The sequence below is a fragment of the Diceros bicornis genome, chromosome 8 (genome assembly GCF_020826845.1).
Source record: "Diceros bicornis minor isolate mBicDic1 chromosome 8, mDicBic1.mat.cur, whole genome shotgun sequence".
NCBI classification, from domain to species: Eukaryota; Metazoa; Chordata; class Mammalia; order Perissodactyla; family Rhinocerotidae; genus Diceros; species Diceros bicornis.
In genome coordinates this window covers 19,126,390-19,270,568 of record NC_080747.1, presented here as the reverse complement: position 1 = coordinate 19,270,568, position 144,179 = coordinate 19,126,390, and the positions used below count along the sequence as shown (strand labels likewise).

The following is a 144,179-nucleotide window of genomic DNA, read 5'->3' as shown; positions in this document are numbered from 1 at the left end:
CCCTTGCACTGAAGGATCTTTGGTGTTTGTGTATCGTTTCCCCTATCAGACTGCAAATTCCATAAGGTCAAAATCCAGGTCTGATTATCCGAGTATCCTTCCCTGCTCTGCCTACCTTCTAGCATGGTAGGAGCATTTCATGAAGATTGTGGATATTCAGTAAATATTTGTGGAATGAATGAATGATATTGTTCCCTGTCGATGGACAATGAGGAAGGCTCAAACCTGTAGAAAGTTTCTCTAACATTTCTAGCACCACCTTATAATTTGGCGACTGGCAGAGGCATTCTGTTTAGTTGAATGCCATATTTTCCTTGAAACCACAGAATTATTATTATTTTTCCTTTCAGATTGAGCTTCCTTTTGAAAGCTGAGTCCAAATAACTCCCCCCTCCCAACTAATCCACAAAATTTGCACCGGTAAAATTTCGCTTGCATTCTGTAGGCTCTGTGTGCCTTTTACAATAAATTCCAGAAGAGCCCCACACAAAGTGTGCTTATCTTGTTAACCCCTCCCCTGCCACCTGCCTGTGCTTGATGGGATCTGAGCATTTTCAGACACTTCTATTGTCATCAGTGAAATGTCAAACAAAATGGTGTTCAGTGTTCCCCAGGGGCTTTACACAAGGAGCTGCCTGGCACCCTGGAGTCTGGAGTCTACCGTGTAGTGTAGTGCATTTGTTAATCTAAGTGAGGGCAGCCGAATCAAATACCACGCCTGGCCTGGCTCAGGCTGAGAACTGGAGACACGGGGAGAAACAGTTTTAAATGACAAGGTGTTTCATTCACAAGCATTTCTCTTTGTGGAGACTTTCTCAGGAGTGGAAGAATCTCCTTATTCAATTCAACTCCTTACACTCTCCGCGTCCTCCCTTCCGACAAACAAACACACACATACGCGCACACACACACGCACACACAGTTGGTTATCTGAGGACAAGAGTTGGGTTGTTTACTGTTTTCCCAGAGTACAAAGTCTTGAAGAGTTTAATTGTGAATGTAATCTGCAGAATCAAAGTCAGCCTCGTTCCTCAGAAGAATGTGATGAGTGGGAGAAAGGAATTGTTCCTTTGCCCGGTGCTCAGAGTGGTGTATCCCACTCCTTTCCCTTTGAGATGGGTGGTAGGAGGAGGGTGGGAGGGTGGCATGGAGGACTCAATCATCCTTTTTATAGAAGCAGCCCTAGTCTTCTGGGTTGTTCCCTCCCAGCTCCTTGCTGTTTACTTGGTGGGCAAGTCCAGGCTGGGTCGTGTAGCTGGTATATCCTCTGCAGAGATTGAGTTCTGGCTGAGACAGGCTCCTGGTTGCTGAAACTGGTTGAAGAACGGGAGGAATCTCTTTGTTTTTTCCAAACAGGAACCTGAGTCTGGCCTGGCCCTGATCATTTCAGTAGCAGGGCAAGCAGGAAGGAGTATTCTAGAAGCTGAGTGATGACATTGTAGGATACAGGAGATCACATAAAAGAATTCCAGTAAAACTTGCCCTAATTTTCCCTTTTCTGAGTTTAGGGGAGGGTTGGGATGAGGGAGATGGGAGGAGGAAAGTTGAGGTGGGAAGAGGAAAAGACAAGAAGGATAATTTCAGCGTTCTTCCTGGACAAGTTTAGGGTTTCAGGGAAAATGAAGCTTTGGTTTGTTCGAGTACTACTTAAAGCAAAAAGATTATGATATTTATGCCTGAATCAAATTGCCCAGGGACAGGAGGGATTGCTTACCCCATCTTGGGTTCCATTTCCCTCAATGCATTGCCAAGCTGCCGGCCAAGTTTTCTGCACTTTAGTAGTTTAAGTATTAAGGGATGGCGAATTGAAGACTTGACCACAGGATAAACAAACTACCATTAGGAGGACCAGTACAGATATGAACCTTGGTTCCATTTTTATCTTTTTAAAATTTAGATAGATCAAGTCAGAATAGCGAGATGCTCCTTCCTAGTATACCTTCCTAAATACCTGGTGGTTCACTGAGTTAGTTCATCACCTGCCACAGCAGAATACAGTCCACCAGTAGAAGCTTCTCTGCACTTGATCTTAACCCATACCCTTATATTTATGATGCTCCTTTGAACAATTTATGTTTTATCTTTTAAAATCAGTAGATAGTTTTTGATGGAATGTGATGGGATTTCTTTATACATACCAATCTTCTGGCTGAGTAAAAAATTATAGTCTTTAAAATGATTTCATTTACAGTTAATCCTACGTGGACCTCGAGGGTCAAACAGAACAAGTCAGACCTTTGTATCTTCACTCTTTTCTAACCTCCTACCCACCACTGGTGAATCTTGCTTTCCTATCCCACTGTCTTGTTGACTATGTTGGCTTCTGTTATATCCTCTTGGCAAGGTCTCTTATTAGCAAGAACCTTACAGTGCTGACTCAATTCTTCCAAACTGACCCAAGTTTCAGGTATTTTTTCTTTGCCCTCCGTTTAGTCTGTGTGTTTGCTAAGCTACTTTATCAGCACATGAAAAGGGAGAACATTCTGTCAATAACAATGTTTTATCTAGGGCTCCTGACCAATTAGTGTAAGGGCCATCACTCAGATCCTATTTTGTATTAGTGAGAGGGTGGACTTTTCTAAATGGCTGAAGCAAGAGGAGAGAATCAGCATTCATTTATTGGGAACTTAGACTAGAGAAGAAGTGAATGCTGAGCTGCCTCTCAAGAGGATTTGTGATTCACTTCTTTTTCAAAGTACAAAAACTCTTGTTTTATTAGATGAAAAGAGATATTTCAAACTGCAAAAGTCCTCCTGGAAGCACAATATCCTCCAAGATATGTAAAATCCTTGAATGCTAGGTTTATGTGGGACCTTAGAGATTTTCTGTTGCCGCCTCTCTATTTTAGAGATGGGGAAACTGAGGCCCCAAATAGTTACGAATTTATGCAAAGTCATGCATGTGGTAAGTGGAGAGCTAGTATATGCAGCCAGATTTTCATGGCCCTGAGACTGATCCTTTCCCATGCAATCATACAAAAAGTATTTGTTGAGTACTTTTGATATAGCTGGCAGTGTGTTTAGTGCAGTAGAGGCTGAAAAGAATGAGGATAACAGGTTGCTGCCTTCAAGGAGCTTTATGATTTAATTTACAAAAATAAGACATATCCAAATGAAGAAACTGGAGAAGAGTGAAGCTTGACATATAATCAAGTGCTCGATGGTGCAGCATGAATGGGGTCAGCACTCCATATTAATCATGTTGGGTCATGGTTTATAAAATAGATGGGTCCTTAAATAACTTACAAAGAGCCAGGAGCACAGAGTTATTCAGAGAGAAGAGCAAAGGACAGAGGGAAGATATGGAATACATAAATTTATTCCATATGGAATAAGAATGGCCGGGGATGGCCTGGTGGTGTAGTGGTTAAGTTCACGTGCTTCGCTTTGGCAGCCTGGGGTTTGTGGGTTTGGATCCCGGGTGCGGACTTACACACCACTCATCAAGCTATGCTATGGTGGCATCCCATATATGAAAGTAGAGGAAGGCTGGCACAGATGTTAGCTTGGGGAAAATCTTCCTCAAGCAAAAAGAGGAAGATTGGCAACAGATGTTGGCTCAGGGCCAATCTTCCTCACCCCCCCCCCCCCCAAAAAAAAGGAATAAGAATGGCAAATACTTGATATACTGGCCACTTGCCCCACTCTCTTTTCATGGCAGACATCACTCATTTACTGCAGAACTTTTCCCCGAGTTCAGACATGGTTGAATTTTTTTAAACAATGAATTTCTGGTAGCCATTATGCAATAGCTGGTACAGGCAGGAGAGGATGAAATCTATTCGCTAACTTCCACGTTGGGATAAAAAGATCTTCCTCGTGAGAGTGATGAGTTCCTGTTTTAATATTAGGAGATACAAATACATCAGCCCTACCTTTGAGCGTCATGAATAATATTTGTCATGATGACCCATTGTTGAGAGACCTGAAATGTTTATGTGTAATCTATTTGAATTTAAATTGTTATTTTTTGTCATGTCGGAACTCCCCAAATCTAGTGCTTACTGCAGTGACTGGTATGTATTGGGCATGCTGTAAATATTTGTTGAATGAATGAAAATTACAGAGAAGTTAATTGTAGGCTTGAAGAGGTGAAAGGCCAGAGTTTCATAAGCTGAATCCATCCAACTCATGCTGGGACCTAAGCCAGGAAGTAGAATATCCACAATATATCTCAATGCACAAACTGCCTTCTTCTGTAAAACTGGTACCTGCAGGGCCCTCTGTTTCCTGCCATGCACATTTGTTCTAAGTCACAACATTAATTAATAGAGAAAATTTATTGTAAAAAAAGAACAGTAATTCTAAATTACTTGTTTTCGTGGATTTGGATGCCTTCTCCAACTCCATCCTACCAGAAATAATATGGCAGTTTTTATTTTCAGAGAGTACGTTGGCACTTTTATTTTAATTTCAGTTATTAATCAATGAGATTGTAAAATACGTGAGATCAAGGACTTTGGACATTATTTCAACTGCTCACCCGCAAGTGAACAACATTTGCTAAGCATTAATCTTGTGTGGCATTCTATTAGGCAAAAGTGAGGCTACAAGGAAGGACAGGACGTTTTTTCTAATCTGAAGGAACTCAGAATATAGGAGGGGCTGTGATGTAAATTAATATAGCTGCAAAATCTGCAACTTACAACATGTATACCTTACGTGGTAGCTACTCAGTAAGTGTTTGTAGATATCACCTTTTTCATTCTTTATATCCTCAACAGGGGGTGAGCAAATACACTTCATCTCTCCTGCCTGTTCTGTTGTTTCATAATGATTGCTTTGAGTTCATTGTCAAAAAAGATTCTGAAGCCATGGGCAGATTCTGGAAAGGGTAACAAGCAGTGAGAGATGTCAGTCTATGAGCAAAGGAGAGTGTGTGAGGTGACATATGCCAGGAAAAGGTACACAGTCTTTGTACTGAGAAATGGGCTTTCGGGAATCTTCCCCAACATCTTCCCCTAGTTCTGAATTAGTAGTTCATATGTTTTTTATGTTCAGATGCGGGATCCCTAAATGCCATGCTCTTTGAGTGATGGTGTAAATACAATTACATGGAAGCATCATTTCCAGGGGGTTAAAGAACTAGTGAAAGAAGACCTTTCAAGAGTTTAGTGGTGATGTCTAGATATTTATTTTAAAAATAATGGTGATGATAGCTAACATTTGTATATTCCTTTGTAGTTTACAAAGCACTTGCACAAATTGGAAACAACCTAACTGTCTGTGAATGGAGTATTGGCTAAATAAATCAAGGTACTTTCATATAATGGAAAACTAGGCAGCTATTATATAGAATGATGTAGATTTTTATTTGCTGATATGAGATAACACTCACGATAAGTTTTTAAAAAGCAGGTTTCAGAGCAGTATATTGTATGTGTCTAACTCTGTTTAAAAATTATGTTTTCATAACCACATATATATCTGTTTGTGGATATGGCATAGAAAGAAGTCTGGAAATTTATACAAGAAAATGCTAGTAGTAGTTGTCACTTTACTGGGATAGTGAGGATTTTTACTTTCTCCTTTCCATCTTTCTGCATTTTTTGAAACACCTGCGATGAACATATGCTACTTTCATGAAAATAAAAAATAAGTCATTCATTAAAAAACTTAAGCACATTAACACTTATTAAGATCACTTCTTCCTTATGACTACACCAAGGGTAGTTATTGTGCATGTTTTACAAGTGAGGACCAGAAGTTTAAATTCAATGCCAGAACTTAGTTTTACTATGTGCCAGGCATTGTTCTGATTGATTTATGTAAATAAACTCATTTAATTTTCACAGTAATCCTTTGAGGTAGGTCCTATTTTTACCCACATTTTAGAGGTGAAGAAACTGAGGCACAGAGAGGCTAAGTAAATTGTCAAAGGTCACACAGCTTATAAGCTTTTAGAGCCAAAATTTAAAACCAGGTTGCTTGGCTCCAGCGTGCATGTGCTTCACAATTATGCCATGCTGCCTAATAGAAGGCCCAGGGTGGGAGGAGGTGGCCTTGTAGCTGAACTTAGATTTTCTGGCTCCAAATTCTGTTTCTTTGCCACTAACATTTGCGTCTGCCTTTTATGTTATGCTTGTCATGGATTGTCAGGCCATTATCTCCCCACCCCAATAAAGCCTCATAGACTGGTGTAATTTATTTAGGGGACTTCTTGATAAACTTCTCTTGGAATTCAGTATTGAGAAGAAAATCACTCGACTACATATATATACGTGTGTGTGTATGTGTGTGTGTGTGTATATATATGTATATATGTCATCTACCATGGGCCAGGTACTATTTTAGGAACTTGAGATATTACTTTTACATCAGTATCTTCGAAACAAAAAACAAAGACTCCTGTCCTCGTGAATCTTATGTTATAGTGGAAGCGGACAGAAAATAAACAAAAGATATAGAATTTAGAAAATTGATAAATGCTACAAAGAAAAATATAGAAGGAACAGAGGTACTAATGACTGGGTCCTGGGAGTGGGGGCGGGGTTACAGTTAAACTAGAAAGATCAGGGAAGTCCTGTTTCTTTTTGTTGGATAATGAATATTTATTTAACCCAACACATGTTGATTTTTGTCCAAACAGCCAAGATTCTTAGAGCTAAATTCAGAACTCAGTTACAAAAAAAGTAGTGCGTTCCAAGTATAGACTAGCATTTACTTCCTTGCTCCTTTTAACCTGATTTGATCTGGTTTTCATTTTTATTGTCTTGTTTCATATGTCTAACTTTCTATGTCATCCAGAGTCCCATTTTAGAAAGTAGATAGGGTACACATTTTAAACATCAAAAAAATGAATGGAGTCAATGAAAAGTAGGAAAGAAACCAAACAGCCCATTTTTCCTTTAGCCCAAAGGACTCTCTGATTTTTACTCATTGACTGTTGAGTAACCTCCTCTCTGATCTGACTGAGGACTCTTCCTTTTCCTTTATTGCTTTCTCCCCAACATGCACACAGAACACTCTCTCTCTTTCCTAATTTTCGCTTCCAAGAAGGTCTAGTTTTGTGTTTCTTGGATAGAATTGGCCTTTTTCTTTTAATATACAAAAATCTTTACTCTTTTGTTGCTGTAACCTTTTTGAGTGACTGTCGAACTTTCTAGGACCAAGGTGATACTTAGCAAGAGGCATGTATGTGGATGGATATTGTAGTTTTCTCAAGTAGTTAAAACTACAGTTATTTATAAGGCTACATTTATAAATTGTTGCAATATGTAGTTGCTGTTAATTGATGGCAAATACATGCCATTTATCAATAATGTAAGGTATTTATATCAGAATCTTCTGTTGTTGTGCTCAGACTTTTAGCATTGAGATCTTGAGAAACAATGCTTTATGCGAGCATTGTTACTGGAAAGCAATTGAAAACACTGGTGTTGCTAGGTTCAGGCCATGTTGACCTGCAGTTAAGATGATGTCTAGTCCTTAGTTACAAAAAAGAGAGAGTTTCAGGGGCCGGCCCAGTAATGTAGTGGTTGGGTTCACATGTTCCGCTTCAAGGAGAATGGGCGTGGATGTTAGTCCAGGGCCAATCTTCCTCAGCAAAAGAGGAGGAGGATTGGCAATGGATGTTAGCTCAGGGCCGATCTTCCTCACCCCTCTCCCCCCCCCCAAAAAAAAATTACATTCCTGGGCTTTTAGACATTTCGCCAGTCAGTCTACTACTGATGAGAGGCCTACATTCTGTATGCTCATTTATTATATGAGAGTGGAGGTGTGAAACAGAGAGAGAGAATCAATTTAAGAGTTAAAATTCTTAAAATGCCTGGAGCACTGGTAGCACATAGCGAGCATTCAATGTGTTGAAAGATGTTGTATTAGTCAGAGTTCTCCAGAGAAACAGAGAAGCAGATTATATATATTTATATATATCAGGACAGCAGGCTAGAAACTCAGGCAGGACTTCTAGGTTACAGTCTTGAGGCAGAATTCCTTCTCCTTAGGGCAACCTCAGTGTTTAATTGTGTGGTCTTCAACTGATTGGATGAGGCCAGCCCACATTATGGAGGGTTATCTGCTTTACTTAAAATCAACTAATTGTAGATGTTAATTACATCTACAAAAGACCGTCACAGCAACACTTAGATTGGTATTTGAACAAACCACTAGAATCCATAGCCTAGCCAAATTGACACATAAACAATCAGATGTATTATCTTTTATGATCCTTATAGAATCTTCATTAGACCTTAAGAAGTAGGTGCAGTCAGCTCTATTTTACAGATAAGGAAACTAAGGCAGAAAGCCTTCATACCTTTGCTCAGGCCACATCAGTATAAGCCAAGGTCAGTGTTGGAGTCAAGGATGTGAGGTTCTGCTTGGTCCCGTGCTGCCTCTCAACCCGGCCAGCAAACCCAACCAAGAACCTGCTTTTGAAAATGCCGTCTTTTCGTCTGTAATTCTCTTTTTTTTAAACTTTAAGACATTTTCCTACTTAAAAAACTAGTTTCTCATACTGAGTATCTTTTCAAATTAATCCTAACGACCTCTCTGTGGTTCAACCTTTCCATGTTGTGATTATTCAGTGTGTAATTGTTTACATTTGGGGACACACTGTTCCTGAACAGCCCCCAGAATCACGTTTCTTTAAAAATGGGTGCTTTTTAGAACCTACCGATATGCATTTTAGCATATATTTCTTAATGAAATAATTCATATTCACATATTATCTTTTCTCTAGTCCATCGGTGACATTGTCAATTTTTTGTCCAGTTGGAAAGTTATTGACTAAATATAGTTTAGCTTGTGTTTCTTGGTTAAATTTGTGGTCATTTATCTCAGTTTATCAACAGTTAACAGAAGAGACTGTCAGACTGGAGGCCCATTAGGAAGATCATCAGGTGACTATCAGAACTTGTTGGTGTGATTATGTCGAGACTCATTGTATAGCGTGTCTGTCGTCTCAAGATCTAAGGCCATAACCACACACCACGTGAATGTGTATTAGAATTATTTGAGTCCATATCTCTGTCCCTACAAGACTGTAAATGCTTTCAGAGGATAGATTGTATTTTATTCATATTTGTAAGATCAGTGGAAAACATCATTATCTCAATAATCCGAAGATGACAAGAGCAATTATTTTATTTTATTTTTTTTGTGAGGAAGACTGGCTTTGAGCTAACATCCATTGCCAGTCCTGCTCATTTTGCTGAGGAAGATTAGCCTTGAGCTAACATTGGTGCCCATCTTCCTTTATTTTGCATGTGGGACGCTGCCACAGCATGGCTTGATGAGCGGGTGTGATGAGGTCCACACCCGGGATCCGAACCTGCAAACCTAGGGCCACCGAAGCGGAGCGTGCAAACTTAACCGCTACACCACCAGGCCAGCCCCAACAAAGGCAATTATTTTTACTGAGTGTGCCACATGCTGCACTAGGCACACGTGGAATGGTTTCAAAGAAGGGAAGTTGGGAGAAAGGCTCTTTCTGATAAAGCCTGCTTCTCCTTCCCCACTCTCTTCCAGGCAGCTTGGGTTTCTCTGTTCATTGTGGTTCACTTGCTATGTCCTGCAGATTCCTCTGTTGCTGCAGACTCATGGATTCCATGCTGCCTATTAGATTGTGGGCTCCATGAGACCAGGACGCAGGTCTTATTCAACTGTGTAGCTTGAGTGTTTCACATAATTTTAATGAGTAAAGATTTAAAACTTCGGCAGATGGTAGAGGGAGGGAGAGTGGAGGAGTTAAGGGCGTGTACTCTGGAACCAGGCTGCCCAGGTTCAAGTCCCAACCTGACCACTTATTTGATGTGTAGCTTTGGGCAAGTTACTTAGCTTTCTGTGTCTATTTTTCCATCTGAAAAAAAAGGGATAACAATAGTTCCCATTTCATAAAATAGTATGTATAAAGCACTTAAAATGGTAGTGGATACATGGTGGACATCATAAATTAGATTTTATTTTTTAAAAGCCACCTATTTCCATTTTAAACTCCTCTGGATTCTGTATCTCTGGTTTTCTAGTGACTTCCCAGAATTTTGTGGGGTAAAGACTGATTTTCAATAAGATCACATAAGCAGCTGCACCCCACTGCCTGGTTAAGAGCCAAATCTCATCTCTCACGACTTTTCATATTTCTTTGTATTTCCCTTAGCGGCTAACACTGGACCTTGTATGATTCATCATTTGTCACCAGGACTTTTTATTTTCCAGTCCCCTTGGTATTGAGGAAAACTAACATTTACCAAATATCTACCAGGTGCCAAGCTAGGTATTTGATTCTTACATTCTCCGTGGGACAGTGATGTCATCTCTATTTTATAGAGGCCCAAGGAGATTAAGTGTCTTGACTCATTTCGAAGAGTTAGGAAGTGTCAGAGCCTGGTTCTGCCCCCAAGTCGGTCTTATTTCAAAGCAAATGCTGTCTCTCCCTCATTATCCATCCTCCTTCTGCCTCTTATCCTTTTGGGGTCCCAGCAGGCACCTCTCAAAGCTAGAGGAATCCACGTGCTCTTTTCCAGCCAAGTATGCCTCTTGCAACCCTCTCTTCTGGATCCCAGCCCATTTATTGGAGGGCCCGTGAATGGATGGGCAAGTTCCCGGCACACTACATCTCTGTTTTCCTTTATTTGTCTGTTGGCGCCTACACAGGGTTACCCAATACTACGCTGAACTAGTGAGTAGGGAGCCCAGCAAAGCAGGGCACCTCTGCAGGAGCACCAAAATTTTTCCTTTGAAAGACTATTACATTTGATTGTTTAAAGCAATCATTGAAGCAGCTATTGTGACAAAGATTAGAACTCTATTGAGCTTCTCTTTACATACATAATTTGGTAATGAGTCTAGTTTTTGTTTTGAATTACATATGAGGCAGGGGCCTCTAAAAGTCTTCACACGGCCTGGCTGGCACACTCATTCTAGGCTGTTTATAACGTTAATTAGATCTATTTTCAAGCCCCTAACTGATCCCCATCTCCTCTGCCTCCACACACTTGCTATTGTTCTGTTCATGTGTGGGTATGTTGATTGATTGTGAGTCTGACTTTCCACTTGCTCTAAGACTGTTAGCACTTTTAAGGCAGAAAGTTATAAAATCTCACACAAGTTAAGCACCTGGCATGTTGCTGGACCACCTTTTGGAGCATAGTAGATTCTTATTGATTTACAGACTTGTAACAGCTGGCTGTTTCCCTTTTTATCTTGTGTTCTATACTTTTGCAGATACATATATCCCTACACATGTGGCTAGGTGTAGAGAGATTTGTGATGGTGTCTTTCTCTTTGGCATGGCATCATGGAGCTAAAGGAGTTCTTTGACCCCAATGGAGTCTTTCAGCAAGGATTTTTAGTTTTAGCTTTAATTTTTAGGATCAACTTTATCTACCTTTACAAGGTAGGAAGACTGTGAATGGTTAGTATTTACTAGGCAGAGTTCATGTAGAGGAGAAGGAAGTCCATCTCACACCCTTTGGCAAGTCTAAAGTTACCGTCTGAGACTATAAATAATGACTGTAGACATGAATTGAAGAGACGGATTCTCTGTGGATAATTTTCCAAGCAGTAAGGTATTTTCTTTCCTGTTCTCCATTTCTCATTTCAAGCGGTGGTGGTTACTGATAATATTTAGAAAAACAATATGTGGATTCTAAGAATACATTTCTTCTCTCCTATGTCACCAGTTTAATTTATTTTTCTTATTTCAAACTCTGGGCATTTCTCGAGTAGTTTTGTGGTGCAGATATTCAAAGAAAGCTTCGGTGCATATAAGTAATCTAACTTTTAGATTTTCCTTGTTTTTTCTGAGTCACAAATAAATGCATTTTATGTATTTTTGTATTTTCAAAATTTTGATATTTCATATTTAGTGTGTGATAATTTTGCCTATAAATACCTAAAGGATGCTTGAAGTTGGAAAATGTAGCCATTGTCTGTCACACGTTCTTTTGAAGAAAGTTACATTTGGTGGTAGTTTGCACTGTATCTGTCCTCACACGTTTGCCCAAACTTGCAATGACTAGACATTGGCAGTAAATCCAAATATCAGATTTTTCTTTCACATGAATCTTTGATCTTTAAAAATGCCTCTCTTACACATTCAATTGGAGCTCACTTGATGCTCCAAGCAGAGCTGTCATTCTTTCTCCTTTCTATATGTGGGCAAAGCACCTACAGAGAGCGAAACATGAGCCCTGTTTCCTATACACATTTGTGTATTCACAAATGTCAGTGTCCACTCCATGGGATAATAAGTGTGGAAACCTTATTATGTATATTTTATTTTAAATGCTCCAGGAAAGGAGGGAGAGGAAAGGCTGAGAGGACAGAGAAATAGTTGGATCTGAGACCCTTGGACAATGAGGGAAATGGGCATTCGTGTAGCACCCACTACAGATGAGGCATTCTGCAAGCCCCTTACTACATCCCTTCAGCTCATCCTGTTAAGTTCTCATGATAAGCCTGTGAGGCAGGTATTAACCCCATTTTCTAGGTGGAAAAATGAAGACTCTGAGAAATTAAATAGCTCAACTGGTGGTATTGAGGTAGAGTGTATTGAAATGGCTTCATGCTCATGTTTGTGTTCTTGCTGGTATTCCTTACTGAGTGCACAGCCTTCACAGCCAAGGTATTCTGCATCCATCTGAGTTACATTCTGCTTCGAAGTGTCTGTTCCTAGCAGCATAATTTGCATACCTAGAAAGGGATCATGATTGTGAACTTGGCTTAATGCTCTTTTAGGAAGTGAGTCTCTTTTTCTTAAATCATTACCTTTGGACCAGGTCTCAAAATATTACGTAATTGGAAGCATGCAACTTTTATTCTTGTTCGGTTATAATCAGTGTGGTTTTCATTTTTTCAGGTGTGGTGATGATGGTGGCCATGGGGATTTCAGAATTAATCATCACATGCCTACCTCCCCAAATGGCCATAGACCATCCCTGTTTGCCTCTGCTCTTCTAGACTCAAGAAGGTGTGAGAGTGTCAGAGGATACCACCTATTCTGGCTTTGTATTCTGGGCCATTTACTTTGGAACCTGGTCCATTGAGTGAAGGCCCTCCAGTAGGCCAGGTGACCTGCGGACTTTGGACCTTAGTTATAATTGTTTCAAGACCACAGCCACAAAGTTCTCCAAGCCTATATATTTTTGGAAATACATTCAGTGGAGTTTGTTTTACTTGTATTTCCTATATTAGAGAAGATTTGAAAGACTTCTACTGCAATTTCTAAAGACTTGTGTCACAATGAGTTTTGAATGGCCCCATCTCATGCGACCTTTTCATATTTGCTTCCAAGCAAAGGCTATAAAATATATATTGGAAGTTGATTCACTTATTGGTGTTAAGAGTCAAAGTTAAAGTCTATTTTCTGAGTTCTATTCTAGAGTGAGATAAACACATTGTTTGTATTTCATGGTATAGATTTACATGAAAATACATTTGTGGGATAGAAAACATCTTTGCAATATGGTTTCCCATGTGGTCTTAAGATGTGTTTTAATCTGATCTTTATTTGTCGTTGCCATCTTCAAAAGAAGTCAATTTTATTTAGAGAGAAGGATGGCATTATTATAAGGGGCACTTCTCCTCTGGAAGTGCTCTCAATGATCTGAATCAGACACCCCAAGTTAACTTCAGAGGTTGATCCACAAAGAAGGGTGTGTTCTCTGAAATAATATGCCAGGTCACATTCATAGACACTTGGAGTATGGCTTCTTTTGACCAGAGCAGGATATCATGTGTTGGGTGTGCTCCTGCTTGATTCTACCTTTTTTTAATTTCCCTGGTGGTTTTCGCTAGATGTGTGTGGTGTTTTTCCGTTCCTTCTGTACGTGAGGCTATTGTTTCCTTCTGATTTGTGGGGAGACTCCTTGTTGTCTAAGTTATGTGACTGGCGGGCACAAACAAAAATGCCGTTTTGCTGCACAGCCTGCTCATTAAGAGCAAAATGTCGGGAGTCAGATAAGAATGACTTCAAGTCCCAGGTATCCCACATACCAGCTTTTGTCTTCAGGAAAGTTACTTAACCTCTCCAAGTTTCAGCGAGCTTATCTTTAAGGATCAACATAATAATAGTACTTGCTCCTACTGTTAGTGTAAGAATTAAGTGAGATAATCCACATAACTACTTAGCACAGTGCTTGGCACACAGCAAATATTCGCCAAATGTTGGGTATCATTTCTTTGTTGCTATTATTTTTACTCTAGCTCAAAGAGCTATGAACTATGAACTTTAGCAAAGTCGAGAAGACCCTGTTCTTTGAAAGTTGAAGGAGGATGGGGGAAATAGGAGTACCGTGCTTCCTTTCCTGTTCTTCAGACTTGTTTATTACAGTGGTAGGTTACCATGGAAACTATCAGGATTAAGATGGCATTATTGAGTTAAGCATTCAATGAACACCTCAGGAAAGAAAAGCTATAACATGTATGCATGCCGTAAGTAGTTTTCAAATGAAAGGGTCATTTAGGGCTGAAGAGGGGATGGCAGTTCCTGACTTCCTTGTCTCATGGAGTTTCCGGAATTCTAGAAGAGAATTATGATCAAGAGGCTGCGTTTGCCCCTTTGAGGACCATTCCATAAAGTTGTCAGTAGTTATAGCCAGAATTTCAAAATGGGAAGCCGCTCTTTACGTACCGGGGAGTGTGGCTTTCCAAAATAGATTCTGAAGTCGAAAAGGACTCTGAGTGTTTTTTGAGAAAGGTTGACCTCCTTTCATGCCTCTTACTGTGAATTAAAGCTGCGAGGGAGAACTAGTTTGGGCATGTGGTACAGCACTTAGAGCCGCCACTGCCAGGGAACAAGATTTGTGTTTCTAAGGAGATACAACAAAAAGGAGAATGCTTTAAGAGCCAGTGGCTGTCAGAGTGTAAAAGTATCTATGTTCAGAAAGGGAAATAGAAGTTGAATTAAGTAATTTTATACACACGTTACAGGGTGCCCTTCTGCTAGTAATTCTTAAATGCAAAAGCAAATAGTTGTGGCCACAAAGGGCTTAGTACATCTCAGCTGATTTTAGTTCTCAGATTCAAACTGGATATGATTGGTATGGACCTGCTTTATGCATGTGATTTTAAGATGGTCTGACTCTTGTCTGTCATTTTGTTGGGTTGTATTAGTTCCACGGGACAAAGGGTGACATATTCCAGCAGAGGTTTGGACAGTCACTTGACAACCTAGTCTAAATAAATGAGAGGAGGAAAACTCATTCTGCCAACCAGGGCTGCACACCAGAGTCCTCTACCAGTATCTTTAATGCCAGCCTGCACATGTTTAATCAGTTATTAGCATGGAAGGGTGCCCTGAATGGATTCCTTGGATAAAGTCTCATCACAGGACAGAAATCACAGGGAAAGTGCACCAAGGAAAAATTACAGTACAGCTATATTTACTTAGTGCTTCTGCAGTAGGGTTTTATTTTCCACAGTTGGAAAGGGAACCACCTGTCTCAACTGCTGATGTCAGAGAGCTCCCTCGAGACATAGTGCTGTTGGAAAGCACATGATACTGTATATATTTGCTCTTACGTCCATATCTGGCTAAGATTGGGTTTCAGATTTGTGCCCTATTGTGGAGTGCATTGAGCTGTGACTCCGAGATGCCCTCCCACGTCATCATGCCCTTGTGAATTAAAAGTAGCGTGTGTAAGCCCCCATCGTGAGTGAATGTTCCCTCAGATTGCGATACAAGTATTTGCACTGCAGTAAAATGAATGACACGCTTCTTGGGGGTTATCATCTATGGATTCGGTTTTGAAAGTGAGTATCAAGAGGCGTTATCTCTGTACCTAGGATCCAGTGTGCTGCTGGCATTTTGCCTTTTGTTTTATTTCTAATGATCAGGATTTTTAAAACATATATATTAGATTTGGAGGTTTTATGTGTAGATTGTTAAAGAGGAAAAAAAAAAAAAGAATAGTATGTGCCTGTCTTTTTTTTTTGCTAGTAGTCTGTCAATGTGGAAAATTGTTGTAGAATGCATGAAATGCCTAATGCCTAATTTGGAAAGACTGGATATTCTGACCATGCATTTCAAGGGACTTATTGCATTATTATTATTTTTTTTTTTTTTAAGACTTTCAAAGAGTTGTATAACCACCGCTCCAGTTCTTTGTGCCTAGGGGAGAATTAGGCTTTTAAACATAATTCCTTAAGAAAATGTGAGGGCCACTGCATTGCACAACTCCGGGGGCACCATTTATGTCATGGTCAAGGACTCATGCTTGGACTATTCCACTGACCATATGTCCAGTTTCAGGAGATAGGATGCTATCAACATTACTCAAACATTATATAAAAATAGAATGGTAACCAGCAATTTCAGAAGGCTTGCTATTAGTGAAATTGTTCATTATTTTAATAGTACCATGCATCTGAATTGGAATATCTTTACCAACTTGCAAATTATATGGTTGTTACACAAAATAGGTGGAAAACAGTCTCTGAGAGTGTAAATTACATTCTTGGGCCACATCAAATCAATGTCCTATTAGGGATCAGAACCAGGGTTCTTAATTCCCAGACTTCCCATGATGCACACCTTCAATTAAATTAATATTTGAAATGATGCTTGGTATTTTTTTCTCAAATCCTAAAAATAGAGTAAATAAGATGGGCTAAGACCCCGTGGTTCATCTAATCTTTTCCCCAGTGTAGGATTTTCCTCTGAACCATTAAAAGTGTTATAATATATGATTGATATTAATTAGTTTTCTGTCAAGTACTGTACTCTTTAACATGAACTGAACTAGAAGTAAATATATTACCATGAATTAAGATTTTATTAGTTGCGAAGAAGAATTGGATGAAGGCACCTATGTGAAATCCTAAGTACAGGCGTCAAATTGAATTAATGCCAGCACTGCCTTGAGATTAATTTGAGTACTGAATAAAAGATAGTATACCATAACATAACTGTGTTTACTGAATCATTTTTGGCATCAAAAACTAAAGCTACATTATAGATGCAACAACAGGCTTTTCTCCCTCGGAAGAGAGAGGCGGGTGCATTTTGTAATTAAAGCGAATGTTACCCTCTGAAAAATGCCTCTAGTCTCCAGGAGGAAAACAGTCTTCTTGAGAACATTTCATCCCTCAGACTTTGCATACTTTGTGTTACTCTGGCCTTCTTCGGCCTCCTTTTAAGGTTTTATAATAGATCGGCTCTATTTTCTACCCTCCCAACTTGGAGTACTGGGTAGACCTCAACTTTATACATTTGCATGTCATTATTATGTATATGTTTTGAAAACGTGTGGAAAGTGTTGAAGAGATACATGGGGTTGCCTCAGGGATGTTCCAGAAGCAATTCCTGATTATGTAGGGAGGATGGATTATACAGCATTTAATACAGGGCTGTGCAAGCTGAATACTGTAAAGCTCCAAGGATCACTCTTCACAGACTGGGATGTGAGTGGTGCCCCCTAGAGTTGTACACTTCTGTGGCCCTGCTCTAATACCCCTTTTCATTCTGAAATTCCCTGATTCTGTACTTCATTAATCTTATTTGTGTGTATGATATCACTTCCTTGAGGGTGAGTGGAAAACTTTAGATCAACACTGTCAAATAGAAAGATTATGCACATCACAGATAATTTTGAATTTTCTAGTAGCCACATTTTGAAAAGGTAAATTTAATTTTAATGATATCTTTTATTTTTCCCAGTATCCAAAATATTATATCAACATGTAATTAATATAAATTATTAATGAGATATTTTCCATTTAATTTTTCACGCTAACACTTTGAAATCCTATGTATGTTCGACATTTATAGCACATGTCAAATTTGACTAGACACATTTCAAGTGCTCAGTAGCCATATGAGTGGCTGCTGCATTGGACAGCATAGTTTTCCATCTATATGCCAACTTGTCAGCATTTCATTACACAGAAAAATTACCTGCAGGAAGAAAACCCTCAAATATCTAAGACAAAATATAACATATCCTTTATGTCATTTTATCAATTTAAGAAGTGATTGGATGATTGATCACAAATTTGGGAGAAGAGTGTGAATGCTAAGATGGTTGAGTGGATAGGCCACTGGTGGCTAAATTGACTTGATATTGAATTGTTTTGCTCCTGTGGCTTTGTTTTCCATTCTTCTCCCATAGATATCATCATTTTAAAACATGATTGGATACTTTGCAGTTCTTCTCGCATTTGCAAACTCATGGTATCTTGTCAGTTTTCGTGCACTATACAGATGTCTTGTTTCTTAACAGAAAATCTCTTGAAAGACTTTTGGCTCAAATAACTTTTGTGGCCAGCATAATGGAAACAAAAATGGTTTTCTACACCTGCTGCTTCTTGGTGTCTTTGGAGGTAGAGCCGGGTCAGGACTAGTATGAGGCTGGTTTTACTTGTCCTCAGGTGAGCAGAGAAACCAGCAGACACTTGGCATCCCAACAGCTTGGGTGATGACTCTGTGTGCACATTCGTAGAAAGTCAGCTTAATGTAAGACTTCAAAAGAAAGTCTGCTCTGATTTGTTTCTAGATCTTTTTTTAGATGAGGAAGCCAGGCAAAGAGCAAACTTCTGCACCTACTCTTGTTGCTTGATGTTAAATTGAGTTTTAAGTATTCGTATGTACACAGCAGATGTCGTTATTGAATATTTATTATGTGCCAAGCACTGAGCTCATATACATCTCATTTAACCCTAACACCAACCATGTAAAATAGGTATTTATATAGGGGCCAGCCTGGTGGCGTAGTGCTTAGATTCACGTGCTCTGCTTCAGCGGCCCAGGGTTTGTGGGTTCAGATCCCAGTGAGGACCTACACACTGCTCATCAAGCCATGCTCTGGCGGCATCCCACATACAAAATGGAGGAAGACTAGCACAGACGTTAGCTCAAGGATGATCTTCCTCAAGCAAAAAAGAGGAGGATTGGCAACAAATATTACCTAAGGGCCAATCTTCCTCACCAAAAAAAAAAAAGGTATTTATGTTGCCATTTTCATAGATGAGAATGTGAGGTCAGATGGTTTAGGTAACTTCCTTGTTATCACACAGATAGATAGCAAGTGGCAGATCTGCACTGACTGACCCCTTTGAAAGGTCACATTCTCAAAGAAGGGGACCGTGTCTTCAAACCAAGTCAATGACACCCTTCAATAATGAATTTTAACCCAAGGGCAAAATGCTAAAATTTTGGAGTTGGAAGTTTCCTTTACTTCTTTCATTTAAGAAATATATTCAGAGAATACCTAATCCTATCCCATCTTTTGATGGAAAATAGATCTAGAAAGTTGAAGTGGCTTTGTCCAAGGTCAAACAAACAAACCTAGACATCAGGTCCCTTGATTCCTATTCCACTGCTATTTGTCTATGTGGTTTAATGGCTTCTTTAAGAAGATAAATTGAACATTCAGAATTTTTTTTTAACAGGTAGCAAACTTTAAAACTTTGTAATATAGGAAGACTCCTTTCTCTTCCTTCTCTACGCATTTTAGACTTTTTATTGAAGTATAATATGAATACTGGAAAGTACGTATATCGTAGGGTTCAGCGCTATGAATTTTTACCAACTGAACATACCCTTGTAACCAGCATTGAGGGCACAAAATCAACCATAACCTGCTTTCTGCACAGCGTCTAACCACCACCAAAGGCAAACTCTATCCTGACTTCCAGGTGCATGAATTAGGTATATCTATTTCTGTACTTATTTGTATAAAGAAAGAATAATAACGTATGTACTTTTTTGGTGTGTCTGGCTTCTTTTGCTTCATATTACTTTTGTGGGATTGATCCACTTTTTGCTGTACAGTAGAAGTTCGTTCATTCTCATTGAAGTATTTGGCTATACTTTTGAAGTATAAAAGCACCAACAACCATAACATTGTAAGTGGAATTAATGGATTTAGTGAACATTAATTAGTACTTAAATTGTGTTTTTTTGTAGAACATGATTAGCCATCGTTTCACTTGATTCAGTCTAGAACAAAATAGCAAGGCTCAAATATGGTACCTTAGCGGTTGCAATGCAGGGTCCATCCCAGCAAACCACTCTTAACCTGTGTTTTTATGAAATATTCAACATAGGGTAATTTAATAGAGAAGATCAAGAGGGCACAGTCTGAAAATACCCGCAGGAGAGCGCCGAGTTGGAGTTCCCACTTAGCGGCTTTGTATGGCTGTGCAGAAGGTGAGGTGTGGCCTATTTTTAGGTGCCCGACGTAGAAATGGATCTACTTAGACGGTAGAAAGTTACACCTCAGGAGTTGTCAGAGATTTTTGTTTTGAAAAGAGGTGGGAAAAGAATCCTTTCTGATCATCTACTTGGGGCGAAGTACAACCTGGACTCTTTAACGAATAATAAAGCTTTTGGCCTGTATAAAAGGGAAACTTTTGTAAACTTTCGGAGATTGTTTCACAGGCATAGAAATCCAGCTTTCTTAGGTTAGTTTTCTTGTTGTTTCCTTTCTCTGCGTGCAGGAAAATGTGAAGTTAAGTATGTCATGCTAGTGAATACTGTTTGAGCATCTCGCATTGTATGAGAATGGCTGGTGGTTTATCAAGGCTTTGTCCTTACTGAGGTTTATCATTTGCTTGGTCTTACTTTGCTTACTCCATTGTCACCAGGGCTCCCTCTCCTAATTTTCTATTAGGGAATGTAGCGTGCCTGTGGCTATTCGTTGGAAAATCTCCAAGCTGGGTGGTATTAGATGGCTCTGGAGCACAGATCTACCTCCTGCTAAACAGGATTGTACGTACAAAGGAAACAGCTGAACAGGAAAACTCTGTAACTCCCAGTGATACAGCAACTATTCTGTGATACAGCCGTGGTTTAATAGATTTGCTAATAATGCCGTGATAAAATATTTTAGGCATATGACCTTCTTTTCTCCCTTAACACCCTAAGATAATATCTCAGGTGATTCCCTTCAAATTAAAAAGAGGTAAGGTCTCCTTTTACCAAATATAATGAGCTTTTTATTTAGTGGAGGAGTGCTCTAGTATTAGGAGGCAAAAGGGTTGCTTTAAGCTCTTAGTTCCCTAGATGCTATAGACCTTATTCCTATTTACAAAACCCTAAATTTAGGATCTATCCTCTTTTCTAAATCTTCTCTCTCTGGGTAACATCATTTCTTACCTGTTGTAAAACCAATTCACATGTTAATATGTTAAATTGCATCCATATGCAGGCAGCAGTAAATATCCTCTATCACATCAATTGTGTGACTTTCATCCTTACTGTGCAAGCAGGGGCTTGGTCTTACACATGACTTGTGCCACTTAATAGAGTTAATGATGAACAAGATGGAAACTTGCTGTTTCTCTGGGGCAACTACCTGGGCTTTGTAAGAAACCCAGGTCTGTAGTAGCTGGTCTTCTCACAGCCAATATGTGTGGTTGAAAGTATTATATATTTCAAAAATTCTTTTGTGCTCTTTTTCTGGAATGGTTAGGAAGTTAAATATCCATATTGCAAAGAAAGTGATGAAGCTGTGCTCTTTTAGCAAAGTTGAGCACCAGTTGTCTTTCTTGGGCATCCTGTCTGATTTCCGTTGCCTCTGTACAATGAAACATCACCTTGTGCAAAGAAGTCTTCCCAAGTTGCCTGTCTCTGACAAGGCAGACACATCATTGCATTTGAGAGTTGGCAGGGATCTTAGATATAATTGAATCTGGCCATCTCCTTTGACAGATACGGAAACTGAGGCTCAGAATCATTAAGTGAATTGCCCCAAGTTGAATTGCGGACTAGTGACACAGCTGAAGGAGGATCCATGTTCTTTCTACCATCCTTTTTCATCAATTTTGGGCAAAATCAAGATCCACTAAGTCATTCTACTTATCAGATAGACGAGCTTCTTGTAATCACTTTAAATCTCATGAACTTGTTGTTGGTTTCACTTCTCGTGAAAAATTTTTTAATGGTCAAAATAATGATCACTCAAGTGTAGGAAGAGTGATTTGCAGGAAGGCCCATGATACTGTGAGAACACTAACTCGAAGAAGCTAATAATAAAGCTTTCATTCCTGTGGAAATAGATAGTCTTCTGGGAGAGAGAGGATGGGTCTACCTCTCATGTCATATTTGGAGAGCCGAGAATGAGCTTCCTGCCTAATAATAGGGCTGCAACATGACAGCATTTATACAGGGGCTCCACACTTAGGAAAAGATTGTGTTTCAAAAGTTCATTTGCAAGTCGCTGGTTTGCAACTTGGACTGCATTTTCCTCATTTGGTCAATTTCAGTCATCTCCAGTAGGAGCCACATCTCCAAAGGCTCCTCCCTGAGCCTTCTAAGACTACCCCTTCCTATTCTCCAATTGGTAAAATCACTTCTCGAGAAATTTTCTTAACAGTTTAGTCATATCATTCTGAAGGCATTTACTATTTTTTTTTTCGTGGTATGTGCTTCTGAACTCTATTAGATGCTAGAAGGGAAGAAAAAATATGACTAACAAATAGATGCTTTTGTATAAATAACTGAAATCCCCTTAACCCTACCAAGGATAATTACATTTTTGATTGGAAAGTTTGTTTAACTTAGTTGGTGAAATTTCAAGTTGAGAAACAAAGTGAAGATGGTAGTGGCATCTGGGGGTCAATGTTTTGGGCCCACCTAAGGCGAGTGAATAATAGTTGATAGTTTTCCTCTCCCTGTCATTCAGGGCTCAGAGGGTTTCCCAGAGTGCCACGTAGGAACTTCTCCAAAGGTTGCTCATGCGTGGAGCCTTGCATCCTGAGTGGAGTAGCTGTTAGACTTGGTGTGATAGGCAGAAGTGGCTTCCTTTTAAATATCTGATGAATATTTGAGACTTATATTGGATGTCAGGGGCTATTTCTATTTACTACATTCCCTGTATGGTAAGAAGGCATAGCTATAAGTCTGAATCTCTATGTTTCTTTAAAAAATGAATAGTTTTTATTCTTCTTCTGAATATAAAAGTTATGCATATGTGTCACAGAAAATTTCAAAATTTCAGAAATGCACACACACACAAAGAAAATTAAAAGGAACTTAAAATGTCCTCAGCCACTGTTAACACCTTGTTCTATATTCTCCTTGTCCTCCTCCTTCTTTTTCTTTCTGAGTGTATATATTTATATGTAAATTTGTTGGGATTATAATATTTTCAAACATAATTTTAAACCTTAATATATTTTGAACATTTTCTTATGCTATTAAATGTATTTTACAACAGTTTTAATGATAACATTGAATATATGTATATGAAAGTAATATATACATAGTGTTGTATAGTTTATTTAACTAGGCCATTACTCTTGGACATTTACACTGCTTTCAAGTTTTCAATAATGTAAATAATGTAGCATTAACTATCCTCACACCAAAAATCTTTGTACATATGCCCCTGCTATATCCTTAAGATGAATTTCTGGGTCTATGGAGATGCCCATTTTTATCATTTTTGATACATATTGCCTGTTTGTCCACTAGAAAAATTTGTACCCATTTATAATCCTACCAGTAGTATTTGACATCTATTTTTGATTGAGCTGCTAAATGTGGAGGTCAATCTTAGAAGTGTTTTTGGTTAAGAATGTTTCCTCCAAAACCCTGTGTCTAGTTGGGCTAGCAAATATAAAGTAAGATTTTATAAAAGTCATCACAAAATTTAGCTTAGGCCTTAAGCTAATTGATCTTAAGATGAGAATTTATTTTCTTTCTACATCTCCATATTTTTAGGATATATATTAGCTCTGCTAGAGTAAAATTCAAATATCAAAGCACTGGAAAAATCTACAATAGAAACAAAAACAAAATAACCTTTCCAAGGTTTGTCTGGTGGGATTAAAAAAAAAGGAAAAAGAAAAACTTCACTTATTTAATTCTTCCATTTTGAGACTTGTTGAAAAATTCAACTTTCTTCTCTAAAATCAAGAAAAGTTAAGCTCATTAGGACCAAAGCTCTAGAAATAAGTACCAGAGGGAACTATTTGTCTTAACAAATATTTTTTTTCAATTTAGTAATTTGTGTACCTCAGTTTTCTCTGGCTCTCACTAACTTCAGTTAGGGGATAAAATATCTTTCTTACTAAGTGAACTATTATGTTATTGAGGTTCAGTAGCCATTTAAATTTTTAAATAGTACCAAATTTAATAAAATATGATGTGCTTTATTTTCAGTTTCAGAAAAAAAAATTGCTAAATAATCCTATCGAACATTTCTTATTTAAATAATCAATAATTCACTGCGTTATAGATGAATTAACTTGAAATAATTAAGGTAAATTAAAATGTCTGTAGACGCACAAATATGGCAGAGTTAAGCATCAGACAAAATCAGATTTTAACCGTCCTTTTATTATCTCTTATTTGTGGACCTAATAAGCATACTTCTTGCTTTATGTTTAGATTAATCCGATTGCAACTTCGATTAATTTTCATGTTATTTTTAATTTTAATGTAAAAAATATCGAGCAGATTTTGAGGACCATGTTAAAATATAGGCTGACTCAGTTGCATAAAGCTGGTCTGCAGAAGGTTTTTTTTTTATCGGAGATGAGAGATGTATTGCTGAGGCTGTCTATCACCTCTAGTTTATGGAAAATAAAAGTAAATAAATGAATGCTAAGAGGCATTAAAGCTGTCCACTAACTTTTCTCTGTTTGTTTCTCCAAAGGTGCTTTATTCCCTTTGATATCACCATGGCAGTTTTGTGTAAAATAAGTCTTGATTTTAGAGTGTTTACAGGCTAGAGGTCTTTGTTATACCCTGCCCTGCTACCAACTTTTGTGCCCCGCACAGCCTCAGCTTCAAACACGTCCCAGAGTTTCAGAGCATGTGCTCAGAAACTGACATGAGGTATCAGGATCAATTGGCCCCTCTAGGAATTAAAAGCAAGCAATTGAATGCCTGTTAGCAATGATTAACTTTAAAAATATGAGCAATTCTGGGCAGATCCCTTCTCTTTCTGGAAGAATGCTCTAGGCAGGCAGCATTCCCAGGAATGTTAGTTTCTAGTTATGTAGGCATTCTCTTGGATATAAAGTTGCCTCAGGGGTCTTTGCTGTGCTTTTGATTTGGGAATGAATATTATTCTTATGTTTGAAACTTTAATGCTTTCTAGAAGGGTTTTCTGAGATCTGTAATCTCTTTTCAGCTTCTATCTAAACCCTTGCTCTGTCTTTTTTTCTTAGTTAGAACATAGGTACACAGATAATCTTTACTGGGTAGTTTTGAGGACTAAATTGATTGAAATGTGGTATATAAAATGCTGATATTAATGTCTAGCCCATGTAAACTCTGCTGTATAGGTTTTCTTCTCCATTTTTCTTTTTTGAGAAGTTTTAGTCTTAAATTTATTCTTATATAGTTTGTTGTAAGCTTATAAAAATGGGCAAAGATATTTATACTAGTAGCTCTTTACTTCTGACTTCTCACCTGTGTACAATAATGACATCAAAATCAATTGTCTTTGCTGTTGTCTACCTGGGTATTTGAGTATGTATTGGGTATTAGAGTTTGATTGTGTTTATTTTTTAGAAGTAGCAGTTGTCTGAAATGTGGAAAGTGGGAAAAGCCTGTAATTTGGGGCAGGGGTGGGGAAGGAAACCTAAATGTTATGTACTTTGTCAAATAGTTTTGTTATAGAATCGAATTATTCTTTTGACGGTTTATTTTCTCTCTTGTTATCAACTCTAAGGATAGATTCTGTAGACTCCACCAAAGTTGGAGCTTTGGGAATCGTTAACAGAATTACTAGGGGGAGAAATTCCATTGGAGTGGAATCTAAGCTCTGTGTAGATATGGAACATTATGGGCACTCAACAGATGTTAATAAATACCTCTTTCTATTGTTGAGACAAAATGGGGGTGATTTGGGTGTGAATTGTAATGGTTAGCGGAAGGACCTTGTACCTAAAAATGGTGTGTTTTAAGGAGAAGAGGAATCTGGATATTGAGCAAAGTAATATTGTTTTTTCATATCAAATTATTCTCCATTTTTAAAGGCTGTAATCCCCCTAAAATTGTAAACTCCCTTGTGTCCATGTCATATGCCTTTTTGGCAATCCTTGCAATATGTTGCTGTGGACACAGTAAGGTTTCAATAGATCCCTGTTGATTGAAACCAAACATTTGGAAATCCTGGAGGCAGAGTTGACGAAGGGGTGCAAGAAGGGCTGCAGGGAGAGAGGAAGAGCAACAGTCAAGGCAGAGAGAAAATTAACTATAGAAACCTCCTGGGAAGCCAGAAAAGGCCAAGGTTGGTCAGCAAGTAACAATTTACGTTCTCCTGAGAAAAGAAAAAACTTGACAGAAGAGAATTTTTAATCTGAAGAGCTAATTTACCAAATGATAAGACCTCTAAAATATCCCTCATGTTAGAGTTGTAATTTTGAGACTTAAAAAAAAAAAAAAAGAGTGGAAGGTACTCTAATTTGTCCCAAGAATCTATTTAAATTTTGATGTGTACGGGAATAGAAATGTGAGGGAAAAATTGCAGTATACTCTAGTTTATAAATCATTTCAATGTTTTGACTCCTAACTAACCCTCTTTGTGATGGTGAAGGAAAAATAATAGCATATGTAAAACCACCTCTGGTTTCAGTGGATTTGCTGATTTGATTAAGAAAAAGTGGAATTAGATGGCAAAAAGACAAACAAGAAAACCCAGCAAGACAGTGTGAGCAGATTAAAATATCAAAAACAATAGTACAAAATGTTGCAGTGTAAAGAACTTCTCTAAAAGGTATGAATAGGATTTTAAAAAAATAGATACTAGATGCCTAGCATTCGATGAACACAATTAAAAGTATCAGAGAATATCACGACACGGGGATCACCTGATAATAAACCAATTCTTCATGGTCAAGTGACTAATATTATTTCACAGTTGACTGTGTTGAGGGTAGAGCCAATGACCTTTGCCCTGAGTTTTAATAATTTACTGTAGTTTTACATTAAATCAGAATATAATTGGGAAGAAAATTAGTGTTTCTTTGTGGGGAGGGCAGAGTAATGCCACTAATTGCATGTATAAAAGCCTTCCCGAGGTTGTATTTTCCTGTTCTTTCTTGATTTAGAAAATTAACACTACAGTAATTTTCCGCTATTTGTAGGAAGGAAAATGTGCCGGTGAAATGTATTCAGCTAACTTAAAATGTCCAAGCTTTCGGCCATCTTTTTATGTCCCATAATGACAGACTGTCAATTTCATCACATTATTCAGGAATTTACCAGCAACTTGTTGCAGATATCAGAGTAGACAAATCCCTTTAATATATGTGATCTGAAAGAAGCTGAAATCTGGTGGTCTTTGTTTTGTTTGTTCTTTCTTTCAGTTTAATATTTGAGCAACTTTATATTTAAAATATATGTTAGAGCAAATCACCATTTTTTCTTTATAAAGAGATGGAGAATAGAGAATACATTAAATTAACATTAGTAGAACAGGAGTTTAAGTTGATAGTGTTTTAAAAATTATTTTTAGATATCTGGAGAATTTTTTTCAGATAAGTTATTATCAAGTAAAAGAATTGGGCTGATTTTAAAAGTATATTGGGCTTAAAATTTTATAAAAACATATATATAATGTGTACATCTCCCTGGAACTTGGAAGGGTTAAATCAGACCACTGTATGTTATGGAAAGGGTTTTTCGGCGGTGTCTAGTACCTTGAGTTTGTTATGTATTCAATATGTAGTGTCATCATAAAACAGTCGCACCTGTGTTAGCCCTCATTGTTTCAGGGTAGAAGCTGAAAAATAAAGATAAAAAAAATTAAAAATCTCAAGAAATAAATCTTTCTGCTAGTAGCGTGTCGGTATTTTTCCCTTACTCCACGGACATTCTTGATCTCAAGTGCAAACTGCATAACCCAGGGCAGTAGGGTTGAAATCCAGTGTTTATTCAAAAAGCCACCCTAAGGCGGTTAGAGAGGAAATGCTACATGTATGAAAAAAAGACAGCCGGAAAACTAAGCAGATCTGGGCAGAGCAGCAGCAACTGTATTTACTAACACTTGTTTTCTGGGAGCCTATGAGAGAAATGGAAATAATTACAAGGAACCTGAAAGGATGGGATTCTGTTGCTTGTTCTCCTTATATGGAGCAAAGCAAACTGCAGTAACACTTCTGGAGCTGGTATTCCCTACTGCCAGGGGGACAGCCGATTTCTGGGTGGAGAAGTTTGTTTATACCTTAACAAATACAGGCTGTTTTGTTGATTAAACAAGCAGAAAAAAAAAAAAAAAAAGCTTCATGCCCCATTCCTTGCTTTCAGACACTTCCCCCAATTAGAAAATGTCTCATAAAAATGCATCATGTGATAAGCTCTTGCTTTAGTCCCAAACCGAGCAGGAATCCACTTGGAGGTCTTAGAATTCAAGTCCTTAGAGAGTACACATTTTAGCTAAGAATATAGTTACTCTGTCATGAAACAAGGAGCTTTGCCACTTGCTTGTTTGGGAAGGAAAATAAATTAAAAAAAGATTGCAGGGGATTTTAGTTATTATATGGCCAGGGCTCCATTTAGAGTCTGTGGCATTCAAAGCTGGCTTTAATCACAGCATGATGCTCGAAGCCTCCAAAAGTCCAAGTGTTTCCTTTCTTTCTTCTTTCGGGATTTTTTTTTTTTTTTTTTAAGCGTTACTTCACTGAGGCAGAGGGCTGCCTTTGAGTGACGTCACGAGTTTGAGCAGCAAGCTGCACAGGAGAAGGGAGGCTGGGTGAGTGACAGCCCAGCCTACTTTTTAATAGCTTTGTCATGTGACTGGGGACTGTAGTAAGACAGGTGCCTTCAGTTCACTCTCAGTAAGGGGCTGGTTGCCTGCATGAGTGTGTGCTCTGTGTCACTGTGAATTGGAGTTGAAAAAGCTTGACTGGCGTCATTCAGGAGCTGGATGGCGTGGGACATGTGCAACCAGGACTCTGTATGGAGTGACATCGAGGTGAGCTGGGACTGGGCTCGCTCGGCATTGCAGCCAGGACTGAAGCTTCCCTCGCGATGCAATTATTCCTGTAAGGGGGGAAGGGCTTGGGCGAGGAGAGGGAGATAGAAAAGTAGCCCAGGCAGGAGCTTTTGGGAGAGAATCTCAATCTTATCTTAACTCCAATAAGTTTGCTATTTTAAGGTGGCTCTGAGATGCCTTGAGCAAATCAAAGCTTAGCTGCTGTCATCAGTATCTGTTGCAGTTAGAAACTCTTTCCATGTGCCATTGGCTCTGTTTCTCCTCATATGCAATATTTATGCTCTAAGATATTGATATGAATCAGAAGCTGAAGTCTTTCCAGTGGTGTTTAGTGGCCTGGTTGGAAAAATGCCATTTCTATTTATAATAAGATGAAGATAAAAATATTAAAATGGATGTGCTCAAATATAGTCAGTTTTGACTGTAGTCTGGATTTTTTTTCCCCTCTCTCTGTTCATCAGACAGAGCACTCACAAAATCCTAAATAATCCTGGTGGGCTATTTTAGATTGCTTTTCCCACAGAACACGAAACCACGAAGCTGGTTCCTTTCACACTCCTATAGGTGGTTGAAAGATTTGGCGAGCAAATTAAAAACATATACCTTACCGTGCAAGGGTTTCCATTAGCGTCGGTGGCAGGGAAGCTAATGGTTAAATCTCGCTGTACCACGGAGAGCTGCCTGAAGCCGAGAGAGAATAGAGTTTATGCAGGACTGTGTGTGGAGCTGCTCGCTGCTTGTGTAAAAATAGACGGCAATACATCAATTCCACAGTCTCTGCCGGCTACAATTCATACAGGGGGAAAAAAAGCAAGCTGTTTCCTCGTCATCTCTGGAGTCTAGAGTGACTAGCAGGGGGACAGAGGACCTCGGCGTGTTTGCCTTCAACACAATGGAATGTTCTCGGAAAGTTTGGGCAACTTGGAAAACAAGCGAAACTTTCTGTGGACTCTGGTGAGATGGACCCGAATTGACTTGCACGGAGGATCTGAGCAGCGAACAATGAATCTGGCAGAGGACTGCGAGTGCTTCCTCTGGGTGGCTGGGGGCACGTAGGGTAAGGGGGAGGATCAAGTGCCACACGTGATTTGATTAAATAAGATGTCCATGTGGTGCCGCGATACACATCTAAAGTGAAAATAATTTGGCTGAGGCTGTCGGCGAATGCATTTTTCCTATCTAGCGAGGCATACCCTGGATTCTTAACTCTTTGCTGGGTTTGCAAATGTTGGCTCCGTGTGCCCTCTCTTTCCTTGGAAGGTCTATTTGCGGATTGTAATTGTTCTTCTCGTGTTGTGATTTCTCAGTAAGGCGGAATAGATATGGATAATTCATATGTCCTGTAGCTATTATGAGTCCGGGTTGCAAGTGGCTTCAAAGTCCTAATTGTCTTCCAGTAGCTGGAGCGTCCTGTCGGTGATCGCCTGGCTGGCTCTGGGTCTCAGCTGCTGTAGTTTCGTTTTTCCATCATGTATTATTCCTGATGCTGCTAGGAGTTGAATGAGGAACTAGATCATATGGAAATATGGAAGACTTCTTTTAATCATTGGAATTCTGGCAGTCATTTTCACATAAGCACCAGAAGCAGTTAGAACAGTGGCCTTTTAATTTTTTTCTTAAGGAGGTGAGGTCTCGGGCTAATCGTCCAGCCGTGGATTGAGTTGTTGGTCGGCTGAGACTGGCCAGTCGCCTCTCTGTTGCTCTGGAGGCAGCAGGCGGCCGGGAGCCCAGCCTTCGCGGCGGCAGCTCTGGGAATCACCTCCGCAGGTCTAAAATATTAGGAGCAGCAGGTAGCTGAGGCAGCTTTCGTTTTTGGAATCGTTAATGTTTGCTGTCATCCTAAAGCGTCGTGTGCCCTTTTGCACATAATGACAGGACAGCACATTGGTTAATAAAGGCCTATATCACTATAGCCACTCACTCTCCAGTGTTTCACAGTTTAATGAAGGTGATGTGCAACAAGGTTACTAAGATTGATAGAGACCATTCACATGACATGCACTCCACCAAGACTGTCATTCTTTACTGCCCCCCACCCCACCCCTTCCCTCTGTCTTGACTATTTTTTTTTAAGAAGTGAGATTCTTTTTTCATTAATATAATTAATACGGCCAAGTCCACTCTTTCTTCTCTCTCTCTTTAAAATTTACCATCAATGGCACAAAAATCTCCAAAAGGTTAATAGAGAATTATACTTAATTATAATGATTCATTATCATCAGTGCAGTTAAGCTAATTTATTGTCTGCTCCTTAACTAAGAGAAAAGTCTGTTGGGGTGAAATAGTGTACAATAATTAGCCTTTTGTGTTTAGTGACTGCTTTATCCTCTTAAATCTTATTATAAAATTAAGGCTACGCTTGTGAAATAGCTGTCATAGTTGCAAAGAACCAGTAGAATGTGTCTCTGTAATTGCAATAAAGCACACCTGTTACAGATGTATGGGGAAGCAGTAAATATCAGCATGTCAGATGAGGACAGTTACAGGGCTCGGACTGTTAAGTCTGGCATCATCCAAAGGCCAAATATAAATTAATAACAGGAACACTTGCTACCACTAATGTGTTTTAGATTATCAGGATAATGCCACATTCAGAAGCACTGATTTTATTAGCATGTCAACGTTGGCAAGAGCACATGCACATTTTTCAACCATAACAAAAGCAGAAACGAGAGAGAGGGAAGGAGGGAGACAGGAAAGGAGAGGAAAGAAATATGTGAATTACAGCATAGTCAAATACAAAACAATTGATCCAGTTTTTTCAACGGTTTTCAAAAGTTACTGAAAAATACATATTTCTGAAAGATTAAGGGGTGTTGAAGAAGCTAGGCCGAGTAAGGGCAGTTAAAGAGAGAGAGACAGCAAGAAGTTGTTCGCTAGTCGGTAGAACATTTCAGCATTCCAAAATGTGGTTTCCAAGTTATGCACTTCACAACAGGAACTTAAGCCAGATATAGAGATCCTACATTTTCTAACTCATTTTTATTTGTTGTTGTTTATGCTTTTTTTTTTTTTTTTTAAGATAAGGACCATCTCCCAATGAAATTCTAGTGGTTTTGCACCATCGAAAAAGTTATCCCCTTGTCTCTGAAGTGGTCGTGTGGTGGAGGAGTTAACACAGCGTGTTTGTGCGGGGATAAGCTGGGTGGGCAAGTATGGAGACTGGGAAGTGTTACACCCATAACGAAGCACGGACATTGTACCAGAACAAAACCTCCTCATCAGCCCAGCCTCCGCTTACTTATAAACCTGGTCAAGCATACCAATCTGTAACTTTGGGCTAACTCGGATAATAAAAAAGGAAAGACCCATAAAATGATAAGGGAAGAGTTTAGATGGAGAGGACTGCCCTTTCTTTGCATTGCCTTTGTGCCTGCAGTTTGGGAGCTCTCTGGGGCCTGGTGGTTTTAAGGAAAAACTACAGGGATGTTCAGGTTCCTCGCAGACTCCCCTTACCAACTGCTGACTCCATTACCCCGTACCTACTTCTCAGCATGGTGCTTATGATCACGCTGCTGCATATGACCCATGTATTGTAGCCCGCCAGGGATGACAGGGGTGCTTCAGAAAAAAAATCTGCATGAAACTTATTTTATTCAAAATCTAAGTGTCAAGCAGGATCTCCAGCTTCATGCCCAACTGCTGCCTGGATGTGAACACCTCCACAGCATCTCTCCTGACCTTGGAAGGTAGGGCCACGAGGGTGCCACTTCAGAGTGTGTTCCTGCTGATTTAGACACCTTGGCTTGCAGGTGGATAAAGTCCTTATAGCTTTGGCATCCCCAGGCCCCTGCAATAGGAAGTTTCTGCAGGGTTCTTCACGGTAGGCAGTGAGGAATCAGCAGTTAGATAGCCAATTCCAAGTTAGAAGACTACACCATTGGTAAGGAGGTCCACTTTCCTCAAAAGGCCTCAGTATGGGACAATTAAAAGACCACCTACCCCATGCAAGGAGGTGAAAGACTATGCCAATCTAAAACAGCCTTGAGGGGCCGGCCCAGTGGCGCAAGCGGTTAAGGGCGTGTGCTTTGCTGTGGCGGCCCGGGGTTCGCCGGTTCGGATCCTGGGCGCGCACCGACGCACTGCTTGTCGAGCCATGCTGTGGCGGCATCCCATATAAAGTAGAGGAAGATGGGCATGGATGTTAGCCCAGGGCTAGTCTTCCTCAGTAAAAAGAGGAGGATTGGCAGATGTTAGCTCAGGGCCAATCTTCCTCACACACACACACAAAAATAATAATAAAATAAAATAGCCTTGGTGACAAGCAGCCCAGCCACGGTATAGAATATTTTAAACCTCTCAATATATTGAAATTATTTTAAAATGCCAAAGAAAAATAGTTCTTTTGAATTCTCTTAGAGCATAGTTTAGGAACACGTTAAGTGATGAAAAAATATAGTTGTGGTGTGCTGTAGTGGTTTTTCTTTCCAGACATCAGGTGTTCCCAATCCTACACATACACACACACACACCAACACACATGACTTGCAAGTTATGCATAGTGAAAGATATAAAGATCATATAGGAAAAAATGTGATTTTTGTCCTTCATCTCAAGGAACTTGCTTTTGACCTGTTTGAGATGAAATTCAGAAGCTCGTGAAAAGTCAAGTAAGACTAAAAGATTTAAATAACAAATCAAGAGAACCAAGTTAAAAGACTTTGCATCATTAGTTGCTAGATGAAGTATATGGATTATAATGGTTAAAAGGAACGTAAATGGAGAAAGTTTTCCTAGTATAGTTCCTGTGTTCTATTTTTCATTTAGCGATTGTTTATTTCGTCTCTATTATGTGTGATGACAATTCCAAGCTAAAATCAAATTTGGACCTTTCTCTCAAAGGGATTATACTTTAAAAGTAGAGTGAAATTTGAGCCATCTCTGATGGCCTAGCAGTTAAAGTTCAGCGTGCTCCGCTTTGGTGGCCCGGGTTCGGTTCCCAAGTGTGGAACCACACCACTCATCTGTCAGTAACCATGCTGTGGCAGGGGCTCACATAGAAGAAACAGAAGAACTTACAACTATACACAACTATGCACTGGGGCTTTGTGGGCGGAAAGGAAGAAAAAAGGAGGAAGATTAGCAATAGATGTTAGCTTAGGGCGAATCTTCTCCTGCAAAAAAAAAAAAAAGTAGAGAGAAATTTTGCATATAGTAAACCAGAGGACAATTTGTGACTTGGTAACTGCTAACTATCAAAGAGGTGCAAACAAATCCAGTTGATTTCTGAAAAAAAGAAAAAAAATCAGGGAAGGCTTCCGTTTCTGAAAAATCGGGGAAGGCTTCATGGCATTTACCATGAAGAATTGAGGATAGAATTTTGGATAGAATGGATCAGGTGAAGTGTCCTTTGGAGGCAAAGTGAGTAAAAAAATTTAGGATGTTTTTTCTGGTGACTAAAACCCTGGAAACCAGCTTTGATAGTGTCGTTGAGTTAACCAGGCTTAATTCCCATCACATGCTATTGCAGTTTAATAAATTCCTGCAGTTAATGAAAGTTTTTTCCCCCCCTGCCTCCTGCAGTGTGCTGCTCTGGTTGGTGAAGACCAGCCTCTTTGCCCAGATCTTCCTGAACTTGACCTTTCCGAACTAGACGTGAACGACTTGGATACAGACAGCTTTCTGGGTGGACTCAAGTGGTGCAGTGACCAATCAGAAATAATATCCAATCAGTACAACAATGAGCCTTCAAACATATTTGAGGTAAGGACATCCCTTGGTGAAAATTAATTTCTCGTTGAACTTGGCTTAGGCCACACTAACATGATTATTGGCCTGAAACTGCAATGGATTCTTACTTTGCTGTCGTCAAAAGACTTTTTACCACAGTTAGGTACTTCTTATTTTGTGAAAAACAATGTTTGGAAAACCAATGATTTTCTTTTTTTTTTTCTTCAGAATTAAGGGGCTAGGAACCAGCAACAGAGTACGTTAAACTGTGTTGAAATACTAAGGGATTGTGAAAGAATTAGGGACAAAGAAGAACAAAAGTCTAAACCTGTTTATTCCTATTTCCCACAGAAAATGATGCCTAATATAAATTAGTATAAAATGTAAAAGAATGCATTTCTTTTTAACCAAGGAGTTAGATGTCTACCTTTATTTGTTTTACGAAGTAAGTGAGCAGTTATTATTATTATTATGTTTTTGATCATACCTCTGATTTCTCTATACTATGGAAACTTCTAAACCCAACTACTTTAATGTTTACTTATAAATTCGTCAAAATTCATTTACCTTTCGGTAATGAGAATTATCTTCTAGACTCTAGACTCTAATTATAAGCCTACCCTATAATAAAGAATGTTAATCTACTACTATTAAAGTGTTACTTTGAGAAAAGAAGTTCTTTCTCACAAGATCAGGACTCATTTACTTGAAAATAAATGGTTTCTTACAGGGACAAGCATGAAGTGAGTACTCTGTCAAATGAATTGAATAAAGATTGTCAAATCAAATAGTTTTCAATTTCACAACCAGCGCCATCATCATCATCTAACATTTTCTGCCCACTATGTGCCAAGCTCCACACAAAGCACAGTAAATGTATTTCTTATCCACCAGCAGAGACATTTCTTATACTTCAGTGTTATTTGGTTGAAATCTTGAGTCATTAAGAAAGCCAATTTTACAATATTTATTGAGTTTTTCCAGCACCCAGCACATAAAAGGCACTGAATAAATGTTTATTGAGTCATTAAGAAAACCAATTTTACAATATTTACTGTGTTTTTCCAGCACACAGAAGGTGTTGAATAAATGTTTGTTGAATAATGAGTGAATGATGACTATAGCAATGTTAATAACAATAATAGTAATAACAACAATGGCCAACATTTTGGAGCACTTGTCTTTACGTATGTCATCTCACTCATCCCTCAAAACAACCTATTATTTAGGTACTATTATTATCATTCTCATTTTACATAGGCAGACACTGAGTCTCAGGTTAAGTGATTTTCACCAAATCACACAGTTGACAAATAAAGAACTGAGACTTGAACCTCAAATTGATCTGAGTCCAAAGTCTATATCATTGATAAAAATAGAATAACAGTGAATTTAGGTGACAGCCATCCTTTACAAAGACATATCAAGCTGCTTCTTTGCTCAATATATTTAAAAATAGAACAGAATCTTTCCTTTCAGTGTTGGTTGACATGGGAGCGGGGAGAGCTGGTGAGCTGAGGTGGCTGTAGGTTCTGCCGATGGCTAAGATTTTACAATACGTCTGGAGCACTAAGTGGGTCTGAGAAGAGTGCCTAAGGTAGTGGAGTGAGGGCTGGAGAGAAGGAATGAGGTGGAGGAAACACTGGAGGTTTGTGGTTAGTTACACTTTCCCAGGCTTCTCAGCCGGGTCTTAGAAAGTTCATGTGAGGACTTGGCTGGTTAGAACTGGTAAATTGAACATTCCTCATTCAGTACACTTGTCAGGTTACAGGCCCATTTTAAGTCATGCTGCATTAAATAAACAGTACTTTAAAAAATGTCCATCTGTATAGACCTCTTATCTAAAAATCGGCTATTCCGTATTGGGTGAACGCCATGCATTTTGTAGATGATGGTTACGGAATAACTAACAGGCGGGGGGAGTTGGTGTGGTAGTCAATACCTCCCTGGTGGGCTTGTTTCAAAAGAGACAACTTTCTCCATGACCTTGTGCCCCCGTATTTCGTGTTGCAGCCTTTGCGTGAGGTACTTCTCATTTACACCTTCCGGAGTCTTGGTTCAGCAGCTAGTTAGTTACATATAGATGCTTAATCTACGCAAAGACACCGGTTTTGTTTCCCTATATAACTTTCTCCCACTGGTAGAATTGTTTTCAATGCTCTAAAACACGAGGTTCATTTAATTTAATCTCTCATTTGGTCATTTTAAACTAGTGACTCTCAACCAAAGGCAATTTTGTCCCCCAGGGGACATTTAGCAATGTCTGGAGATATGTTTGATTGTTAGGAGTAGGGGCAAAAGGATGCTACTGGCATTTAGAAGCTGGGAGACTGAGGACAGTTGCTAAATATCCTGTAAGGCACAGGACAGCCCCAGATGACAAAGAACTATTTGGCCCCCAATGACAATAGTGCTGAGGTTGAGAAACCTTGCTTTAAAAAAGTCCCTGAAATTCCCCTTTATAAAACACTAAAGTTGAATTGGTCAGCTTTTTGAGAGAAAATATAGTTAAGATACAGGATATGAAGACTCAGAAGCCATATAAAATTGTCGAGATGCCCAGGGCCTCGGGACTATATGTCAGGAATTCTCTTCGTGACAGACAGCAAAAGTGACTGTTTAGATAAGTCTCCGTATCAGTTTTCTCTGCTGTCACAAAACCCATTCTTCTTTGTCTATGCAAAGGCTAAGGACTTATGTGGCAACACTGTTAACAACCAGTGGCAGCTTCCTGAGCATTTGCATACAGCAAAGATGCCTCTACTCTTTGCCCTCTAGCGTTAAACTCAGACATTTTTTCTGTAAAGGAAAAAAAGTGTGTTTTGAGCATAGGTGGAATTCTAAAACTGTGTCTTTCCCTGTGAAGAAGGTCCAAATGCAGCAAAATAACCTTTGAATGGCCTCGGCTTTGTGTGGCTTCCACCGAAGCTGCATTTCCCTGAAGTCCTTTCCCAGAGCCTGTGCCTTTAAACCTCTCACAGTGGACTTTCACCCCTGCTCGCTTTCTTCCAGTTCTCAAAGCCCTGCCTCATCACATTTGTGAAGGCCTTGTACTTGAGCAAGCCAAATAGTCACGGTCTCTGCCACCTCTGATCTGCCAATAACAAACATCATTTACCTCAGATTCCCAGAATAAAATAAGGCACTGAGTCGTTAAAGACTTGCCCCTGACTCAAGTAGCACATGGATGATACCACTGGAAACTGGCCACTGGGTTTCTGAATTCTAATCAAAGCAGAAAGAAAGGAGTATTAAGAGCTACAGAAAGCATAGCAGAATGTTAAAACGTTGCGAGTAAATAGATATTTCTTCCTTTGGCCTCTTCCATACATTTTGAATCTAAGTTTAATTTTTATTGGACTTTAGAAGGAAAAAAAAAGAATGAAATCGAATGTCACAATTTGGGAAAGAGTGAATTCCTGAGTGGGAACAAGTTGGGCCAACACGCAATTGTACAGGTTGGTTGAATAACTGGACACACAAACAACGATCTTTGCACAACCTACGTTTGGATGTGTAAATGCAGGTGACCAGCTATGATTCAGAAGCCACTTAGGAAAACAAGACACAAGGCCTATAGGTGCAGCCTCCAGTGATTCTGATCCATGTGTCAGGAAAACAGGATGCTGTCCCTGGACGGGCTGGTAGCAAGATTTATGTTTCAGAATATTGCAACATAACTTCCTTCCCTCTTTGCCTTTGTGCATTGTTTGAAGGAGGAGAATAAAGGACTACTTTTACAACATGGCATTGTGTAAAGATGGGTGGCCAGGGGTTAGTTTAAAGAGCACATTGGCCCTTCTGGGTCACTGTGGGCCACCTTGTCTCTGCTTTATTTTAATATCTGCTTTAATGCCTCTGTGATACAACTGAATGGGCATCTTTCGTTCATTCATCTGTTACTTCTGAATGCAGCCACTTGGGGTTCTTTAGAACATGGAGAGTGAGAATGTAGTTGTCTCTAGGTCTTTACTTGTAATATATTCTGAGGCTGCCTCTGCTAATGGGGAGAGAAGGGCTCACAGCTGTAACCAGCATTCATGTTGGGTAATTATTGGAACTCTCAGTAAGTCTGATGCTCTGAAATTTTGCAGGAGAAAAAGGGGGGACTGGTTCCTGTTGTCTGTCTGCAAGGTGTCCTGCTATATATGTCCTGCCACCAAAGGAATGGTGGGTGGAAGCCTTCGAGAACACTTGATCATTCTGGTGGGAATATAGATGATTTTACAGTTCTTATTTTTTTTTTTTTTTTTGTGAGGAGATCAGCCCTGAGCTAACACCCGCCAATCCTCCTCTTTTTTTGCTGAGGAAGACGGCCCTGGGCCAACATCCGTGCCCATCTTCCTCCACTTTATATGGGACGCCGCCACAGCATGGCTTACCAAGCAGTGCGTCGGTGCGCGCCCGGGATCCGAACTAGCGAACCCCGGGCCGCCGCAGCGGAGCGCGTGCACCCAACCGCTTGCGCCACCGGGCCGGCCCCTACATTTCTTCTTTTGACTTTCCAGTTATGTTCTAAATTTTTCTAAAATGGGCATATATTGTACTTATCAAAAAGTTAAAAAAACAGATCTTGGCTATTCATAAGACAGTGAACATTTTGGGAGCAGGGAACCCGCTTATCTTGCTCACTAAAGTTTTTCTAGACATTTTCTTAGAAAACAGCAGAAAGTACTCAATAAATATTTGCAGCATAATGAATAAATTGACCATCGTGTATTTATTGATGGTGTGAACTGTTAGGTAACGTGAAGATTACATATAAAGCACAAAAGATACTTCCTAAAGAACTTTAAATCTAGTTTGGGAGGCCAAATGAAGAACTCTGAAACAATTAGCAAACAATGCAAGACTGTGTATACATATAGACGTATATATGTGTATGTTGATATGATTAGAAACTAGAAAACAGTGTAAGACCATGTATATTCATGTATACATGTACATGTATATTTATATACATAGGGTTATATATTATATATCTATTAGCAATTGGCAAATATTGCAAGACTGTATGTACGCGTATATACATACATATGTGTGTGTGAGTGTGTGTGTATCCTAGCTGAGAAGGGAATCAGCAAGAATAACATCACCAAGGCTAATAAGAGAATAAGAGTGCAGTGTTTTCATAGAAGGAGTATGGAGGTAAGGAGCTTGGTTTACTCCAAGTAAAATACATATTGATGGGAACACAGGAGTAGGAGAAGTAAGTTTGGATTTAGGGTGGGTACAAAATTATGGCAGACCATGAGAACCCAGTTGGAAGTGTTTAGAGTTTTCTTAGTAGGAATTAGGGTGCTATTGAAGATTTTTAGCAGGAGAGCGACGTAGTGGAGATGGTATTTAAGAGTGCTAGTTCTAAGAGTTGTAAGAGCTATGGACAAACGGCAAGTAGGGGAAATCTGACAGCAGGCCCTGCTGCATTCCAAACCCCATGTGAGGCAGGTGCAGGGAAGGGACAAGGTGACAGCAGAGGGGATGGTGTCCAGGGAACAAAGATTTGGAGCACCTTGAAGGAAAATTCCATCAGGTCTGATGAATATGAGTTAGGTTAGACAGGGAGGTGGCAAAGAATGCTAACTCAAAAATATTCCAATGAGAATCAGAACTTCATGGCAATCTTCCTGGTTAAGTTTCTCCTCACCTTTAGGAGCTGAAGTACTTTCTTAGACTTGTGAGTCATTTTACAAAGGGGCTCTCCATCTCCCTGCTGCCTCAGGGGCAGAACATATTTAACCCAATCCACAAATTTGCGTGGTGTCTGCTTTTTGTCACTTGTCTCCTTGGAGGAAATTCTGCAGCCTTCCATGGTAATGAATTCCTGCTTCTGACTGTGCCCGTGGTCAGACAGACTTTTCTATGAATGGCAAACCTCTTGGAATGTCAACAAAACAAACAGAGAAAAAAATGTATGTCAAAACAACCTCACCTTAATTTAATCATCAGGAGAATAAATTCTTCTTTGTTATGTGGAGAGACTGAATTAATTTACAATAATTGCTTCTTCAAGATTTTCAGAATTTCCAATTTGCAATCAATAAGTGTTTGTCATTTAAATTAAATTTACAGCCCACAACCAGATTTTTGCCACACTTGGTAATGACACTTACGGAGAACACAGACTTCAAGGAAGAAAATAATAGCCATTTAAGTGGGGAGATAATTGGCTGTAACATAAGAACATTGAAGAATGTTGAAACTCATGGAGACTTATGGAGTATTTTAAAAATTTATGCTGTACTTATCTTTGCATTTGTAGTCTACCACAAAATTCCAAATTCTAGGTATAAATCAGTTAGATGTTCATCTTGGAGAGTCACAAATCAGGACGCAACAATCTGACCCAGCCTGTGTGCTGATTTATTTTCAACTTCTACTGTCAGCTTATCTTGCAGGGAGACTAAATAGTGTTGTTCCTGTGTGTGTGTGTATGTGTGTGTGGTTGTGTGTGTGTGTTGTGCATCTACACACCTCAGTTAAAGACTATTTTAGACTTCTTGCCTTGATAACATCTGCCTTATCTTGGGAACATCTGGTTTGTCACCCTATTTCCTCCCTGCCATTATGCTGACCACTGGAAAAGTATGGCTCAGGAGTTCTGACCCACAGGGCTATGTCTTTTGGCATCAACCCCTACCCAATAAATAGTAAGTCACAGGATGCCAGTTACATGACCATCTTTCACCACCACTAACTTTCCTGGTGGTTGCTTTTGTTAATCTAAGTTGTGGTTACAAGAGATGAGGTTGGCTGCTGTTTTTCATGGAAGTCGATCCAGTTCTTAGCCATTTGCAATTTGGAAAGTGAGAATCTATATGTTTAATTAGGCACAATGATTGTAGAACGTACTATTTTGTGTTTTTTCAGTTAGAGACCAACTATTTCATGTCAGATACTCTGGGTATTCCAAGAAGGAGGTAAGCCATTTTACCGGCATATCTTAGGCTTTTCCCACCTCCTAGACTCTCAAGTGGGTCATTTAACTAAAAATTATTCCACCTGGATATTTTGGGGGCCAGAAAAGTGGATACCCACATTCACAAGGAGGAAAACTTGGAGAGGAATCAGGAAAAATTGGCTCATTGCCTCTTAGATTTACTTCAAAGATATTAGTCTAGGTTAAAGTAATCAAGATTCAGGATGCTGCGTTGGACAAACCATCTATTTGTATAGCAACTGTGTGTGCTTGTGTAGTAACCTTATACATATGCTGTGTCTATTTGTCCATGTCCCCCTATCTGTATGCAATGTCGTGGAAACACAGCCCAGCAGATGGCTCACCTCCGAATGAGATCAACACACAAAGCAGATAAAAAGATGAACCTTAAAGACCACATTGTTAAACGGAGAGCCAAATTGTTCTTTCACTGTTCCCTACTCCAGACTTCACCTTTTTAACAAGGTTAATTTGGCCCTATAATTATGTGCCTATTCTTTTAGCAATGAAAACTTTTATTGTGGGTTTTATAAAATGAATTGCCTGTGATATAAAACAATTTTGTAAGGACCATTTTTTTTTTCCTTCTTTAACCTCTCAGGTTACTTTCAAGATTGTGCTCTCTGACGTATAGTTTGAAAGCAAAGCAAGAAACTGTGTTTTACTGTAGCCTGCCAAAGATGCTGAATTACAAGTAGCTAGAATGGGAGCAAGGGAGAAGGGGAGAGATACACAATGAAATACACACTCTTATTCTTGGCAAGGGCAAAATTTTACAAAGATAAATGCCTTCTTGTCCGTTACAGCATTTGTCCCAAAACGATGATAGGAGATACTTTTGTGCCTCTTCTGTTTCAAAATGATTGAATCATTTGCATAGTTTCAGATTCTAAACACTAATACTTTGTAGACCTGCCCATCTCCATTACTACTGCAAGTTATTCATTCAAGGTTTGCCGCCAGATGGATTAATGAATTACCAGATCTTGTGTAAAATGACTTGGCCTGACTTTTAAACAACTACATTTTTTTTTTTTTTTTTTTGCCGGTCTTGTGATTGGTGTTAATGGCCTCTAGAGACTGAGCTCCTATAGAGGTTTTTGTGTTTTTTTTTTCCTCAGAAGTAGCTTCGTTAAGTATTTCCCCTACTCGCTCATTCTACCCCAAACTTCTGGTCAGAAGCAGTCAGTTCAAGGAAGTACAGGGAGGCTGATAGGGCAGGAAGGATGGAGGAGACTCTGTTGCCAAATTCTTGGTGGCTGGTGCCCTTCCCGGTGCCAAATCAGCATGATTTATCAGGGCCCTGCCTTCAGGACATCTGAGTTTAGAGTGAGTTCCTTGGTGTTCCTCACACAATATGCAGAGCTGGAGCTCTGAACTTTGAAGGAAAGCCTCAGAGCTATTTGCAAAGTACTGGTGCTTAGTGAATACTAAATTACATTTAGGAAATAGTCTACTGCGACCAGCTATACTTCATTTTTATTCTTGACACAGACACCTAAATCAGAGAACAGTAACATTTCAGAGATTATGGAAGCAGTTTGGGTATGTTCCAACACTATAATAGGATCAGAATTTTAAGGCCTTTTGTATTATTACCAATAGTCACTTAGTTTCCACTGCAGTGTACTTTGTAGGGAATTACAGCTTTTACTAAAAAGATTAAAATGCTATTATGCAAATGATTGCAGTATGTTATTATGTTTACAAATTAACATCCATGGCTCAACACACAAATTAGCTAACTATTCTATCTATGTTATTAAGGATTTAATAAAGTAACTGTTAATAAAAATGGGTAGCTTGGAAGACTTAATAGGAAACAATCATGATTTAACACAGAACTCAAGCATTGTGTTTAATGTTCTAGGTGATATAATGGTAAAATAAAGTTGAGCAGAGCACACAGAAGAACCGGAGCTGTGTCAACTGCAGGCTGCTTGTCTGAGATGCTGAGGAACATGAGCTATATAGCTTCAGGCTAAACATGTACAGTGGGCAACATATCAATAAATCTAAGCAAAGCACACAAACCATCTCCCGTTAATAAATATTTCATTGAAATGATAATTGCCCACAATTACGTGTTTGATATGTTCCATACGCACAGAGAATACTTACATTATTCTAAAATGGAGCTCACAGCAAATTTTACTATGGCAAATGGGATTTAGCTGCAGAATCTCGCCGTGTGATAAAAGAGGAGAAGGCTAGGTTCAGACTAAGATGGCTTTACAAACAGGCTGCAAATTGCTATTCCTGGCTGTTCATAAGAGATCATAAAAGCAAGGAGATAAGAACTGCCAAGGTCCCTGAGAAATGAATGTATGTGATTATGTTATCTTGTGGGTTGTATTTACTGGACAGATCGACAACACCTTCACTTTAGTGTGACAGGAAAAGTAGAAAGAGATGCAGATTTTCGAGAGCAAACTTTGTTAGAACGAGGAACTTCCGAAACACCATAATTAAAATGTTTCAAAAGAGATCCAGCCCCGTGGCTTAGCGGTTAAGTGCGCGCGCTCGGCTTCTGGCGGCCCAGGTTCGGATCCCGGGTGCGCACCAACACACTGCTTTTCCCGCCATGCTGAGGCCGCGTCCCACATACAGCAACTAGAAGGATGTGCAGCTATGACATGCAACTATCTACTGGGGCTTTGGGGGGAAAATAAATAAATAAAATCTTTAAAAAAAAAAAAAAAGAGATCCAGGTTTCCGGCCACTGAATCCTTTACTAGATCTTAAAACAAGAGCTAGGGGTGTTACTTAATATTAAGCAAACAAACAAACAAAAAGGAAACAAAAGAATTACTAGAATCCTGCAACAATTCGTATTTCAAATATTTTGGATTTATTTTTCTTAATAGTCAAATACAGATGTTGAAGACTTGTATGGAAACAGTCACCTTTTAAAGTCTACTTAAAAATAAGTAATTAAATGAAATAATAAATAAGCAGTTACCTTTTTAGGTCTACCTACAAGGGGCAGCTCACTTGAGCTTCTTAGCAGGAATATCTGGGTGTGCTTAAGAAACTATGAGCAGGGAAGCAACCGCAAACTTGGTCAGGGTTGGTGCCCTTGCATACAATACAAGCAATTTATTTTGTTCTGAACAGCACCTCTGTGGTTGGGAAAGTATTTATGCAAATTTTTGATATCTAGCTTTAGCAGGGCGCCTGGTTCCTTCATTTCCTTCCACATTTGGATAAACTGTGTTGTTCTTCACTCTTCCAAATTTGTCCTTGTGGAAGCGAACGCTTGCAAATTGGTTGAAGCTTGCTAAGAGAAAGAAAGAGGGAGGGAGAGAAGAGGAGGAAAAAACCCGACCAAAAACAGTTGTTGGGACAGCGTCTGATTTGATAGTTTGTGGTCTTTCCTGGTTCCCAGGCACCTGATCAAGAAAGTGGTACAATCCTGTTATGCAGGCATTCCGGAACCCTTGCCAACATTCACCTGACATGACCAAGGTTTAAAGTACTTGCTGTAACTTTACACAGTGTAGTGGAAATGTGTGCCTGTGTGTGTGCATACACATTCTTTATTTTTTAAGGAAAAGAAAGTGATGCTTGCCATAGAAGGGTGGTAAAATAATTAGTCCAGTAGACAAATGTCTTGGCCCACGTTTAAACAGAGCTTTAAGGACACAGTGTTCCCAACAGTCACATATCTAAATACAAACCAGTGTCAGCTGCCACGCAGACCAAAATGTAATAGCCTGTTTTCACATAGGTCATCGTCAATCCATTTTGGTCGCAGTCACACTGCACATCTGTTTCTGCACGCTGCAGCTTCTTAAGGTGGCATTTGGACTTCATAAGAACACAAACAACCAAGCTATAAATTGCCACTGCTGGAGTTATTTTGAATAAGTGTATACTGTTTCATATTTATAATGGTGAGGCTTCATAATATTCACAGTGAATATATAACACCGATCAGTTCAACAAGCATGAAATTGTATGTTGTCAACTTGTCACACAAATAGAGTCATATTCTGGCTTGCGATAATGTTGAACTAACGTTTTTTCTCCCCAGAATTGTCGAGAGGGTCACAAAAAAGTGGGGAGGTAGCACTTCCTTTGGATAGATAAACAGTCAGCGCTACTGTAAAGCTGATATTACTGTTGATGAGTTTCTTTTCTTCCCTCTCTCCAAAGTGCTTGCTTTTCTTGGGTGAATGCTAATTGACTAATCTGGTGTGTTTCTTCTGTCATCCAATGGTATTATTTTCAACCAGTGCTAGAGGGCTTTTTTTGGGTTGTGTATGTGTGAGTAGCTTTTTTTGTTTTCCTTTAAAACAGTTAAAAATTTTTTTTTCTATTCTTGTAGTGCAAATCAGTGCTAATTGTCATGAAATTCTCTAACAAACTCTGGCAAGGTTTCTTGTTGCATTTGTAACCCAGTTAACTCTTAATTCATTACCAGAGTACTGGGTAATAGTGAATGCTGGGCATTTTGGTCAAACTTTCGCACAATAGAGAATTTAGAGAGATGCAGAAAAGAACTTATTGAACCAAATGTGCGGTTACTGAAAGGAGAAAGGAAGAAAATGGAACGTACTCACCAGCAGCTAGAGAGCAATTGCAAAGACCCATTTCCACAGTAGCTGATATTCCTGCACCAGAGGCATGAGTAGAAACTGATGCCAAGTACTTTTTCACTTTGGAGAAATTCTTGGATGTGTTCAATCCTCCCCATCTTCCTTCAAATGGCCTGAAGACGGAAGGTATACCAGTCTGTAACTGCAATCATGTTCCTTTATCTGGTTAAGTTGCTAACTTGAAAACCTCAGGACAGTGCTTTAGAATGCAAATATTACCGAGGATTATTACTAACACTAATCTTTTCATGCCCTATCACTTGTAGTATGAGTGGTCATTATTTTCTCATATGAGAAATGACTTACCAGCCAAAACTCTTGGTCTCCAACTTTTGCAAGTTATCACATTTCTTCATTCTTCTGGATTTTAAAAGTTCCTCTGTTCTCTCACGGATTTATTTACCCAATCATGAAAAAAAAATTGTCAACCATTAGCATGCTCATCTCTTTGCCAATTTCTGGGGATATGGTGGTTAAGAGTACACGCCGTCTGTGTGCCATAAAGTGCATAGCTAGTAATGAAGACAGGTCTTTAAAATCCATGGAGATAAGCTCTCTGATAGAGGAAGCAAAGCGAGGACTTTCTCCACCTGCCTGTTATCCTGCTCATCGCTAACAGATAAATCCTGCCCTTCTCTGGACTGGTGCACTTATCGTCTTCAGAAATGCCTTCACCTCGAAATGGAATTTTGCTGGCAAGTATTTCTTCTAGCTATTGGGGCAGTCTATACCAAACCAAGAGCCCAGGAATAGGGTCGCACAAATACAGGGCAGGGGGACAGAATATTTGAAATCAGGAGACCTGGAATTTATGGTGTCCTACACATAGTGTATTGAGAAAAACAGCAGTTTGCTCATTGGAATTGCTGAGGGAAGACAACAGGAGGCCAACCTAAGGGAAGAGAGCAAGGCTGTCAGCAGAAAGTTCTTTAACCCATGTGCAAGGCTGACGTGACTGGAATATTGCACCCCTGGCAATGTATTTGGGGCTCCTTTGGACGAAAACCATTTTGTACCATTTTAGGCCTGTTGACCTTTCTTTCTGAGAATGATATTTCAGTGGAGCTGGAAGGGCTGACATGGTTTTTGCCTATATGCGACATCCTGAATCTGTGGCTTTTCTGTCTCTTGGAGCCTTCTTCTCATTGTGTCCTGCGATGGTCCTACACAAGGACTGTCCTGTTCTTTGAATGAGGCATGCACGGGGAAGAATGCTACCTATCCCTTTCCTCCTCTTTCTGGAGGTACCAAGCATTATACCTCTACTGAACCTTATTCAGTTTAATCTCTTTCATCTTCCTGTAATACTCCGGCTTAAATATCTTCTCCCCAGTCCTTTCGGAGAAGTTTATTTCTGCTTTTGAATGGTGCTTACATAGGGAAAAAAGTGCCTCTATTATAGGCATGCCCTTGGTTTTTCCATGGACTCTTGGCCTAAGGACATAAGCTTCCCCGGGGTGCCTTCTCATTTGTTCAGACGTGAAGTTGGAGCTTCTGTATTCCAGACATAGTTCTCCTGGGTGTCCACGGATCCTCGCCAGCTCAGATTCTGTCCAGAAATGTTCTCATGTCAGGATCCTCTTGTGTCTTGCCAGCACATGCTTAGCGGGGACACCCTGCTCTCCTCTGAGCTGCATGCATCAGCATGGCTTTTTCTTTCCAGCAGTGCTGCGTGATGGACAGGCTCATCTCCTGTTCCCACTGGAGAAGAGTCTGGGCAAATGCCTGAGCATTTGAACACAGTGATGCTGCACGGGATAAGTGACTTCTTTCCACTGCTGGTCCCCAATTCCAGGGCTCTGCGTGTGGCAGATTTGAGAGTTACATTAGATCACAATACCACTTTCTAGCTCCTTTAATCCTATCACTCGGCAATCGCAGCAATGTAGCTGAGGTGGCTGCCCCTGTCTTAAAGGAATTTGTGTCAGTTTCTCCTGGGACAAATCTAGTCTGGACTGCTTTGCAATATTTGTTCCAACTGAAAATTTTGACAAAGACGTTCTGTCCACACAGAGCCAAAAATTCTTCTGTGTTTAGATGCATTTGGAGGTAACTGAATGTTGCCTGGTCTTGACAGATAACTAAGTTTGGTGATCCACATAGCATGATCCATGCCCCATTTAATTTGTCTTTGAACGGCAAATGTGTTTCTTCTCTGAGTCAGCAAAAGGCATGATACCCTGCTGCAGTATTGTGTGACCTCCTGCTGCTTCTGTGGCTCAGAAAAACAAAACTCTGATCCTACTTTCGCCTTTAGTTGCTGTTTTATTTTTATTTCCAGCTACATGTTTTATAGCGGAAAGAGAAGATGTATGTTCCATAGATATGATGCATTTATACTTCATCACAATGGTTATTTTTATAATTCATATTAGTAGACGTCGTTTCTCTGGCCGTTATTAACTTAGTATTGTTAATCGTCTGAAATATAGCCGAGAAGCACACCATTTGTAAAACTGCCTTTGAGAAGCCAAACCAGGTGCAGGAAAATTGGACTCCCAGACTTAACGCATTTTATACCCAGATAAGCTTCTCCAGCCGCCACTTACCACTTGCTTCCTTTTATTTTACTTATAATTTCAACCAATCTAGTTGTCTGTTTTCCAGCATGGGAGATTAGAAGAAATGATTTAGAAAGTTAACGAGCTGGTAGAGGCAAGCAGATCATATCGAATCTAGGGGTAAGAACTGACCAAAAGAGATGGGACTAAAAAGTACAAAAAGGAGACAAAGACTCAAAATATGGCTGTCTGGGGCCATTTAGTTTGAGGGCAAATAGCCCTGTATTTCTCAGGGCTGTATTTCTAAATATCTCCCTAAAATCATTTTGCAATATCACACAAGGCCACAAAAACCAATTCTCATAATGTTTAAGATGGGGGAAATATGTAAATGATTTTGAAATCTCTCCATTGAATGTTTTAATAAAAAATTGGCTGCTTAAGCAAGGCAACTTCTTGATTCATCTGCTCTAGTGCCTGTGTGGGTTAATGCCTGATGATGAGAGATAAATGAGTGTATATACAAACACACATACGTATTTTTAGATCTAAATGATTTTCATGGAGTCTTGCTATCATCCTGTAAGTCTTTTCCATGTTGCAGTGCTAAACAAGAGAATGCTGCATGAAATGTTGAACTTCATTGTATGATCTGTCAGATTACTTTCTCCCTTAAAAAATACAACAGTTAAAATTTCCTCCGATGAAGAGACTTATCAATAGTAAAGCTCTTTAGCCAAAGGGCCATTGGTCAAGACAAATACAGCTCAGCAGAGTTACCCTTAAATAAGTAATTACCCATATTACTTTAGAATGAAATTACCTATGGTTCCCCATTCATTGCTTTCCATCCTTATCCTGCCCAGTCCCCAAATAAACCACCACCCCAACAATGCATACTCCATGTGTGTCCATTCTTTGGAAGCACACTAATTGTAATATTGGTACTAGGAGTAATTCTTTCCTTTTTTCCCATTTTGTTTGGAGATACTTAGAAATACATCACCAACCTTAGGGCTTGCAAAACAATCACTAAAATGTGCTGCTTGGTTTTGAATAAAGGATTTCAGATAATGTACAGGACTCAGTTCCCTAAATCTAATTTCTGTCTAGAAACCCAAGGAATGCTAAAACTATGTCTTTTTTATCCAAACTCTCTCATGCAGCTCTGTCACCTTTCACCTGAGGGGAGAGAATGGCAGCTTGGGTTTCTCTATATGGACCCTGAGCTTTGGTTAGGCCACAACCCCTCATTCATATTCAAACTTTGGCAATTTCAAAGATTGCTGTCCTCCATGACTACTGTAAGCAATGCAGAAACCTGGTACTTTCTCACGCTTATCCTTTGTATGAAGGCATTTGTGTTTCTCTTCATGTCCCTTTCAGGAGTAATTCTTCCCTTGTTCAATTTGTCCCTTTCTCTTTATGGCTGTCATAATAGTCCCTGATACAGTCAGGCAGCGATGACCCTGTCCATCACTCACCTGCAAGCTATTCTTGAACCAGTGGATGGTCCCTTAGTGACCAGATTAATTGTGCCAGTGGTAGGCCTTTCCATCTGACCTTTCATCCGGTAGCATAAAAGCTGATTCCAGGCTGTGTGCAAGGCTGGCTGCCCTGCCATCTCAGTGTCCTCCATGGAACCAAGCAGTGGAAAGGAGAGTATCAATGCAAATTAAGTGCTGAGGCAGGGATAGAATACGGTGTGCAGTTGGGGATTGTCAGAAATTAAATCTGTCCTCCTTTGAGTGCCAGTGGAAATATGTCTCAAGGAGTGAGAGTCCAAAGGAAATTTTTCGTAGACACCATATCCATAAACTGTACTCTAACAATGTGCTATTCTCGAGGCTGATTGTTTTGGTCTATGTTAGTTGAATGCTTTACCAGGCAAAGGATAAACTATTAAGTCCCTAATTTTAGAAAAGTATTTGTGGCCCTCTTTGGCATAAAATGAGTTTTTATTGTCACATGTGCAAAAGAGCATCTTTTCCATTTGTTAAGGCCTCTAAATTGTGACTGTATTTGTCAAGATGATAGCTTTCTGGCACTGTCCCTCAAGCTATATTATAAATTGCATGAGGGAAAGGATGTGCCTTAAGCTGATGCCTCATCATCTTCTCAGTGCCCAGCACAAAGCTATGCACATATGGAACTGTATCTCTGATGTCTGTTAATGGATGGATTTACAGTGGTTCTACTGAATTCAGGGGGAGAGAGAGAGAGAGAGAATTAAATGACCTTCCCAGCCATTCAGACCAATCATGCTAAAAATAAGACATATCAAAGATCTGAGAGCATGTTCTCCAAGAGATGATTTGTAAACAGAGCCAACAGTGACAGCAGTATGTTGTGTGCCTGCCAGAGTGGCTGTGAACTTACCTTCTAACTCACTGAGAAGACTTGCTGCTGATATTAAGATATATGGGTGGTTTTAATAGCAGTTGTGAGACATGTGGCTGTGTTAAGCCAGTGTGAGTTGGTGCATAAAAGCACTACTGTATGTCTGTAATGGACATTGAGCATTTGTTCCTCTCTCCTGCAGAAGAGGGAACGTTTCTCACACTCAATGAAGAGCTACAGAATAGATACTTTTACAGGGTTCCAGAGCATCACAGTAACTCTGCCTCTGTACTGGGAACCAGCTGTTATCTGGGATCTCATGAAAATGCATGGCCACAGGTTTCCAACGTGCTGTTCCTAACACTGTGCCCATATTTCCTGGCCTGTTTTAACTCTCTCAGTGGATCCAGACTTCAGACTTTTGCAAATATTTTGTTGTTGTTGTAGATTCCTTGTCAAAAATTGCAGAAAAGAATTTACCTCTTGTGGAAAGGTGATTTCATGATTGAACAAGTTTACTGTGCTATCGTTGTCTAGCAGTTACCTGATATCTTGGAAGAATCAAGAACAGAAGGTAGAAAGAAATGGTGAGATGATGAAGGACGGCTGATTTCCCAAGGCGTTTGCACTTTTCAGAAGTTGTGAATGTTTTTGGCCTTGCTTTCATTTATAGGCTGTGATCGTGGAAACTATGGTGCAAAAATAGAGACAGGATCCCCTTAGCCTGAATTTCTTACTGGTTTCTGTAAAGCAATTGAATTCCTGGTCATCTTTGCTATTTTAGCAAAGGTCGTGGTGAGCTGTCTTTGTTGAAGGGAACAGTTTACCCAGCCCAGGACTTTAGGCTGACTCATGTGTTATAATTCAGTATGCTGTTATACACAATGCCTCTAACACAGGAACTAATTTCATTCATTCTTAACTTGACCCATTTATCAACTATTTAAGAGCACCACCTATGTGCCAAGCACTAATAGGTACTCAAAATACAAAGATGTATTATGTACATAATACTTAATACACAGGACGTGGTTGTCTAGTGAAAAAGACAGACTTAAATGATTAATTAAAAGATAATGGTGTGAATTCGGTGGTAAAGTTAGAAATGAAGTGCCATGAAGACACCAACAGAGGAGTAAAAATGTCTACTGAAACGGTAAGAAAAAACGAAAATTGGTAATTGTTGGTAGATTATTTACTTGAGAGACTTTACCACATCATCAGAAGTTAAACATACTCTTACTTATTTACAAAATGTGGTAAACTGCATGTCTCACCTCTTAGGTGGGAAACAGAATGGTGAAGAAAAGAGATGCACGTCGTAGGCTCTTAATAACATTTTCTGATGAATTTGCCTTCTAATAAGTCCTGTCTACATTGTATTGGGCAATCCAACAGTCCATTAGGTTTTAACAAAAGCAGCAGAACCGAATAAGAAGAATTCCTTAGTCAGGCACCCTGGGCGGTGTCTCTGAGAGCAAACGTGACAGACAGAATCAGAAATGAATTAAATAGTCAGCTACAGCAAGCCAAACTTAAAAACAGCCCTGAAATGACCAAAAATGGAAACATATTACAGTTATCTGCATTCACAGTACAGAACGAGTTTGGTCGTATTTAAGATAATTCTCTAGTGCCGGCTATTTTTAGCCTGAGGGTGCGCTCCTCTAAGAGCCTTTAGGCATTGCATCCCTTTAACCGGGCCTAACAAGCGAAGCCAATAAGTCGTCTGATTTTCCTCGCGGGTCCGGGAGGAAGAGAGACAGCTGAAACAAACCATTTGCAGGGAAAATGTTCGGCCTATCTTGTATTAAGAGCTTTTTCCATATAGATTTTTAAAACATCCCAATATTAAGTGTTGCCTGTCAGAGACCAAAATGTCAAGCTTTGCTGTTTTGAAATTGTAGGCTCGTGGTTATAAAAAGAGGATTTTATAGGCCTAGTCTAATGGAAATAAACATTACTCCATTACCTTCAGTAAAACCAAATCTTTACAGTTCAAGCTATCATTATTAATGTCTATGAGAAGCAAGAAACATTTCCAGGGGGTTTATTTGTTTTTTTCAGGCAAAGAGAGACCGGCGAGCTGTACCATAGCAAATGAAAGTTTTCTTAAAGCTTTCTCCTCAGTGACTTTGCAGTGTGTAATTTAAAAGCAGAAAGCAAAGAAAATGCAGTTTTAAAACACCAGGCTGGCTATTCCTGGTATCTTTCTTTCTTACATATTAACGACCCTGTGTGAGACTATTGCTCTGTCGATTCTTGTCTGTCTGTCTCTATATAGTTTATACAAACAACTTTATCAGCTCTTTATTGTTCACAAGCTTCTTCTTAGTGTATGTGTGTCTGTGTGTGTCTGGAGGCATAGGTGGGAGCTGTCTCAGTTTAAATCAGGTAACCACATGTGGATTACAACACTTAACAATGCATTGTCTCCTACTAAGTTCATCAGATACAATGCTGCTAATCATCAAGGTTTAAGATTATTCCAAGGTTGACCAATTTACTGAAATTCAGAAGACTGAATTTGCCAATTCAGTATGGGGTAGATTTTAGCCACAGATCCTACCTCAAGCAATCGTGCGCCAGGTATTTATTGAGCTCATATTATATGCAAGGTGTAATGCCAGGTGCAGTGAGGGGTACAAAGGTATTTCAAGCCGGACCTCAGTCCTCAAGGAGACTTGTCACTGAATTGCAGAAATAAGACATCCATGCCCACAGAATGGCAGTCAGAAAAGTTTAGGACATTTATAGAGATCCTGCTATGTCCCAGACACCATACCCAGACCGTCTCTCTGTCAGGGTGACTCTACCTCAGTTACCAGCCTTCTGATAAACATTTTATTGGGCCCCTGCTAAGTGCTGATCACTACCCTTGGTTCTGCATGGTTTCTGTCTTCCCACAAATTTGGAATTTAGGAGTTAGTATTTAACCAGAACTCAAATTTCCTGGTTCCCACTGCTTCTCCTCAATGTCAGGAGGATGGAGTGGTATTTTCTATCAGGAAGCCTCAGAAACACTGGCCAGTCATTTAGCTATCTCTGAGGATATATTTGCTTTATTGAGATGCTCTATTGACTGTTAAATGGCCAAATGGTGCCTATTTCTGCGGAGAACTGGTAGGATATAGGCCTTCGTCGCCCTGCAGTTGCAGTCTGCTGCCAATGAGGTGTTTGCCCCTTTGCAAGCTCGCTCCTGATCTTTAGTCCCCTTTAAGGCCGGCTGTTAATCTTTAGCACAGGCTGACTCTGCAACACAGCGCATACCAAGTTGCCTAATTTCTTGTTTGTGTGCTCCCAGGGAGCAGAAACCAGTTTGCTGTTTTTCCCCCAAACCACAAGCCTTGGGGTCACTACCTCTGTCTCTCTGTCCTTTGTTCTCCACATTCAGTCTGTTGCTAAAGACTTCCTTCTCGTTCTTAGGTGAGTGTTCACCATCTTCCTCCATCATTTCTTGTTCACTCTCACTCCTTATACTTAGGTGATCACAGCCTCCTTTACTGCTTCCCTCCTCCCTTTGTCAGTGTTGTTCCCGCTACCTCTGAACATATCTTATCTTGCACATGCCATACTTGATTATCAACCCAACCATTATTTTTCAGCTTTTGCTGTGTGCCTAGAGCTTTGCCGGAAACTATGGTAAGTATCAAAGAAGTATGTGGACTTCAGAAATGATCTTCCTTTGGGAATGCACATCTTTATGAGGAGACAAGACCTGCCCATGTGACACAATCAGACAATGGGGTCAAATGTGGATGGTCACTCAACAAAGTCCTATTCTAGGCACCAAGTGGCAAAAAGAATCAGTGATCCTGCGCGTTTTCAATTTTCATTAAAAACTACCTGTCCCATATAGAAATATGTGTTCATTGGCATGATATTAGCTAACTTACTCTAAGAGTTTTAGAGGTGGAAAGAGATCCATAAGACCTGTGGGGGAAGAGGGAAGCCAGGCTGGTGGAGGCAGCATCTGAAATAGATCTTCAAGGTGGAGAGAGATTTCCATCAGCAGAGAGGAATGGGAAATATTTAAGACATCAGCTTTCATTGAATTATTTACTTAACACATACTTATTCATCACCTACCACCTAGATTTATGTTAGGTGTTGGCATAACAAACTGGATAGGACAGAGACAGTGGTATGAGCAAAGTCAGAGTGGTGGCAAAGCCCAAGGGATGATTGGGAAATAAGGACTCATCTAATTGGGCAGAAGAGAAAGTCGATACAATCGAATAGAGTCTTAAGATTGTACCAAATTAATATGAGGAGAGATTTAGTCTAGCAATAGGGAAACTGAGGCCCAGGCATGTTAAGGGACTTGCATAAGAGATATCAGTGTTAAGTCAGGACAAGCAGGAAGAAGGCAGATTCTAGGGTTTGTTATCATAAAGAAGGATTATTTTGACGGAGATTGCAGGCACGGGCACAGTGAGGAAGCTGTTGTGGTTTGCAAGCTCAAGGTAATAGGGCTTGAATTAGGGGGTGATGGTGACAATAAAAGGAAGGGATGGATGTGGGAGACTGTGAAGAGAGAATCGATAAAGATCTTTATCACATAAAGTGATAGGTTCGATGCTGCCGTGAGAGAAAAGGGAGGAAAAATGACTGTGGTTTCAAGCCTGGGTGATTTGGAGAATTTGGGATCAGTTAAGGAAAATAATAGAATCAGGGGAGGATTTGGTTCAGGGAAGGAGCCAAGAGGAAGGATCTAGAATGTAATGGGTGTAGATTGTAAAGCACGTGGGGTGGCTGCTATTGGAAGTCTGTGAACAAAATATAATAGTAATTCAGCTCGGGAGTAGTCATGGAAGTCTTTATGAGGAAGGGTGTCTTAAAGGAAATATTTATTTGGAGGAGGGGTATCAGGGTTCCCCTTTGTTGGACGTATTCAAGATTTTTCACTTTTGCTTTGATGTCAATCATTTGCAGACTTCTTCTTGTCAATAATAATTATAATTTGAGGTATTTTTATGTGCCAGGCGCTGGGACTAAACATTTTTAAACAGTGTTTTAATGTAAAAAAAATTAGTTTTATAAAGTTTAATTTAAGAAATTTTACGTTTGGGGAGGAAGAAGAGGTCAATGATTGAGGGGCATGTGAGGAGAGTCTTTTGTGGTGCTGGTAATGTTCTAATTCTTGACCTGTATGGCTAAAACAGGGGTTTATTAATTTTGTGAAAATACATTGAACTGTTCACTGATGATCTGTGTGTTTTATACTTGCATTAGAAAAACAAAAATACATCTTTGATCAAAAAAATAAATGATCTCATCTGATTCTCATAATCACTATCATGGGTTGGAAGTGTTACCTCATTTTACAGTTCAGAAAGTGAGACTTAGATAACTAACTTGCCCGGGGCCGAGTTACAAAAAGTAACCAGAAGAGCTAAGATTGCCTAACTCCAAGACTTAAATTTTTGACCACTCCCTTACACTGCCTTTTGCTTAATACCTCTATTGCCAGGCTCTAAGCTTCTCATCCCCTCCTACTCCCAGCCTTTTTCAAATTTTCCAAATGCTTGGAATTATTTCTGTCCTCTTGTTTTCAATCCTGAATTTTAAAATCACAAGAACCTCTCAAATTCAGGAAATGTTCCCTGATTAATTCCACCTCTACCTTAACAGCTAGCAGAGCCCAGACCTGATCTTGCTGGAGTAGATGTCATGTCATTTAGCGGAGAGATCATCATGAATCTATCCTGCCACAGACTGGCCAACAGGTCAGAGTTCATGCCCTGCTGTCCGTGGATCTGTAGACGTTTTCGTTTGCAGAGGATTGCACTTGAAAGCATGTATGGAAATTGTAAGGCAAGGAACTGTTCCTGATATTCTTCATCCCCACTGTGTATATTCATGATACTTGTTGACTGATTGACCATGATTTTTGTTGACATTCCGTTGAAAAGGAAGGCAATTACAAAGTATTGATAATGCATCTTAAAGGCTTTAATGTTCCTTATGGAACTCTTGGGCATGTCTTTGTAAACTAGGTTTGATAGAATATGCCTGTAAGATAAGTCTCTCAAAAGACAAGTTTAGTAGGGAATATAACTCTCTTAAAATGCAATTGAAAATATGCTAAACCATTTCTTACAAACTGCACTTAGCTCTGATCATTCTCTTCCCTTAGTGGACAGCAAATCATTTTGCATTTGTGGCTGTGCATTTTTTCCTTAATGTTTTGGCTTTTTATGGCTCCTGGGTTAAGGAGTGAAACCGTGTCTTGTTCATCTTTTTATTATATACTATGCCTTGCATGTAATAGGAGCGTAATAAATACATATCACAAGACTGCCTGTTATTTCCTCAGCTAATTTGTAATTGGGGATGATGATTTTTATTTATTTTGGTTCCTGTGTTCTCCCATCAGTTCTTCAGTTCCTAGTTCAAAATTCTGTATACAAAAGGTACTCAGTATTGCCTAATGAATGAATGAATGGCATTTAACTTGTGATCTAACCCATCCTAGAAATATTTTTAGGGACCTGAAGAATTACCTGAATAAGAAGATCTATTGAGTAGCTGCCAGGCTGGGTCTGGTGACTGTAGCAAAATCTTAGGCCAATGATTCCATTTCAGCTTGTTCATTCTTTGTTTCGAAAAATACAGTTTTTTGTGCATTAATGTTTAAGATAAAGTGGTGCCCATTTTGCATTTCTGGTTACGTTTACAAAACAGTGTTTTATTGCTGTCTAAACACGAGAGTGCTCACAACCACTCCCACTGCAGCACACCGAGGAAGGACTGTTACGTGTACTTGCCCTTCGTTTGAAATATGTCGTGTTTAAAGGTCATTGTGTTCTGATTTGGGTAGCAAATTATTGATCAGGGTATTATGGTAACAGTTATATTGCTGACTGGATAAAGATAAATATCCAAGAATGCAACTAGTCTTACCTGTCTTTATTGTTTTTCCTGGGAGCCTGGTCATCTCATGAAGGCAGTAAGTGAATATTATAGGCAGAGTGCAAGCCACTGGTAGCCAATGTCCTCCAAGCACCACTATTTGGATTCTGGCCCTTATCACGTCCTGCCTCTCTTGTTATACTTTATTTAGAATTCTTTGACCTTTTAGAGTTTTTTTGTTGCTCCCCACTCTTTCTTTTTTCTTCTCACTTTAATACTCATATTTTCATTTATTTTTTGAAGGATTATGAGGAGACAATATTATCGTGTCTACTCCCCTACTCTTGAGTTTAATGGTGCTTTCTCTGATACCATCAGGGAATTCTCAATTGTCTAGTATAAAAGCCCTTTATTAGGTGCCCATTCTTCTGGAATTTTCTGTGCTGTTGGACTTATTCCCCGTTGACCAGGAAGTAATGAAATTCTTTGCTTCTTTGTCATTTTATTTTAAATGTTTTAGTTTTTGTTAGTGTTCTTCTTTGCAATCATCTAGTTTTCTTCCTATTCCTTTGAACACATCTTTTCTCTTTCCTTTGCTAAAAGATCCTAAAGGTACTCTCCCTTCACTCTCAGCATGCCGGCTGACTAGAGCTAATTGGACAAGTGGAAGATCACATCTGGAAAAGCTCACCAGTGGCTCTGTGTTGACTGTGTTGGCATCCTCTCTGAGTTGAGCTTCGTCTTGGTCTGACTTTGGGATTGGCATTTTAAGCAATATCACTCTTTCCTAATTAACACAGGCAACCCAAAGAAGAATTACTTATGATATGATGCTTGAGCTGTCTCCTAGTATAACTTTATTCTCTGGGAAGTCCATTGAGTGGATAATTCATTTGAACAGTGTACTGAAGTGGGCTGGTATTAAACGTTATTATAATAATGTCTTAATTTATATTTATAACTATATTTATATTATATAAATCTATATTTTTGTTACCTTAATTTATATTTATAATTTATCTTATAAATTTATAATTTACAAGATAATTTATTTATAATTATTTATAATTTATTTATAATTTAAATTTACATAATTTATATTTATATAATTATATATTTATATACCTTAATTTATATTTCAACTCACAGAGTCAGTCCATACAACTTTCACTAATTCTTTCTCCCTTCCTAAAAGGACTAGAAGGCAAATGTTTTGTAGTGTGGAACACAGAATCAAAAGGCTTACCAGTTCACAAATGAGCAATGGCAGTCTCCTCTCCCAATTTTAATATCTTATCATTACATGGCATTTTCCATATGTCTAAAAGCACTATCAAAAGCCTGTAAAAACCAAACGAGGGCTATATCTCCAGTTGACAGTGAAGAAACCAGAAGTCAGAGAGGCTTGCCGAAGCTCCTGGACGTCGGCAACCCCTTTTCTTCTCTATATCCCAAGAACCTGAAAGCAAGATGGTTAGGAGACTGGGCCCTGGAGTCAAACAGGCCTGGGTTTTAAATCCTAGTTCCACCACTTACTTGCAGTGGGACCATGAATACGTTTGCTTAACGTCTCTGAGTCTCTCTTTTTTCACATAATAGTGCCTGCCTCATAGGATTAATCATTCATTCAGCAAACATTTACCTGTTTCACTCATTGCATGTGAAAAATCTGCTGGACACTGGGGATTCAGTAATGAACAAGGGAATAAAAAATCCTGCCCTCCTGGAGCTGATGTTCTTGTGGTTGGGTTGTTGTTAGGATTAAATGAGATAATGCATTGAAAGTGTTTTGCACAGTTCCTGGAACATAGTGGGTCTTGCAATAAATATTTTTTGACAAAATGAATAAAAAGTCTATAAATAGCTGGAGGTGATGATACTTGCCTTTCATCTATAAGTGTACTTATAAAGGTAGTAATAATGTTAACAAAGCCTCTACTTTTCCAAGAATCAGTCTATTCCATGTAAACCATTCAGAATTTAGCTGTAGTAGCTGAGATTTATAATTTAGAGTTTTTTGATTGCAAACAACAGAATAAAAATAAAATAGAATCAGCTCTAACTTCCTCAAGCAGAAGAGTGGAAGGATATCAGTGGCTGATGGAATTGAAGAGAGGGTGTTGAACTGGATTCAAGGCCTTAGAACCAAACTGCAAGAGGATTCTGAGAACAATTCAAATTTCAGTAGGTTTCCCCCGGATTCTGTGCCAGCCCCTGGGTGGTGAGCAGAGTGTGGGTCTTTTGCTTTCTGGCTCTCTGTGTGTATCTAGTGGAGAAGGGATAATTTTGTAAAAGGAAATTGTGGTGCTGTTACAAACATATTGGGCAGTCAAGAAACAACACAGAAAAGCTATAGGGTCTTAAAGGAGGTTGGAGGGTCTTATCAGCATAAAGTGCTTGACATTAAGGAAAGGAATGGGGTTCTTACTCCCAAATAAACAGTGGGAATTCTACCACCCAGTAGTTATCCTCTGAAATTCCAGGAATTTGAAAATAGTGCTGATATTTTAATTATTTATTCCTTTAAAGTATAAATATATATTCATATACATGTATATATATACACACTAAATACATTTTATGAAACCTTGCCTTTGACATTATTTGCCAAAGGTGAGCTCTCCATCTTGTGGTCTGTGCATCTCATTGACATTTGACATTAAGCACTCAATGCCTTTTCTAGTGATCCCCAAATTCCAGAAACATGTATGGAGCATCAGCGATGAGCATCTTCTATGAGCCCAGTGGTGTACTGGCTCCGGGAATATGGAGGGATGTCTTACATTACATTTTATAATCATGTATATTTGCTATCCCTGAGAAATCATTTATGTATCTTTGCCAAGAAACATCAGTCTTTACATTTTTTAAACATTTTCAAATAATATATGTAGAAATAATATAAGGGAAGTGCATAGTTCAATGCTTGTACATAATTGGTAGTCGATAAATGGCAATTTGTAGAAACATTCAATATCCTGAACTTCCTGGATAGCTCTGTAAAACCAAAACTGTCCTTGGGAACAAAACTGCAAGAGAATTCTGGACAAGATTCAAATTTCAGGGAGGGAATGTCTAACAGCCTGCCCCTGGGCTCTGTGCCAGCCCCTTGGTGATGAGGGGGAAGTGGGGCTTTGCTTACTGGCTTCCTAGTGCGTATCCAGTGTATACCTTTAATCCAAGGTAAATTCCATGAGGGAGGGACCGTGTCTCTTTTATTCACCACTATACCCTGCACTTGCATGGTTCTAGCACATGGTGTGCACATAAAAAATATTTGTTGCCCAAATTGGGAAGCACTAGACAGAGGCCAAAGGGAAATGACTAAGCTACTTGCTTGAGTGGCTATCATTAGTGCATAATTTTCAAAAGCAATCCTAGAATGGCAAGACGTTTAATCTCTGTCATGAAATATAACCTTTGGAGGGAAGACAAGCAGCCCCAGTGTGACTTCTCAGAGTCCCCTGCAGCTTTGAGCACAGCCTGGGCCTCTCTCTGATGTGGCTGATGAGAGCCAACAAGCAAAGGCATTTTGTGTGTTCAAGTGAACCACATTTAGTCAGTGATGTTTGCAATGACTAATGAGTCCCGCGTAAGAGGAAACCAGGAAGCAGTGGCCTACACTACAGAAAATATTGACACGGAGGATCCTCGCTCAGAAAACTGGTTGCAAAAGTTCAGCATTTGGCATTTTCAACAACTGCTGTTTGATTTTCTTTACGGTTGTAGTAGCACATTCTGGAAAGGCGGTAAGCTCTTATATATATTGTATGAGCAATTTGGGGTGGGGTTAGTGGATATAAATGTTTTTTGTTTTATATTATAACTATGGAAACAAATTTGCAAATACTATACTTTCAGGTAGTTAATGTCAGATGGTTCTCATAATATAACACTTATGTAGTCATTTACTTATTCAATGACAATTTATTGAATGTCTACTATATGCCAGGTTTGGTGACACTTGGGGTTTTTCTTTGCGTAAGTTATATTGTTTTGTTTAGATGTAGCATATCTCTTTATCCATCTCTTTGCTTGCCTAATTCCCTAATATCAGCTGGACTTTCCCTTCTACATCACTTCTCTTAGACTATCTCCCTCTGGTATCCTAAGACATGTGGGTGCCTCTACTGCATGCCCTATAGCAACTGTATTTTCCCCCATGATTTCTCAATCTGTTTCTAATCTATTCTGCCTTTCCCGCTGGATGGGAAGCTATTTGAGAATCTGAGCTGTGATTTTTACTAACACAGTTCCACCACCTAACTCGGTGTCTGAAATATCGTAAGTTTTTATTAAGTATATGTTGAATGAATAAGGAATTAAATAAATCTGAAATTATTTTTGGAGTACGTTATACAAAGGCTAGGTATTTGGAGAACCATCAAGCATGAATAGGTGCTAGCTTGTCCTAAAGGAGCTTCTATTTCACTCAACCATTCTCGTATATTTGACAAGTGCTTTTTGAATGCCTACTATGTTCAAGGTCACCATCTGTTTGGAAGTAAAGATGGCTATTTTAAAAGATAACTAATATTAAGTGTTGTTCGTCTTGAGTGCTAAATGATAGGTTCAAATAAGACAACCAGAAGTGTAGAGTGGCAGTGGTGGGAAGATCACTAAAAGAGGCTGGTAAAATATTTGAACCTATTTTATTTTGAAGGGAATCCTTTCTTTCTCTTCCTTCCCCTTTTCTTCTTCACATTCATTCATTCATCCATCTGGGATTCAGTATCTGCTGTATTAGATACTCAGAATGCAAAAATAAATGGTATTTCCCTCCCTAGGAAATATACACAGTTAAACATTCTTTAAGGTGAGCCCTGCCTTTCAGCCAAACATTTTAGTACAATGGGTATTATCAGTATTAAGACGCATCTTTATTATTGACATTCAGATAATGAACTAAAGGGTATAAATGATAGCAAAAAATATGTATTGCCATTTTTTTGTTGGCAAATGCCAATATGTGAAACTTTTTATGTGGAGTTGGTAGGCTTCTATTATATAATGAATATCAATGAAATCATACTTTTTTTTTTCAATTGTGGCTTTCCATTTTAATTTTAGATCATTCCTAACTTGTATACATGCTTCTGACTTTACTGGGTTTATAATTGCAAAATATGTAAGCAAAATAAAACTTTACTCCTGCATTGAATAAAAGGTAAATAGGTTGTTAAAAAAGTAATACATAAAAATAAAACTCATCTTTGTGGGATAAGGGCATCTTCGTTTATAGAGTTTTGTTTTTTTAATTCTCTCAAGCTATGTTTCTTTGCCAACCTGTGGAATTATTTGACTGTCTGGCCACTCCATCAGGCCAGACAACTTGGGAGGCCATTGGAAGCTTGTGCGTGTTTCTGGTAATTGGATAGGTCCGTAATCAAGTTTTATGTGTAGTCTGGATGTGTTCACGATGTGCCTTCATTCTCCAGGTCAGAGGGAAAACCTAGATGTTTTAGCACATGTTAGGAGAAGTCTGTTTTATAATAGCTGTCAAAGGGATTTCCATGACCAAAATAATGTGACTATGCTAAAAATTCTATGACTTGATAAGAAATCGTCTTCCTCGATTCTTGGCAATGTTATTTAAAACTAAAAATGATTCTCCCTTCTCAGAACTAACCCTCAGTATCTGAATGACTTATCTGACACTTGTCATATATATGACCTTTTGGAATTATGTTTTCATTGTTCCTGTCTCACTTTTTTGACTAGATTATAAACTCATTGAGGATAACTAAAATAACACTTAGCAATATTAATATCTATTGAAGGCCTCTATGTGCCAGGCAGTATTCTATGTACTTGACATGTTTTAATTCATTTAATCTTTACAACAACCTTGAGGCAGATATTTTATAATTGTCTTTGCTATAGATGGAAAACTAAGTCCCTGAGAAGTTCAGTAACTTGCCCTAGGTCCCCAATTCTAGTAAGTGGCAGAGCTAGGATTCACGCCCACACAGTCTGACTCCAGCTCCTGTACCCTTAGCTGTTTCATTATATGACTTCTCTGGATATCCTGTGCTTTATTGCATGATGACCCGTATATGGAAAGGGCCCCAAAATATTAAATCATTGGTTTATCAAATGATTTTCCAAATGTTTTCATAATTTTATCAAGTTTTGATATATCCTTCTGGAGAGGAGATACAAAACATTTATTATTACCTTAATATTCTTGGTGAGAGTTTAAATAAGGAGCAAGGATTATTTCAGGTACAGCATAAGAATTTTCTGCAGAAATCCCCCCTTATTATCACCGCCAAAAATTCCCAGTGGCTAAGTGTTCATCAGGTTCAGGTATGGAAACATGTCTGACTCCCAAATGTGAGATTTGTCTGGTACACTTTCCCTCCTCAAAATGTATCTCATTTTTTCTGAGGCACCATAGTAGATATTGGTGCCTCAAAATCTTTCTTTTTACTTGTTTAATAAATAATAATAAGTTGGGTCATTGTAATAGAGCATATAAAGTATCATGACCCTGGGCCGGTCCCATGGCTTAGCGGTTAAGTGAGCGCACTCCGCTGCTGGCGGCCCGGGTTTGGATCCCGGGCGCGCACCGACGCACTGCTTCTCCGGCCACGCTGAGGCTGCGTCCCACATACAACAACTAGAAGGATGTGCAGCTATGACATACAACTATCTACTGGGGCTTTGGGGGAAAAAAAAATAAATAAAATTATAAAGTATCATGACCCTAATGTAAATATCACTTTATGCTGAATTTTCTGTACCACCTTCTTTCTTACACACCTCTCACTTTCCCTACTCTAAGAGATGTTTTAGAGAGTGCCTTCCACTAAAAATGATCCCCTCTATCTGTGTTTGCCTTTTATGAGGTTTTGAATAGTTAAAAATTTTGACTGTTTCTTTGTTTCCTATAGCCAAAACCTTCTTCTAACATAGAAAACCAATATTCTAAGTCCTAAATGCTTAAATGAAAAAAAAAATCCTTTATAAATCCCTTATGCAGAAAGGAACACCTGTGAAAAGAGATCTAACGTAGTTCCAGAATAAAATCAGCAAATAATTTTGTTTGTGGTTACTTCATGTGGATCATCCTGTTAACCTGCAAACACCATGACGCATTGTAAATTCCCCGAGGACAGTGACAATCTAGTTGAAAGTTGAGGTAATAAGTATACAAATACACACACACACACACACACACACACACACGCATATCTGAGTCGTGTATCTTGTACATATCTATTTTACTACATAAAGGCTGATAAAAATGTGCTTATGAAAAGATAAAAACTAGGCTTTATACGATAAGCATGAAATATGGTATGGTGTGCTAAAACACTTTAAAAGAGTTAAGTTGGTGTGCTTAAGTAATATTCAATGGAACAGGAAAAATCAAAAGGATCTTAAGCCATACTTAGGATTTCTATGAGGAAAAAAAAAATGGCAAAGACTTACTTGTACATTGGAGATACCATAATGAGAAGATAGGAAAATGGAAAAAAAAAAAAGGAAGATCAGAGGAGAGAGTGACTCTAATGTCAATGGAAAATACAATGAGGATGAACATGGAAACTCAATGTCAGGACAGTCAGGAAGGAAGAGAGAGTGAGGAACTGGAGAAGACATCCCCCATGTAAAGTGATGAGCTGCTCCTCAAATCTTCTGATCTTCTGATTTCTTTTGAAAAAAAATTTCAGATGAAATCTCCAATTTAATAAATATTATTAACCTAATAATGTTTAAAATCTTTTGTAGGCAAACACCACGTTATCCAAACAAAACGTATGTGTGGGCTAGTTCTGGCCTGAAGACCTCCAGTTTGCAACCTGAGCTAGAATGAGTGAAATGATATAAAAATCTAAGTCAATTCAAAATGTTATTTCTTCTAGTGAGGATGAGTTGTAATTAAACAGAATTTTTCTGCCCTGCATGATAGGGGCAAGTACTAGAGAAAATGTGCGAAGCAAATAAAGAAAACTGGAGTCTTGCAACTCAAACTGTGGTCAATGGAACAGCAGCGTGAACATCATCTGAGAGGTTGTTAGATATTCAGAATCTCACCCCCTGAATCAGAGTCTGCATTTTACCAAGATCATCAGGTGATTGGTCTGCACATTATTGTTTGACAAGGACCAGATTTAGTATACTTAATGTTCTTGGTTTTAAATAGCCCCTGCAAGACAAATGATACAGCAAAAATTTGAGCAGATAGCAAAATTTTTGAGAACGTTTAGTATAACTAGTGGAACATGGACCCAAAGAAGTTCACTCTTCCTGAACCTTGAACAGAGCCGTTAATATGGTAATGTTGACATATTTAGTAATTCTTTCACAGTGTTAAGTTCTTTACGAGAACTTGGTGAGCCAAATACAAGGCTCAACGCAGGTAATGCCTTTATTTGGTAATCAGTAAATTGCCTTCTATAGTCAGTAAATGTTGAATCCTGGACAACAGATAAGATCGTTTGCTTTCACGTGTCTTTTTCAATATTGTGCTCAGCCTCAAGTATAAATTGAATAGAGTGACCTTTTGATACTCTATGAAATTGACTGCATTTCCTAAGATTCTGTGGTTTCAATTACCATAAATTTTTTATATTGGGTCCACAACTATTGCATTGGCCTCAGCATAACAATATCTTATCGTTGGTTCTGATAATGTAGTCAGCAGCGGTACAGCAAGTTGTTACCAATATGTGTGTAAGCACGTGCAAGTGTTTGTTCCCAATCAGAACTTCACGTCAAGTACAGGAACAATATGCAATTTACCCAAGTCAAATCTAATCACTAAGTGGATTGCAAAATGGGAGCGATTTTTGTCCAGTGATGGAAATTGTGTTCTAGGGTGCCAGCTGGGTCTTGAATTTGTGAGATGGATAAGTCAATTAGTGGTTCCTCAGTTTATTAGCAACTTAATTGTCAGAATGTAATGGAAACTTCTGAACTGCAGCAACTCATTAGAAGCAATGAAACATGTGACTTTTTTTCTAGAAGAATATTTAGTGAGCTGTGTTTTTTTCCCAAGAGATCTTCAAAATGAAATTAACAATTAAGTTTAAATTCACACCTGTGAATTCTGCCACTGGAAAAATGCTCTGGAAAAGTTGGGGACATTGAAGAGAGGGGCAACCTGGGCTCAGATTTACACTCTGCCATGTTTGTTATGTAACATTAGGCGAGTTTCTTAACCTCTTTAAGGCTCAGTCTCTTTATCTGTAAAATGGTGATATAATAGCTTTTCCAAAGGATTGTTATGCAGATAAAAGGAGATAGCATGTGCAACGTGCTGAAAAACATCCCTAGCACACAGAAAGAGCTCAAAGACCATTATTCTCTTTTGTCAACCTAGATGTTTTTCTTCACTTGCCCTTTATCTTGAAATGAGTGATTTTAGAGCAACCTTATTTTTCTCAAGATTAAAGATGCAATCATTAAAAAGCATGTAGCCATTGTATTATTTACTAGAAAGAAAGCTGTATCTTGCTGTCATGCTTGTACTTTACAGAAATTGGCAGTTTCTGCCAACACAGGAGTTTACTTTTTAGTTCCCTAGTTAATTGTGGTTTGATTTTGTTGGGTGTTTATGGCAATAATACTCTGATCACTGTCACAGAAGCTCAAAGAAAGATCTTGGTTCTCCTCTAATGTTTTATTATAGCTATAGCTCCCAAGCAAAGATCTTGGCAATGTTTAAGAATAAAGAACAGTTGAAGAGTTGTGTGTGGTGATTAAAATTTTAATTCACACTTCAAAGATAGTAATTATTTTCTGAAGCCCACAGCCCAAACGAAGAGGATAAATGAAAAGAGTATTTCATTTCCAACCAACAGTGTTGATAAAATTGTGGATTCTTCATTCTCCTTCTAGTTCCCTTTTCTCAGATTTTTTTTCTTTTTCTCCATATTTTTGTTATTTAATCTGTTTTTTTCTTTCCTTCAACATTTAAATAATTATATTATATTATATACCAATGTCGTCTGGGCGTCTAGGATGCTGTAAACATGAGGACAGAGACTGTGTCTATTAGCACTATTGTTGTGTGCCTGAGACACCTGCCATCCAAAAAATATTTTCTAAATCTACCAGTGAATAAAAGAAAGAATGAATAAATCAAGCCAAATAAAACATGGCCATAGACTTCAAGCAGCTTAAATATCTATTGAGATCTTCTTTCCTTTTTTCTTAAGTCGTTATAAGGAATTTAAGTAAAGTACCTGCTGTGTTTACTGAAGACTCTATTTTACCTAATCTTTTTTTTTTTTTTTTTTTTTTGCTGAGGAAGATTCACTCTGAGCTAACATCTGTGCTGATCTTCCTCTATTTTGTATGTGGGTTGCCGCCACAGCATGGCTGCTGACAAGTGGTGTAGGTCCATGCCTGGGAACTGAACTCAGGCCCTGGAAGTGGAGTGCACAAACTTAACTGCGAGGCCATGGGGCCAGCCTCTACCTAGTCTTATTTTTAAGTAAGGTGAATTAATTATTTCTTCTCATTATCATCTTCAAACACAATAAACTTTTTTTTCATATGTATCTCCTGTTTATAATTCCTATGACTCAGTAGTACTTGATTTTTTTTTTAAATGATATTTTTGTCCTAGTTCAACTATTCCAAATTGAAGGCAATATCTGTAAAGTTTTATCAGTTACTAAACCCAATTTATTATATAAGTAGAAAGCCTGTTTCATCAGGGGTAAAGATTGTGAAAGGGCTCATCTTAGGTAGTAGATTAAGTTCTTATTACATACGGTTTCTTAGGATTTCCTCTTAAGTTGTGCTCTTTTGTTGACAGGATAACATTTTGAAAACAATTTTTAAAAAAGAGTATCATTAGAGAAATAGTAGGAAATATGCATATAGTGTTTCACGTGCCTCTTATGCCCAATATCTCGTTTTATCCTTATCACAATGTTGTGAAGCAACTATCTCCATATTATAGTTGATAGCACTGAGGTCACAGGGCCCAAATGCCTTCCCCAAGGACACAGGCTAGTATGTGACAGAATTAGAACTGAACCCCATTCTTCTAAGGCCAAATCCCATAAGATTTTGACTACTGCTTTGGAAATATTCACAGTGGACATGGTAATCAATAGGAACAGAAGCAAAACGAGAGACCTTGGGTTAATGTTTCAGGAATATTGAACTCCTGAACGCTCTTCTAGGGACAAACTAAGCAGCAATTGACACTGTCATGGCACAGAACTCTTTTGCTGTCAATTGCTAAAACTTGATGTTTTCATAGTGTGCCTGGAGGTAAAAGAATCTACTCCAGGGCCACCCTTAGTTGATAACGTCAGATCTTTCACCCCTGAACAGATTACAGCTGGCTGACATCATCTTGACAAACAGACCTGGAAAGTTTGTCTACAACCATTGATGTCAGCTGGGGCACTGAGGGTTCCAGGGAGAGGGCTTCAGAGTGGTTTTCTGTCCCCTTCCATGGCTTTACCATGTCGTTGTTCTTATACAGGTTGTTATAGTCTGCTTGATATTGTGACGTGTTGCGAGGAAGAAATAAATTTAAGTGTTCAACTATATAAGTATAGTACAAATTTAGTAAATATCTTTTGAATGATTTGATCTGAGATGCATGTGTATTTAACACTACATTTTCATATAATGCTCCTTAACTCTTCCTCAAAGCATATAGGTATTATGCTCTTGTTACTTCCGATAAGCTTAGGGGATAGCCATGGCATATTTCACTGCTGCCATTTTACATATGAGAAAATTAGAAAATCAACGAAGGCCGATTCTAAGCCAGGGCCACAAGTCGAGTAGACCTGGACTGCCCTTGATGAATGATTTCATCACACTTAAGCATTTTCTCTTGTCCCTTTTATCATGTGCTACATATGCTTTTTATTTTTATATTTTTAATTTGTAAACACAAAAATGCTCATTACAGAAAGATTAGAAAAAAGACAAAATGAATTAAAGTCATCTGAAGTCTCACTTCCTTGTAATATTTGGTGTTTATTCTTTCCGATGTTGCCCAGTAAACATGCGTAGATCATGGGCAGAACAAGGGGTGTTTGCTAACTTTCTTGATTTACTTAATAATATTTAATGAGTATGTTTCATTTTAACGATATACGTATATCATCATTTTCATGGATATAGCATGTCACAGTGTGAATTCTCCTGGATGTCTTTTTACTTTAAAGTCAAGTTTTCATAAGCTGCCCAGCCTATGGTCAGAGGCCACTCTAATGTGTTCTGTGATGATTTTTTTTTTAAAAGGGATCCAATCTGATGGCATCAGTCACAGCAATGAGGCTCTTGTCTGGTGGGTATCCCTGCCATATACCAAAGAGATCTATTTGATGGACTTATGAGTACTGAAGAAGGGTCCAGCATTGGAGAAAGATACTGCCAGGAACTAACCAAGAGGTTCAAAGGTCAAAGCTCCCAGCCCCTAGTCTGAGTGTGTAACTGAAGTGAGAACTGGGAACCAGGAAAGAAATCCCCCCAGTAAAGGTGCCAGATTTGATATGCACTGATGAAGATGAAGCATCCACATTCTGTGGAGCACTTGAGGGGTTCAGGCTTCTCAATGTGCGACACTGGTCTGCACTGATGGGAAAGCCTGTGAGATGGATCATAGCAAATATTTTCACCTTCCCTCTACCATTCATTCTTTTATAGGAGTGATTCTCAGTTCTGGTTCCTATTAGAATCCTACCAGGGGAGTTTTTAAAAATACTAACTTCCATCTCAAAAGATACTGATTTAATTGCTCTAGGGAGGGCGGTAGCAGCATAAATATTTTTTTAAATGCTCGCATGATTCTAATATATAGCCAAAGTTGAGGCTTAGAGCTTTACAGGCATCTTTCATGTTGTGTAAAAAGACAGTCTGCAGGAAACTTCTCTTTGAGTCAAGTTCTTGTACTAGGAATTATATTTTCAACAGTTTTAGAGATTTAACTGTTTCTAAGTTATTCCAGTATGAAACCTTTTCTAAGAAAAATATTCATGCCCTGTTTGGTAAATAAATCTGATTTTTAAAAATACTTGGCTTTCCTTAAATAAAAGTAGAGTTATTATTGCTTTATCCATTTGTTTATTCCTGACAAATGTTTATTTTTGTTTACAGTAATTTATTTTGTTAATCATCTGTCTTCTCTTGCTAGAATGTGCTCTGTGAGGGCAGGGACATTTAATTATTTTGTTCATTTTTTATTATTTTGTTCATAATCCCAGTGTCGAGAATGCCTGGTACATAGTAGGTACTCAATAGACATTTGTTAACATTTTTGGCACTCAGTTTGCCACACAAATCATGATTCTTATTCCCAAGAAGCTTATGATTTATTGAAAATTACAGACATGGAACTTAATTACAGTCCAATATTTCTATAGAAGTCTGAGCTGGGAACTTCCTATTTACGATATTTTAAACAAGGTTGAGGTCTAAAGAGGAAAAATGGCAAGTGTAAGAGAAAGATTCTTTGCTATTATTTTCTTTTATTCTCCTGGGAAGCAACGTGTGTTAGTAGAAAAAGTAAGGAGCCCATAGGCTCCAAACAAGTACAGTTTTCAATCAGTTACTAATTGACCTTGAGAAAGTCTGCTTAACCCTTTGGGTGCCAGTTTTCTCATCTCCAGAATCATGCAGTTGGATGAGTTGATTCTTTTTAGCTGTCACTCTTTGGTATTTCTGTTACTACCTCCTATCGTTATGGGAGCCTATTGTTAGCTGACTTGTTTTCCCCTTTTGTTGTTCTGTAACACTTGAATTTTTATTCAGTTTGATTTGTACTTCTCTTGTCATTTCTTGTGTTGTTACAGGCAGATATGCTTTTTAAATCTAGTTATCAAGGTCACTTTCAAAAAATGTCCCCTTTGGTGTTATTTGCCACTTTGTCTAACCAGATGTCAAATGCTACCCTAAAGTGCATGCTCACCACATTTGCATATAAGTCACTGACAATTATGAATGATTCTGCACCTAGAACTGAGCATAATGTATTTGAAGATTCTTCACAAGGGGTGCACTCAGTCTGGCTTTAAAAGAAGCTCAGTCTCTAAATCCTAAGAGATTGAAGACTTATTCAGATGCTTTGGAAACCTAAGCCCACGTGGTACACTTAGATAGAAAGTCATTCAGAAGATGAACTTATATTGTTTTTATTTGGCAAATATTCACAACCCATTACTCTGTGCAGAACACTTTAGTGGAAAATGAAAGTTGCTCGAGGAGTTCGAGACCCAATCCCAGGCTCTAAATGGCTCCTACTCTCTTGGAGGAAGGGCCAGGAGTAGCACAGAGGATTACCAGGGAGCACACTGGTAATTTTCTTCATCCTAGATGGCCCCACAGAGAGGACAGCCTTGCCTCTGAATAGCTTCTAACCACATTGAGACAGTTTTCTCTCATTTTAATGCTATTACCAGAATATTGCAGTCATCAGATCATTTGGCATCACCTGTGTCTTGGTGTTCCCAACCTTAATATACCAGATAGATCCCGGTGCTGGGGACCTGCAGCTGCACGGTTTGCACACACATCTCGTGGAGCTAAGTCTGTGTGAACAAACAGCATTGGCCACTGTGATGGTGCCTTCTAAGCAATTCTTTTGGGCAGAAAATGTGCTATCTTATAGAAACTTTATAGGTTCTAATGGCAAATTATTATAAATCATTTCTTATAGAGTCAGTCTAAAAACATTGCTTATGCCCAGATTAATATAATCTGCTAATTTGCGACAATAAAACTCTATGAGTTATTTACAGTAGTCCTCCTTTCTGAAGTCCTGGTGCTGCTGTTCTCATTGATTAATGCTCATGTGTAGTGTTTGTTAAATATTTTCAATATCACCTCCCTTCCACTTACACTTGTATGTAAGCTATGAAAAATTTGTGTTACTCATTGCAAGGTCTCACCTCAGGGCCTTTGCACTTACTCTTTTCTCTGCTTAGAACATTTATTTCTCAGTTATTATGGCTTACTACTTCAAATGCTGCTTCTGTCTCTGTGTATATATACGTGTATATATATATAAAATCAAATATATATATATTTATACTATCAAATATGTATATATACATATATATATACTCTATTCTCTCTTTCTATATATATTCCAAATCTATCCTCTCTGTCTATATATAAACTCTATATGTATTCTCTCTCTCTTGCTCTTTCTATATATATATATATTCTCTATGTGTATATATATGTATATATACTCTATAAACTCTCTTTCTCTCTCTATATATGTAAGTGTGTATGTGTATGTATCCTATCTGTCACTCTCTATCTATCTATTTTTGGAAGAGGCTCATTTGTCTATTATCTGGCATTCTTTCTCCACCAAAATAAAATCAAGTTCCTAGAAAACAGATTATAGGACATAGTAGGTACTCAATAAATATGTGTAAGTAATAAATATATGTGTATCTGTAAATATGCACATAAACATGGTATAGGTCTGCATATGTGTGCGTGAGTGGAGGGTGTGTCAAGTGTAGGTATCATAGTTCAGCTTGGTGTGGATTTCAGGGGATCCCTCCATACAGGAAGCATGTGAGCAGCTAGTGATGATGTCAAACCATGCCTGTTAGTTCCAGCATACCAACCTTAATGAGTAACAGGTAGACAATGATCTTTATACAAATTGTGAGAATTTCCGAACATTCATGTATTTAAAAATTTTAATACCACACCTAAAATCTCTATATTGCATAGGCTTCTCTTCCAAAGAGAAGAATGTTCTTGCCTTTCCTCTTTATTTGTTCCTGTCCTATCCCTACCTCAAAGTCTACTTTAAATGTTCCTTACGTTATGGAATTTTTTTTTTGTTTCACTTATTTTGAACTCAATCTAGTGCATGAGGAAAATAATATAATAATGATAATATTAATTATAGCAAACAAATCCTCACTCTCTACTAAGTACTATTCTAAATGATTTGCACAGATTAGCTCAGTTGATGCTCAAAATAAGCATACAATGTAAGTCTTATTATTATAACACACTTCTCAGACATGAAATCTAAGACACAGAGAGGTTAGGTAAGTTGCTGAAGGTCACACACCTTGTAAGTGATAAACTCAAGATCCAAACTCAGGCAGTATAACTTCAGAATCTGTATTTTGCCTCACTGCCTCTTTCATAAGGACACAAAAATCTTATAATGTTTTTGTGCCCTTTTTGAGCTGTAAAAAATAATCTTAAGAAGTCTAGAAATGTTTAAGAACTCTGTGAAAGTATATGGAAGAAAATCTTCAAGAATCATTTAGTATGTAGTCTATGTAATCAAATAGAATACAAAACCAAAATGAACTTTATGATAATGTTGATGGTCAGAAAATGTTGAAGAAAGAGAAGAATGAATGGCAATAAAAAGAGTGAAATGCCATAGGACTAATCAAAAAGAAATTCAGGGCGTAAACAACCAATAAGTTGTAATCAACAAGGAAGCGTGGGCTATAAAACATCTAGGCACATTAATATAAGATATTGGGAATAAGAATTCACATAGGATAAATAAAAATATGTTATTAATAAATATTAAGAACTGCTAGAATTGCATGTGCTAGAGGTGATAAATCTAGCGTACATGGAATTGTGAGATCCAGCTTGATTTATACACTATTCAATAGCCACAAAATAGCAACTTAGCCAAACTTGCATGATTATCAGAATCACTTGGGGTGCTTATCAAAACTGAAGAATCCTGGACTGTTCCTCTAGGGCAACCATTGTCAATTGGAGACAGTGTTGCATTCTGGCAAATATTTGATAATATCTGGAGATATATTTGGTTGCCATAACTGGGGAGGTGCTACTGGCATCTAATGGGTAGAGGCCAGGGATGCTGTGAAACACCTTAAAATGCCCAGGACAAACCCCCAGAGCAAAGAATTATCTGGCCCAAAATATCAAGATTGTCAAAGTTGAGAAACCCTGATCTAAAGATTTTGATTTTGTGGTCTGTGATGGGGCCCAGAAATCTGTATTTCTATCCAGGGATCCAGATTATTCTTGTAAAGGCTTTAGGGGCTTGAAGATACCAGTACGAGCTGGATTTATTGAAAAATATCCCATTAAAGAAGAAACATTTAAAGTAGGCTTTGAGGTAGGAATAGGATATGAAAGAATGAAGGAGAAAGGGAAGAACATTCTAACAGAAGAGAAGATTAAACCCGATAGGACTAGATTGGCTGCATGGTAACACTGGGCCAACAATGAATAGTGAGAAGCAATCTCAAAGCAACTTCTTCCTCCTCATAGAAGGCCAGTGCTGCTTCATGATCCCATGATCATTCATTTCCCCACCTTAGTTCTTATCTGTTGATAATTAACTGATATCCCTTTCCAACTCATTTTGTATCCTCTGATATGAATATAGATTAGATAGACTAGCCCATGCCCACTCTCATTTTTGTTCTAGTAATCTCTTGCATAATTCCAACATATAAAGAAAGGGAGTGAGAGCAAGGTTTTATCAGATATATCTGGTTTGATATCCAACTCTACCTCTCATTAGCCCTGTGCATTTGGGGCTAATAATAGGGTTAATGGGGGATTTAAATAAAATAAGGCATGTAAAGAAATTAACTCAGCACCAGGCACGTAGGAAGCGCTCAGTAAAGGTCAGCTGCTATTTACTATTTTTTAGAATTAAAATAACTTTTATCTAAGATAACTATGATACTATTTAAATGAACAGAAAACAGGAGAAGTTGGGTTTAAGATGATGATTGGTATCTTATATCAATCTTAGCAACTGATTCTTTTGTACTTTGTTTTGATTGAAGAGGATTGAGAAAATTCTGCTTCATAGAAATGAGTATTTGTAAATGGCTTCAGGTTTTAAACTGCTTACCCTCACTTCTCAAAATATTTTTAATCCTGACACCAACTCAAAATGATTCAACTTGGCAGGTTAAGACAGTGGTAGTCTCTACCGTGTTTGTGATAAGATAGCACATTTGAGTGCACATGTTGCTTTCTAAACCAAATTAGTTATGTTGGCATATGAGTTCAAATATAAAAATACATACAATATATCATATATTACAATATTTATAATCACTCCTTACAGTAACTGTACTGATGTTCAGGGTTCCTTGGAACAGAGTTTGAAAAAAACCTCTGGCTAAGACTAATATATATTCCTAGCTTGTAGATGAGTGTGTTAAGCAGTATGAAATTAGGAAGCTCAGTCTAGTCCAGGTAGATTATGTAGATGGTTTTCTCTTGATTAGTGAGCCTGATGCTCCTGCATGGACAGATAGTAAGGTGGTCTGGCATGATTTTCTCTTCACAAACCATCTTGGCTCCTTGGAGATATTTGCAAATTAATTGCTTGATGGTGCATTCTGGTATCCTCCCAGAGTTGATGTGAGTAAATCTCTGCATTTACAAGACCCATCCCAGCCTCTTCCTTTACAAAAGATGAACATTACATTGACTTACAAATTCAGTGCTTTGGGGCTAATTTCAGAATTAGCCCCTCTGTAGTTGTCGCTGTTCATATTTCCTTCTTTCCCATCAAGAACATATTGGCTGCTTGCCTGGCCTATCAGCTGTTGCATGAGAAATGAGTGTAAGCTAATTTTAAATCACAGTCTAAGATAAACATTATTAAGAAGATAAATCTACCGGGGGTGGGAAGAGGTGGGAATTACAGAGCAAACAATGACGATGACAAAAGGAGAATGAAAAGTCACTTAAGACTGATTAGACTTTTTAGTTATTATTCTTATTTATTTTCATTAAGCATCTACTATATGCAAAGTGCCTTAATAGTGATCAGGCAGACCTCACAGTGCTTCCATTTTAGATAGACTGTGAACAAGATAAGTCAGTAAAATATATATTGAGGTATAGAAATAAGTGTCAAAGGGAAACATAAACCAAGAAGGTGAATAGAATATGTCTGGAGTAGTTGGGAATGTATCACTGAGGTGACATTTGAGTAAAGGAAGAGATGAAGCGGCAAGCCATGTGGCCATCTGGCAGAAGAGCCTTCTGGTAAGAGGAAACACCAGATGCAAAGGCCTTGTGACAGGAGAATACTTGGCAGTTTTGTGGACTAGTGAGGAGGTCTGAGTGTTTGGAAAGGATTCAGACAGATAAATTGGGGTGTTGACACGGTCAGATGGTATAGGTCTCATATAGGGCAACCAACTATACATCTTAGTTGGCCTGTGATAGTCTGGGTTAACCTCTGAGTCATTGATTATTTATAGTACCCCCCCCCCAAAGTGTTCTGGCTTGGACAATCAATTATATGGTGATCCTAGGCTAGTAGGTCACTCTTGGGATTTTGGCTTTTACTCTTAGAGACATGGGAAGCCATGGAGGGCTTGGTGAATTGGCAAGATATGACTTAGGTTCTATCAGGATCCCTTAGTCTTCTGTGTTGAGAATGGACTATTGGGATGGGATGGCAGAGGTGAAGACAGGGAAACCGGTTAGGAACCTATAGAATTATTCTAGCATGTGCAGTGCAGCTAGAGTTGAGTTGTTTCGCTTGAGGACATGCAGCTAGCTAGTGGTGCAAATGGGACTAGGATCAATTCCCCTGACTTCCAGTCTGGTTCTTTCCAGTGCCCAGTTGCTCTCTTAGTTTAAACTTAAGGACTAATGGAGTGCCTTGCTGGCTCTCCACAGGTTTATACAGCCTCCTGGTTGGTGACACAACTCAGTTACTTCTTCATGTTGTGAGAAACAGACATGAAACATCTCCCTTTCCCCCTCGTCCCCTAGAAATAGCTCATTTTGAGAGTATCAACCAGGATTTTCTTATACATTTCTCATGAACCTCTGCATTTACCCTTTTGGCTCATGTAACCTCTTCAGAATTATGAATTCCACATGTATGGTGCATGTTTATTAACTCGTGAGTATGTGACACAAGCTAATAAGTTAGAATGGTGCCTAAGTACAGATGTGAACATACATTTTATGCCTGCTTAAATAGGAGCATAGGTGCTAACAGGAATTAAATGGATTCCCACTGGTGTAAGTATATCTATGCAGGGAATTCTTCAGTTTTGCTTGTATTTATCTCTACTTGATTTTTATTTTATTTTTGCAGGAATTATCTTCAGTTTTTGATCATTGCTTTCCTCATTTAGAGTAGATAATTGGGAGGAAGAATTTATGTGCTGATTATACACTTATATGGTCAACTACAACTCAACATATGAGAGTACACTCAAGAGACTGAGATGCACATGTACATTGATTCTGTTTTAAATATGTATACTTGAGATGCGAACTTATGTGTGTTAGAGGGGCATTGTATGTATAGACACATTTACATACATGGTATTTTAATAGCCTACGTGTCCATGGAGAGTTACCCAGATAGCGAAATTAAAATTTGTGTTCTTTCTGCTAGCCACTATTTGGTACAACCTTGAATTTCAGAAACTATGGCATCAGACACATCAAATACGGTATCGCATAATGTACTCATCTCTTCTGGGAATAACAGGGTAATAAGCTAATTCTCAGGCTATTTGTAAGAAATGAATAGATAATAAAAGTATTTGTTATAAGAAATGTGTGATATAATCTAAGGTGGTTTTTATTATGTTGATTATTTTTCTGTTGCATGTATATACTTGAGATTTCTTAAGTCACTTGTTTTCTACCTTCAAGTGCTCATCCCATTTTCAAAGCCCTTTATTGCATATGCTAAACAAAAAGTTAGTGGGTTGTTTTAGAGACTCTTCCTATCGAATGAGGTAGGAACCTTAGCAACCTATAAGAAGTGCCATATCGGGGTTATGACCATTTTCTGTCAGGATGTGAGAAGGTGGGCAGACATGCTTTCGGTATCCATGCCTAGGTATAAAATAAGCAAGAAAAACCACACTGGATTGTAGAACATTCAAGGAGAGAAAGAGAATAAAGAGAGAAAAAGAGAAAGAGAGTTGTTTGAAAGTGAGTATTCAAAATATTTACCAACCTCTTCAGCAAGTGCTCAGACCACGCAGAGTAGATATGTGCAATAAACAATCAGAGAAGTGGTATCTGTCCTCATAAAATGGTTCAAAGACAAAAGCTAAAAACCTCAAATTCTATTTCAGTGGTCTAATTTGAATTGTTGTTTTTTTATTTCATTTCAGAAAAAAAAACTTATTGTTTTTAATTTAGAATTCAGCTTCTTTCAAATCTTGAATCAGACTTTATACATTAAAACCAAAATTTATACATGTAAATGTTTTTTGCCTTTTTGTGCGTGAAACAGAGGCACAGAACTTTATGTATAGAGATTCAGGAAAGAGACTCCTATGATCACTTGTATTCCTTATGTGAACCCCTGAATCTATCATAAAAGTTACTTTCTCATTTTTTCTTTCAACTCCCGGTGGGATCTAGTGAAACAAATAATCCAAAATAGTGGATAATCCAAAAATGTCATTTATATTTGGCTTCAGAATACATTACCAGATGTTACTCTAGCAGATTTCCCATTCTAATTAGGCCTCACTTAAAGTAGGAGTTAATTTTGTCTTCATTAGCTGCTTCCAAATCAGCAGGATGGGGCAAGGAGGAAGCCCAAGACATGCCGGGTATTGGGAGGAAGCTGGCCCAGTGCTAAAAGTTGGCGATAGATCATGCTCAAAGAATGAAATTCAAATATGGTTAATCAAGATGATGGGCATATACACTGGAAATGTTTATTGAGCACCTTCTTGAAGAATTCTCAGGCCTTTGTTTTTTTTTTTGTGAGGAAGATCAGCCCTGAGCTAACATCTATTGCCAATCCTCCTACTTTTTTTTTTTCCTCCTTTTTCTCCCCAAAGCCCTAGCAGATAGTTGTATGTCATAGTTGCACATCCTGCTAGTTGCTGTATGTGGGATGCTGCCTCAGCATGGCCGGACAAGTGGTGCGTCGGTGCACGCCCGGGATCCGAACCAGGGCTGCCAGTAGCGGAGCGCGCGCACTTAACCACTAAGCCATGGGGCCGACCCCTCGAGGCCTTTATCAGCAACTCTTTTTTTCTCCCTGTTAGTCATGAGTGCAGAAAAATTCTATAATAGGAATTAGGCAAGTAATAACCTGAAATTTTATATAGAAAAAACTAAAGGCTCAGAGAAGTTAAGTGACCTCTCACACAGATTGATCTCTGGGTAAACAGTACCTCAGGTACTGAAACTGATTAATGAATGATAAGAAGACCCCACTGTTTCCTTCTTATTGATGATTTGAATAATGAGGAAGCAAGAATTCTCCTGGCCTAATTCGCATTAAGAGAGCTAAGATAATGAAGCTGTGATTAAATGGCCATTAAACTATTTTTATCAAACAGAGATCAAGCGAGTGTGAGAATCTGGGGACGCGGAGTGTAATTGCAATTCTACAAGAAGTGGAAAAAATTACTATCATAAGCAGGGCATGGTCCTTCCATAATAGCCTGCATTTAAAAATCTTTGGGAGACCACATGCTGTTTTCACTCTGCATTTTCTCCCTTCAGGTGTCTCTTAGCATCTCTGAGTCCATCAGCTCCTCCTTAATTTAGTGGATTTATTCACTCTCTGTGTGCAGTTGGGTGAGCCCCACCATGTGTAACCAATTGGAAGATCCTTTTGCCAACTGCTCACAAAGGAAGAGGGCCCAGATATTATATACTGGATCCCGAATTTCAATCTTGAGATGACTCTGGGCACCTGAATGGGCAGAATCCACCTCCCTTCAACTGTACCTTTGAATTATATCACATTTAGTGTGGGTCATATGGGGACCCAGCAGTCCCAAAGAGCAGAAATGAACCTTCTGATTTTGTTGACTGGTCTGAACTATCATTAATTAATGACATAGCATTGCTTTGGAATTGTTGCACATTCAGCATTTGGGTTGTTAGTATACATGCATGTGTATCATCTTCCACTGGAAATTCTTTACACCTTGAGTGAGTTTTTGTTGATGTGCCTTCTTTATTCCTGGAGAGCCCTTAGAGAATGAAGTGTTACAGGGAGCTTTATGTAGGTTAGAAGAATAGCAGCAGATTCGCATTGTGTAAGGAGAGCACAAGCTTGAAACCTACCATGGCAAATGCTGCTTGATAGCCAGAGAGCTTACCTGGAAATGACTGTTGGCTTGGTTTCTACCTTTACATCTATGTCTCTGCTGCCGGCTGCAAGACAGCTCAGTTTGTGTGACTGTAGATCACTACCCAGTTGGTGATCTGCTGTCATTTTCTTACCTCTCTGATTTTCTCTTCTTTTCTTTTTTTTAACTTATTTGAAGCTAATAAATATATTTTTGTAAAGACAATCATTTCACACCGTTAGAAAGCAGGATCTGAGCCAAGTCTTTGAAAGGTTATCTTGCAATGTCGTTTTACTGACTTGTGTGTTTCCAGACCCTGTCACCTGTGGACAGACATGTGTGAGTGGGCCAGTGTGCTTCATCTGCAGAGACTTTGATTTATTTGCTCTGTAAATTGGGACCGAAGCAATAATGGAAAGTGACATTAATTGTTTAACACAGTCCTTTTTGTCACATCCATTGTCTTCTCTGGGGCGTTTGATTGTTGAAACTCACACTAAACTAATTGAAATTGCCACAATGAGGGGCAGTGTCCACTCAACTTTACATATAGAAACATCTGTTGAGCTTCAATACAGAAGTGTCATCAGTAAATATCAAACTTTCTTCCCAGTCTTTTTTGATTGAAGAAAACACAGAGAATTTGAAATAATAACATTCTTTTCTTCCTTAATTCAAGAACAACTTTACTAAAACATACAGTCTTGGAGCACCTCTCTGAGTCACCCACCTAAAAGGATGATAATAAAAAGGTTTAATAAATCATTTCTAATGGACACTGATGATAAATAATGATTACAGCCCTACTGGTCCCTACTGGTTGAATTCCAGCCTGTCCTACCCATGTACCCCAACACACACACACACACACACAGCCAATCTTCCATCCCACAAACCGTCCCCTTGTGGCTCCAATAGAGAGGAGAATTTAAATAGTTGGTGATTTCATCGGGTCTTGTAAATTAATTACGACATTATCAAGCTCCAATATTTCTGCCATTGTATTTGGTATACATTCACCCAGGCTTATTAAAGAAATTGGAGAAAACCAGTTAATTTAAGTGTTCTTCAGCATTTTGACTTGATTGAAATTATCGTAGTTTGTTTACACTAGGAATGGAAATAAGATGCTATTGTATTATGTGATTGAAAGCAAATAGAGGCTTGTAGTATAGCTGGAAAGCCAAACACAAAATTTAAATGGGAGTAAACAAAATTACTCATTTATTGGTATACATCCTTAGCTGTTTTTCTTGAGGTATTTTTGAAGTTCAGTGAAATAAGCCTTTCTGAAAATCGCGATACCTGGAAAAATGAAAGCGTGTGTATGTACGTGTGTGTGAGCATCCACGTGTGTGCTTGACATATTTTCAAAGATTTTTTAATAGGTAGTATGGAGATATTTATATTAATGGAAACCTCATGGTTTTGAGATGATTTAAAAATATATATACTTCATTTAAATATAATTTTATTCAGAACAGTTTAATTACCTGAATTCAGTTTTTGGTATGTAGGGAAATCTAAATTAAAATAAAAAGGGAAAGATTAGAATCTTTGCATACCAGATTATGATCCTGGGCAGAAAATAAGGGAAAATCATCTCAGTATTTTTTTTTTTAAGCTTTTTTCTTTCTTCATTTCTCTTTTTTTTTTTTTTGAGGAAGCTTGGCCCTGAGCTAACATCTGTTGCCAATCTTTCCCTTCTTTTTTCTCCCCAAAGCCCCAGTACATAGTTGCATATCCTAGTTGCAGGTCCTTCTAGTTCTTCTATGTGGGATGCCGCCTCAGCATGGCTTGATGAGTGGTGAGTAGGTCTGTGCCTGGGATCCAAACTGGCGAACCCCGGGCCACTGAAGCGGACTGCACAAACTTAACTGCTATGCCACTGGGATGGCCCTCGGTATTTTTATTATTAAGATTACATGGACATGGTCCAGAAGAATTGAGGGGAAGGGATTTGTCGGTAAGGTTTTGTTATTGTATTGAGCTATTTGGACTTTTAAAAATCGGTCACTTTATGGAAGGAAGTGGTGCCATTTTGAAGTTAACAGTTCACCCCTTCTGATTAGGATTTGCCTTCTGCATTAGAGCCTTGAAACTCATACAATTGTCACTCCACCCTGTGTGCCCCAAACCACGTGCTTCACAAAATCAAGTCAGGGGCATTAAGGAGATGCATTATGCAAATGTAAAAAATGCTGAGTAAAGTTACCATGAGTACGGATGGCTCTTCTTAGCCCTTGAATCCAAAAGAGAAAAGTCCGTAGTTTTACTCCTGGATGGAGACTCATCAGTAATGAGAGAAAACAATTTTTATGTGAAAATAGAATGTATACGTGATAAAGGCCTGCTTAATTTCTCTAGTAATACAATTTGATTTTCTGATTAGCTGTCTTATTCTGTGATTCTTGTAATTTTGTCAGGTCAATTAACTGGAGTTCAGTGCTAGAGAGAAAGGAAGTGTGGGCACTGCCAGCCTCATTAGATGTCAGCAGCTTAGGTGCATTTTGTAATAGAATCTGTGTGGGATAATTTAGCTGGTATTGTTAATGTCATGAGGGTACAGAACTTAAAAAAAAAAGACTTATGAAGCAGGTCCAATTAGACAAACAATGTGAAGTGCTAAGAGAAGGAAAAGAAAGTGATCTACACAACTTATATTCTAGGCAATTAATTGCAGATTAATTATTATTCAGCAAGTAATCAATGACTATCTGTACTGTGCGCCCAGCATCAGCACTGGTTGCCCAAGTGCGTAGAGTATAACACGTCCCCCTATAAAAAAAGGTCCTCCAATTTGGGAGATATTGAAAGTTTTTGTACAGAGTACTGAAATGAACATTATCTTTTGTAATAAATTGTTCACAGGTTCTTCCCTTCCACTGGAGGGTTCTTGGAGGGATGGAGTTTTGTCTCATTTCTCTTTGTATCTCCAACACTTAGCACGGCCCTCACGTGTAGGTGTTCAAAAATATTTGTGGAATGAATAACTGAAGATTAGCTTTCCAAGGCTGTGTTGGTGGGAATGAATGTGGGAGGTGGGAAAACGAGATAGACTGTGTTTGCAGCAGCCGCCATTAGAAGTAACGTTGCATTACTAAGAATAGTACCCTGGGATACGAGAAATGAATGCATTTAAGAGATGTTACAAAGAAAGGCTCTACTTAGTGACTGACCAGATAAAGAAGACTCAAGGTAGATGCAGAGTTTAGGTCTGAAGAATTGTTACCCAAACTCAGGAAGTCAAGAGAAACAGCAGTTTTGTTGTGAAAGCTCCTAAGTTTGGGTTTTGGAGATGCAGGAGCTGTTATCAGGTAGAAATGTCTAGTCGGCACTTAGGGATTTATGACTAAAGTTGGGAGAGATGTCAAGGAGAGAAATAAATGCCTGTGGAGTGTTCAGTGATGAGATTATAATTGAAACCATGAAAGTGTATAATTTCAGTTTCAAACAGAGGGTTATCTAAACATTTCAGTGGGTATGCTGTACAGGAGATTGAAACGCTATATCTGAAGATGAACTAGATGACAGTTAAAATTCTCTCAAGCTCTGAGATTCTCTAAATCTTCTCTTGTAGTTAGGGAAACAAGACATAAACACGTGGAAAACGAGCGTGAACAAGACAGAATCATAGACAGCAATATTAAGCACTGACAGAATAAATTGCTAAATTGGACAGCTCGACGATCAGAGATTGATACAGTAGAGGTACTAATTAATTGTGCGATTCAGACCAAAAGTGAATTTGGAATTTGAGGACAACATGATCTTTGTATTCTGGCATGAGCACTCAAAATTTCATGTCCAGTTTACTCATTTGGTTAAACACGTTCAGTCTATACGGATCAATAGTGTTACTCCTATCTCCCAATGTCAACTCACTCACATCTTCTTCTGTTTTTTGTTTTCACAGAAGATAGATGAAGAGAATGAGGCAAACTTGCTAGCAGTCCTCACAGAGACACTGGACAGTCTCCCCGTGGATGAAGACGGATTGCCCTCATTTGATGCACTGACAGATGGAGATGTGACCACTGAGAATGAGGCTAGTCCTTCCTCCATGCCTGACGGCACCCCTCCGCCTCAGGAGGCAGAAGAGCCGTCTCTAGTAAGAACCCTTCCTACTGTTTAACAGGAATTGGAGTTGCCTCTGGCTACCCGCTGCATGGGTATGATGTAGTAACAATAAGGTCTGGATTTTTAATTTAGACTAATTCCAAAACAATTCCCAAGCATACTCAGAGTTGCAAATTCTGTGATTCTGTTTAAAAATGTTGATAATACAAGTCTTCATGTGGTCTTACTGCAGTTTTTTTTAAACTACCTTTTGCTGTTTATGTGTGTGTATTTATTTCTTAGTGTTATTTATGTTCATGGTATAAACTTACAAAATGTAGACAACTGAAAAGAATAGACTAAAAATTCGCCTGTAATTTCAAATAACCTCTAATATAAAAAGTGATTGAAATCTCCTCCTGTTTTAAGGTATATCATCAATATGTCTGTGAATTTTAAACATATGTATAATTTTTAATGGTTGCATAGTATTTTATTATTTGGAGATGTCCTAATTTATTAAGCAATCCGTTATGGTGAGATATTTAGTCTCTTTCTTATTTTTCACTATCATAAATTGTATAACATTTGACATATTTGTAGTTTTATTCTTATGCATACAATTCTAGATATAGAAAGCAGAGCAAGGGGTATGCAATATTTTAAGACTTTGGATCCATAATTCTTATGAAGATTGAAAAATAATAGCACATTTGCAACCTAAGTTACCTAAATTTATGGTAGGCAATGAAGAGTGAATTTGTTGGCAATGAAGAGTGAATTTTCTTTTCAATGCAGTGCTTGACCAGAATTTTATTAGTTCTAAGACACAGTTTACCTTCTCATCTGTGGTAGCCGTTTGTCATTTGCCATAAATCTGATGTAAGAGCATACTATGTAAATTATGGAATGCCGTCCTCCAGATTTTAATAATCTGCTGTGGCATGCCATTTAGAGGGTGTTTTTCTCCCATCTCTAAGTTTTTAAATATTAAAAGTACTCCACGTAAACATATGGAGACCCTACTTACATTTCTTTGCATTCTGAGATTTCTGGTCTAGAGAATATCTCATAAGTAATTGTTGCTTATTTCCCAATTTCTCCAGTTGTCAGTGTCATTGGATTTGCTGTCTAGTACTCTGATTCTTTTCATTGGTACCAGATGATTTTCATCCACACAATTGGTTTAACTGGGAGGGGTTGTTGACTCAGAGTCATACTGCATGTCTGAGCAGGGAGGTCCTGGGAGGCCATCAAATCAAATGAAGAAACAGAGGTCAAGAGATGGTAAATGCTTCGCCTGAGCCAGAATCCACATCTCCTAACTCAAGTTACTTACAAATCCTTTTTGGTGATACCCACTCTTTTATCACAAATATTCTTTGAATCAGTAAAATTTTATATTTGATTGTGCAACATGATTCAAAGCATTACAGAATCTTTCATTTAATGCCCCTTGATTCATTTGGGTTATTGAGGGAAAATATATTCCTTCCCCAATCCCAAAGTTCTCCTTTAGCAAGGCAGCTTTTCTCACCTAGTAGGTGTTTGGAAATTCTTTTAGGAAGATCTTTTTCTCTTTTTTTATCTAAAAGAAAAATTAAAGTAGACAATACTAAGTCTTGAATGTAGGAAAAGGACATACTTTCATAGTTGGTAGTGCAATGCCAAACTTTTTCTTACTTTTTAAAAATATGTTTCCTTTAGTGCTAATGTGCTAAGGTGTGATATAATTAAGAGTGATAGAATTAATTTTTATAATTATAATTAACTAATTTCAACTGTAAAATGTCAATAACATATTTTAATGCTTAAAAGATGCATAACTTTTTTTTGCTTTTCCCCTTCTCTGATATGTTTCTAGCTTAAGAAGCTCTTGCTGGCACCGGCCAACACTCAGCTAAGTTATAATGAATGCAGTGGTCTCAGCACCCACAACCATGCAAACCATAATCACAGGATCAGAACCAACCCTGCAGTTGTTAAGGTACAAATGTAAACTTTTTGGAAGTTTAGGAAGGAATGAGGAATTAGGAAGGAAAGTAACAAAGGGTTTTTGCTTGAAGCTATAGAACAAATGATAGGCTTGTGTATATGTGTTAAATCAGCTGGGATCCTGCAGTTGCTTCATGATGGTGAAACAAATTATGAAATAGGTTTCCAAAAGCGGCATTCTAGCTACTTTAAACCAGAAAGAGTTCATTTACAACTTGTCTTTGGACGATTGGAATGGAAGTTTCGCCATCTGTTACTCCTTGCCCACTTTATTAATATATGCAGCAGTGTGAGCTACAATAAAATTTGCTGATAGGTTGGTATTATCTATGAGTGACTTTAAGATGCAGGATTGCCATTTTGCCAGCTGTCTAACCTGAGAAAGATTGCTCTGGAATTACTGCAGAAGATCTATCTCTGCCATTAATTGGATGGAATGCTGGCAGTGACATAATTCGGTTAGCGGGCTGTATTAAACAATGTTTGTCTTGCCATTCACTGTGAGTGAAAACGGAGCGTTAAGGGGTACTTAAGAGAATTGTGAATACTGGGCTCCAGCAATCAGTGGCAAATTAAGGTTTAAACCAGCTTATTTTTTTTTATTCACAGTAAAGGCGCTGTAGGGTCTTGTTAGTTAAATGTTGCTGAGTAGGAACATTGAAATGTAGGAGAAATGAAATAAAAAGCTGCATAAATGTCATTTAGGAATTTTAAATGTAATTTTCTCTCCTTGTTCTGCAAACAATTATTCACAGCTCATAGATCTAGTACACTTAGACTGAACACTTCATTGAAAATCGCATCTCTTCAGAAAACCTATATCCATTCTGATAAGGTTCAGTTCACTAATTTTAGTTTTCTTTATGCCTTCTTTTTAAGACTGAGAATTCATGGAGCAATAAAGCAAAGAGCATTTGTCAACAGCAAAAGCCACAAAGACGACCCTGCTCGGAGCTTCTCAAGTATCTGACCACAAATGATGACCCTCCTCACACCAAACCCACGGAGAACAGGCACAGCAGCAGAGACAAATGCACCTCCAAAAAGAAGTCCCACACGCAATCGCAGTCACAACATTTACAAGGTGGGCTGGGGACCAAAACACGCTCTGTCACAAATGGCAAGATTTTGTCTTTTTTAATGGCTGAGTAGTATTCTATTGTATGTATATACCACATCTTCTTTATCCATTTACCTGTTGATAGGCACTCAGGTTGCTCCCAAGTCTTGGCTATTGTGAATAATGCTGCAATGAACATAGGGGTGCATATATCTTTTCAAATTAGTGTTTTTGTGTTCTTTGGATAAATATCCAGAAGGGATGGGGGAGAGACATTCTGTTAGTGAGGGTGCTGGAGGCTAAGCAAGCATTCACCAGGCTGAGAATGCCCAAATTTCAGGCTTTTGTTCCAGGGGTGTCTCTCCGGAAAGAGAATTCAGCACTTTATTAGAGCTGGGAAAAAAACCCTCCCTTGGACACAGGTTGAACATATCCTATTCAGCTGATATGCAGCCTAATTCACAATCTCCAAAAGGCACCTGAAATGTTAGCCGGGTGTGGGGGCAGGTGAAGGAGGCGAATTGCAACATCAGATGAGGTTTATATGAATCTCTGCAATGCTGAGATAATTGAAGTTCTAAGCGAGCTGGGCTAGCCAATTCATTGAAGAGCTTTTATTTTTTCCCTTCCAATAATAGAAAAAAGTGAAGCATTGTTGATTTGCTGTATATACCTTAAGAAATAGTAAATAGTATTTATGCAGCCTCTCTCGATAATTAAGTGCATTCTTCTTTTTTTAGAATACATATTATGCACACAGATTTTATTTTGTAAATAAGGATTTGGAAATTCCTGGAATTTTTTTTGTTTGCTTTCTATTTTAAAAAATATTGCCTAGATTAAACTAAACATCTGGGTTGATTTTTATTATCCCCATACGTTGCTAGAAGGCTGACACTTCTGGGACAGGTTGGGGTCATTTTGGGAAAACTCTTCGTGGCAGAAATATAATTTTCCTTCTTTTTGGCTCCTCTCAAAATATTCCAGTCTTAAAGGCCCAAAGACGAGTTGGTGAAAGTTGCTGTGGTTTAAGATAGTGCAGCTTCCACGTTAGTGCTACCTCTAAACTTGTAGTGGAATTAGGCATATTCTCAAATAGCAAATATAAACATCCACGTCTTCTTTTCCTTTTGTTTCCCCAATTTCCCCTTCCAGCTGCAGAGTGGTAGCCCCTGATCCCTGTTTTGAACCATGATTATTTCATACAGGTATGCTGTTGCTGCTGCTTTTAATAAGTATTTTCTTCCCCAGTGTTTTGAATTTCCCTCTCTCATCCCTACTTCCCCATAAGCCCGGGATTTTCAGGAACCCTCCTTTAATATTTTAAATCGACTTTCAGTTAAGTTTTCCCTGGTGAAAACCTCAAAATCATTGACTGTTCCTTTCAGTTCAGGGAAATATACTTATCAAAATGGGCCGGATTCTCTTCGCTTGCTTCACCTTGATGGGCCCCTCATACACGTTGGCTGGAACAGTTTTTCTTAGAGCATAACGAGCCATGCTGTGGGACTGCTTGGCGCTGAAGGCCTCGGGTGAAGGAAAGCTAGCTGGGCTCGCTCCAGTGAACGAACTGAAGAATTCACTGGGCTGCTCTCCACCTCGTCCTAGTCTTGTGTTCATTTTCTGGAGCTGAATTTGAAGTCCCAAGCTTGATGAAACCCTGTAGTCAGTGAACCCAGCCCAGCAGTACGTGTTTTAAAGATGTTTTTTTGAAATTTTAGTTGGTCCTTTTAGATTTTGAGGGTTTTTTTATTTTTTAAATCCACTTACCACTAAATATTACTGTAAACTGTTACAAACCATGGCAGTGAGAAATTAAATTGGCCTGTGGAGGACATATTCTTTAAACAAGACCTGCTGTATGTGTTTTTTTTTTAAGGTATATGTCTGTGGTGAGGCATAAAAAGCTTATCCCAGAACAAAGCCTATTGACAAAAAAAAAAAAAAAAAATGTAGTTACTAAAGGCTTAAAAGAAAATAAACATTACTGGCAGTTAATAACCAACAGGAAATAAATACTCAGCTTTAATAAATTAAATTATTATTCAAAATTTAAAAGTAGAAAATATATGAGCAATTAGAGACAATAGCTAAGAGGATCTACTGAGGTTTCCTTTGTTAATGTATTGTAATTTTTTCTCATTGAACTTCATGTGTGTTTTCTGTAACATTGTGGGGTCAAGGTTCTTGTCAGTTCCTTAGGATAATGGTCTGTGGTCTGGCCTTTAGTGCGTGTTGGTGTCCCATTTATTCATTCATTTGCTAATGCATTCATTCATCAAAAATATCATGATCTGCCTGAAAAAGATGCATTTCTGCCCTCAAGGATCTTAGATTCTCTGGTCTACCAGTCATTGGAACAGTGTGGATTAAACTCCCAGTAAACCAAATCAATGCTCCTCTAGTGGTAGCTTTTGTGAGCATGAGCTTATTCAGGGATAAGGTTCTGTGTGTGGTTTGGGGCTGTACCCTTCCTATGGCCCTCATTGCTGTTTGTTTTTGGTCCCATTAAATATGGCTGCTGCCTATTCCTCTCCTTCCATTGCCCTTGGCCTTACCTGTACTCAACTGTCAGAATTTTGGGGGTCTTCCTTTGAGTGTTTTGGATAGCCTACCCCACACCTTGAAAACCAGAATTCCAGTGACTGATTTTCAATGTACATTTAATGTGTGACATAGCTCATAGTTCATATCTGGTGATATTTTATACAGAAACTGTATGCATTATCCTAATTAATCGTTGAGCACCGTGAAAGCTGGTAAAGTTCTTTCCTAAGTTTGTTCTTTTTGAAAGGCTCGTTATATCAGACATACTAAAAAAATTAATGTAAAACCAGTTCATTTATCTGTATATATGAAAAATCCAATCAATCAATGTACCTAATTTGTAGAAGACAGCATGAGCTTCATATTACTTGGATGCACATTGGATAGATGATAAACCATTCAATTGTTTAAAAACTGAATCTAAATCTACAAATTAAATATGTAAATACTATTTATCCAAGTAAAGTACCTAATTTCAGCCTAATTTGGACATAAATAATATTTTCACATTTCAAAAGATCTTAATTACTGGGATTGATTAATTTACTTTAATATCTATTGAATGCAATTCCTTTTGGTGATAGGGGAAAGGAAACATATTCTGAGCTGACTCTGCCAGTAACTAATTTTATGACCCTGGAAATATCATTTAGCATCTTTAGTTCTCAGGTTTTTCATCGATAAAATAAGAAAGTTTATTCTAAAGACCTTTTTGGTTTCAAGTTATGATTTTCATTACATAAATGACTATCTCTTGACCTTTTGAAAGTAGTTATTTTAATGAGAAAAAATTGACATAAACCTACATACATATAAATACATCTTTATAGATAAGCATATGTATACATAATATGTGGATGTATATCCCAAGTACGTTTCTCATCATGTTTTCCCCTCCTTCTGTTCAAAATACAAGACTGCCAAGGAGAAGCAATTGAAATTTTGGAGTGAGAAGAAGATTCTTACTCCATCCTTCATAATTGGGAAATGCCTCCTGTAGGAGGTAAGATTTAGGAAGCATAAAAGGAAGTAGATGAGCTCTCTTTGCAAGTCTATAGGTCTTTCAACTGATAAATATAGTATCTTACTTTAGTTGTTTTATCAGATATGGGGATCTGAACCCCTTTTAAGCCATCTGAGTCAATGTCCACAATTTGCCACTATCTCTTAATTAATTTTCAGTGAATGGAATGGTTATTGCATGAGCTTTGGCCTCATAGAAATAACGTATTCTCAGGGCTATATATAAAATTACACATTTTAGGAGAAAAATCAACTGAATATTCATAACGTTCTGTCATCTTGTAGTTACTCTGCTGTTTTCTTGCCTAAACAAACCGTGTACTGTATTCCAAATTAAAATAGCAAACATCCTTTCTCTCTGATGCAAATTTTAACAGGGATGCTACATTTTTGGGAAAATTCTGTTTTTGTGTTTTCAAATGATAGTTTACTGATGCAATGTTGTTTGGAATTCATTTTAGCATAATAGACTGTTGTCTGACTTTGATCCAATATTCAGAATTTCCTTAATTTACTTTTCCAGTTTCCAGTTTCCAACCTGACTGTAGTAGAAAGAAAACAAATCTAAAAAACACTCAATATTTCATAATTAGTTTCCTTTTTTTTTCCTTTAGCCAAACCAACAACTTTATCTCTTCCTCTGACCCCAGAGTCACCAAAGTAAGTATTAAGAAATGTAACCATGTTCAGAAAGGGAAGGGGGTTCTAATACATTTGGCTACAGCAACTCCATTTCAGTTTGTTTTTATAAATGTGCCATATCTTCCAGTGACCCCAAGGGTTCCCCATTTGAGAACAAGACTATTGAACGAACCTTAAGTGTGGAACTCTCTGGAACTGCAGGTAAGCCTTACATTTCACTTGGAACTTTGTGTGTGTGTGTGTGTTGTGTTATATATTAAATAATAAAATATTTTCTATGTGACTAATGAAATTAACAGAGTACAAACATTGGATAAGAAGTTATCTATAAATATTTTCAATTGTTTATTTTATTTATTTATATTTTAAATATTTGTTGCTGAAATCACGTCGAATAAAGTGTTCTTTTTTTTTTTTTTAATGTTTGAATGTTTGAAAGACATTTTTTTTTTTGAGGAAGATTGGCCTTGCAATAACATCTGTTGCCAATCTTCCTCTTTTTTCTTTTTTCTCCCCAAAGCCCCAGCACATAGTTGTGTATCATAGTTGTAGAGTTCTAGCTCTTCTATATGGGACGCCGCCTCAGCATGGCTTGATGACCAGTGAGTAGGTCAGCGCCCAGGATCTGGACCAGCGAACCCCAGGCCGCTGAAGCCGACTGCACGAACTTAACTGTTACACCACCGGGCCAGCCCCTTGTTTTATTTTTTTTTTTAAGAGAAGACATTTGTTGTGGGTCAGGCCTGGGCCAGACCCTCTGAAGTATACTATTGCTTTGGATCCTCAAATAACCATATTTCAGATTAAGCCATGAATACTTGAATAGGAGGAGAAATTAACATTTATTGATATCCCACTCAATAAATGTGCCAGGCATATAAGAGTTTTGATTAATTTCACAATGACTTCATGAGGATGGTAGTAGTTTCTCATTTTTAAAGTGAGGAAATAAGGTTCAGAGATGTTAAGTAACTTGCCCAAGATCACAGAGCTAGAAAGCAAGGAGCAAAGGTCCGGACCAGGTTTACTAATTACCAGTGCTTCACTTGGAATATTTTCTTACTTTCCACTATACATAACAGTATAATACTCTCTTATTTATGTTACCATTTTTATATCTTTCCAGCAAAGGAGAAAAATGAAAATACATCCATTCACCAAAACAAAATGTTCTTATATATTTTTAAACAACAGCAATTTCCCTCACCATTTAGACTTTTGAACTCATTTAGCCAGTCTTTACTTCACATAATGAAGAGGAAGGAGTTTTAAAAACTTGGACTAATCCTTGAGAAACTTATTAATCTTGAAGGAGGTCCTGGGCAGACTTCTAGGTTGGTTGTAAATGATGCCTTTGCACTAAGTGCTTTGGGTTTATATTCTTGAACCCCACCAGGAAGTGCATCTTAGGATGTCTGAACAAGAAGCTCCTTGGCTCTGGCCATTGCTGATAAGGGTAAAGGAACAGTAAGTTAAACAAGATGCTTTCAACCAGAACTATGGTGCCTACACGCACTGTGGTCATTGTCACTAAGTTTAATTTCACACTTTGAGTTTGCTAAATTGCCTCCTTATGAAAAGTGTATTGCATGATTGTGTGATTTGATCAAGCAGTAGAGTAGTTAATTTCATGGTATTTATATATATTTTATGTGTGTGTGTATATATATTCATCTACAAATATATCTTTATATGCATATACATGTATACAACCATATATTCACTTATAAGCATATGCATATCATTTCTTAAATAAATTATAATTTACATATATGATAAGTAACTTTTATGTGCGTATATTATATGGAGTAGAGGCCTTCTTATCTGACCAGTGAGAATGAGTATTTGATGGGTTTATCTAAAAGGTGATCAAAGTGTACATAGTTTTGTCTCTTTACTTTTGCTTAAAACCTATAAATATACATTCAAATATGAAATTTTTGGTATAAGACAGAGACCTTTGCCTTTAACTTAAATGTGCTACTTGGGGATCCATTCATCTTTTTGGCATAAACTGTAAGAATAATGCATCATAGACGGTAGCCACTTTTTGTTTCTTGCACTCTGAAGGAAAAGAATTAAAGATATTTGTACGGTAATCTGAGTACAATTGTTCTAGATTTTTATGATTTTTGTATAAATCATAATTATAATTCCCCACGTTTTCCCAGTGTTTTCTGATACAACTAATTTGACAGTCCTTCTTTTAGTGATATACCTTTATTGGATCTTTTTACAGAAATGACTTTTATTACTCATATTTCATTTGTTTATGTACATTTTATTATCTTACATAATTTCCCTCACCAGTATAATGGATACTAACTAGTTTGGGAAAATATATTACTGTGGCTTATAGTAACAACTCAACTGAAAGGACTCTGTTAACTAGGGTGTTCAGAATCTTGTGGGTATTAGTTATTTTGTTTTGGAGAGAATTGAGAGAGCTTCCACTATTTATACTGATACCAAGCTTTCCGTTAAAGAAAAACTTTTTATTATTCTCTGACTATAAATAATATAAGCTTAGTATAAAAATGTCAAAAATAAATAGTGGAAAAAATTATTCATAGTTCTAAGATGCAATGATATCCATAGCATTGTTTTCTATGGATATTTGATATATCTGTGATCATTTTGTATACATATAATTTGGAATCCTGATTTTTCAATTAAAATTTTAATAGGGAATTTTTTTATCATCACAGACCCTTTATTATCAGGCTTTTAGCATGCTATATAACATTAAAGTAGGTACATCAAAATTTATTTAATCATACTGCTATTGTTATACGTTTAGGTTGTTTTAAAGTGTTACCATTTTGAAATAGCTCTGCAGTGGAAATCTTGGTTCATAAATTTTTAAATCTTATTTTATCAAAATAAATTCCTAGTAGTTATTAATACTGAATATAAGGATATAAATATCTTAGAAGCTTCTTACATATATTGCCACGTTGCTTTCTGAAAGAAGTATTTCCATTTGTAGTCCTATTAGCACTATTTGGATCTACTTGCTTTATTATATCCTTGCTAGCCTTGGGTAACTTCATTTTTAAAATGTTTTGCTAATTTATATGTATGAACATATTATTTAAATTTCATTTCTTCTATTAATGAGATTAAGGTGTTACAAAAAAGCACTTACTTTTATTTTCTTCTTTCCAGAAGTTTTAATATTTCTCTTATTGATAGACACTTAATTTTAAACATTTTAGTTATAATTTTGAAAGGTTAGTACTGTACACTATTGAAAGGCAGGTAGAGATTTATAAAAGATACTTTTTTTAAATACTTAGAATCCTTAAAAACACATACACATATTTCAGTCAGTGAACCAGAATTTATCTTACAGTTTAAATCCCTTTTTCTTGGTGCTTTGAAAGATTATCGGGTACAATGGAAATCAATTCCCAACATATTTTTAATACCTGCTCTATTCTTATAATATCATAGGTCTTAGTGGGTGTACAGCAAGTGTAAGACATAGAGAATAATCCATGTAAAGCATGGAACATTGTGCTTGGCCCATAGTCGGTGCTAAATAAATGTTCTTGTGATTAAGATATGGGCTTACAGTGTGTTGGGAAAATAACACATTGTAGAAGTAGAATGAAGGGAAAATATTTATTATTGATGATGTTTTGCTACCTTCTAAAAAATGTGGGCCCAGAGTGTGCCGTTTGGTTTGTTGATCATGGTGGTTATAAGCGTCAAGATACAAACTGGGGAAGCTGAGAGGGCCAAAATGCATTACGTAAGAGAAGGAATCGCGAGCTATAGAAAAACAAAGGGTTGCAGAGGAACTCGGAGGATGCTAAAGGAGGCTGGAAGGAGAAGTTTGGAACATGCCCAGAGGTGGCATATGGAGGAGGAGAGTTTTTTTTTGATAGAGATATTGTGGGTTTAAAATGCTATGCAGTGTGTGATGTTTACGATCTCCATCTCCTCTAACAATCTTTAGTAAAATTTGTTGCATAGTAGTGTTTGGAGGATGTGACAAACACTGGTTGTGCCTCAAGAGAATCACTAAAGGGAGAAAAAAAGTTATGAAAAGGAACCCTGTAACACGGCTTCAAGTTAAATACAATGATTGTGCACGAGATTGAAAAGAATTATAAAGACAGTTCAGGACTGAAGGAAGAGTTCAGGCAATACTATTACGCTGTGAACGACAGAGGTGATCCACGGACAGGAGTCGGGAGGAAATTGAGCTCTTCACAGGCTAAGCTGACTTCGGAAGCCTTAAGGGAGAAAAATAGTTGTATCCGATTTTGAAGTGTACAGGTGGAAAGGGGAGAAGATGTTGATGGAGCAGAAGCAGGAAGGCAGGAAATCAGAGATGTTTAGGTAAAAATGAATTTGTCATGGGCAGTGAAATCTGTAAGGAACGACATGAGATTCTGTGTTAACTTCACCTACTGAGGTCATTGTACCCGGCCGCTCATCTTTTCAAGTTTTGACCATCTTTACTTGTCCCTTTTCATTGACCTTAACGCTGTCTCCTTTTTGGCACTCTCATACATAAAGTTGTATATTCTTTTTGTGGCAAATCCCCTTAGTTCCCCATGAAATTGACCATATACTGCTTTTTGTGTGAATTTACCAAATCCAGGAAGAAGAAACTCCTCTTTGATATTCTTTCAACAACAGCTACTTCTACTGTTACTACAAATCCCAGAGATTAGACGCTCCCTAATAGGCACCTCACATGTATTATCTTTTTTGACTCTCTGCCTATTTAATTGTTGAGGAAAAAGCTAGATGTTGATTCTAGCTCTGTGGTGGACCCTGGGTTCAAAGCAGTTCTCTCTGAGTAGAGATTATGTCTCTTTCCTAAAGCTTGAATTTTAAAGATAGTAGTTGACATCTGTTATGTTAAATAGCTTTCATTTCACTTGCCAAGTGTCATTGATTGCTATTGGCTGCCAGGAGCATTGTGTTGAGAAGGATTCTAAGGCCAAGTCTGTACTCAGTGGGAATGTCATGATCAATTAGTGATGTCTGCCATAGGTGCAGCAGGGGGTGGACGGGGTGGAAATAGCATTCATGTTGTTGATTTGTTGATCCTTGGTCTACACGCTTAATCTGTTTGGTTGTGGCAGAGGAAATGGATCAAGCTGTTGCCCAGGCCTTTCTGGTGTCTTCTTTCACTTTACTTTCTGTGAAATTTTCCAAACATTGAAGTGGAAATGTAAAGAGTCAACAAAATTCTAAGACCTCCAGCATAATCCCTCTCCCCCATCTGCAGAGTCTTTGGGAAACAGGAGGGATGAGATAGGAAGTTTGCTTTATTAGGTATCGCCAGCTGGTCTGACTTTGTGATTGTCCTAAACTAGCTCATTTTGGCTGATAAAAAAAAGCGCTTCTCTTTTACAGGTGTAAAAACTAATTTGATTTCAAAATAGCTGTTAGTAAAGCAAGACGAGAGAAAAGAATGCTCTTTTGGCAGAAGGCATTTAAATCTATTGCATATGGAGATTTTCAGAGTGCTAGACTTTTTTGTTTCTGAAATGGGAATGGCAAAAAAACGTCAGCTCAACAAGATGATGGTTTTAACCACAAGACATGAAGGAATTTGGTTAGGGACCAAAGTGACTGACCCAAATTTCATATATATATATATAGTTTTTATTGTTATTATTATAAAAGTAATAAAAAGCAACATAAATATTTTATAACTAATTAGGGAAATGAGAAGAATAAAATAATCAGCCATCTCATTGGCTTAATACACTAGGTCTTAGCAATTTTTTCCTCCATTTATATATCTTTTTTCCCATGGTTTTGATGATAGTGGACGTGTGATTTGGTGTCATTTATTTTTCATTTAATGTTTTCCCTCGGTTTAAATCAGCAATCATTCAAAGGGTACTTCAGTGGACTTGTGCTTAAAAGAAAACGCACTCATTAACCAATCAATTTGTAACTTCTTCTTCTTCTTTTATGTGGAGGTTTTTTTTTTGGTTGGGAAGATTGGCCCTGAGCTAACATCTGTGCCTATCTATCTTCCTCTATTTTGCATGTGGGATGCCACCACAGTGTGGCTTGATGAGCGGTACATACATAGGTCTGCACCCGGGATCCGAACCCATAAACCCTGGGCCCTCGAAGCAGAACATGTGAACTTCATTGCTACAACACTGGGCAGCCCCATATGTGGAGTTTCATATTGTCTTTTTGGGACTTCCTCCCGAAAGTTTATTTTGCTGGATGGAATGTTGACAAATAGCATAAATTTGCTGTACTTTTAGTATATACTTCTTTTGTATGTGACTTATCTTTAGGGAAACAGACCAAAACAAAATATGAGCAGTAGTTGGTAGTTTTAAAAAGAAAACCACAGCACCAGAGAACTGGAAAGTGATTGTGACAGGTCATATAATCCATTCTTGTGCCTGAGAACCTGAGAAAGGGAGACCCAACAAATCCTCTTTACAGCCCATTCCAATGTTTGGCAACTCTGACTGTCACGAATTTCTTCCATATTTCAAGCACAGCCTTCATTTTCTGTTTTTAATCTCATTCTTCTTGACCCAATGTCTGGAAAGATAATTCCTTTGTTCCTCAGTTTTCTTTTCTCAAAATGATGCTATTCAATTTCCTTTAAGGATAATGAAACAATTTCCTCTTTCCCATCAGTTTGAGGGGTTTGGTGCTAGACCTGGAAAGACAGGCTCCCCTCAACCCCACCCTCTTCTTCTCTCCTGCCCCAGCTCTGTAGGAAAGTGCAAGAGGGCCAATTGATAATGTCTTCATCTTCCGTGAGCAGCAGTTGGGGAATTAGGCACATGTCATAGGAACGTTCTGAAGCTTTCCTGCAAGGCCAGTTTGTTCCCCAGTAAGCAGCGGGGTTATAGGAAATACTTAACAAGCAGTCAAGACAGGGGCACTCAGTCAGAGGGAGGGGAGACTGAAGCCAGAGGGAGCACCAGAGCAGGGTGTGGGAGGCCCCTCTGTGCCAAGTGTTAGCACTTTGGTTGCTGGCTCTTGTGGAGCTCATGAGTCCTTGTGGATGTGGGGGGGTGGGGTGAAGCAAGAGAGGAACTTTAATCAAAGAAATATTTTAACAACTGTTGTAGCAGTAACAGTTCATAGTGTGTGAGTATCAGCCCTCCCTATGTTCTCTTGACACCTATTCCAAGTTCTTAAGGCCTAAAATATGTGAGTAGAACAAGTCACACCCCTCTCTTTGCCCAGTCCTCATTTTTTGGTGAGTTTTTAAGCAAATTAGAAACTCATCTTTTCAATGTTTTTCCTTAAGAAATATCTGAATTGACGTGCGACGTGAGAAAAATCCCACTGTCAAGTAAACTTCAAAGTGAACCACAGATTTAGCAGTAGATTCTCTAAGATGTTCTAAACTATTTAAAAAAATCCTACTGAAGTCATCGGGTGGATACTAGAGCATAAAAAGCAGAGCAGAGGAGTCACCATTTATCAGAGTCATTCAATTAAACAAACAAACCCAAAAGAGAACTCCTCAAAGACAATCGTTTTATAGCACGTAATGGAAAACCAAACAAAACAAAACTTGTCTCTGATTTTTTTTTTAATAAAAGGGCTGTTTAAAAAGATGACTCTAGAGTGTGTACCACTTCTCCCAGATTTGCTGTGCAGAAGTGCATAAGTGTGAGTGATGTAGAGGTGCTTGTTTATTATAGAGCACATTTCAATGCAGTAATCATAAATATTGCTAAGGTTGTGCTCTGTTGAAATATGACCTACATACTCTTGATTGTTTGTGTTACGTGATTTGTCTGACACCCATTACATTCTGGGTAATAGCAGCCATTTGTTGCTCTGCACAGCAGGCTCTTTTGACAAAAGAAAATAGGCAGCAATAAAAAAGCTATAGTCTGAATTACATTCTGCACAGCACTGCACTGCTGAGAGTTTGTGCAAGTGTGTTAACAATGCTCTGAACTGCCTCTTGTCAGCCTTCAGCCTGTAATGGCCATCTGTCCTCACATAAATCTGTCAAAACCTGCTAAGTTCAAGAGAGAGCATGGAATATACCTTGTACTGTCAACACCAAAATGTACACATTCCCCAGAAAATCAACACACAGGAAATAATCCGGAGGTTATAGGAGGCATTAGCACTGTTGATTTAGGCTTGTGGGATGAAATGGAGAGTCCGGCGATTAGTGGGAAGATGAGCAAAGGTAGCGGCATTAAGGAATTGAGTATTGACGGCCCTCCCACAGCCGGGGAAGAAATTCTGGGTAGGGGAGATAGGGTTAGAGAAATCCGGTTAGTTCAGGGGCAGCAAGGAGTTCCCTGTCCAATCAACGGCTCTTAAAAGTTTGACAGTATGTTAAAAGAAAAAAAAAAAATGCTTCCTACACTTTTGTTTTGGCTTGTATTGTTTGGCTTTGGATCTCAACTATATCCAGAAATAGATTTTGAACCAGGCCCTAGTGATAGGAAGTCTTGTGATCCTTGAGATTTCTCAGTCTTGATCTGAGCTATTCTCTGATTAAAGACGTTTCAGAAAGTTTAGGGAATTATCTGAATTATTTTCCCCTCCCCACGTACTCACTAATCCTAAAACAACTTCCATCCGCTAAGCAAGTGTTATTTATTTGTTTTAACAAGGAGTGTCAACAGAAATTTATAGCTCTGAGATTTTCCCTCACAGGGTATATTTGGTTATCTCAGAGTATTTCTGTAAATTTTAAGCATATATGCAAGAAAATATACTTACTTCAAATTCTAAAGAATTGTCTCTTTATTAAAAAGAACTGTGAAGTCTTTGGGACTGAGTCTCTGAAAGATCACCATCTGGCGAAGTATCCAGCACATAGTAGGTCTTCAGGGAATGGCTGTTCAGTTGCCACAGGCTTCCAATATGTGAAGGAGGTGAAAGGCTTTGTTTTTAACTCATAGATGTTACAATCAGGGTGTCGCCACTCCCAGGAGCAACTGGAGAATCAGTTATTTAAGCGATAATGAGCTTAGGTACTAGGACAAGGGTTTCAAATGTTCAAGACTAAAAAGAATTTCTATATTTAAAATCCCTAGATAGCTGAGCTATTTTTAGAACTAGTCTTTAATAGTGCCCTAATTTGGTGTTTCTGAAGTTTAGGGTTTCTTTTTATAAGTCTAGAATGTCAGTCAAAACACATATACCTGAGTACAAGACAACGTGCCACATAGGCACTATAGAACAGTGGCTCTCTACATGTGGTCTGCAAACATCTCATTAAAAACGTTTAACCAGCTTCCCGAGTGATCCTTGGGCCACTGAAATGTGAGACCTGCAACTGAAGGAGGATCTAGAAAAATAAAAATCAAAATGAGTAAAATTTTTTGCAAAAATAAGCCCAAGTGACATTCCTCTAAGAGTTTATAATCTATTTGGAGAGACAAGATATAATTCACATTCAAAAAAGATAGGCAAGAATATATAGCAATGTCTGGTAAGTATCAAATGAGTGACCTTGGCAGTAAATTATTGGAAAAGTAAAAGTACCCTAATTTGGGGTATCATGAAAGGATTTATGGAGTTGGATTTTAGGATGTTGAGTGTCATTTCCCTCAATTCAAGGGCTTTGTCATTTGGAATGTTTTGTTATTTACTCCGCAAAGAGAGCTTATTCATCATTATTTCTTGGAGCATCTTAGCCTCATATGAAAAATATTGGAGAACTTGTCATTTCTTTGCTGGGCATTAGTATCTTTAAATTTGTTGTAATGGTAATTGAAGGTAATATGGGGTAGAAATCAGTATGTATGAGTAGGACAGTGCAAAAGGAAAAGACAACAAGGAAAAAAAGAGAAGCAGAAGAAAAGATTGCCCATATAGGAATTTCTTAGATTGATAACAAACGTATTTGTCCATGAAAGAGGAAACAAAGGGAGAGGTGTACTTCAATGACGCAGATGACTCAGTCAGTAATATGTCACCTCCCTATTATCTACAAGCAAAGAGAGGGGTAGGCATACAGTAGGCTGCTAATAAAGGGAGGCTTTTTTGAGACTCAGCTGTGTCCCTTCTCTTTGTGTTTGCATTTCCCCATCTTTATGAACTTTTCTAGGATAGATTTCCAAAGTCAAACCACTTTGCATTTTTGTACCTTTTCTTCCCTCCTTTAGGGAGAATTTGCTATGCATAACAAAAATCGCCAAATATTGGTGTAAAATATTTTATTTTAGAGAAAATATTAATTTCTTCCATCTCTTTATTGTAAAGTAGGAGAGAGAGACAGCATCTTCCTGTTCATACCAAAATTTCATGTGGCTTTCAGTGACCTACTTGGGTCTTTGTATATGTGTGTGTGTGTAGATATGTATATATATATACACATTTTTTTTTTCCAGCGAAGTAGAATTTCTCTGCCTTTCCTTGAAATGTGCAGTTGCCTTAAGTCTAAGCCCAGGCTTGTTAGAGGACTTGAAGTTCTTTTTCGCTGAACAGCATTCACCCATCCTCCGAAATAGAAAGTGTATTATAAACTAAAATGTTCCCTCGTAAGCATAAAGTCATTTGAACTCCAGCCTGCCCTTCTTCAAAGTTTCTTGGACTCTGGAGTCGTTTCACAATTATTCTTCCTTGGCGTAGAGGGATGAGTAGGACTTACTCAGAGGTGAAACGTAATGGAGGCAACTCCACTTCACAGACTCTCTCACAGTGATTGCTGATGGAATTGTTGGCTCTTCTGTAAAAAATCAGGAAAAGCGACAACTAATGAGTTTTCTCCCTCCTTCCTTTATGTTTTATTCTTTTAATTAGTTGCTGAAGCTTAGATTCTTTTCAATCCTTCAGCCTCATACCCCGCCCTGCTGTTGTGCTCTGAGTAAAATGGTCCGCTGGCACTGCAATATTTAGTGTTACTGTTCACTTAGGTTTCTGTTGCAGAACCGTATTTTAGACAGAATGTATTAGTTATGCTTACAAGAATGTATTATACCTACATTAGCCATGGTTTACTAAGTTAATGAACTGTGGAGACAAAGAATCATTGCCATCAAGTTGTGGAGTTGTCTAGTTCTCTGCATTCGTCTGTTGTATTTTACTGGACTTACTTGGAAGTTGCCTGTGTCATTCCCACACTGCCCCACATTTGCTGACATCCCATCTTCTTTTTTTTTTTTTTTTTTAAGTTGCCTAATTCTTTGGCTCCACAGGTAGATTTCCTTGATTGGACAAAAAGCCCTGGCCACTTGCGTCCTCCACAGCGTTCTTTGCAGACAAATGCTACCAAAGCTACTCTGTAATTCCCCGGAGTCCCACCGTGCTAATTTTCTATAATGCAGACTATATGATGCCCTTGAAAATGCAAGCTTTGGTAATGCCTGGCACCATCGAGGCTGGTAGTGGTGTGTTAATGTTTTCTGGCAAACAGGATCTGTTAGCATTGACGTTTGAAATACAAAATATCACGGCTCTCACTGCTGCCTGGCATTGTAGATCCATCTTTTCTTGGTGACAGAGGCTTAGGGGAAGAGTTACATTTTCAGGTCTTGTCATGAATTTAGTTTCCTTCTTCTTCACTCAGTTTTAACCATTGACTGAAATCTTGGAAAAGTTAGGAAATGTGTCGTAGCATTTAAGAATATTATCTCTCTTTTTTCTCTTCCTTTTTTTTTTTTTTCTTTTTTTGCCTTAGGCTTAACTCCACCCACAACTCCTCCTCATAAAGCCAACCAAGATAACCCTTTTAGGGCTTCTCCAAAACTGAAGTCCTCTTGCAAGACTGTGGTACCTCCGCCGTCAAAGAAGCCCCGGTACAGTGAGTCTTCTGGTACCCAAGGCAATAACTCCACCAAGAAAGGGCCTGAGCAGTCTGAGTTGTACGCACAGCTCAGCAAGTCCTCAGTGCTCACCAGTGGACACGAGGAAAGGAAGGCCAAGCGGCCCAGTCTACGGCTGTTTGGTGACCATGACTATTGTCAGTCAATTAATTCCAAAACGGAAATACTCATTAATATATCACAGGAGCTCCAAGACTCTAGACAACTAGAATATAAAGATGCCTCCTCCAATTGGCAGGGGCAAATTTATTCTTCCACAGATTCAGACCAGTGCTACCTGAGAGAGACTTTGGAGGCGAGCAAGCAGGTCTCTCCTTGCAGCACCAGAAAACAGCTCCAAGACCAGGAAATCCGAGCTGAGCTGAACAAGCACTTCGGTCATCCCAGTCGAGCTGTTTTTGACGACGAAGCAGACAAGACCAGTGAACTGAGGGACAGCGATTTCAGTAATGAACAATTCTCCAAACTACCTATGTTTATAAATTCAGGACTAGCCATGGATGGCCTGTTTGATGACAGCGAAGATGAAAGTGATAAACTGAACTACCCTTGGGATGGCACGCAATCCTATTCATTGTTTGATGTGTCGCCTTCTTGTTCTTCTTTTAACTCTCCATGTAGAGATTCTGTGTCACCACCCAAATCCTTATTTTCTCAAAGACCCCAAAGGATGAGATCTCATTCAAGGTCCTTTTCTCGACATAGGTCGTGTTCCCGGTCACCATATTCCAGGTCAAGATCGAGGTCCCCAGGCAGTAGATCATCTTCAAGGTAAACTTTGTCAAAACCCACCCAAAGCATAAGGCGCTCCCAGGAAGTCAAAAAACACTTTCAAAACCCGCAGGCAGCCCAGCCCCTCACCGCTGCATTCCCAGTGCCACTGGAACTAACGAGATTATTGTTCCTCATACATTCCTCCCATCTTCTCTTAAATCTGTCAGCCTTGAGCACAGTGCCTTGAGCCAGTCAGATCAGAGAGAGCAATTTGTAAGGAACTTGCTCATCTAACTTTTTCCATTACCTGGAGAGCTCCCTGTGCCAGGATAGTTGAGATCCACACAAGATAGAGCTGACAGTGTATCCGACTGGTGCTCAGTGTTAACATCAATAAGAGACGCTGGGAGAGCACACATCACTCCCAGACTTCTAAGCTGACTAGATGATCACAGACTGTCACTGGGAAATCTCACTAGTAGCTAGGAAGAAAAAGCTGGTTTACGTAAATCGGTGTTCCAGGGGATGTTCAGTCATGCCAATAAACTTGAGTTCAGTGACAGTGGCAAATGCCCTTTTTGTTTTTCTTCTCTCTCCCAGATCTTGCTACTACCACGAGTCAAGCCACTGCAGGCACCGTGCTCACCGAAATTCTCCCCTGTGCGCGAGATCACGTTCAAGATCACCTTACAGCCGTAGGCCCAGGTAATGATGCGCATCATTTCCTTCAGCTCCTCTCATCCCCACCGTTAGATGACAAGATGTTATCTAAAACCCTACCCCTCCCCAGTTTATTATTCATTTTGCTCGTGCATATGGAGGTGGTTGACTTAATGATGAAGTTATGTTTCTCAGGTATGACAGCTACGAGGAATATCAACATGAAAGGCTGAAGAGGGAAGAGTACCGCAAAGAGTATGAGAAGCGAGAGTCTGAAAGGGCCAAACAAAGGGAGAGGCAGAGGCAGAAGGCAATTGTAAGCAGCTTGGAGCTAACTTTCATTTTAAAGGAGGGTTTCTTTTTTTTTTTTTTTTTTTTTGTAGATTAGAAAATAAACTAAAGCTAAGTCTTTGTTCAAATGTGCAGTATTCAGCCTTTTGGCTTTAGAACATCAGTGAGTCTGCAATCCCTCTTAACACTGATTATTGGGAGACAAAATGTTAAATCAGTATATTTCTCATTCATACCTCGTATTTCTCATTCATCTTGAAGCTTGTTACTGTTTTCAACTTCTGTGTTCAAAAATGGAGGAAGTATGGATTTATTCGGTCAAATACTGATTCCATCTGGTCAGAGGATGAGTTTTTCTTGCTGTTCTCTGCTGCTTTATTCTCTGAGTGGAAAATGAGGAGGTATCGCTGTTTGGTTTCAGTTTTTGTCTTTTTAGCAAATGTGAGGATTGGATTGTCCATGAAGAGACTGGGTTCAAGTTAGATTTAAAGGAGGCAGTAGAGGAAGATTTGCTAAGAAAGTCATCCTTTCTTACTTGTGCTGTGTCAACACCTAACTGGGTAGTTGACACATCCACATTTCTTATGAACTACTTTCCAATAACCCATTATGTATTTCAGCATCACTTACTGTGGGTATTACATTTACTTGACATATAGACAGTACTGACCCTTTGGTGTAAACATTTAGATTATGTTAAATCCGTTCCTTCTCTGTGGGTCAGTAGCTTTTCAGCAGCTGCTTACTAATGGGTAGACTTTACCCCTCATTGCTTATCAATCTAGACCTGGGGTGGCAAAAATGGGGCACTCCAATTGTCAGCATCCAGTCTTGTCCGTGGCAGACATTACTAATCAATTATGGAACTCTCTCCCACTGAGCCCCCACAGAGACCTTGGGTCTTTCCCAACTCAGTGCTCCAGGGAGCCCTACTAATCAATCAGAAATGGCACTGCTTTTGTTCATTGCAGCTGCCTCTCTGTGCTAGCTTCTAAGAGTCATTTCAGTGAAGATCAGCTCTTGACGTATCTTGCATATAAGCTCACCAAGGTTTAGGGAAATGACTTTTAACTGTACAGGTTAGATTTATATGATGCCTTTAAGAAAACCCACTACCATCAACAAAATCTTGAAAAACCTACATAAAAGTGCTGATTAATGGAGTCAAAATCAAGTGTTGGCCAACAGTTATCAGTTAGAGGAAAAAGATTAACTGAGAGGTTTGTTAATCACAGGCGCTCAAGGAGAAAGAAGAGAGAAGTAATTGAATATGCTTAGGCTAAAGGTCTAGGGTGTTTGCTGCCATTTAACTTTGAATCTACCTAAGACTGAATCAGAGGCCTTGTGCAAATTATAGCACTTTTCTTCATTTTTTTCACCTTTCAAATGAGCTGTGATACTAAGATCTGCCCAAGTAGCATTTGTTAACACTTAAGAAGACTAATGAAAATTAAAAATTCAATGTTTCTAATTTTTCTGTATTTAATTAATAGCCTATTCAATAATTATAATAACTCACATTTATATAGAGCCATATAGTTTACAAAGCCTTTTAATACAGCACGTTACAGTTAATCTTTACAAAAAAGAATCATGTTGGGCAAGCATGTAGGAAAATAGTTATTTCAATGTTTGAAAATTCATATTTTATAAAATCCTTCAGATTTCTTCCCAAAAGTATGATATTAAAAAGAGAGATTAATAGTGTCATCATATATTTGCTCATTTGGGCAAAATACACCACCACTATAACCAAAGCCGTGTAGATAAATGCAGATAAATGACAGGTGCTTATTTTGTTCCTTCCAAAAATAATTTAGTGCCAGATACTTAATTAGAGTGCATTTATGCACTCTAGTGAGTGGAGGGAGGGAGGTGTTTGGCTCTTCCCAAAAAATCAAATAGTATAATTGGTCTGCATTCTACAGTTGATGCCTATGCCAAAAGCACTCTTGAGCTCACTAGCCTCAGACTGGAAGCAGATACCACCCTGCCTTTCCTTTGTGTCACAAATGTTGACCAGTTCCTTAGTTCATGCTTTGACTAAGACAATCTTTATCAGCTCTCTTTGAAAAATGGCTTATATAGTGCAAATGTCGACTTGGCTTACATTAAATCATTGTAAGTTAACTAGATATTTGTGAGAATTTTGGCTTTGAGATTTTTTTCTTTTTGTTTTCAAAAAGAAGATTAAAAAAAAAAAAACTAAGACATAGAGATTATTTACTTTACCAAAACAATAGACTATAGGTGGTAAGTGCTTAACATCAAGATTTGGGACTTACTGTTAAACCAGTTCCCACTTGGACAATTATATGCTATTTATGCTTAACATAAGTGAAAACTCACAGCTCTTTATGTGACAAACATTTGCTAGATGCTTTGGATTAAAATTAGGTAAGACCTGGGGCCGGCACCGTGGCTTAGCGGTTAAGTGCAGGCGCTCCGCTACAGGTGGCCCGGGTTCGGATCCCAGGCGTGCACCTGGACCAACGCACTGCTTATCCAGCCATGCTGAGGTGGCATCCCACATACAGCAGCTAGCAGGATGTGCAACTATGGCATACAACTATCTACTGCGGCTTTGGGGAGAAAAGGGGAAAAAAAGGAGGAGGATTGGCAATAGATGTTAGCTCAGGGCCAGTCTTCCTCAGCAAAAAGAGGAGGATTGACATGGATGTTAGCTCAGGGCTGATCTTCCTCACAAAAAATAAATAAATAAATAAAAATTAAAATTAAAAAAAAAAAAATTAGGTAAGACCTGGTCCCCATATCCAGTGAGCTACAAGTCTACTGGCAGATAAAGATGCACAAATAGGCAATAGGGCCTGTTAAGTGCTATTGTAGCAGGTACATCTAAGGCACTGTGGTGCATATGAGCCGACATCTAGACCTGGGAATTAGGGAAGCTATCCTTGGACAGAGTGAGATTGATCTGAAACCTAAAGGGAGGGAGGACAAAGATTTCTACACCTGTGCTGTCCAATATGGTAGCCATTAGCTACACAGCAAATTCAGCTAGTCCTGAATTAAGATGCACTATAAGTGTGATTGGATTTTGAAGACCTAATACAAAAAAAGAGTACAAAATACCTCAATAATATTCTTCATATCAATGACAAGTTGAAAAGATAATATTTTGGATATGTTGAGCTAAATAAAACATATTATTAAAATTGAAGTTCTTATTTCTTTTCACTTTTTTAAATGTGCCTCTTGGAAAATTTTAAATTACATATGCTGCATTATATTTTTATTGAACATTGCTCTTCTAGGCAGAGGCTATAGCTCATACTAAGTCTCTGGAAAAGAGTGAGGAAACTGCTAGTCATTTAACTTGAACACTTGGACAGAGGAGTGGCAAGAAATAAGTCTGGAGGGCTCTGTGAAAGCCAGATTCTTAAAGGGTCCTGTAAGTCATGATAAAGATTTTGAAGGCTGTATCTTGAAGGCATAGTGGAACTATCAATGAGTTTACCTACAGGAAGATTTTCTGATTGATTTCCTTCCCCAGAATGATCTGCTTTCGTGTGCTATCATGCATTTGCAAAGGGTATTTTTATGGACTTCGGCATGGAGATACATGCAATGATTTTGACTCATTTGACTACATTTGCTTGAAAAGTCATTCGTGAAACAGCTAAGGAACTAGGACAGTCTGCCTAAGTTGGTCGAGTAGGTGATTTCCATTCAGATTTTGGAGATACTCTTAAAGTAATGAATAAGTAGCAAATTACATTTGGAATATCTTGGGTGCAGTGCTGGATTATCCATTAATTCAGATCAATCCTATAATTAGGGATAATTAGTATATTGCTTTTATTTTGAGTTCCATGAGAAGGAGATGGTTTAGGAGGTCTATAAACTTTTCATTGCTTATGCCTCTTAAAAGACTTTATCCAGACCAACTTGAGTGCACCAAGTCAGAGAGTCAAGAGAAGACTAATAATTAGTAATTACTAAAACAGAATCATATATTGTGGTTGAATATTGCCATTGTTTCCGTTGCTACTTTCCACCAATTTCCATCTAAACTCTTTCTCCAAAAACCAATTCACCCTCTCTGCCTTTCTGAGTCTCGTGGGCTTGAAATAACTCAAGTTATACTGGAACTCTGCAAGCCAGAGTTTGTACATAATGTCTAAACTGTCACTGCTCTAATTTCTTGTGGAGTTCTAAGTCCAGCTCCATTTGCAATCTGCACTGTTTTCTGCCAGAAAACATGATAATGGGATGTTAATTTAAAGGGCAAATCTAGGCATTATGATATGGCTCAGCGCTTAAAACCCAAACCAGATGTGCTTGGGCAGTGACCGTGCCATTTCATTTCTCTTCTTCATTGGTCAGTGTGCAGCCCAGCACCCAGGACCAGCGCATCATTACTGATAATTATCAGCTTCTTCCAAGTGAAAAAAGAGTTGTATGATTTCTCATAGTAATCTTTTTGGAGAAAATAAAGTCATTTTCTATTCAAGCCTTTTTCAAGTCATATTTCATGTGGGTGAATATCTGTTATGTTTTGAGTCCAAGCTCACTATTTAGAAATGATCGGTTTTATCAAAAGTGGTTATACATACTCTCAATCTATAGTTTTCATGTTTTCTGACTTCTCAGTGTGTTTACTTACATCTTAGCTCTTGTGTATTAGCTCTTAAGGAGACTAACCTGAATTTATTCACATTTAGCCAACCTTAGACACTAAGGAGGAATATTCCTGTAGTAGTCGGATGGAGGTAACTTTGGAAAACTGACTACTGCAGTTTTGTTTCTCCCCTGAGAGTGCCCCCATTGGTAGACACTTATGGAATGCCTGCTGAATGAAATGAGAGTAATCAATTTAGGGACAAGAGAGAGAAAACTTTCTTTGGGCATCTTGTCAAAGTTTTGGCATTTCTTTCTGTCCCTTGTGCCTTTTCCTGACCATCCCCCCCTCACTTTATCTTTTAGATAAAGGGCCTAGCTATACCATTCACTCTAGAAATGATGTGGGTTTTATCCATTCATCTCATCTATAGTATTTGTAATACCTTTGGGATTTTTGAAGAAGTCAGGTTGTGGCTAATCTGGAAATGAACACAAATCTTTCATTGCCAAAGTTGGCATGCAGTTTCCTTGGCATAGGAGGAGGAATTTTTACATTGTTGTGACTTGGAAGTATAGAATAAAAGTTCTGAGAACCAAAATCTAAATTATATCAGGTGGTTCCTTGTTGTTACCTAGCATTGCAGAGCGTTATAGTGAGATAACCCGCAAACAAGCACCAAGCACAGTACTTGGCATATATTAGAGTTCAATAAATGCTAATCTCCCTACTAATTTCCTTTTTTTCTTAGCCAAACCCCTTTTACCAGGAGTGGCTTATTTTCTGATGAGAAACAACCATTGTATGTTTTCCCCAGCTGCCTGGGAGTCATAAAAAAATCTTTTTGATGAAGATTTTGATAAAGCAAAGTCAATTAATTCAGTCAGATTTTTTTTTCTTTATTTATCCCCTGTGTTTTGATATAATGAGGATTTACTATACCTGTTAATGCAACATAAGTCTTCAATTTGATTATCCACCCCATCAGCAAACTAGCTTTTGTGAAAATTGAAGCTAAAAGATATTTGATAAATGTTCCATCCTCCTCAATAGTGAAAACTGGTCTGAAAATCATTTTTCAAGGAGCTTTTTCCAAAGGTTTAGAGTTCCTCCAAGCCTTTAAGAAGTTGGAAATATTATTAAGCATTTTGATTTCTTTTCCTTTCATCTCCTGTTTAGAAATTAATGTCTTGAAAAATTGGCTGCAAATGTTAAGGTTTTTTAAAGATATGGAATCTATTCATCTGTCTAATAAAACTGTACCATGTTAAAAATAATCGGTTCTTTGCTAGACATTTTGACCAATCTTGGAAAGATTTTTGTCTTTGCTTTTTAGGCCTTTAGATGCCTTTTAGTTTCATTTTTAGCACTAGGAAAACCAAGCACTCTAATCATTTTTTCAAATGAGAATTTCAACATATATTCAATCTCTGATCTTTGTAAGGTAGCAAGATGTGGTCCCCTTCCTGTGTTTCATAAAAGGAGATAAATAGGTAGTTTAAGTGATTGTGGATCAGCTCTTTGGATTTCTGTTTCTTCCATCCAGGTTGTGTCTCATTTTTACTGCAGAATGTATCAGTATCCATTATAAAAGGTCCTCTGGTTTATCTTCTTTGTGGGATCATTGTTGCATACAACTTTGTATAAAGAAGCAATTCAGAGACTGTCCCAATATGTCTGCATATGGACGTGCATATGGTCGATTTTAGCTTTAACTTTGAATTTCCTTGAATACGTAGGCTGTGTGTATTCCCATAATGGTAGTTGAGCAATTTCTTTGTGATAGTTCAATTTCTTTCTCTGTCTTCTACATTTCCCCCTCCTTTTGCTCTCTACAATAGTAACCTTCCTAAAAAGGCTCATTAAGAAAAAAAAATCCATAACACCCATGCAAGCAGGCGCCAGGAAGTTTAGATAACAGTCCCATCACATTTGACTGTTTGGCTAGAGCCAACTGCGTAAATAGAATGGAATGTGGTGTTATGATTCCCTTGCTCAAGTGTACAACACTGCCCCAGGATGAGCTTCACCGTCCGTTTATATGTATTGACCTCCAGGATGCGCTGGGTGCTCCAGAAAAACACAATTACAGCCTTCGATTGAGACATACAATCTACATGGAAGTGAATCAGGCAGCCCACTCTGTTTGCAGTACTTCTTCTGGTCAGCTATTTGGGCTCAATAGCTGTTGTCAGAGGAATTGTGTTTTAGCAACTGTTTCAGTGGAGCCCCACCTCTGATTCTCTGCGTGATTTTTAAGAGTGAGAATCCTGCAAACATGTAGCTACTCCACACTTCTTACACTGAAATCTCTAAAAGCAAATCATGGAAACCTTGTTAATTCACTTAGCTGAGCTACCCGGGCAAGGTTTTTCCTATGACAAAGCACCAAATCTGGCTTTCATTCTCTATTGTCTTAGAGAGTCTCAGAGAGTAAGGGTCACACTTAGGCATTTTTGATATGGGGTAAGTGTTAAAAATGATTGATTGACGATTGATTGATTTTTCAACAAATATTGAGACTCTGTTATCTTTTAGATACCCTTAAAATATAGTAGTCAGTAGGAGAGAGATGGTCTCTGCTTTCATGAAGATTTCATTGTAGGGGGAGATAGACATTAAACAATGAATAAACTATTAATTATTTAATTACAATTGAGCATAAAACTACAAAGGATAAATAGAGTGTACTGTAAGAGCAACTAATAGGAAGCCAGACCTCATCTCAAGTCTCACAAAGGAAATGATTGCTGTGTTCAATATAATTCTAGACAGTGTGTGTTTGTTGGTGGAGTGGAAGAGAGGAATAGTCAGTGTAGGAAGGATGTCCCAAGTAGCAGGGAACAGCTTGTGCAAAGGCCTTGGGAAGGGAAGGAGCACAGTATATATTAGGGACTGATAGAAGCTCAATATGGCTGGAAAATAGGGTAAAGGAAAGAATGGGATGTGGGAGATAAAGCCCTTGATGAAGACCAGTCCAGACTATACCAGGCCTGATAGATCCTGTTAATGATTTCTATCTTCCCTCAAAAGTTATAAGACGCCATTGAAAGGTTTTAGACAGTAATTGGCATGATCAGATTCCTGTTCCCTTAGCAAAGACTATTCTGATTGAAGTGAAAGAGTAGATTGGAGGGGGGTAAACATAGACACAGGAGCCAAGTTAAGAAACTGTTATACTAATCGAGAAAGAGATGCTGGCAGCTTGGCTCAGGGGAGATATAATAAAGCAGACAGACTGGAGAGAGATATAGGAGGTAAAAATCAACAGGACTTCATGAGTAATTGGGTATGTGGAGGGGAAGAATCAAGGAAGACACTCGGGTTTTTGTCCTGAATCACTGGTTAGGTGTTGTTAACTTCACTGATACAAGAACATTGGAGAAAGACTCGCTAGGGAGAGGGTGGAACTGGAGAGCATGGTTTGGTAATGTTGGTCTAGTTTGAGGTGTCTAGGGGACGTCCAACCTGAGATGTCAGATAGTTGGCTATATGAGTCTGAAGCTCAGAGGAACTTCCCTGATGAAAGTAGAACTATGAGTTTTGCATATGGTAAAAGAAGATGAGGCATGGATGATCGGATCACATAGGAGAATATATACTAGAGAGTCTGTGAATTGTTCAGTTATGTTTCACAAGTGCTTACTGAGTGCCCACTTTTTGTTGGGTCCTTTACTAAACACTAGGCATATGAAAAGGAAAGACATTCAGTAAATAACATAGGACATCTCTTTGCCTTAAGCCTAGATTACTTTCTATATCATCCAAAACAGGATTCTCTCAGTACATCCAGAGAAAACTCTTAAGCAAGCTAAATCTGTACCTTAGTCCTCTGTTTCCTAGTCTTTGCTTCCATCTCACTTAAATCTCTGCAACCTTAAGTTTATTTCATTCTTGTTTGTCCTTGGTAGACATATAGACTCATTGTTAAGCACATTCTTTATAGTAACTCCTTACACTTTGGAAAAACTTTTTCTCAGTTTTGAGAGACATCCTCATCTTTGGCCTTGTCTTCTTGGAACAAGAGATAGAGGATTGCTTCTTACACTAAGGATGCATTCCTGTTGTTTAAAAAAGGAAACCATCCTCAAAGCGTAAAACATTCTTTCCATATTTTGTAGGTTATAAATTGCCTATGACTTTCAGATCATGATGATATTGACTCCCCTTGTGAAAATTAGGCCACACCCTTCTAGTCTGTTCCTAAAATAAGATTCATTGGCAAAGTGAAATTTATAGGCTCTTTTACAGCTCTCATTCTTCAGAGACCCATGGTTTAAAACAGCCTACACTTTCAAACTGTAGTTTTCCAATTATTGTCTTTGGACCACCTGTATCAGAATCACTGGGATGTGCTTGTTAAAAATGAAGATCATGGAACCCTATCTTCCAAATATTTTTTAATACAGCTGGGATAAACCCCAATAATTTGCATTTTTAATAAGCACCCCAGGTAATTTTTATTTATACTGAAATTTAAGAATCATTGTTTTGAGGGATGTCAAAATTTGCAATCTCGTTATTAGAATTCTGAGTTAAGGAGAAATTAAATAGTTTTCCAAGCCAGGCCAGTTTCTTACCAATTTTGAAGATTAACAATCAAGTTACAAGTGTTAAAATATTTAATAGATATTGTTGAGCTATTCAGTGATAAAAAGATCACATTACACATATTTCTTTTCTCACATATATAAGTTCATGTGAGAGAAGAACAGGGATGGATAGAAAAAGTAGAAGAAAGTGAGATGTAGAAAAAAGTGCATGAGAAGAAGAGAGTGATATTGAAGAAATGGAAAGTAAAACTTGGTTCAAGTGTAGTCTTTCATTCAGTTTTAGTATATATTTTACTTTCATTGGCATGCTCTGTGCATTCTTATGCATGATCGTACATTTATGGATGTTTCTAGAGGTTCCACTTCCTTCCTGTCTCCAGAACTAGCAAGTCTCTCCTTTTTCCCCTCCCCCCCAGGAAGAACGTCGTGTGATTTATGTTGGTAAAATCAGACCTGACACAACACGGACAGAACTGAGGGACCGTTTTGAAGTTTTTGGTGAAATTGAAGAGTGCACAGTAAATCTACGGGATGATGGGTGAGACTCTTCAAGATTATTTCTTGTTTAGAAGCTGACATATGTAAAAAATTATGGCCATAAGATTACTAGGATGGGAATGCTTTGACAGATGACATGTTGAGTTCAGAACCTTATTTATTTTCTTTCATCCCTATTTATTAATCTTTCTAGTTGAGATTTCCTGTCCCAGAAATAAGTATTTAGCTGCTTGACAGGACAATCACACTGATAAATGGATTCAGTGGTTCAGACGTTGGCACCAGCGAGGTCTCCCAAAGTGGAAAGGGTTACAGTCATATATGCTAAGGCTTCCTCACTAGCTTTGAGCTTCTCTTCTTTGTCCATTGCAGAGACAGCTATGGTTTCATTACCTACCGTTACACCTGTGATGCTTTTGCTGCCCTTGAAAATGGATACACTTTGCGCAGGTCGAATGAAACTGACTTCGAGCTGTACTTTTGTGGACGCAAGCAATTTTTCAAGTCTAACTATGCAGACCTAGGTATGGATTTTATTGTACGTGGAATGAGGAATCTATATGTAGAGCTGAAAATGGAAGCAAATGTAAATCGTAGGCACATTGGATTGGACCATCACTTTATTTTACTAGAGGGAATATTTGAATAGAGATTTATCGTATTTTTTATTTTTTTATTGTATGAGACAGTTTTAGAAGCAAGGGGCTTAGGTTTTGGCAACAAAGGGCAGAAGTAACTTCTTTGTACTATCTGCCTGGATGCTGAAATTTTGTGTGGGTGTGTGTATAGTATGTTGTATTTTGTGTGTGCATGTGTTGTGTGTATGTGTATGGTATGCTGTGTGTTTATCTACATGTGTTTGTGTTGTATATGTGTGTGTGTGTATGTCTTTGGATATGTTTGCAATCTGCTTCCCGTGCCTACCCTGAATGCTTTTGAACAAACCATTGCATTATCCTCATTGTTTTATTGAATAGAATATACGAAAGTGTTATTCTTTTTCCTTATCTCACAAACTCTTAGAAATGTTATTTTCTACAAATAACACTTTGAGAAGAGAAAGTAAAATTTCATATGCTAAATCACACTATACTTTCTTTAAAACAAAAGAACAAAAAAATCTATTTTTTTAGTGCTTCCATGTACTAGGCACTGTGCCAGACGCTTCGCAGCATTTTCTCATGTAATTACTAGAACAATCCTAAAAGGTAAATATTATTGTTAGCATCTTCATTTTACAGATAAGGAAACTGAAGTATACATAATTTTTATTCATTTTTCCTGTGATCAGACTTGAGAGGTAAACTTTGGAAAGCATAAAAAAGTATTAGGAAAAATAGTAAAATCACCTATCGTCCTATTACCTGGAGATAATGACTATTACCTACCATGTGATTTGCAGTCTGGTATTTTGTCTTTGAATGTCTAATTTCTTATAGTCGAGGTCATGCTATATATGTATAAACTTTTAAATTCTACTTTTCTCAATTAATATTGTATAAGCTCATTTTCCACTGTGATTAAAAATAATTTATCAACATATTTTAATGCTTACACAGTATTCTGTTCAGTGAATAGTGCCATTATATTTAATCATTCCATTGTAGCTAAACATTTATTCAATTTTAAGTTTTTTGATATTATAAATAATGATGCAATGGACATCTTAATTTCCTTTCCAGTTTTAATTTTGTTCCTTTGCATGTCACTCCTCATCTAATGTGTGTGTTGTAAGCCTTTTAAGTTCTTTGATGAAGGAATGAAGAAAGGAAAGTGGCAAATGTCTTATGCATATGACATTATTTTAAATCAATTTATAATAATAATCGTAAAATTAATATATAAATCTATTCCTAAGCATTATCATATATCTATCTGTACTTGCTTTGGCTTGGTAGAAAGAAAGAAATTAATACCAAATGCAGGGGTTTTTTTTTTCCTTCCACTGAAGTGATGTCTTCCTAGAGTAATTGATATAGGTAGCATGCATTGTTCAGGGGAAATATGCTATAATTCACTTCACAGGCTAAATAGATAGTATGAAGCAGGGGAGAGGCAGCTGACTGTTAGAGAGATAGAGGCCTAGGGATGAAAATATAAAGGGTGGCATGTCATTTGTTCAAATGTTGGCTGATAAAAACAGTCAAGACAGATTGAAGTCTTGAGTTGATTTGACTTACTTTCTTCAGTGATGAAGGCCAGGGTGTTTCTAGTCTCTCAAAACATCTACAGTTTAAAATAAGCTACCTAGAGGGGCCTTTAGATCACGATTCATCACTGGTAGAAGAAGGACTGGATGGTATTTCCAAATTGAACTGAAGCCTCCTTGAAATATTTCTAAGAAGAATGCTTCCCCTCTCGTTGTCTCTCTGCCTAGCCAGCAGCAATAGAAACTTTGCCATCGCTAAGCTAGCTCTGTATTTTCAGAAACGTGTGTTTGATGTGCATTGTAGTAGCATGGGTTTTTCCAATTCCCTCAAGCCCTGCAATTTCATGAAGAGTAGTTGATCTGAATATAGGCATGGTGTAGTCAAAGAGCTCTGACTTTGGAATCTTGCAGACCTGGTTTTGAAACCTGACTAAACTTCTGACCTTGAGCAAACAATTAAACTCCCTCTGCTTCTGGTTCTTCATTTTTAAAATACCTTATAGTGTTGTTGTGAAGATTAAATAAATGTTTGTGAAGCTTTTAACACAGTGTCTGGCATAAAATAGGTGCTCAGTAAATAGTAGCTATGATTATAATTAGCCAACTCTGACTGCCACGGTCCAGGTTCATTTCCCGGTCGGGAAACCACACCACCTGTCTGTCAGTTGTCATACTGTGGTGGCTGTGTTTTGCTCTGATGCTAAGAGCTATGCCACCGTTATTTCCAATACCAGCAGGGTTACCCATGATGCACAGGTTTCAGCAGAGCTTCCAGACTAAGACAGACTAGGAAGAAGGACCTGGCCACCCCCTTCTGAAAAAATTGGCCACAAAAACCCTATAAATAGCAGTGGAGCATTGGCTAATACAGCAGCAGAAGGTGAGAGGATGGTGCAAAGAGACCAAGCAGGGTTCCGCTCTGCTGGCCACAGGGGCCCTAGGAGATGGAATTGACTCAACAACACTAACAACGATTATAATTAAAAGTGATGGTAACGAAAGGAAGTTAGAAATCACAAGTTATTTTAAAATGAAAGAATCAACAGCAGGGGCCAGCTTTGGAACTGAACAACATTCATATGTGTCTTGTCTTTGTCAGGTCTTGAACCCCTGAAGAGTTCAAGTTAAATGTTTCAGGGCATGGCCACTGGATATGGTGAACATAAGCATATACTGGACTCTTAAAGGGATTGGGAGCTTACATGTGTGTCAAGAGTAAAGTGAAAATGATGTGATATAGATTAATTTTACCAAAAGTAAAGTGACATCATTTTAGATAAATTTAACCAATTTTTTTTTCTGTTTTTATTTGCTTACCCAAATTAAGTTAGCTCACACATCCTATTTTTCTACTGTTGAGGCCACTTAATGGTTACTACATTACTATTAGTGCAAAACATAATGATTCCATTTACTATTTATGAGCCAGTTTTGTAAATGAGACTCAGAATTTAAAATGACAATCAAGGTTACAAGATTTAAGTCTGGTTTCTGTGAATCCGTAATCTGCATCTCTTTCTATTTAGCGTCTTATAAACAAATAGATTTTTCTGAAAAACCTCGATGAAAATTCTTAAAGAGGAAAGATAAAAACTAAATTAGAACTGTAGGATTAGAACAGAAGGATGGGTCAGTATTAAGTATATAGTAATTTTGATCAAGAATTCGTTATGGTGTAGAACTTACACTTAAACATATAAGAAAAATAAAATAAATAACATATTCATCACAAATTCTTTGTTGACTCAAAGAAATGTGTTATCAGCATCTAGAATATAGACATAACTTTTCATATACCCTTGCCATTCTTTGGTAAATCATTCCCAGATCCCAACACAAATATTTTTAACCACGGTTTTTATAATATGCTGGTGTTCAAGATTAATACATTCATTCAACAAATATTAATTTGAGTACCTACTTTGTGCCAACAGTTTTCTAGGTTCTAGGAATACAGTTGTAAGGTGATTTATTTCTATTAATACAATATCATTATTTATAACAATTTATTTTTTGAAAGAATTAGGGTGGCTTTCGAGTTATTCCTATAAAAATTTTATTACATCTTACTTGTGTTGCAATATTCTTCCTTTAGTAGAGAAAAGGGATGGAGTGGCTGTTGTTGCCTCAGGAATTGCATGTAACCACATTCTATCTTCAGGCAGCAAAAAATATTTTGTGGATGCCCGCTGTGTGACATAGTATGTCCGTATAAATAGGTATATATGTAGACACCAGCCATCATATTTCATAGTGAAGAAACTCTTGAGAACCATTGTTTCAAAATATTTTTAGTATTTACTAATGAAAATACAGAAACACTGAAATTTTGGCTTTCCTGTAGAATAATCCAAAGTTAAGACATTTTGAATATTCTCCAAATTTCCTCTGAGGAAAGATATGTATGTATGTATGTTCTTGATACTTCGTTGCTGACCTTAATGTCACACAGACTCCGGTCATTAGGAAACTCTTGCCTCTTCATCTACGGTGCAAGTGGAATGCTGCTTTCAGGCTCATCTCTAGCGATGAGCAGGACTTTTTTGTTTGTTTGTTTGTTTCTACAAAAAAGATTTTGATTGGAACAACAGCTGCTTGTGAGGCCTTAGCAATACAAGCAAACTATTCCTCAGACTATGAAGAGAAGGGTGGAAGCCAGTGTAATTTAAGATTGACCATTTAAGATTTTAGTGAGGAAAGATTGGTCAATTTTGTCCTTGCTTTTATGTCTGAGGCTGACTGTAATTGTTATTGTTGTTGTTCTTACCTGGAAAAACTTGCTGAAAGAAAAGCAGTAAAGACAAGGATGGTGAGAATGACAGAAAACAATAAGTGAAGGAATTTCCTTGTCTTTAAATCTAAGATGGTTAAAGTAGATTGAAGCTAGGTGGGAAAAATCAGCCTGGTTCTGGAGGCCTTGAGGCGTTGCAACCTTTTCAGCAGAACAACTTGTGAGGTCAGTGATTATACCTCCATATTATCTCGTATTGCAGTCTTCTGTCGCTTTGAGCGTTTCTGGGTAAACCACGGAGATGTTTGTATTTTAGTAGGATATGCTAATGTTTCCCAGAAAGGTCTTATTTTCCCTTCAAGTAAGTGTTTTCGAAAGAATGAATGTATTTACAAGAGGTTTTCTATTTCCAAGATATCCTTTCTCACTTGGAAGACCAGCAGAGAGATCTGACTTTTTTATATACATGTCAATGGAGAAAAATCAGACACACTTAACAGAATCTCACTTTACGTCCAACATTGGTGGAACACATCGATTTTGTTAAGGGCTATCTGAAGTAGCTTGTGGAACTTGGCACAAGAGCTGACTTGGGCTAGTTTAAGGATCCAAGAAAGACCATGGCTTAATTTATACCTGCATATTTTTCCTCTCTTATTAATGAGTAAAGAGGCTGAATTTGCCCTAAAGCATTTCTGTAAACCTTATAATTTGGGGAGATTTGGCACCACTGTTGCTGGGGTACCCCAACGTATGGAGTAGATGCCTGGATCATATGTCCCTCTGCCTCAAAACGGAGGAGCAGGTGGGAAGTGGGTGAAGTTCTAATGATTCTGTCTCCCTGTCAACTGGATTTTCTGCTCAATGAAATTAATCCCATTGAATAGGAAAACTAGTTCCAGCTTCTACTCTTATCTATCCATCTAAGCTGTTGAGGAACCTCATGTAAGTCATTTAACACACCAGGAAGGGAGTAGGGGGCTTACTTTAAAATTGTATTGATTGAATAAGTTGCTATTGAATCAAGTAATCTTGAATTGGATGATTGAGTTAATGACCATCGGCCAAGGGTGCATCTAACCTGGCTTGGGTTTCTTTCAGATTCAAATTCAGATGATTTTGACCCTGCTTCCACCAAGAGCAAGTATGACTCTCTGGATTTTGATAGTTTACTGAAAGAAGCTCAGAGAAGCTTGCGCAGGTAACATGTTCCCTGGCTGATGATGACAGAGGGACAGTGAATACCTCGTGGGACAGCGCGTCCTTCCCTAACAGACTATTGCAAGTCATACTTAGGAATCTCTCCTACTTTACACTGTCTGTACAAAAACAAAACAAAACAACAACAATACAACAAGAACAACAACAACAATGGTTTACATGAACACAGCTGCTCTGCTGAAGAGGCAAGAGACAGAACGGATATCCAGTAAGCACATGTTTATTCATGGGTGTCAGCTTTGCTTTCTCTGGAGTCTCTTGGTGATGGAGTGTGTGTGTGTGTATATGTGTGTGTGTGTGTGTGTGTGTGTGCCTGATTTGGGGGAAGTGTGTATGTACAGGTGGGAACTGGGGGCACCTGACCAGAGTGTGCAAGAGCAAACCACCTTAAATGGCAGCGGTTCCACGAAGACACACTTAAAACCTAGAACTTCAAAATGTTCATATTCTATTCAAAAGGAAAAAAAAAAAGCATAAATTCAAAAGGAAAGAAAACTAACCAACCAACCACAAACCACCCTAAAACGACAGCCGCTGATGTCTGAGCATCAGTCTCCGTACTCTGTTTTTTAAGAAAGTGCAAAATCAACTTGAAGCAAGCTTTCTCTCATAACATAATGATGATATGACAATCCCGAAGAAACCCAGGTTCTCTAGAACTAATATCCTTTCTCTCTCTCTGTTTTTTTTTTTTTTTTCTTTTTTTCCTTTTGCCATGGAATCTGGGTGGGAGAGGATACTGCAGACACTGGAATGCTAAACTTTCCTAACATTTTGAAGTTTCTGTAGTTCATCCTCTATCTTGACACCCATGTAAATGTCCAACATGTTGATCTTCCACTGCAAATTTCAAAAGCCTTGTCCATGGTCAAGCGTGCAGCGTATTCAGTGGTTCTTTCTGAGGAGCGGGCACGGTGTTACATTACTAATGAGAGTCTGGTAGAACTCTCTGGGGTGTGTTCAGATAGTGTAATTGCTACATTCTCTGATGTAGTTAAGTATTTACAGATGTTAAATGGAGTATTTTTATTTTGTGTACATACTATACAACAATGTTCTTTTTTTGTTACAGCTATGCACTGTAAATGCAGCCTTCTTTTCAAAACTGCTAAATTTTTCTTAATCAAGAATATTCAAATGTAATTATGAGGTGAAACAATTATTGTACACTAACATATTTAGAAGCTGAACTTACTGCTTATATATATTTGATTGTAAAAAAAAAAAAAAAGACAGTGTGTGTGTCCTTTGAGTGCAACAACAACAAAATGATGCTTTACGCACATCCATCCCTTCTTAGGTGAGCTTCGATCTAAGCATCTTGTCAAGAAATATCCTAGCCCCTAAAGGTATTAACCACTTCTGCGATATTTTTCCACATTTTCTTGTTGCTTGTTTTTCTTTGAAGTTTTATACACTGGATTTGTTAGGGGAATGAAATTTTCTCATCTAAAATTTTTCTAGAAGATATCATGATTTTATGTAAAGTCTCTCAATGGGTAACCATTAAGAAATGTTTTTATTTTCTCTATCAACAGTAGTTTTGAAACTAGAGGTCAAAAATCTTTTTAAAATGCTGTTTTGTTTTAATTTTTGTGATTTTAATTTGATACAAAATGCTGAGGTAATAATTACAGTATGATTTTTACAATAATTAATGTGTGTCTGAAGACTATCTTTGAAGCCAGTATCTCTTTCCCTTGGCAGAGTATGATGATGGTATTTATCTGTATTTTTTACAGTTATGCATCCTGTATAAATACTGAGATTTCATTCCTTTGTTTACTAAAGAGACATATTTATCAGTTGCAGATAGCCTATTTATTATAAATTATGAGATGATGAAAATAATAAAGCCAGTGGAAATTTTCTACCTAGGATGCATGGCAATTGTCAGGTTGGAGTTTAAGTGTTTCATTTGGGAAATTCAGCTTTTGCAGAAGCAGTGTTTCTACTTGCACTAGCATGGCCTCTGATGTGACCATGATGTTGTTCTTGATGACATTGCTTCTGCTAAATTCAATAAAAACTTCAGCAAAACCTCCATTTGAGCATCAGGATTTCATCTGAGTGTGGAGCCCCTGCAATGGAAGTCAGGAAAGTTTGGAGTGTGTATTCAAGTTTCTAAATTGAGATTCGATTACAGTTTGGCCGACATGACTTTTCTGGAAGACATGATATACCTACTACTCAATCATTCTTTTCCTTTCTCTCTCCCAACACGATCTTCTAAAACGGATGTCACCCCCAGGCCAATGCAGCTAATTTTGATAGCTGCATTCATTTATCACCAGCATATTGTGTTCTGAGTGAATCCACTGTCTGTCCTGTCGGATGCTTGCTTGATTTTTCGGCTTCTTATTTCTAAGTAGATAGAAAGCAATAAAAATACTATGAAATAAAAGAACTTGTTCACAGATTCTGCGTTACGACAGTAACACATCTTTAATCCGCCTAATTCTTGTTGTTCTGTAGGTTAAATGCAGGTATTTTAACTGTGTGAACGCCAAACTAAAGTTTACAGTCTTTCTTTCTGAATTTTGAGTATCTTCTGTTGTAGAATAATAATAAAAAAAGACTATTAAGAGCAATAAATTATTTTTAAGAAATCGATATTTAGTAAATCATATTATGTGTTCAAGGACCAGATGCGTTCTCTATTTTGCCTTTAAATTTTTGTGATCCAATTTTAAATACATTCTCCTTTATGCCCTGGATTGTTGACATGAGTAAAATACTTGGTTTCTTTTTTTACTTATCAAAAGACAACACTGCAGATTTCACGTTGAGGATTAATTTATCCCCCCCTCTGGCCTGACAAATATTGTTACCATGAAGATAGTTTTCCTCCATGGACTTCAAATTGCATCTAAAATTAGTGCAAAGAGAGAATCACTAAACCATCAGAATAGAGCTTTTGTATTTTATGCAGACACTGTGGGTAGACCATCAAAATGTAAACTGTGTTCCTTTTATTTTTCTTTTTAATTTTTTTGGAGAGAATATTTCAAATAAACACATGCACCCCATCATCACTGAAAGCAAATTTCAGCATAGATCTGTAGGACTTTTAGATGACCGCAGGTCATTGCCTTCATGCTGTGGTAAGTACCACATCTACAATTTTGGTAACCGAACCGGTGCTTTAGAAATGTGAGGGTTTTTTTTTAAAGAGATGTAGCAGAATAATTCTTCCAGTGCAACAAAATCAATTTTTGCTAAACGACTCCAAGAGCAACGGTTGGGCTGTCAACATTCAAAGCAGCAGAGAGGGAACTTTGCACTATTGGGGTGTGACGGTTGGGTCAGTTGAAAAAAGGAAACCTTTTCATGCCTTTAGACGTGAGCTTACAGTAGGTAATGATTATGTGTCCTTTTTTGATGGCTGTAATGAGAACTTCAATCACTGTAGTCTAAGATCTGATCTATAGATGACCTAGAATAGCCATGTAATATAATGTGATGATTCTAAATTTGTACCTATGTGACAGACATTTTCAATAATGTGAACTGCTGATTTGATGGAGCTTCTTTAAGATTTGTAGGTGAAAGTGTAATACTGTTGGTTGAACTATGCTGAAGAGGGAAAGTGAGCGATTAGTTGAGCCCTTGCTGGGCTTTTTTTTCCACCTGCCAATTCTACATGTATTGTTGTGGTTTTATTCATTGTATGAAAATTCCTGTGATTTTTTTTTAAATGTGCAGTACACATCAGCCTCACTGAGCTAATAAAGGGAAACGAATGTTTCAAATCTACTTCTGCTTTTCTTATTTATCGTAACCAAACTTTTGGTATGTTTCTCAGATCAGTACACATTACTTGCTTATTATTGTTCTATTTCCTCTCTGGATCTCCCTCCCTTCCTTCCTGCTTTTCCATATTCCTGGATGGATTTCAGCTCTAAGGTAATGTGCTCCTTCTGTATTTTACCTTGTCTCTTTTCAAATGGCAAAGGCAGAAGTGGTGATTTCTATGAGGAGAAGTGACGTGAGACTTTATCAAATGGATGAGCTCTGTTTTTGTACTTAACCCTGGAAAGTATGTATTTTTAAGTACATGCCATTGCCCCTAGTGAGAAACCTACTAAATATTCAGCTTCAGAAGCAATTGTATTGTAGATGGACTGAATATGTTTCAAAGACATAATAGGATACAGCCCCCCATCGTATGTAAGTCATCAGGTTAAATATGGGACAAGATGATAGCTGCTGACATGTCAGCAGGTTAAATATTGGACAAGGTGATAGCTGCTACAAGCACAGGATGTCCACTGTGCTCGTAGGTGATTGGTGGTCCTAATGACAGATAATGCATTATCAGTACTCGGCCCTCTCTCGATTTCAGATGGTCATCCCCACCCCCAACCACTTGCATTGCAAGATCCAACATGAGCATGGGGGGATGTTGGTTAAATATATGGATTTGGGGGGAAAGGTAGCTAAATATATCCCAGCCCTCGACCCCCATCTCCTAGAGAAGAAAATGTTTGTAATTATCAGAAATGTGACAGAGCTTTCAATAGTACATTGAAATCTGCTAAATAACACAAGAAGCATTTCCCATGGTTCTATTTCTATTTTATACCAATGTAAGACTTGCCAATTATTTTATCAAAATAGAAAATAAAAACTTACCATTATCTTACCCAAATTTTGTATGCATCTACAATTGTGGGTGCTAGCACTCAACATTCAATGGAGATAAGTCTCAGATCCTGACTTGTCTCCATTGATGCTTAAATTGTGTAGGGCATTTTTAATTTTCTGGCTGGAACAAGCAGGAATATTAGAATAATGCAAGTCTTCCTTTTAAAGGGTTAACTTTTTACCCTGAAAAACCTCTTGAGGGTAAAGAGGGATTTTTAAGAAGCAGCAGTAGTAGCCACTAGTCTGGTACAGGGACATCCTGATTAGAGATAAAGGATTCATTTGATGTTGTCCTTAAACATTAAATCACTTCCACCCTTGATAAGGCGAATGGTAAAATAATTATTGAAACCAAAATTAGGCTGACAAAAATAAATGAACACTGGATATGAATATTTTATTTAAAAGGAGCTTGTTTCAATTCAAATGTCCTCCAAACTAAATCTGTCTAAAGTGTACAGTGTGATATTGGTTCAAAATTCTTTCTCAGCATTGCCAGTTTTCTCTTCATTGTAGCATTATTTAGCTAATCATTGGGTATAATTTACAGCTCTAACAACATTATTATACTCATTTGACACAAGTATTACCAGCTACACAGTTGTAACTCAGTATTAATTATAGAATATTTTAACCAAAGCGTACTTTTTGCAATATTTACTTTATATTAATCTTATATTTTGCAATTCTCATTGCTATTCCTTGTCTTCAAACACATTACACACCATTATAAATCAATCTTCGTACTTTATCAAACAGCAGAGAGTAATAAAGAAGGTCACAACTCATGGAGGAGTTCCTTGGAGGTTTGTAACATCATGATTTAAATCTCAGAAAGATTTAATCAAAAGCTGAATTAATCCCTTGGGGAAAAGATGCTATATAGATTCTATTGATGGGCACAAAGCAGCCTATTTCTTTTCACTGGTTCCTGTTAACATGTTAGGGAAAAAGAATAAAGTTTTCTTGCAAGACAGAAAATAAGATTTCCTTGTTGGGGGAAGGATAATATGCAATGATCTTTGTGTCTTGTTTCTTTCCGTTCATTCAAAATGGCCCATTTTGTTCCGCTTACTGTGCTACTATCTGTTCTTCTAGTGCGTGAGTAAACGTGCTCCACCCTCTTGCTCTCCTCAATACAGCCCATGTGATTCCAGTAATTCTGCAAAGTTCGGAAAGCTCCACTCCAGTCAAGCATGTGGAATGTGTAGGTCACATGAGCTGGTTTCCAGGTCTTCTGTTGTAATCAGGTGACTGGCCCTGGGCAAATTCTCAGGGACACTGGAAACTTGCAGGAAGAAATAACCATAAAAGGCAGGTATTTCTAGGACGAGTTTCTACTGAAAAGCCTAAGATTGTTCCATGACTAGGATGTATGCTAAGGACAAGAGGCCACCTCCTTCCCATATGCTTCTTTTCTGTCCATAATTTCATAGGAATACCCTTTTAGCTCAAAAAGCATTACTTATCATCAGCTGACTTATCGAAGGGGCAAAGTAGAATTAATTAATTGAAAAAAGTGAGAGAACTTTTAGAGGAGAAAGCCAAATGATCCTATAATATTTTCATGATTAAATTAAATGAGCATAATTATACACGCACATATGCACACCAAGGCATTATTATAATCAAGAACCTTAAAATATTGTATTGTTTCAAATTTATGCATATAGCACTTACTGAAGGCAAGTAGCTAGTGTGATATTTTAATTTGCATATTGACCATTTTCATATATTTTCATATATTACTTTCTAGTAGGAAGAAGCTGAATTATTAGGAAAATCCTGGGGTGATTTAGAAAAAATATTGTGCTTCTACTCATTTTTGAACGTCAGGGACACTTAGCAACATTATCTTTTTTTTCAACATAGTTTTCTGTGATGGATTTTCAACAAGATGACATCCAAGTGAAAGCCAAAATTAAATGGGAAGGAAAGAATGTTAAGTGGTAAAATCCTAACTAGCTTATTAGACTACTTAATTGGAGGGAATTTATTTTTGCTGCTATTAGGAACCCTATAGTCAAGCTTCTCTTTAACAATACTATTGATGGAAAAAAAGTGGCTATAGTAATATAGTTACCGCACAATACCCTCCAGCAAGTCATTTAAGGGAATTCACAGGTACTTTCCTTTGATTGACTTCGGTGTTGTTGAAAATCAAGTTCATTCATATCATTGCTTTCTCATTTCATTTCCAACCAGGTCTCTTGCTTATTCCTACTAGGGCTTCACAGTGCACTTAAAAGACTTGAAAGAAATGAGGCTATGCTTGTTCCTAGTTTAACTGTTTAGCAAGTTTTCAGCTTGATTGCTATACCCTTTAATCAAATGACTAATGTTTCATAGTGCTTAGGGGTATTGCCCTCTGTAAGCACTTCACTATTTCTTGGTGGGAATATGTGTATGCTATTACAAAATGATGATTAATTATTCTGCTTCCTAGAGAAGGATAAGTTAGTAAACTGGTCACACAGCATGTGATGTGGCCATGTTACTTTCATGTCAGAGAACTTAATCATCAAGTGCAATGCACGGGCTAATCAAGAACCTTAATTTTCCTCCAATTATTTGGCTACTTGGGACAAAACATCCTGGTACCTAGTCAATGAAATGCCTCTCCCAGGGTCAACAATCTGAATCGCAGTTTGGGCTGTCCAATGGGAAAATAACTGCAGGGAAAGCAAAAATGGGAGTTCACCATCCAGTGTTTGGCCTCAGTGTCTGAGGGTGGGAAGTACCTGTGTATTGGGGCTGACATTTTCCCATTTTCAACGGCAATTATGGTGGCATACAAAGGGAGTGCCAGTGCGTGCACCTGATGAATGAAACAATTCATAGACAGCTCATAAGAGTTCTTTGTCACATGGTGCCAGGGTCTCATTGAGCCATTTTCTGCCTTGGCACACCATGGCAAAGACTAAGACTAAAAAGGTCAGCTGAAGAAAAGAGAAGAAATAAATAGAAGGTTAACCAAACACATTTGAACTTCAGGTACAAAGCAAGGTTTGGGCAAAGATTCCTCATGGTCTCTTATTTGCCTTTACGCCAACTCATTCTATGGGGTGATATAAACAGAAGAGGTGATTGTACAACTAGGCCAGTAGAGCTGTGCAGAAGAGAATGGGCTTGACAAAGCTCATTCTGTGTGTGGGGGGTTCTGTGTCAGCTAGACAATAATTGTCCTTTACCAACGTATTTGCTCAGAGGAGTTGATTAAAATCCCGTTTATTGCTTTAGCTACTAGATTGGTGGGATGCTCTTAGAACTTTCCAGAGCCAGGTTTTTGGATAGAACTTTTCAGTTTTAATTTTGTGGAATGATAAAAAGATGCCCCTGTGTGAATATAATAAACAGGGCTCTTCACATTCCAATGATACATTGTGAAAGACCTCCCTTTTTTCTTCTAATTGATTCAGTTTCACTATCCCAAAGTAGCCATCTGCAGCAAGGGACCTTCACAGACTTTCCGCATTTTGAAGGTTAAACTTGAACCCCCTCAAGAGTCATGTCTGTTAGATAACAAGGAGACGTTTAAATTCATGGCATTGGGATGATTTAATGGCATTATTTGCTTTTTTCGTGCTCTTAAAAACTGAACCTTACAACTCCATTTGGAAACTTGCTCAGCTTGGAGACTCCTCTTCTTAGAGTCAGCTCTTAGTGACACACCTGGTTATCTTGTTGCTCAGCAATTCCTCCTCAGGTGATGATGTTACTTAATCTGACCCATGTTCTCTAACATCTTCATTTTAAATTAGACTAATCTTCATATTGCAGTAAGAAGGCTAATATGAAAAGCTCTCCTCCATTCCCAAGTCCAGTATACTCAGGGTGTGATTAAAACAGTGAGGATAATAGTGATGACCATGATGGTATCAGCTAACATTTATTGTGGGCTTACTATCTTCCAGTCACTTTGCTTAGCTCTTTATGTGAATTTTCTTAATCCACCTAACTAAAGGATGAGGTAGGTATACAACTATTCCCATTTTATAGATGAGGAACTGGAAGTGTAGAGAAGTAACTGCCAAGATTTGGGTAAAATCCAGTTGACCCCAAAACTTATTTAATTGACTATTATGTTATACATAATGCCTCCACAAACGAAATACTAATGCCCAAAAGAGAACATTTTTCCATTGGAGGTAATTGAAATTACCAGTTACCATCCAATTACCATCTGGTTGAAGCCAAACTTTGCATATAATGTGTTCATTCATTCCACGTTTATTGAACTTTTCCAATGAGCCAGAGACCACACTAAGCACTAGAAGCAGAAGGGGGATTTAGGCATGGTTCCTACCCCAAATTCTAGCTGGCAATTTAGTAAGAGAAAATTAAAATGTGTATATACTAACAGTAATAGCAGGGCACTCTTGCCAGGACCCTTAGTGTGAGTATTTGTGTGTGTGTGTATGTGTGTGTGTATATATATATATACGTACATATACAGTTATATAGATATAAAGATATATGTATATGTGTGCGTGCATGTGTGTTTGTGTTTTCTGGAAAGTGTATTGCTATATAACCAATACCCACGAAGATTGAGCCCAGAGATCCTCATACTTAATGGGCAGGAATGGCAAATTGCTGTGATCCCATGGTATACAGTCTAATTTAAAAGGACTGATAACCAACTTTAAAAAAAAAGTAGACCTCCTTTCTACGTTAAAATGGATTTGGAGGTTTAATTTGGCACACCATTACCACTTAGGCATTCAATAACAAAAATAATCAATATTTTATAGATCTTTATGGTTTTCCAAGCTCTATTAAAAAGTTTGTGGTTTAAAGCTAGCATATGTGACAAGCCACAGGCATAGTAACAAGCCACCTTTTGACTGAATGCTTCCTCATTCCTGTGGTTATATTCATTGTTATCTTGAATATCAGCTGTTCATGGTAGAGTACCTTCTTAAAATTTCTCAGATGTATTTGTCTGGATTTCTCTCTACAGTGCTAACCTTTCTACAGTTAGGGCTTAGGATTACTGTGGAAATCGATCACTAGACACTCGCAGTCCCAGCTCATGGATGGCCTTCTTAGGGTGGTGTCCTCGTTGTACCCGGCGCCAATAGTAGAGAAAAGAGGGCTCAGTTTCTAACATTGTGGTATCTGGGCTCCATTTCCAATCCAGTGGCCAACTCAACGAGGTCAGTTAAAATTATGAAGTGGGAAAGAGGGGTAGCTGATCATGGACTTTGGTCTTTGGAATTCTATAAACCTTAAACAAAATACTCTAGGGCTTGTGGTCTCCACCGTGAGAGAAAAATGTTCGGGAAGTGACTGGTTTAACAATGGCTGCAAAAAGGGTATTGTCACCGACTCTTAAAAATGTTTTTTGTTTTAATTAGAAAACTTTTCAAAGAAACACATAAGAGCACAAATAATAGAATAGAACCCTGTGTACCCACGTCCTAGATTTATGAGATCTTAACATTTTATCCTGTATGCTTAATATCTCTTTTAAAATAAATCACATACCCATCTCTTTTTCTCTCCTTCCTTCCTCAGGGATGACCTGTCTCCTGTGGTTGGTGTGTGTTATTCCCATCCATTTCTTGTTCTTTTAACTACATTTCCATATACCCAAGTAAGATGCAGTATTATTTTGTGTCTTTTGAAAATTTACATAACGTTTTCCCACTGTTATGTATCCTTTTTGCAATTTGCCAGTGGTGCCTTTTAATGCAAATGCAATTAGAACAATTCAGCCTTGGTGTAAGCCAGAAGGAAACTCTTCTTTCCAGGTGTTTGGAGTTGCCTTAGCAGCTGCTCCAACTGTCCCAGCTAATCGTTCTTCACAGCATTCCTGACATTCATCTTGGTTTCTTATTTATCACTTTGGCTCACGGTTAAGTGCATTTATGCAATATCTTTAAAAGTTTTCAACCCTTGATCCACACCCTCGTCTTGCTTATTGAGTGGTTATAAAGTTATTCCAAGGGAATAGGAGGTCATAAAATCACAGCAGAAGATGGAAACTCATACCTAGGTAGTTATTTTTTTATAAGAGAATGGGTTCTTTGATTTTTCTTCTTTGTTAAGTCAGAGATTTTTGCCAGATCTCTAACCTTCCCATTCCTACATACCTGTGAACGGCCATGCCCTCTCCAGAGAGGACATCGGGGAGCCCCAGCACTCAAAAAATTATTCCTTGTAATAGTAACCAATTAAACTAGTTACCAGCTGGGGAGCATGTTTCAGTACTTAAGTTAATTGAACTGTTGCAAACTAAATATGATTCTAAATCGTTTCAGTATTCCAAAGCATGTCAAGCGTGCAGATAAAAATGAAAAAAAATTACCAAATCGGTTTGAAATGTGCAAATCAGGCATACAGCGCTGACATTTAGATCTATGCCCTGATAACTCTGCAGTAGGTACCTTGCAAAACTTTGTGGGCTTTTTTTTTTCTTCTTTCGCTGAGCTCTCCTTTGAAACCCCTGAACCACTACTTGACGTGATATTCAATAAGTGGAAGTCAGGCTGCAACCAGACGGGGAACTGTCTGCATCAGGATTTTTCTACCAATTTGTCCAGAAGATAACCTCTTAGTGATTTATTTCACGGGCCAAGTAAGAAAGGAATTGTTGAAAAGAGGTTGAGCTTAATGTAGGAAATGCAGTATTTTATTCTGAGAGAATCTGGCTAGTATTTGGTTTGTGAATTTGTTTGGAGGGCGTGGTTCTCCTTGACGTGGTAGCCTTTCTGTAGACCACTGTTCACAGTGAACAAGTGTTTAAATTCAGGAGAGAAGTGGTCCTCAGGAAAATCTGGGTGGCAGAAGATGCTACTCCCCCACTGATATGTTTTTTCTTTTTCTTCATGTCTCCTACATCATCCGAAAACATGTAAATGACATTCCATTTCCAGAGCTTTCTGTTCTTGTGAATTTCCCAAACCGCTACATAGATCAGGCCAAGGACTGGAATTGAATGGGTTGTTTGCAAGGCTCAGATGGGCTGTGAACCTCTTGACAGCTTAACAATCATCTTGAGAAACAATTACACAAGATCCATGCAATTCTTACATCCATCCAAGACCACCCAAAGCATGAAGTGAAATACTGTAGCAGCTGACTTCATGGACTCTACTCTAGAAGATAAATAAAACTCAAAGAATTATAGAACCATTGTCAGCATGAGGGTCTCAGAGGACACAAACAACAAAGCTCAGGGTCACAGAGAGTAAGTTCCTGGCTTCAGCTCACACAATGGTAGAATCTTGGTTAGAATATAGGACATCATTGTTATCTCAGTTACACCACCAGTGGCTGGGCATCATACAACATCAGAACATGAACCAGCAACACACTGACAAGAGCAAACTCATGCAGAACAAACTGAGTCCATGTGGACAACTGGGATATTGACTGACCAGTTAGGTGTCACCACAAAGGGAGGTGAATCAACTTTATTACAGATTAGGCAACTATATCCATACTATGAGTTGAGAGGTTCATGGCAGACTCCTTTGTCCAAAATAAATCTTCTATGGTTTACAAATAATAATGGAAATTCAACATTTGGTGATTCATATATTTTTTTAATTGAACTGAAAATACTCTCGAGATAGGTAATAAACTATAGCCATTACCAGTTGTAGCCCACCATTGCTCAGATAATTTCGAGATGGGAGCTAGCTGTGTCAGGGCAAAAGTGAGAGGAATCTGGATACCCAAGTCCTCATTGCCTGAAGGAAGGCAAGAAGGACAATAACACTGGATGATCAAAAGAAGGACATATAGTGAGTGTGTCATCAACGTCACTATTATGTTGAAATTAGAGTGGGCTTCTAGAAGAAGATGTCATGCTCACTTATATATTCAATATCTAAGAACTTTCTCACTTATTTATATATTCATTAAACATTTATTGAACATCTACTTTCAGCCCTGTGCTAGACTTGGAAGGGATAAATCATGTAGTTCCCACATTTAAGAAACTTCTAGTCAAGTGTGGAGACATATATAGTATTTGACAAGCTTTAGAAAAATGCCTGATGTGTCCCAAACACTGGTTTAGTCACCAAAGTGGCAAAAAGGAATTAATGAGAGACTCTGTCCTCAAGCAATTTGCAATCTAGTGGATGCATACAATGTAATGAGCATACAACTAAGAAATGTCCCAAGATCTACGAGGACAAATACATTACTAAGAAGGGAGGATGGACAGTGAAGGCTCCATGGGATCTTTGTTGCCTGAGCTGGCCCCTGATATGTAGAACTGGGCAGTGCAAGAAGCAGAAGGAGTAAAACTCTCTCTTTCCCTAGCTCTCTCCTGGAATTGAGAGAATTCAAGATTTCCCTAATCTGTCTGCCTATGAACACTTGCCATCTTTCGATTAGTTAGTTCAAGTGTTGCCTTCTGTACAAAAAATTTCCTGACCCATTCCTTCCCATTTTCTGCCCCAGATTTATAGAACTGACTCCTTCATTTTTGTGTCTTCTGCACATACATCTATCACAGAAATGATAATGTTATATTCTAATTTATTAATTCAACTTTGTTTTGCCCTTTGAGTTTGTGAGGATGTTGGCTGACTGAATGGATGGATGAAAATTGACAGAATTTTCAAGTTTAGTGAAACTAATTCAAAATGCCTTGACTCTGAATTGTTTCTGGAGTATCATTCTTTTCAAGCTTCTATAAAAATGGCAATTTATGGTTCTTAATATGGGCAAATGATCCCTCAAGCCTTCTCTGAGAAATTGGGTGTAAAGAATACTCATGTGATAGTATTTTCCCTCTCATGGCTCACTCAAAGAACTACTCCCTGACACAACAGTTTTGCTATGACAGAAATAGGATTTCTTTATTTGAGGGTCGTCACAACAAGCTTGCTCTACCCGGTCTATGCAAAACATGGGCTGTTTTCCCTCAGAGCTTTAAAGCTTCTCCCCCCACAGGCTGGCTTTGGGGACGCTGTCTGCTGCTTCTTGCTTCTAAATATCTTTTGCTTTTCTTTCCTAGCTGCTTGGTTCTGATTTCAGATTCCTTGGATTACATATCACCCAGGTCAACCTTTTTGGTTCTTTACACAAGTGGGAACTTGGGTCAGGCGAGGGACCTTTGACTGGGGCACAGAGCCAGCTTTCCCAGGAAGTGGCCATTATTTTAACAATCTGATTACGTTTTTAGGAGAACTTCTCTGGGGGCCTAGAGATTTCTGCTGATCCTAAGGACTTAGGAAAGCTTGAAACTTAGTGCAAAATCCTCACCTGAGATCAAACGGATGAAGCCGGCGAGATTCGCTCATGCCTTCCAAATATCTGTCCAAAAAGTCTCATTTCTGCTATTTCTATGGCCAAATGAATTGTCACATCCATGTGCCTCCCTTACCCAGCAATCTGTTTATCAAGAAAGAGAAGCCTGTTGTCTCCCAATTTCTGCTTTCCAGGTGACTGATATTAATTAGGTTGCAGCAGGCACAATTTATCTCTAGCTGAAACCAAAGCAGATGAAAATGCTGCCGTGCAGTAAGATTTCTTTTCTTGCAACGATGAATGGGATGAAGATACTTATCTGGGAGAACAGGTTTCAGGTGGAGCTTCCATCAGCAGTGCTTTGAAATGCATTGTTAGACTATGGCTGATCTGGGTAAGGAATAAAAATAGCATGTCATATTTTGACTACATTAACTCATTTCCAACACAAGAGGCTGAGGCCCCTGCACAATGATAGACTTGCTCTGAAAGTAGAAAGCACCAACTTTGTTAATAACTCTGCCGCTAGTTCTCAATTATTGGCATTTCTTGAAAGATATCGTTAATTTCCCCAAAGCTGTGGCTCCACTTCAAAATTCATCTCAGTCCCCTAATACAGAAAACAAAGCTTTTAAGTCGACCTACCCATCTTTTTATTATTATTAAGATTGTCCCCCTAAAATTTTCCCTTCTAGGTAGTTTGCAAATGGATTCAGCACTGAACCCCCAAGAAGTTGACAAACAGAAATAATTAGGACAAGCTGACAATGAAATAACTGTCTTCCTTAGCTGTGTGAGCCTAGGAAATTTTTTTCTTTGCATTTCTTAGCCTCAGTTTCTTCAATAGAAAATGGGAAAATAAAGCCCAGATAAAGGGTTGATATGACATTTTCTGGGCTAATCTGTGTAAAGGAACCTGGAAAACAATGAGTACACTCCTTTCCTTTATTAGTGACCCAGATGGGCAATTGAAATGCTTTTGAAAAGATGGAAAGTTGTGATGGAATCCGAGATAAAAAGGATACATTTTTTTAATCACTGTTTTTTTCAGTTCTCATACACTATTCTAGACAGTGAGACTAGGGAAACAGAACAGTAACAGAAAAACAAAAACTCTAGCATAGATTGGAAACTAGAAGCTCTGGGTTCTAGTCTGGCTTTAATATTGACCAGCTGTATGTACTTTGCCAATGCACTTTTCCTCTCCAGGCACCACTTTTCACATCTCTAAGTGAAGGGGGCAGATAGCTTCCAATTCTAACATGCTATGGAAATAGAATGGTATACTCTGTGCGTTAACATCTCATCTTTCTCTTTCCACTCTAGCCACCTCTTTATATTCTCCTTCGTTAGTTTTTTCTCTCTACTTATCTCTTTCATGTGGTGTTCCTCTGGATTTTTTTCTTGAATCATCTTTCTCTTCTTTATGCATGTTCTCCTTGAGATGTATCATTGACTACAATAACATTGACTTCCCGAAGACCATGAAAGGTGACTTTTAAGTCAATTTCTCCAAGTCAAATCATTCTCCCAACCTTCACACTTGTAGACTTACTGGACATTTCTTTTTGAGTTTCCCCTGGAAGTTTAAACACAATATGTCCCAAACTAAACATATCGTCTTATTCCTTAAAAATCTGCTTATATTCCTCTTTTCAGATTGTCATCAACACAAACTGCGCTGTCCAAAAACTTAGAGGTCATTGTAAATCCTCTCTCCCTTTCATCACCATATCTAATTTCACATCTAAGATCACCAACTCTTGTTTATTCTGTTTCTTACAAAGCTCTCAAACTGATTGTTTTTCATCCTCATTATAACCAATTCCACTGTATCTTCCATTTAGCAGTCAAAATATTTCTTCTAAAACACTAATTTTATCCTACCCTGCCCTTATTTAGAGCCCACTGATGGTTTCACACGGCTCTCTGAAACCAAATGCAAAGTCCTTAACATTGAATATAAGTTCATCTGTGAATGGTCCCTATCCTCCCCCAAACACATTATTTTCGTTCTCAGTCCCGTTGCCCCTCTGTACTACAGCTTCATTCTTACTCCAACCTATGTAGATTCTGGACTATACTCCACTTTATCATGTTTCTGAAACTTTGCAAAAGCGATTCCCTCTGCTTAGAATGCCCTCCCTCTCCTTCCCTATTAGAGAGGACCTGGGTCTTTTTCCCGCCCATGCTTTGGGGTAAGACATACCTGAGATCAAATCCAAGATCTAGTACTTATAAGCTCTGTAATGATAGGCAGGTTATTTATGCTTTCTAAAGTTATATCACCTTTAAAACAGAAATAACAATATCTGTGACATAATGTTGTTCTAAAGATTAAATGTGATGCATTTAGTATGGTATCTGGTGCATAGGAACATTCAATAATTGTTAACTAATATTTGTCCTTTACAACTAGGCTTTAAGTTCCTCCCACCACCCCACAACCACACCCCTCCATGTTCTGATCTGGAATTTAAGCTCCATAATGTCAGGAGCAGAGTCTATTTTGTTCACATTTGTTTAGCACTTGTCACTGTGTCTGACCCACAGCAGGCCCGCCATAAAATTTTGTGATTTATGTCAGATTCAACTCAAACACTGCTTCTTCTAGGAAACTTTTATTAACCCCCTAATCTTCCCTTAGCATTGGTTAAGTACTTCTCTTAATAGACTCTGGTTATATGCTATTGGAATGGTTTCTCTTTCTTCTCTAGATTATTGAGTTTCTGGAGGACAAAGACTGTGTCGTCTATATCTTTGAATCCCCAACACCTTTCCCAGATCCATATAGTAGCACTCAAGAAAAGCTATTTGAATGAATGAATGGATGGATGAATGGATTATCTCTTTCTCTCATGTCTCTTTCTCTGTTTTCCTCTTACCATGCTCCATTTACATTCCGTTTCTAAGAATCAGGCAGAGAATGTGGACACCAATGGATGTCAGGCAGGTGAGACCTCTCCTTCATCCCAGAGTAGACATCATCTTAGCCCCCTGGTGTTCTGCTAAAATAACCATATTGAGAGTGGGACCTGGCTGGGAAAGGGTCTTCCATCATTTAGAAAAGCTTTCTGCTGAACAAGGGCACGAGAACAGCACAGGCAAGCTGCTGGAGACGCTGCTGGAGACCTCCCTGAAGGAAGTCTGAAAAGCTGGAGTGTAAGTACAAGTCTTCCCTGGGACTCTACCATAGGAGTTTAAATAAGATCCTGAGAGAACTGTGCATTTCTAAATTCTCAGGGAGAGTGGATGAAAGATGGTCTGAAAAGGAAGAGGAACACTTCTCTGTTTTCTGGGCCATGGCCTCCAAGCCACCTTGTAGGCAAGGCAAAAAGCCGAGCTGACCCTGATAGGCATTGAAATGAAAGGTTTTGTGTGCAAATCAGGGAAAAATTCTTTCAGCACCCACAGGACTGGTGCCAAGGAGTTAACATTTGGAAACCTCAGCTCCGTGCCAGGTCATTGTTTGAAAAGCAGTAGATCTTGGAGCAAATGCCAGAGAGGTACAGAGGGGAACAAGTGAGGACAAGGACTCCAGGAATTAGCTATTCAAGAATGTTCAAGAAACCTGATGGCTCTTTTCCTTGTCAAAAGAAAAAAGAGAGAGAGAGAGAGAGAGAAAAGGACATTTAAAGGAGCGTTCGTCGAAGCAGGCTGCTCAGGGTTTTCAGGGAATTGGGAGGGCAGATGCTACAAGGTTATTGGAGTCAGTGTCAAATGCGAGAACAAAGTGGCAGTGACATGAGCTAAGAAATGACTAAGCACTCGAGGCCTGGAGTAGCTAATAGACGGATCCAAGTGCCAAGTGAAGCAGTTGTCTCAACTCATTTGAATACTTCTGAAGAGGTGATAAAAAAATAGCAGGAGGGATGAAACCTCTTCTCTTCTGGAATATCCCAAGATTATAAGATGATACTGTCTTCCTCTGTTATGCTGTGATTATGATAGATCAACTCTCTCTTTAGTCACTTTCTCCGGGGTTTTAGAATGGAAATTTTAGAACCGGTGCACACCAGGTTTCCTTTAGATATGGGGGTGGGGGGAGGCTTTATTCTAAAGGAATTGCTTCCTATTGCAGTGTGGGACTCTCGATCTCCCTTGAGCGGCTGCTCAGAGTTTTAAGACTAAGGGCATGTTTGGCACTCAAGCAATCAAGCTTTTGGTTTATATAGAACTTCTTTCTTCTTTCTCCCATTTCTGTTTCTCCTTTTTTATCAGTGTTTCTGTATTTTGGGGATCCTGAAGAATTTGGGTCTGAGAGATATGGTGAAGTGAGGGGAGAAAAGATAGAGAAAGCAAAATTCATATTACAGATTTTATTCTCTCTCAAGGTGTGCTTGTATGTGAAGAGTCATTGAGTAAATTGTTGGCACATGGTAGATGCTTGATAAATACTCCTGTCCTTGCTTCTCCCTCCCCCTTTTCAGTTTCCTCTCCCTAGCCCCTCATTTTGGCTTTGTTAAGAAGGATAAAGATTTCTTTGAAAAGAATTATTGATAATGATAAAAGCTACCATTTACTGAATGCCTCTTCTACATTAGACTCCATATGAGGCATTTTCATGATCTCAATTATGCCTCGTTCAACGCAGAATGGGAGGGGCAACTATACCCACTTTACAGATGAGGAAATCGTGCAAACACAAAGTCACTGCCCCTAGAGCTAAGAAGTGATAGAGCTGGAATGTCAATTCAGGTTTTCCACACTCCAAATCCATGATTTTTTATGATGCTACATTTCTCTCATGGACCATGCAAATGTGGCTTCCTTGGAGCAAACCCACGTCACTCATTTGGCCCTAGGGCCAGGGCTGGTTAAGTTGGTGTGTTAGGTTTGGGTGGCCCACCCTTTGGCATGCACCTTTCAATTCCCTCTGCTCAAACAGCAGCCAATAATGCCACCCATTTAGGCAAGCATTTTTTATTATCTCCTGTAACTGGAGCTCACCCACCAGTATATCTTTGTCCTTTAGGGGTCCAAGGTCTCAATTAGCTAATTAAATAAACTTGTCTGGGCTAATAGCTCATAATTCCAAAGTCAATGCCCTTCCTTAGGTACTGAATGCAGAGATAAAGATGGGAATTTCAATTGGTAAAATGTTGCTAGGAGAGAGAAACGTTTGAAGTGGACAAAACTTCATTGTCTCTCAGATGTCACCGAGCAGCAGTCACTCATCCTACCTTAAGGTTGGCAGTTCTTTGCTTACAAAAGCCCCACTGACAAACCACCACTGAGTGTTGAGATTTGAGCCTCTAATTTTCTGAATAATAAGCTCCAGTTTGGAATGACCTTTCCTGATTTGTTAAATACTTCTTGAGCACCTACTATGTGCTAAGTTCTGTTCTAGGTAGGAGATTCAATGGAGGAACAACTCAAGCCCTTGGAGAGGATCTATGCTACTGGACATCTTCTCTCCACCTTTCTCTCTCATAGACATTTTTATAGCCTGTTGAACACTTAGGAAGACACTCTTGAAAAGATCAAGTATCAAGTGGTGTGGGAGAAAAAAGATTAAGAAAAAAAAAGAGGGATATTAGTTTTAAACTGCTCATTTAGAATTACTAGTTTCAATCAATGACAATTTTAAGATATTAAATCCGCTCTGGAGTAACTTGTCAAAAAAAAAAGAAAGAGAGAAAAGAAAAGGTGCCATTACTGATATTCTCCAAGGTTTTTCTAATAAGATCAGGGTCAGTGATGGGAAATAAGCCGGAAGATGAATAGGATGTCAGAATGCAATTGAGTTCCAAGGAGTTACCACAACTTCCTAGTAAACGCAGCCTGAGCAACTTCGTTTTGAGACAATGATTAGGGAGGTCTTTGGTGAAACTGGCCCAGGGAACAGCTGCTGATTTCTCACCACATAAATAGTGTTGGACTCTCCTGGTACTTAACCTATTGAAAAGCATTTCTTGTCATCCTCCTCCGAGTTAAGGGAGAGAAAGAGGCAGCCATGTGAACCCTCTCTGCGCCTCTGACTCTGCACTCATTTCTGTTTTGTTGAGAAGCCTTGATAGGTTCTTCACAGGGCCCGATGAGAACCAAATCCTGGCTGCATCAATTACTAGCTGTGTGAATTTGGGTAAGCATGTAACTCCCCTAATCCTCAGTTTCTTTATCTGTAAAGTGGGGATAATATTAATAGTGGCTAATAATAACAGCAAATATTGAAAATGTGATTATTTCTCTGTTCAAGCACTGCCATGCCAGAGATTCATTTGATGTTCAGAATCCCCATGAGTTAAGTGTGATGATACCCATCGATAGCTATTGTTATCAAGAATCATGGTCACAGTTCGGAAATCACAGGAGGTGACATTTAAAAAAAATTCATGGTTATTTTTTTTTTTAATTGCCAGTGACTGTGCAACTTCTGTGATAACCATCTCTGCCAGAGAGGAGTTTCATCATTTAATAAATGGCATACTTTGGAAGAACTTCTGCGCTCAGATAGATAGTGCTGCCTCCAACTCCCACTTAGTCGCCTTAGGATAGTAGGATGGTAACACATTTAATTGACTGAAAGTATATACAACCTAGTAAACAAGTGTGTAGAGTTATGCATGTGTTTCCATATACTTCATTCAGTGCCCTTGAAAGTGAAGCAGGAAATCAATGTCCCCACTTGTGATCCTGATTCTGTGACCTGCTCTATGTTTTGCTCTGGAAATTCCCAACCTTGCAGAACCCAGGAGATGCGTGAGTTTCATCTTTGACAGGCCCTGGTGAGGTATCCCTATCCTAGAGCTCAGCCCTGCAGAGAACACATTCTTCTCCTTGAAGAAGGAAGGAAAGAATCCCTTTAGCTCTGTCATCTCTTCTCTCTATCCCTGCTGGCCTCCAGTCCTTTCTCTGTTCCACTCTTGTTATGGGATCTGTGAGAAAAAAACAATCAATTCTGTAGTTAAGGTCAGCCAGTAAAATTTATTCATAGGTCCCTTAACAAAAGCTTGATGAATCCATCTACATTTCTCCCACTTACAATTCAGTAAAGCCTCCTAATGGTCATTATCATGACTTCCCTTCGCACAGGCCCCTCAGCAGCCACCTTTCATGGTCACTTTTAAATCTACTTGTAGGGAGATAATTTTGTCTTTTAGTTTTTCTGGATCATTTGGGGAAGTGAATCAGACTTGGAGGGTAAGGGTGAGGGGGAGGGTGATGGTGAGGGCTCACAAAGCCCTGGGTTTTTAGCCACAGCTAGTTATTCCGTTTAGTGTTTGGAGCATATTATTAGAGGAAGAAAGAGTAGTTCCAGACAGTGCTGACTGGTAAAGACTTGAGATAGCTGCTTCCTGCACTTCACCCGGTCCCTGAATCATCATGCAGCACCTTTTGAATCATTCACTCATTTATGGTAGGCCACGGGTAAGAAACATTTTTGAGCCCCTAATATATGTTAGGTAATGTGGCTACTGAGAAGGAGAGTACCAGGTTGGTGCTCACAGTCTAAGAGGAGACAGACAAGCGAGCTAGTGGGGACTCTAGGGTAAAGGCAATGAGTCAAAGATTCCTTAATTGTTTTCAAATGGCAAGAGAAGCACCTGTTCTCCCTGTAGGGGCAGGGGGCTTCAGAGGAAACCCTTCTAGGCACGGTTGTAATGCGTTGAGTCTTGAAAGTCAAGGATGAGTTAATTAGGGTGAGAAGCAAGGAAGATAGTGTGTTCGGACATCAAAGAGCCCTATACTAAAACTCCATGTCTTCCATATAGTAGCCGTGTTACCTTAGGCAAATTACCTATCCTCTCAAAATGCAGGTTTCTGAGCTCTAAAATAGACATCACCTGCTTCGCAGAGTTTTTGTGAAGATTAGCAAAATATATGTAAGCACAACACTCGTGTCCAACACCGAGTAGATACTCAACACATGGAGACTCTATTTTTGTTATTATTATGTTTGATAATTATCTGTGGTGTATTATGAACTTATCGAGGATCAACTCAATGACAATTAGAACTAGAGCATGATCCATTGAGGAAATGAAAGAATTTCAGTTTGACTGATATTGGCAATAGGTATGGAGGAAGGGGTTTGGAAGCCTAATTAGGTGAATAGTCAGGCAGAAGCCAGTTCATTAAGGGCCTTATAGCCTGCGTTAAGGAGTAGAGATTTTCTTTTTTTTTCATGGGGAAGATCAACCCTGAGCTAACATCCATGCCAATCCTCCTCTTTTTTGTTGAGGAAGACTGGCCCTGGGCTAACATCCATGCCCATCTTCCTCCACTTTATGTAGGATGCCGCCACAGCATGGGCTGACAAGCGGTGCATTAGTGTGTGCCCAGGATCCGAACCTGGACCGCCAGCAGCGGAGCGCACTCAATCGCTACTCCGCGGGGCCGGCCCTGAGATTATTTTCTTAAAGAGGATGAGAGCCATGGTAGGTTAATCACTTTTTAGGAAAGGTTGAGGGGAAGAAACTGGATGTCCCAATGATATGGCCGTTCTTTTTGTCAGCTGTGTGATCCCGCTCACAAACCCTTGGTTTATTCACCACCTACGCATGGAAAACAAAAACTCAGGCACCACTTTGCTCTGAAGAATTCTCAGCAATTTTTCAGAGAGTAAAACATTCTCTGTAAAATTCTTGAAGATTTCTCCCCCTCACTCTGAAACACCCTGAATTTCAAGCAGCTATAATGTTGCTGAGTCATTTCTAGTTTCATAAGGATCTGGGTTGAGTTGTCATATATTATAAATCTCTAGTTTACAGAATTTCTCCTGTTGCTGGAAGTGTGTCAAAGGAATTCAAGGTGGGCTAAACAGAAGTTGAGCTCAAAAAGTGTTCTGTAATTTTGCTCATTTTTTTTTTCATAAAAGAAGACCTTTAATGTTTTTACAGAGAGTCTGTATTTAATTTTTGTCTTAAGGAGAAAATGTCAAGGAGTGGACTTGCGAGATATATGTCTAAGACTGATTATATTTAACATAAATATTCCAGGGCTTCCTTTAATGCTTTATGGAATCTCTCTACATCATTCATGGCAAAAGTATGTCAGATCTCTGACAGGAGGCAAATTTCTCTTTTTAGGATTTTGGCTTGACTTTGTCTAGCATGGACAGGAGCATCTAGCAACCTCGGGA

The 144,179-nt window shown here is 38.4% G+C and overlaps 1 protein-coding gene across 1 annotated transcript; it reads left to right on the top strand.

The window, feature by feature from the left end:
• The first annotated feature begins 28,714 nt into the window (after positions 1–28,714).
• PPARGC1A (PPARG coactivator 1 alpha) lies at positions 28,715–122,784 on the top strand. Its single transcript, XM_058546819.1, has 13 exons — positions 28,715–28,813; positions 34,358–34,537; positions 84,667–84,861; positions 86,674–86,796; positions 87,684–87,888; positions 92,049–92,094; positions 92,204–92,277; positions 103,691–104,606; positions 105,150–105,254; positions 105,405–105,525; positions 115,052–115,173; positions 115,506–115,657; positions 121,115–122,784. The coding sequence occupies exons 1-13, from the start codon at positions 28,766–28,768 to the stop codon at positions 121,216–121,218; spliced, it is 2,391 nt and encodes a 796-aa protein (XP_058402802.1). The 5' UTR covers positions 28,715–28,765; the 3' UTR covers positions 121,219–122,784.
• The last annotated feature ends 21,395 nt before the right edge of the window (positions 122,785–144,179 follow it).

Bases quoted from the DNA above. Each gene is read 5' to 3' on its own strand.
- PPARGC1A (XM_058546819.1), top strand. From the start codon at position 28,766: ATGGCGTGGGACATGTGCAACCAGGACTCTGTATGGAGTGACATCGAG. The intron at 86,797-87,683 runs GTACAAATGTAA...CTTCTTTTTAAG, and splicing joins CCAACCCTGCAGTTGTTAAG to ACTGAGAATTCATGGAGCAA. The intron at 105,255-105,404 runs GTAATGATGCGC...TATGTTTCTCAG, and splicing joins CCTTACAGCCGTAGGCCCAG to GTATGACAGCTACGAGGAAT.